The sequence below is a fragment of the Trichosurus vulpecula genome, chromosome 6 (assembly GCF_011100635.1).
Source record: "Trichosurus vulpecula isolate mTriVul1 chromosome 6, mTriVul1.pri, whole genome shotgun sequence".
NCBI classification, from domain to species: domain Eukaryota; kingdom Metazoa; phylum Chordata; class Mammalia; order Diprotodontia; family Phalangeridae; genus Trichosurus; species Trichosurus vulpecula.
Genome location: NC_050578.1, coordinates 159,666,279 through 159,788,611, shown reverse-complemented (window position 1 = coordinate 159,788,611; position 122,333 = coordinate 159,666,279). Strand labels below are relative to the sequence as shown.

The 122,333-nt window shown below is 37.9% G+C and overlaps 2 protein-coding genes across 3 annotated transcripts in view; both read right to left on the bottom strand.

Annotated features, from left to right (window-relative positions):
* Positions 1–1,607: 1,607 nt before the first annotated feature.
* NFXL1 (nuclear transcription factor, X-box binding like 1) lies at positions 1,608–89,103 on the bottom strand. 2 transcript variants are annotated; one of them, XM_036764059.1, is made up of 23 exons: positions 89,029–89,103; positions 88,543–88,800; positions 84,434–84,604; positions 81,572–81,681; positions 78,053–78,186; positions 75,297–75,475; positions 74,917–75,075; positions 74,670–74,770; positions 72,240–72,354; positions 68,183–68,307; positions 65,047–65,169; positions 57,925–58,015; positions 41,271–41,391; positions 40,570–40,729; positions 39,043–39,134; positions 28,428–28,449; positions 26,781–26,921; positions 23,090–23,256; positions 20,203–20,272; positions 7,525–7,629; positions 4,457–4,543; positions 3,128–3,181; positions 1,608–2,168 (listed from the first exon to the last, which is right to left on the bottom strand). In XM_036764059.1, exons 2-23 carry the CDS (start codon positions 88,796–88,798, stop codon positions 1,995–1,997), a joined length of 2,757 nt encoding a protein of 918 aa, XP_036619954.1. In that variant the 5' UTR covers positions 88,799–88,800; positions 89,029–89,103; the 3' UTR covers positions 1,608–1,994. The 2 variants fall into 2 exon arrangements, with proteins under 2 accessions (XP_036619954.1, XP_036619955.1); XM_036764060.1 differs by lacking the exons at positions 1,608–2,168; positions 3,128–3,181; positions 4,457–4,543 and adding an exon at positions 6,130–6,168.
* Positions 89,104–122,119: 33,016 nt separating this feature from the next.
* Positions 122,120–122,333, bottom strand: part of CNGA1 (cyclic nucleotide gated channel subunit alpha 1) — a 14,742-nt gene continuing 14,528 nt past the window's right edge. Inside the window, exon 8 of the mRNA XM_036764842.1 lies at positions 122,120–122,333. This exon is cut by the window's right edge and continues 1,201 nt beyond it. Coding sequence (XP_036620737.1) covers positions 122,120–122,333 — 214 coding nt within the window.

Genomic DNA, 122,333 nt, shown 5'->3' with positions numbered 1-122,333 from the left:
AAATATAAATTACTATAATTCTCTGAAAATCAGTAAAATGCATAATGATTAAACCAAGTAGTATGTTCTCTCAGTTATTCAATGAAGCTACCTACATCTGGCTCCATTGATCCCTTCCCACTCTTCCTTTTCTGAACTGCCAATGTACTTTATAGTCAGTGCCAAACCTCATATTAAATCAAGTCAAGTTTTAAGGTAAACTTAGCCCTTGAAAATTCTCCCAGTGACACTGATGAAATAAAAAATTTGCAAGTTATCCAAAGGGTCATAGAGAGGTTTATGGTACAAGTGAAAAAGATAAGGTATGTTACCAACAAAGAATTGTGCACCGAAAAGGGCATGAAAGACCTGAGATGTACAAGTGGAAGAGAGGGTCCAATCACGTAGCAACAGTTAGGAATGGCAGCTCATGTATTCCATTTGGTACCTACATAATGGTAGGGGATCTAGAGTTGGGCCCCCAGCACACTGGATGCACTCCCTGGAAAGGTGCACAGGAAGATGCAGACAAATTGCACAGAGAAGGCATGGATCGGCTGCAGTCCACACCACTGGAAAGAGTAACTCCCAAAGATACAATCAGACATCCATAGTATTGAAGCCTATGACTCCAATTATGACTGTGGACTTCGAATATTTCACGTGATATAAATTATATAAGAAAGGAAAGATAAAGTTTTAAAAAACATCTTCAGCAAGCAGAGAAAAGAAAAAAAGATTGAAAAGGGAGCGACTAGACATCTATTGTCCCTTTGTAATTTATATATCATTAAAGAGCAAAATCTCTTTTATCCCCCAAACTGCACACTCCACACCTCTATGTTCTCCACTGAGCATCTGGCATTATTTTGCCTCTTATTCTAGTATTTAACTTTTAATAGCAATCATAGCCATTAACTGAAAAATATCTGGCCAAACCGAATTTTACACATTGAAACTAACTTCTAACATCCAATTATGTATTCTATAACCTTTGGGAATTGTCAGAAAGTACAGAGAAGTGTGGTGTAGTAGATAGAAAACCAGACTTGAGTCTTCAACACCTAAATCCAAGATGCACCTCTGACACACAGTGGTTGTGTGAACCTGGGCAAGAGACTAAGACTGTAAGTTGCGAAGCATGTGCTGATGAGTATTTGAAGAATTTCCTTACCAGGAGTACCGATGAAGTCAGAGGTCTTGTTTAAAAAAAAAAAATTCAGGAATGTAAAGCTGGTAATAAAATACTTTTAATTAGAGATTAGTCACAAAAATTAAACAAACTGTTTAAAATAACTTACAATTTCAGCCAGATTTGTCAATTGCTTTGCACTATGTCCACTCATCTATCTGAAATGCACCTTGAAAGAACACATTTAAACTGTGTCAAATGTACTATTTGATTTCAATAAAAACTTTGTATTTTTTGCATCTGATTAATTCTAATGAATAAAATCAATTTCTCCTCTGATGAACACAATAGCTAACAAATATGTTATAACGTTAAAAGTCCACAGTGACAAAGTATAATAAACAAACTTTCTTAATACCCGATTATGAAACCCAGACATTTTCAGGTTTTTGCTTTGAAAAGTCTTATTAACAAGATCACTGAACAAAATACATGATCAAAGAAATTATCCTTTAATAAGTAAGAAACATGTTTTAGAGATGTTAATTTTAAAGCAAATATGGCTCAGTTTCATTTTAACAACAAAAAATGAAGGTTTGCACACAAGGAAATACAATGAACTCAAAAATGTTCTCTTGGCAAGAACTTTGTAAATAATTCAAGATAGTTTACAATTTTCATGCTATTACTTTTAATTATACTATGCTGCCCTTTTTTTTGATTCTCATTAAAATAACACTTGACATCCCTTTCCTCTTGTAAAAGAAAGTACAGAGATGAATACGAACATAAATCATGTTCTATGATATACATGAACCAACATTCTAAGTATGTTACCTAAAGCTAAATTAAATTGAGGTATATTAAGATTGATCAAAACTTTTCAATACACATCATGGGCCACGTACCATGCAAACATCACAACAATTGTGCACGCTAGGAAAAGGAACACTTTCTTATATTTTTGCCATGCTGAAGGTTCAATTTCTACTTCATCTCTTTTCCTGTTTTTCTTCCGACGACCTTTCAATCTGTTTTCAAAAGCCTCTAATTCAGCCTGGACATGAAAGAAGAGTTGCAATTATTTAAATAAATTCAAAACATAAACTGAATCAAAGGACTGAATTTTGAAAAATATTCACACTACATTAATCAATCTGGAAAACCTCTTAATATTGACTTCTATAGAATAAGTTACTGATTTAAGGAATACGGAAAAATAGGCAGCTAGTAAGGGTAGTTTTTAAAAATACAGACTTCTGATTTTCTAAAAAATAACAGACTGTATATATTTAAGTTAGAAAAATGTTTTAATACTGGCCATCCTAGGTAAAGTTACTGGTTTAATGGTTTTATGTAAATGTGTATGTAACCGGGGCAGTCTAAATACCCCTAATGTTCATCTTTACATTTGCAGGGCCCCAAAGGCAGAGTGGATAATTCCTGTGTAAGAAAAGACTTCTGGCTCCTTGACAAAGCCCCGAATTCCAGTGCAGTTTGTCAGCGGAAGCTGGGATGACCTGAGCATCCCAGCAGAGAACCTCTTATCCTTGCCCTACAAAGATATTATCCTTTTCTAAATATCTATGACATATAAGTCAACACTAAACTGAACATTCTTCCTAACTCACATTTGCAGGGTGATATAATTTTCTACTTTTAGATAGGCAGTAAGAAAATATTTGCATGATAGTAGCAATCTGAGCTAACAGAGAAATAAGGAATATGATCAGTAGCAGCTCAAAGTTCCTGCTGCGAGGCCCAAGTTCATGAATCAGAAAGGAATGTGACTAAAAATACATGGTTATCTTATGCTATCCCTGAGCTGAATCTATTGAAAACAGTAAAGTAAATTACCCATTGGTGCTTTAAAGGAATTCAATCACTTTCTTTCACCAAACCTTCCAGCTGACTTCTGAGCCTAAATGTCCCCATTCAACCAACCACACCTTTGCTACAAGCTCCACCCCCAGAGTACTGGCTTTGGAAGCTCACAAGTCAGCATTATTTAATTACCTGTTGTCTTCGTTTTTCTTCTTCAACAACAGCTTTGGCTTCTGCTTCCTTTATCTGTTCAAAGGCATTAAAAAGCAGATAAAATGTTTTACTAATTTGTGTTGTCATATAATTTTCATGGTATTTTCACCCACTGATTTTTTTTTCAGTCCTTTACATTCAAGTGACACAAAGGTGCTTTCTAAATAGTTTTTATTAAGGCGTGAATACTTTTAAATGAACATTTTATTATACGGGATGGATCTCAATTCAAAGGTATTAAATGAAACATTATAAAAGTAAAAATATTTTAGATGAGTCTTCTTTATCTGAATTACTTTATGAAGCTAAATACTAAATATTAAATGAGACTAGTTCTCATATGTGAAAGCAATAATTTACCTTAAATACTGCAGAGGTACTACCTTGACAAAAATCTTTATACTTAAAAGAGAAGTTCCGTTCTTAAGAGTTTTCTTAAGAGTATTCTTATCTGTGCTAATGAGCATAGGCTAGGGTAATCCAGATGACAAATAACTTTTTTAAATTACTTTTTTTTGCAATATATTGTCGGACTATATTTGCTTTATGATAACACTAAAATATGTTTCTATTACTTAAGCTCACATCAACTGACAATGCAGGAGGAGACTAGAGAGCAGAGTAGACAAGGGAAAGCAGGTTCAGGATTCAGAACCATCTGTAAGTAATCTGACATGCAAATTATCAGGAGCTGACTCTACATAATTAGGATTTTATTTCCAAAGCAAAAATATTAAATTCTAGCTACATTTCTTTCAGTGCCATTTATAATTATTCTCAGGGTCTTTTACCTCTTTCAGATATTCATCCACATAAGAGGCAGCTTGATCTAACCGAAAGAGGCTCTGGAATTAAGAGAGGACCTGGCTTCAAATCCCACCTCTGATAATTAGTACTCATGTGACTGTGGGCAAATCACTTAGCCTCACTGTGCCTCAGTTTATTCATCTGTAAGATGAGGATATTGGACTAGATGGCTTCTGAGTTCTGACCAGCTCTAGTTCTGATTCTAAATGTTTGCAAGAATACTCCAAAATGAAATTTGTGTACCCCGCCCATCCGTTTAACATGGAGATACAAAGTCAACAGCTTTCCCTCTATTCAATTAACACAGGGAAAGTATCATTAATATAACATGGGGATTATTTTGATTGCTTCCACCCACCTACCAAACTAGCTTATTATTTGCAAACTAAAAAGTACTATTTAAAAACCGTCCACATTTTATTTCACTTGTTTTATCTTAGCAATAATTCACAGCTGTGAAATCCTTTCCAAAGTAGGGAGAATTACAAAGACTCTCATTACCTCAGAGGCTTTCCGTTTCATTTCCTTACATGTGGTGTCACACTGTAGAGAAACCCGGCCTTCACGTACCTTACTACACTGCAGTTCCTACAAGTAAACAGAAATGGCTATTTAAAATCATTCTTTCAGACTCCAAGCTTTAATGGCCTTCCATTTTAAAATAATGAACAAAGTATTCCTGGAACTACTGTGAAGATGTATGAGTTCAATGAGCTCGAGTATTCTTCAACCTTTCAATCCTTTTTTATTCCCTCAAGCATCCCACACTTTTTTTAAAGCACATGTCTTTTCCTGACTTCATTTAACAACTGGACACCTACAAAGGGCACAACCCTGCTCTAGGTATGATTTATATTCCAAGCAAGTAAAATAAAAGCTTAACCACCCAAAATCCTTAGGAATGAAAGATTTTCAACAAGCATTTCCCTCTATGTATCATAACTTGATTTCAACTATTTCTAATGCAAAGCTTTCTAAAGTAAACGTGCACTTGTAAATGTCCAACATAAGATTTGAACTCCTCTTCCTATTATTCTTTAGTAGAATGTAAGTTGCTAAACCATGAAGAATGCTTCATTTTTAATGTCTTTTATATTACCAGTCCAGTCAATAAATATTTAATAAGCACCTACTAAAGACCAAGCATGTGCTAAGTACTAGGGATTCAGAAAGAAGCAAAAGACAGTCCCTGCCCTCCAAGAGCTTACAATCTAGAGGGGGAAGACAAAAAACAAAGAAAAATGTATGAACAAGCTACATACAGGATAAATAGGAAATAAATGAGAGGAAAGACAAGAGAGTTAAGAGGGGTTGGAAAAAAATTCCTGTACAAGATGGTGTTTCAGTTGGAACTTAAAGGAAGCCAGCAAAGTTAGGAGGAGGGAGAGCATTCTGGGCATGGGGTACAGCCAAAGAAAATGCCCACAACCAAGAGATGAAGTGCTCTGTTTGAGGAGCACTGAGAATAAGAAGACTGGAAAGGTAGGAGTGGGCAAGTCTCTAGCATGGTGACTGGCAAACACTGTGCTTGTTGATTGACTCCTGATTCTATGCACAGTACTCCATCCACCTACTATGCTACATTCACTCAATGCTGTACTGTAACTGAACCTTTTTCTAATGACTCAAGTATTATCCTGATAAACTGTCATATTCTGCTGTAATACAACAATACCAATTAAAATATCAGGATCTACTGAATTATTTGCCCCTTCACTAAAAACTCCCAGACCACTATGATTTGAGGCTAGTTGTGTCTGTTTTATTTTTTTAATTAATCTATCTCCTCCCCTTTCAGTTATCACTTTTTCTGCTGTCAGTATGCTTATCTCTGAGTTTAGGAAACCATTGAAAACAATGTTTTAGTAAAAATGTGATAGTGTCCAAAATGGAGGGAAAAGATGTAGGCGGCTAGGAGATTATTCAAGAGGCTGCCACAATAAATGCAGGCTTGAGGTGATGAAATTCTGGATTATGGCAGCAGTGGTGTAGCCAGAATGGACTTTGTTTTCTTTGAATGACTCAGCTCGCCTCGTTGAGCTTCCCTGGACACTGGGGCTTGCTCTTCCGGGGCAGGACCAGAGCTTCCTGTGTGATGAGTCGTGGCGCTGGCTGAGGGGAGGTGTGTTAACGTGGTCTACGCTGGGGGAGGGGCCAAGTCAAGAACCAATCGGCCCTGGTTGTTCAGGCGGCGCTTGATGATGTCAAAAACTCTACAAGAGGGGAGAGGACAGCTTGAAGATCCTCCTTTCCTTTTCCGGTTGGAGCCAGAGACACCTACAGCCGAAGCTGAGCTGCCGGTAGCAGAGCTGACTAGAGGCTAGTGGGTAATCTTCTTACCGTAGAGGGGAAGCATGTATACGATTTTGCCTTATACTATCTCACTTCTCTGTGGCCTTTTGGTTACCCTTATAAGGCGGACTTATTGGGCCTGGAAGCTTTTGAAGAAAATATCAAAATGGGGACGCTGGTTTGTGGGCTTGTTATTGTGGAGTGTAAATACATGCTTTAGTTCTCCTGCCTTCTGCCTAGAGAATTCCTTGTATCTTGCGGTTCCGGACCTTTTAGGCACATATGAGATTCTCTTTGAAATCATAAATTCTGCCTTCCTAATATAAGTGGGAAATGAAAAAGAAGGAACATTACATAACACTAATGAGAAAATATTGATGGGACATAGTGACTCTCTATGATGGGAAATAAGTGTCACACACTACTTCAAAATTTCAAGTCTGTATCTGGGAAAAAAAAGTATCAATGATAAAAACAAGTCAGTCAGGAAACCATTTGCATAGGAAAATGATTTGTTTTAGAAAAGCAACAGGCTGGGGTGACCAAGAGGGTTTAATGATGAAAGCACCAACTACAAAAAAGTGATATTTAAAGTTATGAGAATAAATGTGTCACTAGGCAAAAAGTAGGAGCCCTAAATCAACAGGCTTTGAAACAATCAAGGGAAAGAGGAAACAATAAAAGAAGCATGGAGAGACCAGAACCAGAATATTATGGCACCAAAGGACACAAGTAAGTGCTTGAAATCCAGTGACAACTAATGCAGCAGTGAGATTTTAGACAAGAAAGACTAAAAGGTCACTGAATGTAGTGATTCAATCACCAATGAACTAAAGTAGTTTCACAGACTCAGTCTTAAGTTACTTGTCCACTACATGTCACAATCACATCACAAATACAGTATTTTCTGAATATGTGGCTACTTACCCACCCACAAAGGAATAAATATATAAGTGCTTGAATCTGACTCATGAAATTAGTGGTAAAAACCCGTTTTAAATTTAGAGGCACTAAAGTTTAAATCCATTTCTTAAATCTACTGAGCTGTCTTAGTTCCCATTTCATGTCTCACATGTAGCATGTACATCCATAAAAATGTATGACTTTTATTTAAAGAGAGAAAAACATTTCCATTATAAATGCAGGACACTGTTCCATTCCTAGAATTGATTTTTTTAAAGGACTTTCAGAGATGTATATTTTGATAAGGTAGAATATTCATGTAAGAATTAAACACTAAAAAATTATTCATGACATTTTAATAATTTGAAATTTACCTTTTTAATTCTCTTGCAAGGACACCTGAGTTTTACCTTCTGGTTGCAGTTAAAGGGACATTCACCAGGATGGCACAACTCTTTACAGCGATGACCACAAGGCAACTAAAGAAAAATTTTAAAAGTTAATTTAAAATTTAATATGAATTTTCAAAAATTCTGAAAAAGAAAAGATATCCACACATAACACAGTCAATCTACATTAACTTTTTTAATACATTAAAAAAAGCTTTATTGTACTGAAAAACTAGATTAAGTATCATACACTTTGGGGGAAGAACAAACTCCAAAAACAAAGGATTTATTAAACACTTTCTAGTGCCAGGTAACAGGGATATAAAGACAAAAAGGCCTAGAAGTTCACATTCTATTAGGGAAATACATGAAAAGCTACAAGTAAATATAAAGTAAGTGCAAGGTAATTTATTGGAGAAAGGCATCAGCATCTTGGGGTGAAAAGGGAAGAAGGGAAGGAAATGCCTCAAGGTGGAGGTGGCACTTTACTCAAGCTATAAAAGAAACTAGGGACTCTAAAAGATGGTACAAGGACAGGAGAAAGAAAACCATGGGTAACATTGCCGGATGACAGGTTGGGTGAAGGAAAATAATGTATCCCAACAATAGAAAGAGAGGCTAGATCAGGTTGTCAAGACTTTTAAATGCCCAACAAAGGAATCTGTGATCTATCCCAGAAGCAAGAGTGAGCCACTGGAGCTTTCTGAACAGGGGAAGTGCATGGTCAAATAAATGTAAATAACATCCTAGCAGCGACTCTTAGTTTCACAGTGTGTTTTCATGAATTGTTGCATAAAATGACCATATAAGGTGAACTTGAACTTGTTTTACTTCTTTGGTGATCACAATGGATATCATAAACTCTCACATGATTAGCCATACCAAAATAAAATACTTAAGTCTTCAAGTTACCAAATCTACCCATAAGGTGCCCTAAGTTCTGTATATTCTGTCTGTCTGTCTCACACACACACACACACACACACACACACACACACACACACACACTCTCTCTCTCTCTCTCTCTCTCTCTCTCTCTCTCTCTCTCTCTCTCTCTCTCTCTCTCTCTCTCTCTCTCTTTTTTAACCTGTCACTTTGAATCAGGTTTCTATTCATCTCAATAAAGTATTGGTCCAGGGAAGGATCTTAGATAGCAGGACTGGTGATGGTATGGGAAAAGGAGGGAAATGAATCTTTTTATCCCATGAACCCATAAAGCCCCCAACCATGCATCTCACCCTACTATTCCATCTTCCAGTTTTTGGAGTTGGGGGAGGCCCTGATCCATTCTATTGCCCAGGAGGTGAGGAGTAAGGTGTTGGGTCCCAGATTCTGCTGCCAGGGCTGCAGCAGGGCAGAAGATATGACCTGGCAACCCAAAGTAGAACTTTGAATGTATCTTCCCACAGAAGCATTTTTATAATACATGGTAGTTAGGTTCTAAAATCCCATCAGTACAATACTACAGGTATGTTATGGGTAAAATAGGTTTTTGTGAACTGATCAAAGACAACTATTGTGTATTGTTGCTTTGGGAAAATTAACCCAAGCTTCAAAAAAGTTGACTTATAAGTGAACTTTTAGACTGCTACCTATTAGAAAGTTAGGGGCTAGCACTCCGTAATAACTGTTTTGAAATATCAGAAAGAAAAGGATTTTCTTCAAATGATAATTACTATACGTTAGTAACGAAAACATTAACCTTTCAACTAAAATGTAGAACATTTATCACTGTGCACAACAGATAGGTAACTAAAGAGTTATGCCTACATTACTATAATACTTCAAGGCTCAGAGAGCTATCAACATTGATACTCTTTCCACTGACAGAGATCATAACCTCTCTACAACTTGGTAAATGGGCTTTGGGAGTTACCAAGGCTAAAAAAATATATCATCTAGTAGTAAATGATCAATGAAATGATGAGCCCCTCCAGTTAAGTATGAGTTGGCTGAGCTTGTTCTGCCGTGGGGATCAAACAAATCTAATCCATGTTCTATACTAGGGTTCTTCAAATAATTAAAGATAGCCTTCATGTTTCCCAACCCCCAATTCTTTTCTTCTCCAAGCTAAATGTCTCTAGTTCCTTCAACTGACCCTCATATGCATGACTGAGATATTTCCCCATCCTTTTATGACTGCTCTTTAGTTTATCCATGTGCTTCCTAAAATGAGGTATCTAGAATGAAAAACAAAACTTCTGCTTTGGTTTCAAGTACAATGTGTACTATCCACCTCCAAACTATACCTCTTAATGTAGCCTAAGACCACATTCACTTTTCTCCCCTTTGTATGAGTAAAGTCTAACTGGTTTTCCCTTCACAAAATAGTTTTCTGTCCTCTTCCCTCTACTACCCTAATTCCAGCCCTTATTATCTCTTGGATGGACTAGTACAACAGCTTCCTAACTGATCTTCCTGTCTCCAGTTTCTCCCTTTTACTAATCTCTACTTCATACACTACAGCTGCCAAATTCATATGCCTAAAGCACAGGCAGGTCTGACCACGCCATTCCCCAGCTCAAAATGCTACAGTGGTTCCCTCCCCCGCCTCTAGGATAAAACACAAATTTCTTCTCGGTCTTTTCCAGTCTTGCTCCCGTCTACCTTTCCTAGTTTAGTATATATTTCTCCCACTCATCCACTCTACCTTCCAGCCAAACCATCCTACTTTAACATTCCATTTCTTACTTCTGTGTCTGTGCTCAGGCTGCCCCCATGCCTGAAGTGAGTTCTCTCTTTCCACACTACATCAAAGAATCCATAGCTTCCTTTCAAGTTCATCTCAAGGGCCATCTCCAATATGGAACACATCCTGATCCTGATCAGTAGCACCCACTTCTCAGAAATTGCTTTGTAAATATTTTCACTCAACTTCCTCCAGATCATTGGCTCCCCAAAAAATATTCGTAAGTATCCTGAGGCCTGCAGAAACCATTTCTCTTTTGTCTCTTTATCTCTAAGCACCCAGCAACAAAGCCTGACACCACTTTTATCATTTGGCTGACTCATTAATAACAAAGGCAGTTTTGTGTAAGGGAGAGGGAGCAGATCTAGTAACCAGACTTGAATTTTAAGTCAGGCCTTAGACACACCCTGGCTACAGGATCAGGCACTAGGTTGCAAAAAAGGCATGGACCTGTGTAGGTAGATAGAATTTCCTTGCTGGACATCAATTAAATCACGGATACATTCCTTATCCCTATCAATATTAGACCCTTAACTCACACTTTGTTTATTGTCCACTAAAACTGCCACATAGTTTGAAGTCATCATTTCACAACTGAGGAAACTCAAGCCCAGAGAAGCTTAGTGATTTATCTCACCAGATTAAAACTCAGGTCTAACTTCAAATCCTATATTCTTTTTAAATGCTGTTTCATGGACCTACATTTCACAAAATAATTCAGGGGTCAAAAAAGATCTTTTTAAACTTTCCCTAAATTGTCTTCTATGCTTTGAGTACACACCACACCACTAAAACTGGCAGCTTATTTTTCTTAATGGTTCTAATCCCTTAAAGATCTAAAGGTATTTACCAGAATTTCCTACTTACATTAAGTTCTTTTAAATATTATTTCCCACAACTCTGTGTATGTGGTATACCATTAGGGCTCTGAAGTAAACTTTAAAAAAGAAAAACTCATCTTTTAAAAAAAAACCTCTCCTAATCAATATAGTTTTTGGAAAAAGTAACAAATATGTAGACTACAAAATGCTCCCTTGTATATGCTCCAAATTTCACTCTCTATGCTGCCCTCAACCAGAAAAATAAAAGACCAGCATTTCCCTTACAGTTTTCTTTAGCATTACTTTAATTCCAAAGCCTGGAATAAGTACAAAGAAAAAAATATACTTAAGGCCCAGAGTAGGGGAGGATGACAGGAATGGTCTATCTCAGGAAAAAGAAAAAACTTAATTTAACTTGTAACAGTTCCTTCCAGAAATTAGCCTACTTCTGTAGGATTTCATATTCTCACAGTATCTCCAGAACTTCTTAACATATTTATAAATTATGTTAGTCTCTAGCCTAAGTGTTCTTCTCTCCGTCTAGCAATATAATTTTAAACATGTTGCATATGATTTTATCTGCAGAGATTTACTTGAAAAGCAAATGCTCAATTTAAAACAAAGTTAATGCTGTATTTTCCATTTCTCCCATTCCTTAAGACCTAATGCCTAAAATTATTAAACAAAACCACCCCAAAGCCCATAAGTTATGCTATACTATTTCAGTAGGCTGTCCAAGGTTTTGCCTCATAAAATCATAACTTTAAAACAATGAACGAAATCCCTTGAAATCATGATATTGTTCCAAAGGGAAAAAAAATGTATCAATAGAATTTCTAATCTCAGGCAGATTAGTTCACATTTTGAAAGTCTATGTACTTAATATTGGAGGAAGAGAACAAAAGGAGTCACTTGCTCTACTCAAAGGTTCCCAAAGGAGGCCATACAGCAACCCCACCCCCGGCCCGGGGCAGGGGAGGGGGGGGGGGGCGGGGGTGCTGGCTGGAATGATTGGGAAGTAGTAGTGGTGTAGTAGCCCTGATGCAATTGGAGGGCCTTGAATAGAAATAGGGGAGTGGTGGAAGCTTAAGGAAAGAATAGAAGATGAAATTTTGAAAAACCGTTTGCAGGGGTTTCATCTGTGGTGTAACAGAGTTAAAGCTGTAGTGATTAAACTGTTTTCCAAATAAACACACAAAATGCAAGTCACAACTCATCAGTGGTCAAGTGTGCCTGCAGGCCTTAACAAGCCAACATGGTCCCATCCACAGGACTATGTGCATGTAGGGACTTGTTTACAATACAAACTATATGGTTGGTTACATGATGCAATATTGCATCATCAAAATTTCGATGTAGGGAAAAAAAAATCACAAATTTAATGATGCAAATTTCAAAAAAAAAAAAAAAGGGGGGGGGGTTAAAGAAAGATTTCCTGGGGGGGCACTGAGTAACTTTTTTTTAAAGGTGGCATTAGGCAAAATAAACTTGGGAACCTCTGTTCTACAAACTACAGGGTGTTTCTAAAGTCTGGACACACAGGCAAAAATGCATATGTTCAAGAAATGAAATGATTAAAATTTTCAACAACATTTTATTTAATTGGAATATTAAGAAATAACATCTTCAACTTCACATCATGATTTCATATTCATATTCCAAGAGTGAATGTACTAAAATTCACAGCTATGTGAAGTTCTTGAGTTACTGCATCAAGTTCCCATGAATCTTGCAAAGCGCATCAACCTTTGCATCATAAATGATGGAAATCATACTGAAGATGTTATTTCTTAATATTCCAATTAAATAAAATGTTGTTGAAAACTTCAATCATTTCATTTTTTGAAAATATGCGTTTTTGCCTGTGTCCAGACTTTATGAACACCCTGTACTTATATCACTAGAATTAAACTGAGTAAGAATAAAAATAACCTATTGACCTATACAAAAATTTTAAATAAAAATGTTTTTCTACTGTCAAAATTAAGCAGAACAAGGTCTTTCCATGTGGACCTGAATGGGATGGATAACTGTGAAGACTTCACAAGGTATATCTAATGGAAAGGAGTGTACAGGGCTTCCTATGAAGTAAGCTTTTAAAGTCCTGGTAAACTTTGTTATTGTGATAAAGCGAATTTAATTGGGTACGTAATGTATAGAAATTAAGCATTCTCCCCATTACAACACCTTTTTGACTAAAGAATTTTGTGATATCTAGACAGAACATCTGTAATAACAAAGAATTGAGTTGTTATAATACTTTGAAAAATATAGGTGTATGATTTTCAAGCCTGTATCATCTAGAGATATATTTATGTACGTTAATCTGGAGGTTTATGGACTACAATACCTGTTTATATCAGGATCAATTTTAAACTGTTTTAAAGAAGGAAAATACTTTTGAAAAATGCTCTGTAAAATCTTTTTGTACAATTTTCAGAAGGCCTGCTGAATTTCCACCTGTAAGCTAATTGGTTGCAGTTTTCCAAGTTCTGGGTGAGAACCTTATACTTGGGGAATTAATGCTCATCTATAGAAGTCTTGGGGGAGGGTGGTTAAAGCATGTATTTTACGTACCCCAAGAAAGGCCCATTCAATGTCTTATTCTACATTTTTGAGTAAGGAGGCAGTCTGTGCATTCCTTACTACTCCCCACCCTTAGTTTAGATAAGTACCTTTGCCCACCTGTCAGAAGGGAAGGAAGGGGGAGAAGCAGTAGTTACTGGGATTTGAGTTTTTACTGAAAGAAAAAACAGTAGGGGTCAGAAGCCTCCAAGCCTGGCTTTTTAAAGTCAGCAAAAGTGATACGTTTTTAGGATAAGATTAGGTTTTGAGGATGTAGGTTCTTAAGAATACAGTTTTTATTAGTGAAGCTTGCCATCTGAGGGGAAAGAACCTACCCTCAGGGGGAGATGAGATGGAAGATCTCTTTAATCAGAAATAAGCAGGTAGTGACAAAAGGGAAGGTATCTGCCAGAATCTGTTACCATTGTGAAAGAAGTTGGTTTTATGGGGAAAATGGAAAATTGGATAAATGCAAATGTGTGAAATCTTGTTGTTTTTAATCAAATGACTAGTTACATTGGTACTCTTGCATAGCCAAATAAAAGATAATATTGCTTCTAAAGTATTAATGGGAATAATTTGGGAAAAAGGGAAAAGAAGTTTTATGAGATAATATTGTTTACAAATGTAAGGTTGAATCATTATCCCATAGACTAAGGCTGGGATTTTAAAGTTATATCGTATCTATGTGAGATGGAGCTCTTAGATGTTTTAAAGTGATAAGAGCAATTAGGTATTAATACAAATAGTGTAATTAATCACTGGAACTAAATCAGAGACATCTTCAGTTTAGGGAAAAGAATTTCAATGTAAGTCTCTTTAGGAGAGATAAGTTGAATATTTCTGTACTGATGGGAAAAGTTAAATGTGGATTTGAATTCATTCCATCATCTAAAACATAAAGATAAAGTTATATGGTTCAATTCTTTCAGATCAGGCATAATTAGAGAAGAACAGAAAAATAGAGGAGAAACTGATGCAAATGTGTTAGAGCAGTAACTTATGATCTTAATGGGAAGACTTTACGAATAAGGGAGGAAATGCATGTAAGCTATTTAGAGCTAGCTCTAAGGATGTTTCTGAAGCAATATGAGATTATGTTCATTGAACTTGCCATTCAAAGACTTAATGGGACTGTTAACTGACTTTTTCTGAGCCTAACTCCAGTTGTGAGTATCCGGGAAGGCTGACCCAAGATGCCAGCAGCCCTGTGGGAGGGCAGGCATGAGTTGCAGGTATGATTTCTTGGCAAAGTTGAGGTGGCAACTGTTCAATATGTGTTGAGGTGGGACCCTCTTGACTTGACCCTCTGAACTGAAGCCTGGCAGACTAGGCCTGGCTCAATGCAGCTTGTAGTTTGATATAACTTCTGCCTGGAGTTGATAAGAAGCTGGGGAAAATATGGTCCCCTTACTCTGAGTCCCTATTCTCTTGGTGGCAAATTTCTATAATCAGAAGGTTTTGTAAGTACAGTAAAAAAAAATCTATTGATTATGGAACATCTTAGATTACTATAGGACTGGGAGCAGTGTTTTTGTGTAGGTATAAGTTAGATTTTTTCTTGGTAATGGTATGGAGATAATTAGGTCAAGGGCTTGTGAGAATATTATTTTGTTATTTGGTTAATATCAAGCTTGTCCGGGGTTTCGCTACAATTAATAATGTTAAAAGAAGAATGGCTTGTGGTTTATTTTGTAAATGCCATCAAAGAAACATGGCATGACAAAAGTTTATGATATTGTATGTACTGTGATAAAAATTGATTATTTAATGTGTTTATGTATGTACTGGAGCCTGTTAATTCCTTAAGTGAGATATCATCCTCCTGGTGAGGAATTAATAATGAGTGAATGTAAAATATAAGAAACTGGGTTCTGATGTGAATTTCTTAAACAGAACAATTGGTCAAGGTTCCAATTTTGAATTTGTAAAATGATCAGGGTTATAAGAATTAGAAAGGGTAACTTAAAATTGTGTGAAGGTGACTTTTGTAGGAGAATGGACAGAAAGCTGGTTCCTATAAGAAGACAAGAGGAAGGTGCTGGGATGCTGTGCTGAGAGCAAATGCCAAGGACCAGAAGACTTTTGGTGCTCCCTGCCGGACAGCTATACAGGAAAAGACTTTTTGAATCTTTTTTTAATTCTATTTTTTTTTTCTTGTAGAGGGGAAGGCAGGGCAATTGGGGTTAAGTGACTTGCCCAATGTCACACAGCTAGTAAATGTGTCAAATGTCTGAGGCCGCATTTGAACTCAGGTACTCCTGACTCCAGGGCCAGTGCTCTACTCACTGCGCCACCTAGCTGCCCCAGACTTTTTGAATCTTAAAGGGACAATTGCATCATCGTTTTCCTTTGGGTCTCTGTATGTGTATTTACAAAGGGGACTGCCCCCTTTGATTTGTCAACGTGTTGGAGATTTTGAGGAATGGACACCTTAGAAAAGGGTAATGGGGACACAACTTATATCAGCAATGATGTGTGAAGTCTTCAGATTAGTATAAAAAGAGGGAGGACTGAATGGGATAGATAATTGTGAAGACTTCACAGGGTATATCCAATGGAGAGGGTTTTGAGATTTGGCCTTGTAATTTTGGAAGGCATGCCCTTCCCCCTCTCTCTCAGATGTTAGAAGATAATGAACTTCCTGTGAGCTATTTGTTCTCTGCTCCAGAAAGGGTCTCTCCCCCCCCACACCCCATTTCTTCTCCTAGACTTTCAGACGCCACCCTGGCAGTTGAGTTCTGATAGGGAAAAACCTGAATGGACCAGATCAACCTTGGTCCTCTGTGTAGTTTTCGCACCTAGACTGTAAGCCCACCTCCCAGCCAATGGTGAGAAGGGATAGAGGTGGGTGGGAATCTTTTCATTAAGACTATAAATTAAGGCAGGTTCTCTTTTACCTCACCTCCTCCATTATGGAGGTGTGCCCAAATCTTGCAAGGTTTGTAGAATAAATTTACTTTGTTCCTCCTAAAGATGTCTCTCCTATTATTTAAAAATTCTGTCCCATACAGACTGATGGGGTTTAGACTGCAGGAACCCCCTTGAACTCCACCCTGAATCTGCCCACTTGATCAGGCTTTTCATGCCCAAATAGCGTAGCCTAGCTTAGCCTAGCCTTCCATTGTTTGGCTACCTCTGGACTGCCTTCTGGCTGTTTTCCACCCTGGATCCTGATCAAAATATCTGTACCCTAGCTCTGTTACCCTACCTCTCTTATTGTCTTTCATCTCCAGGTAGCCTTCAGCTATTTCCCACCCTGGAGTCTGACCTCACCCCAATCACCCCAGTCCACTATAAACCCCTCCTCTAGTCATCCCAGACTACTCAAGACCACCCTAGATCCTTCCTACAATCTTTATGTATATAAGTTTCATCTTGCCTCCATGAAGACGCTCAGATTCATTGAATCTGGCCTGCTTGTGAGAACAGGTATCACAAATGGTGGGATTTCTTAAGACAACCCATTATGGCGAATCCTTAATAAACTTTGTCTTTTTCCTTGGCTGAGAAGGCTTGGGTTCTAATTCTTTTGGCAAGACCCGGCCTGTTGGTATTTTAGGGTCTCAAGCACCCCTCAAACCTCATTATAGATGACAGTAAAACTTATTCTCCATACCCAGTAACTAAATATGACTTATTAATTATTAAACTATGACAAACTGCCACTTTTCCAGGTGAAACACTGTAGTTCATATTTTTTTAAAGTTCATTTAGAAAAACAGAGTGAGAGAACCAAAGAGTATTAATTCTAAAACATGCTTAATATCCTTAACAGACACGTATACACACTGTGACATGGCAGCAGAAAAATTGAAACGCTCCAAAAAGAAGTAACACAAGCCCTTTCAAATGTGTTTAAGTGCTATCCTTTGCATTCAAGGCAGGCAATTTTTCTAGTATTCTTAGGGACCCTATCATCAGTCTGATGGCACTTCACTATATCACATGCTAGGGCCTAGGAGCCCAGCTTAAAAAAATCTAGTTCAAGATTTCCTGTTCTAACATAGCCCTCTTCCCTTTAAAACCAGTAAAACTCTTCACGAAACTGTGAACATATGTGCCAGTGAAAGGTCAGAAAATACACAGAAAACAAAGTAACAATTCTGACGATAGATGTATTTTTAGTCTGAAACCATAGTCCATTTAAACAAAGAAAAACAACCTGACTTACTAACTGGCATTTTGACAGATAGTAAAAGTACCTCTCAGAAAATCACAGTGCCTATTGGGCAGGGTATATTTTTGCTGTTACAAGTATCAGTAATTTAAGGATCTTTAGACTTTTTGATAGAAATTTATTTAAAATTTCTGCATCAAATCTCATTAGTGAAACTGGTCCATAGCTCTATAAACTACTGGTCTACAGTTCCTTGGGTTCAGATACCAGGGACACATTCTCATAGAAAAGTAGTTTGAGAGAGGATTTTCTTTCTCAATTAAGACTAATATGAATAGCACAAGTATTAAATGTTCTTTAATGTTTGATAGAATTCATCATTTGAATCAGGTCTGGTCTTTTTTTTTCCCCCTTCCTGGGGTAGTTCCTTTATAGATGGTTCAATTTCATTTTCAGTGATAGGATTGTTAAAGATTCCTATTTCATGCTATGTTAATTTAGGCAATCTATATTTTTCTAGGCAAGCCTAATTTCTTTGAAATTAAATTATTAGTTTGGCTAGCATATAATTATGTATAGTAGGTGCTGATTAACTTTTTAATTTTCTGTTGGATTTCATTTTGTTCATTTTTCTTAATTTGGGCAATTTGATTTTCTTCCTTCTCTCAGGTTTGCTAAAGTTCTATCACTTTATTAGTCAAAGAATTAGCTTTCAGTTTTTCCATTTCTAAAGACTTCTATAAGTAAAAAATTCTAACCCAACGTCAGCTAAGATATAGGGTCATAGCAGCTGAAAAAACTGTAATGGACATCAATCAAGTCTCTTTGATCTTTTTTTTTTTTTAAAGATTCCTTCATTGTTTTCAGGCTTTGCCCACTAAAAACAGTACCCTTCTTCCTCTGCTCCTTCTTCAGATACTGTTCTATTTTTCTAACCAGTTAGTTGAGGATGTACAGTTTGCAAAAAGGGGTGCTTGGGCCAGCTGGAAGATCACTGGTCTCTGAAATATTTTAGTACCTTTCTGAGTGTCTCATAAGAGCAACTAGGCAGCCAGCTGTGTAATCTAGCCAAATATAATTTATATGCAACAACTGTTTGGCTGTACTATGTACAGAAATACTCAAAGCAGGCAGGGAAGAAACAAAGGTATGTTAAGACAAAATATAAAATAAACATTTATTGGGAATAACTTAATTTTACAAGTCTTCTTACAAATATTTTCAAAATAATCTTCCTAAAACACAGATCTAATCATGTCACTTGCTGATTCAAAAGCCTCCTTAGCACCCCTAGGATAAAATGTAAACCCCTTAGCCTAACACTTAAGACCCTCCACAATCTCTTTCCATCCCATTCTTCCATTCTTCTTATTCATGCATTCTAAATTCCTGCCAAACTGTATTACTTCTCAAACTCAACATCCTGTGTCATATCCTGGTACATTTGTACAAGCTGTCCTATAAGCCTAGAATGCATTCTCTTCCTTATCTGTTGCTTTTTTAGAATCCTTCTTTCTTCAAAGAACATCTCAGATGCTATTTCCTCTACAAAGCCTTCGTTTTTGCCTCCAGTCATTAGTATTCTCTGCCTCTTCAAATTATTTTATATTGACTTATCTGTAGTATAAGCTATATTTCCCTAGAAGAATGTATGTTCCTCAAGGACTGAGACTTATTTTTTCTTTGTATTCCTAGTGACTAGTAAAAAAGGTACTTAGTAACTGAACTCAATAATGCTGTGGGCCAATGACAGAAAAACCATTTTAAAACTGTACCTAGTTCAGTGAAGAAAATTACTGGAGGCTTTAGCTTTATTCTGAACAGTTCATTTTCTTACTCTTTTGTTTTTCCTTCTTTTAGCTTGTTAACTATGGATTTGATGGCAACAGACTCAAAGTTTATCAAGTAAAACTTTATGGGTCTTCAAAGGTAGCGTGACAGATGAAAAAATATATACAGTGGATCAAAGAAATTGTTCCTCAAGCTGATCTGACAACAGTACCAAGGGCACACAACTGTTTCTCCATGAAATCAATGCTAACAGATTGGTGGTATTACTTCAGATAGCCTCAATGTCCTTTAATTATAGGTCATGGATCTACTGCCTTGAAAGTTATCCAATCTTATATCAACCTGCTGATATTTTCAGCTTATTTTATTACTTGGATAAAGAAGTTTCATCTTTTAACTATTCATTATGTAAAATATGTCCTTTAATTTTCTTAAAATTACATTTTTTACTACTTAAAAATTATGATCTGTGCTCTGATTTTTCCAGATTTCTTAAATAAATCATACTTGTACTGCATGCCAGTTATAATTACATAAAAACAATGCTATCAAGATAATCTAATCTTAAATCTTTTAGACCTGAAATAAGATGCTCAAATGAAAATAATAAGTTAAAGGAAAGATAAACAAAAGGTTATTAGAGATATCCAAGGACAATTGGATTTATTCTGGCTTACCTCTTTAGGACACTGATTTTTGCAGGAAGTCAATAGGTTCTTTTCATCCACATCAGCAGCTGACAACTGTCTGGAAACAAACACAAAAAACTTACAAAAACATCTGAATAAAGAGTTCATTTATAGCACTTTTGGGCAAACTTCAAAAATCATATAATTCCTAAACTCAAAAAATGTTTTTAATTATGTCTGTTAATGAACTGGTTTTTCAAGGAAAAAAAATTCAAAAACCATTTATTAAATTTCTACTGTATGCAAAGCTCTTCTTTATTGTCTTGTATAGATTTTTAGCTCATTCACATTAAACCATTCTTCTATCCAAATGCTTTTTAAGCCCTACTGTGTAAACAGCAGTATGCTGGGTGCTGTTAGAAATATAAAATTTAGATATGACAGTGACCAACTTCATGGAACTTACAGTATAAGGAAGGAGATGTCACAAAGAACACTATGTAACATTACACAATTGCAATTGAAATGGGGCAGCTAGGTGTCGCAGTGAGTAGAGCACCGGCCCTGGAGTCAGGAGGACCTGAGTTCAAATGCGGCCTCAGACACTTGCCACATGTACTAGCTGTGTGACCTTGGGCAAGTCACTTAACCCCAATTGCCCTGCCAAAAAGCAAAAACAACAACAACAACAACAAAACAATTGCAATTGAAAGGTACAAAACAAAATGCTATAGTAACGAGTTTCATGGAGTCATTAGTTACTAACTACAAGTACCAAGGAAGGCTTGACAGTAATGAGAATCTAAGTTACACTTTAAGGGATGGATAGAATACACCAAAGGCAAAAGCTAGAAATCACAGGCACTCAAGAATAAAAGTATGAAAAAAAGAAAAATGAGGTAAGGCTAGAAAGGGAAAAAAGGGGTACCAGATAGAGGAAGGCCTTGAACGCTAGGTAAAGAGTTTGCACTTCCCTTAGAAAGCAGTAAACATCCAATAAAGACTTCTGGGCAACAGTATACCATGATCAGAGAAAAATTAACTTGGCAGCTATATGAATTTAGGGTGCAAGAAAGAGGTTGGAAAGAACTCTTAGATTAAAAATGCAATAGTCCCTGAGTGTGATGATGAGGACCTGTACAAGGTAGTGGAGAAAGAGGACAGGATGAATTTAAGAGAGTTAGACCTATGACTAGATGACCTGGCTATGAAAGATGAGGGAAGATAAAGATTTAACTATAACCAAGATCATGAATATTATGAATTATGAAACAGTACTTATTATTCTTATAGTAATGGTATCACAAACAAAAATAGTTATAAGGAAAATTGAATGAAAGATTAAGTTCAGTTTTTGGAAAAGGTAAGCTTGAGGGACCAATCAAATATCACATATATAGTCAGAAGAATAAGTCTAAAACTGAGAAAGTTCAAGACTAAAAATATGGAAGAGCAAGAAAAGAAGGGGATATATTCATATTAAGGGGTAAGAACAAGGAGAATGACCTAGCACAGGAACTGAAAAGGTACTAGATGGAGGAAGACAAGGAATCTGTGGTCTTTGCTTCAGTCAAGGGAACAGAACGTAACCAGTGGAGGCAATGTACAATGCCAAATACATCAGAGGTCAAAAAGGAAGACAACTGAAGCTTTCTTCTGTATATGGCTATTTGGGGATCCTTGGTGACCCCTGGGAGGACAGTTTTAGCAAGATGGTAAGTTGCAAATGAAGGGAGGGATGATTAGAATAGATTTCTCTTCGAAGGTGGGGAGGCAGTGGGAGGAAAAGAGAAAAAGAAAGGGGAAAGCTAAATAAGGTAGAAGCATCAAGGGGAGATTGTTTTTTTTTTTTTTAATTAAGACTGAAGGGACCAAATACAGAAAGATGAGAAGGGGCTGGCAGAAACAGGAGAGGATGAATGAGAAAAAGGAAAATGCCAGAAAATCATCCTACAGTTAACTGATAGGGAAGGAATTAGCCTGAGTGAGCAGTAGAGATCTTTTTCAATGACCAGGTGAAAAAAGAAAAGAACGGTTAAGGATGCTAGATGATTTAAGGAATGAGAACTGTGGAATTCCCTTTAATAATCTTCTGGGTAAAGTAGTCACCTTACCTTCAAAAATTAATTTAAAATGAAAATACTAAATAAAGTCAAGCCACAACCCCACATGTTATATATGCAATTTAGGAGAATATATACAGACTTTATTTAAGAATACATAAACTATTTAAACATAGGTGATTGGCAATGTAAAAGATATAATATTCAACAAAATACAACTTCTCATTGACCCTAGGCAGCTCCCTAATGCTATCCAGGTGAAATCTAATTGGGGGGTGTGGGGGGGAGGGGGGGGGTGTGTGTGCCTGGGCAGGTATGTTCTCAAGCTGATCAATCTAGCCTCAGAATCAAATCCTGCCTTCCTATCTGTCTAACTTTACCCGTACCATATCAACCCCGTCACAGGGCTATTGTAAGGATCAAATGAAAAAATATTTGAATAGAAATTAACATAGTGCCTGTCACAAAGGAGGAACATGATGCTTGCTTCCACCTTCCTTCCCTCTGTGCTATAAGAAATATTTAATGCTATCCACTGCCAGATAAAGAACTGATGGAGTCTGAATGCAAATCGAAGCATACTTTTTTTTCTTGGGATTCCTTTTTTTTTTTTGGTGTTTTCTTTCACAATATGAAATGTTTTGCATGACTGCATATTTATAATCTAGATCAAATTGCTTGCTTTCTCAATGAGGAAGGAGGGGCAGGATGGAGGGAGAGAATTTGGAACTCAGAATTTTAAAAAGCAAATGATAAAAATTATTTTTACATGTAATTGGGGAAAAAATTTAAATTTTAAAAAGGAATATTTAATATAATTCTTTCATATGAAAATATAGAAACAGAAAAAGTAGGTACTTCAATCTGCTTACCTGCATTCCACATATAAGCTTATGAGCTTGCAATGACATTTTATTCTGAGCATTTGAACACAGGGAGGACATTCTCCAGGGTGACAGGGCAAAATACATGGGTGAGGACAACCTGGTGGTCGTGGTTTACAGCATGCTTCTTCACACTGAAGACATTCTGGTCCTGCCTAGTAAGAAATAAAAAATAAATTCAGCCAACTGTGGAAACCACTATTTCGGACCAAGTTGTGATTTCCATTTCCTTACTGCCCATTTTTTAAAAGTCAGAATCCTTTAGGAGTTGAGCTTTCCTACTCAACAAAAAGAAAAGGAAAAAAGACACTAAATAGCAGGATAGGCATTTTTTAAAAAAATGTAAATTAGCAAGACAGCTCAAGTAAATATATATCTAATGTAAAAATGTAAATTTTGCTTTTTTAAAAGAGGATGTGGAAAAGGGGCAGTATAAGAGTTATAAAATTAGAAGGCACAGATTTGATTTCCCCCTTCCAAAATAAAATCTTCAAATGACTAATACTAGAGAAAGAGATAAAAAGAATAAAAACAATTGTATTTTCAAAGCATAACAAAGCACATTGACAAATAAGTCACTGATATTATCAAACTACCATGGAAAGTTCAAGCTTTATCTGAAGGACATTATTGAAATGAGTTTATAAAAATGCACAAAGTAGCTCAATCTTATAAAGGAATAAACTGCAAAGTTTAAAGTTTTTTATCACCACTTCTAGATATCAATTACAACTAAAACTTCTAGTTCTAGGGTTAAATAGGAAATCTTAATCTATTATAATACAGCATCTAACAAATAAGGTCCTTTTCTAAACATTGAGGCTTATGAAAAATACAGCAATGATTTGAAAACAGGCCTACAGTCAGTCATTTTCCATCATAAGTTAGCTACAAAATATTCATCACAATTAATTCTTGCCTATTTGCCAAATATAAAGAACAATGAACTGAGAGTTGAGGGTCCTGCCTTCTAGGCCTAGCTCTACCACCAACTTGCTTTGTGGCCTCAAGTTACAACCTCCGTGGTCTTCAATAACCTAATCAGTAAAATGAAAGGTTTGGACTAGAGTTCTAAGATCCTTTACAGCTCAAAATCCCTATCATATTATACCCATTCACAGAATTTTGTAGCTTAAAATTATATGCCTTACTTCTATGTTATGATTCAATTGATAAAACTAAGGCCTCTGCTGTAAAATTAAGTATATCCAATTCACCAATACTTGTGCAAATCTGGAGCGTCATCTGCTCAGGAAATATTAATGGCTTTAATGAAAATAAGATAAAATGCTAAATGAATATGACTTAAGAGATGTGAATTTCAAAGTTCTTTCTTCACAATAAACTTACAAGATTAATAGTGCAACTGTTACTGTCTCTGAGCTTCGGTTTCCTTAGCTCTAAAGTACATTAAATAATAATACTGCTATTAAGTTATAGAATCAGTATTTGGAGCCAAGAATCCTGACTCCCAAGTTCAAGGGTCTATAACTCGGTGCTTCTTAAACATCATATACTCATATTAATGGAAGAAAGGCAATCAGTATTACAAAGTTTTTCAAGAAACAAAAGATTTTTTTAATCCATTCCAAGTACTGTACATAAAGCCGTTAGATTTAAGTGATGTCTAGCTTCTAATAGAAGTCCAACTTTAATGAATATCTAGTAACATAAACAGTATATATAAATTCAGATTGCTTATTTGCATACATATGTGCTATATTGTTTTCAAATTATTTGTTTTCTTAATTGAATGAGCATCTCCTATAAAATTAGACCCTGTCCAAAATAACATTACAAATTAGTGTGGGTAAATCCACCAAAGATATATTGAAAGTGAGATTGTATCTTGATCTAAAATTACTGAAGACACACACACACATGTGTATATGTACATAATAGCAATAAAATAAATTTCTATAACACTGTTCATACATGTACATGCACACATATCCCTCAAGTACTTTGTTACAGACCAAGGCATTATGAATAATATATATTATAATGTATGAGATGTCATTTTAAGCCCAAACGACCTCAATCTGTCTGTCTCTATATAAATATATGAACATACACAGAAGTGTGTCAAGATTATACAGATTGAAAATTCTCTTTATCTAAAATTATTTTTAAAAGTACCCAAGAATAAAAAAGGGCTCTAAGGACCTCAGCTTTTACTAAAGAAAATGCAAAATATAATCTCTGAAGTTAGACCTCATACTCATCAGGTTGGTGAAAAGAAAAAACAAAATATGAAAGTAGAAAATGTTCGAGGGGTTATTAAACCCTATTGGTAGAGCTATGAATTGGTCTGATTACTTTGGAAGCCAATCTGGAATCACAGTAGGAAAGTCATTAAACTGTACATATCTATTTCATCAACAATATGGCTACTAGGCAAAAACCCTGTATATACAAAAAGATTTATTATGGCAGCATTTTTTACAATAGCAAAGGACTGAAAGCCCATCAAATGTGGAATGAACAAACAAAAATAAATGGAATGGAATATTTTTGCGCCTAAAGAATATGAAGAATTGTAAGAAACTTGGAAAGACATAACAGAGAGCAGAAAAAGGAGAGCAACTTATACAATCCCTAAAATAATGTTAAAACACTGAAAGACTTCAGGACCCTGATAAATGCAATGATTAATTAAGATTTCACTGAACTGCTGGTGAGGCATCTCTCGTCTTGGCAGAAAAGTCTCGGACTATGCTTGAAGACTGAAACAAAAATTGTCAGGCATGGTTGTTGTGTTCATTTCTGATGCTTATCTATGCTTCTTTATTGAAGGAGAGTTCTACTGATAAAAATGGGGGAGGGGGAACAGTCACAGGGGGCAGGTGGAGCTTGAGGGAGAAGCAATAACAAAAGTAGCACCAATAAAACCAAAGACCAAGAAAAAATATTTCAATTATACTTAACAGTGACCACATTTTCTAAACCAAAAATTGGGAAATATGATCTGATGAGGAATATTCTTTTTGGAAATTCTCATTAAAAATATATTTCCTTTTCTTGAAAGCAGGACTGTCCCAGAAAACCTAGGTTACTTTAATTCCAGTAGAATCTTACAAACTCACTTTTCTTATATCCCAGCATTATAAGAAGATTCTGGCTATCTACAGCCACCATATCTGCCACCAGCAAACCACAATCTTCACTTACCCCTACCAGTCACAGAATTGTTTATAATTGCCACTGAGATCAAAAAACATTAGGGCCAATAGATACTACTAGTACTCAGTCTAGTACAAGAGGCAAATCCAGAGTAGACTGAGACAGGGCTGAGGAGCAGAAGGAATTAGTGGTTCAAACTATCAAAAACGTCAAATATGACCAAACAAAAATAGTGAGCCAGTCAAATAAAAAATGCATGACCCAAGTTTCACATGGGTTTCTTTGAATTCTTCAAAAATACCAATGACACTGAATAGATTCTTTATGGAAAATTCACGTAAAGACATAGAATAAGAACAGCACTGAACAAGAAGGTATAAATGGTTTGCAACCTGTACTGGTTGGGGTCTGTATCCACATCAATGAGATCACAGCTCCATGAAAGTAACAAAATATTTTAAAATCCTAAATGTTAACACTAATGAAAGAGGTGACAAGATTCCCACTAAAATCTATTCTGTTAAACATGACTGCTTATAAAAAATAAGGGCATTACCTTTTTTCCATCCACACGACCATTCATTTCAGTAACTTTATGACACTCCTTCATACAAGTATGATTTTGACAATCTAGACTCCGTCCACAAAATCTCTTACAAGAGTAAGGACCCACAGCATGACATGGTAGGGGACTGACCTGAAACATTAAGAAAAGCAGGAAAACACATTTTAACACTTATGTTTAAATATGATCCTGCTCTAATGGTGATGACTAGTTTGACAGTGAGGAAATAAATTATTCAACTTAAAGTTGAATTGTAACCTACAACCTAATTTTGAAAGTTCTATGTCAGAATTAGCTCAGATTTCTCATATCAGTAAGACCTAAAATGTGATACTAAGAAAAGTCCTTTTGGGTCTCAGTGTTAAGCCATATTTTTCAATTTGCAATCAGTTCTCTAACAGATATGGGATCACTCCCACCACTCTCAGGCCTCCTATCTTGCATGAATATTTTTACAAATTCCTGAACTGCTTAGTCAAACTAAATTATATTAGAAAACCAACTTATCAAACACACAAACACGCCACTGCTGTGACCACCTCTACTGGCATTTTGACCAAAACATAAAATGCTAAAATATTTACAAAATCCATGGTAGAGACTGTTCATCCAATAATCTTAACAGTAAAGAAATGGATATCATCCTACGATAAAACTAGAAAGAACAATTAGGTAATGGAGCTGTCTATATAATTTTACTCTGGACACAGGCATACCTTTGTCTCTCTTTGCCAAAAAATTTTACTGTAGACTTGTGAAATAACAAGATAAATCAATAAAAGTAAGAACTAGGATTGACATGTTTTAAATGACTTCACTTAATGTCCCCAAAACCAAATATATCATTTAAAGAAAAATCATCTTAGGCTGTATAATATGCTTTTTTATATTCCTTTTTAAAAAACTGGTCTTTACCTAGGATTATCCAAGTGAATTCCAGAAGTAGAATTTATTAGCAATGAAATATCCTCTTCAAAGTTTCTTAAAATAAATGCTGTGGACAACGTAATATTTATACAGCACTTCACATGTTATATCATTGGATACTTTCGACAACCATGTTAGGTAGGGCTATTATTACCTCTGTTTTACAGATGAGGAAACTTAGGCTAAGAGAGATCAAGTGACTTGGTCAAGGTCATAACTAACAAGGCAGGATTTGAACTATGGTATTCTTGATTCCAATTCCAACACATTATCTACTGCCCCACCACTGTCTGTCAACAATGATGGAGTGAGGAGACCCAGGATGTAATCTTCAATCTCTCACTAGCTTTCAGACCTTAGGGAGGCCACTTCCCTTTGCTGCACCTCAACCTGTTCATCTATATAGTGAGAGGACAGACTGGGTGATCTATAATCCCTAGCAGCTCTAAATTTCTAGGCTTCTGTTGAAAACCACATGATTTAATTAAGGAAGAGCTAAACTGTCTTTCTATATTTTCTAGTACATAAGCCTTACTAGTACTCAATTAAAAGTACTCTGAAATTGTAAAGTTAATTGAATCAAAATACTTGGAATTTGAATAACCTGCTAAAATAACAGTGCTTAAACTTTGTTTTTATTCTAGTATATGACAAATATATACCACAAGCTTTATAATAATCACTTTTTAATAAACACTGCCCAGGACTCACCTCATGCTTCCCAAGACACTCTCTGCAAGGAAAAAAGAAACCAAAAGATTAAATACTTGAGAAAGAATTTCTTAAAAAATCCTAACGGGAAAAAAATGCCAAATAATGTTGATAATTTTAGTAACAACATACTTCAACTTTGATTAAAGATCACTTCAATCACTGATCCAACCATTCTGGAGAGCAATTTGGAACTATGCCCAAAGGGCTATAAAACTGTGCACATCCTTCAACCCAGCAATACCATTTCTAGGTCTGTATCCCAAAGAGATCATAAAAACGGGAGAAGGACCCACATGTACAAAAAATATTTATAGCAGCTCTTTTTGTGGTGGCAAAGAACTGGAAACTGAGGGGATGTCCATCAATTGGGGAGTGGTTGAATAAGTTGTGGCATATGAACGTAATGGAGTACTACTGTACTATAAGAAATCATAAGCAGGCAGACTTCAGAAAAACCTGGAAAGACTTATATGAACTGATGCTGAGTGAGGGGAGCAGAACCAGGAGAACAACGTACACAGTTATAGCCACACTGTGTGATGACTAACTTTGATAGATTTGGCTCTTCTCAGCAATGCAAGTTCAAAAGACTCACAATGGAAAATGCTATCCACATCCAAATAAAGAACTTTGGAGTCTGAATGCAGATGGAAGCATACTATTTACTCTCCTTTTCTTTTGTTGTTTTGTTTCTCCTTTTTCATGGTTCCTCCCATTAGTTCTAATTCTTCTTTACATCATGACTAATGTGAAAATATGCTTAATATGAATGCATAAATAGAACCCGTATCATACTGTATGCTGTCTTCCGGAGGGGAAGAAACTTTAAAACTCAAAATCTTATGGAAGTGAATGTTGAAAACTAAAAATAAATAAATTATATAAAAAATAAAAATAAAAGCAAGCTCTCCTTAATGGAGATTCAGTCCTTTAAAAAAAAAAAAAAAGATTTCTTCAATCATTCAACAGCATTTATGTGCTATAAATTAGGGATATGCTATATGTTTGTCATTTCCTGGGGACAGACACAAAGACAAACATCAGTCCCTTCAGCCTTCAAGGAACTAACTTTCTACTGGGGGAGATGACAAGTATGTAAATAAGTATATGGCGTAGTATACACTTAAATATACTATATACTGAGTATACTACGGTATATACTATACAAGTATGTAAATAAGTATATGATAGTAAAGTAAGCTAGGTAAAAAATAAAAAACAGATTTGAAAAAAAATGAGTGATTCTAAAAGATAGGGATGAAAAAGGAGTGCATGCCACTCATGAGGAAGAGACAGGACCAAGACACAGAAATGGGAGATAGACTCTCCTGCGCAAAGAAGAGCAAGACAGCTGGTCTGGATGGGCCACACAGCATAGGCAAGGAAATAGCAGCAAATAAGGCTGAAAAGACAGGTGGAGGCCAGGTTTTAGAGTATTTAAAAAGCTAAACAGAGGAGCTTATATTTAATCCTAGAGGAAATAAGGCTCCATTGGAGAGACATCATCAGGTCTGCACTTTAGGAAAAGTGAGGCCACGTGGGACAGGGACTACAGTGAGGAGAGACCTGAGGGAGAAAGAACAATTATGAGGCTATTGAAATAATCCAGGTGAGAAGTGATGAAGGACTGAACTAGGGTAGTAAAGAGATGTTGTAGAGGTAGAAATGACAAGGTTTGTCACCTGACTTGGAGCTGGGAAGAATGAGATGGAGAAATCACGGGAAGCTCCAATATTAGATGCACAGATAACTGGAAAGATACTGATTCCCTTGCTAGAAATAAGGAAGTCTGGAAGGGAGGTGTGGCTTGAGGGAAAGGTAATAAGTTCAGTTTTAGAGATGCTGAGTTTGAGATGCCTATAACGAGACAGTTCGTTACATATAATAGACAAATAGAGATGAGCAAATAGAGCTCATGAGACTAGGGCTGGATATACAAATTTGGGAAGACGATAATTCAACTGAAAGAGCTTTTTATTGAAATTGCCGATATATCCTATTAAAGTACTTAAAGGATCTATACGCACCAAGAAATATCTGTTCTGAAAAATTTCTAGATGAGACTAGTCCACAAGATTTGATGTTGCCCATAAGTTATATTAGCCTAAAAGATCTGCAAAAGAAAATATCAGTACAACAAAAGTCCCAAGTTGCAACAAAGGTAATACAATAAATTTAAGTTTAGGATCCTACATTTTTTTTCTTTCAGTCTCTATTGTATGATTACATCCAATAGGAATTCTATAATTACCAGAGCATAAAAGCAACACAAAAATGAGCTGTACAATCACAATTACCAGGGTAAATGCAAACTTAATAACAAAAATTTCTGTGGTTTGCTATGGGCTATTAATTTTTAAAACATTCCATGTATTATTAAAAGCTACCATGGCTTTCTGGCACATATGAAGCAATAGGCAAAGAAGCAGAGGTCAGTTACAGAACCAACGTCTTTGATTGTCCATTCAAAGAATAAACCTAAAATGGTAAGGAATGTAAGTTTGGAAATATTACATATCCATTATAAATGTCAGGCCTCAAGAGCAAAGAAAGACTAAAGTTCTCTGCAGGTATAAACAGACTAGCAAAAGCACTTGTCCCATTTTCGCTTGTCTGTCATAACTAATCACCTTTGGAATTAATGTCTCTGGTGCAGTAGAAACAATAGTGGACTGACAGAGACTAGTGTTCTAGTTGTACAATCTAACTCTGGGCAATTTATTTCACTTCTATTGACCTTGCTTTCCTCATCTGTATAGTGAGACATTTGGACTAGGGGATTTTTAAGCTCTATCCCAATTCTATTACTCTACTCTAAAGCTGTGTTTCTTTCTCCTTTCACCAGAGGAATACATGGACATTGGAAGACAAGTAAAGTGGAACAGAAATATAAGATTATTTTTCTTTGCATCAGAACCTGCTAAAGTATTATTAATTTGAAACACGAAAATTACTTTGTATAATTTACCTTGTTTTTTCAAGTACCACATTTTATATACTAAAAGTTTATTCATGTTACAAGTACCATGTTTTCTATATTAAGTTTATTCAGATTACAAATTAACTTTTAAATGTTTTTAATCTTTGTTATAAACACAGCTACAAGTTGCTAAAGGAATCTAGCAGTTGCTACTTTGTGCCAGTTTATCAGAAGCAAGTAAAAACTTAAGTGCAGACAAATCACTAAAGGTGGAAAGGGAGGATAATCCAAATGTACTGTGCCCTGGGCACAGCATATCTACAGTACTGAAGTCAGTTCTGGGAGCCACATATTAAGGAGATTAGTAGGTTGAAAAATGACCAGGGAAGTAACCAGGATGGTAAAGGGTCTAAGGTTCTTGCCATAAGAGAATAAAAGTAAATAGGGAAAAGTTGCCTGAAAAAAAGAGAATAGCTATGACAGCTGCTTTCAAGTATCTGAAAGGCATTCACCTAGAAGGATGACATTTATTCAGTTTGACCCTAGAGGACAGAATTAGGTTGAGGTGGCAAAGAAGAAAATCCAGAAATCAGGAAAATCTCCCTTCAGGAAAATCCTTCCCTAACAATTAAAACTATCCAAATTAACTAATAAGTAAAGTGGGCTGCCTTGGTATGTAAAGGTACCCCTCTCACTGGAGGTCTTCAAGCAAAAGGCTGAGTAAAGCCTTTTCAGGTATTTCATAGGGCAAATTCTTTTTCAGCTATGAATAATATGAAATGACCACTGAAGTCTTTTCTTGACTGAAATTCTCTGATTCTGTGGTTAAGTTGCCAGACCATCCCATAAGTCAATTTAACCTGCAATATAACTGAAATACAGCATTGTTATAAAAGTAGTATGGAATAAAACCACTATTTTAAAGCATTATTTCTGCAAGCAAAATGGGTTCACGATTACAAACTGGGATAATACTACAATACCAGAACAACAGGACCAGAGGCTTATTGTTGTCCTTAATGCCAAGACTCTAGGGATGGGGAGGTACATGACAACAGGGCTTCCTGCTGGTAGAAATCCTAGTGCAGCTCCCTACACACACTCCCTTCTCCCCTTTCCAAAGCACTCTAGGATAGGCAGAATCCAGCCAGGCCCTTTGATTTCCAGTCCACCGACACTTCTAATACAATATATGATTTCTTAGATAGTTTTGGATAAAATCTTCCTATTGTAATTTTTAAAATATTTTGGGAAGAATAAAAGAATCCTATCCTCCACCCCCAACAATAAACAAACACCATCTTGAGCACTATATTCAGCAATCTTAAAAAAAAGTCAAGTGGGAAGCTGTTTGGAAAGTCTTGAAAAAGAGGAGAAAAACACTTTTTCCTCTACCTGATGACAGCTTATATTTTCCCCCACAGCTTTGATATATCCATTTAAGATTATATATGTAACTGATGTGTATGACCATGTGATTTAGAGCTGAAAGGAACATAAGAAATCAAATCTAACCTCACAATTTTACAAATGAGAAAACTAAGGCCCAGGAGTCACTGACAGCATTTTTTCCCCGAAAGCATTCCACATAATAAATTTGCACTATAAATGAAACAAGAGCCACATCTTTTTTTTAAAAAGTAAAAGGTGTTAAATTTTAAGTAACCTTCAAATAAAAATTAACATTAATTATCCCATTCAAAATAGTAAAATTACTATACAAATAAAAATCAAAAAAATAAAAACATTAGAAATCAAAATACAATATAGTATAAGAAATTTTGGAATTCTAATCATCTGTCTATCAATTCTTAACGCAGAGTTAACAATCTTAGACTTTAATGAGTCAGCTGTTTATTTTCTCAGGCTCAAATTGACTTCTAACTTCCTATTTAAGGTAATTCTTTTATTGCTTAGTTTAAAACCTTTGCCACTACTCAAAGATACTTCTTTCCAGATATCTTTGCCCAATAATGTATACATAATTATACTATACTATCTATGTACAAGAATAATACAAAAAACTGAAGACTGATGTTGGGTAGCAGGCTTTCTTCAACCATCACTGAAATGAGTAGAATTTGCCAATTTTGAACATTCTTTTCCAACTCTAATGATTTATTTAACTAATGACTGGAAGCTATTAAATTTCATTAGTAACTTGAAGTCTAATTCAGTTGCAATTGGTATAGAATTTGGTTGCCACAATATCAAACAGAGGTTAGACACATAACAGTATAACAGAACCTTCAGTTCCCTAAGTGTGGGGACGCAATTCCTTATCCTAAATTTTTTGATTAATTGATCAATTCCTTAAGTTAGAAGTACTAGTTAGTAGACAGTACCTGTACTCTCCCTTGACAGTCTCAGTCATGCCCATGTCTTCAAATTACATTTATGTAGATGATTACCAAATACTAACTCCAGTTCTTACATCTCTATCTGCCAATCTTTTGGATGTTCCGCTAGATCCTCAAAGTCACCTGTTCAACATTCTGACCAACATTTCTGTCTATGGCAGGATCATTCAAGTCTTTCATATTCAAAACCTCAACTCTTTCCTCTTCCTCCCTAACACATTATTCAGTAAATTAGTAAATCCTATGATTTCACCGCTATGACATCTCTTGAAGCCATACTCTCCTACTTCCACTGCCACCACCCTAGTACAAATCCTCATTAACATATGAGTATAAAATTACAAGTCTCTTTACTCAATTCAAGAGAAGAGCCTATTTTCAATCTAGTTTTAAAAACCTTGGGGTACTACAACTTAGTAATGCCAGACACTTTGTTCCTACTGCCAAACGCAGATTCCTTGTAGAAAATAGTTAATATCAAACTTGAATTTCAATGGATTTGTGTGTAATGAACTATAACCTTTCCAAGAAGCACATTTAGAAATTCAACAATTAACACATCGGACAGAAAGTTAATAGTACAGTTTATATAGCATCAATTTCTCATCTCCCATCTTTCTTAATGCAGGATATATTTTTCTGCAATAGATACTTCAGATAGCTCCAAACTTAACAACACAGTGACCAAATTATGAATATGAGATATCTATACAATGGTATCTTACTACCCCATGACTCCCTAAGGGAGCTGTTCAAATCCCAAGGCCCACAGGCCAAATTTCCCTATACTTCTTTTGAAAAATACAAGCTATTATTTCTGTAGCAGTATTATTGAGTAGGAATTGGAAAGATGTGGGTGAAGAAACCTTATAGACTGTAGAGTACCTAAAGATTCAGAAGCAGCAGCAGAAAAGAAGCTATTACAATTAGAACAGTTTACAGGAAAACAAAACTGGTGCCCAACATATCTTTATTTGTAGTGGTTGAAATTCTACTAACTAGAGAATCACATAGATAAGAAAATCTTCTTTTAAAAAATAAGACACTCGGGAAAGATTAAGATACCATTCATTCTCACATTACAGAGAATTCAGAGAAATGGCAATCTGTTTAAATGAGCAGATAGCCGAAGTCTGTTGCACTGAAGGAATAAAAATTTCATATGGGATAGAAGGGCAATCAACATTTTGGATCATGGCTGTAATGTCATATCAAGGATCTTAAGGCTTCATAGGGATGCCAAGTGACTTAAGGTTTACCAAAAAGGGAGAGGGTATAAGTAAAGGAATAGGGAAGAAAAGGCAAGAGAAAGGAAGGAATACCAATGACAAACTTAGCTTTACTTTAAAATTTAATGAGGGAAGTGAATATATAAATTGTACAGAACTACTCTAGCTATATTAAATCTTATATGTAATCATTTTAAAGTTATTATTACCCACCTCCAAAAGACTCATGATGGAAAAAAGCTATCCACATCCAGAGAAAGAATTATGGAGTCTGAATGCAGACTGAGGCAAACTATTTGCTCTCTCTTTTTGTTTCTTTTGTTTCTTCTTTCTCGTGGTTCATTCCATTGGTTATAATTCTTCTATTCAAATTGACTATTGTGAAAATATGTTTAATGTGAAAGGTATATGTAGAAACAACATGGGTGGAGAAAGGGGAGGAGTGGGAGGAGGGGAAAATTTGGAACTCAAAAACTTGTAGAACTCCATGTTGTAAACTAAAACTAAATGAATTTAAAGGAAAAAAAGTTATTATTACTAATTCTACACCTGGAATTAATAGTTTAGTTAAACTAAAATACCCAATATTTTTGTTTTGTTTTTTATTTATTTTTAGTTTATAACACTCAGTTCCACAAGTTTTTAAGTTCCAATTTTTCTCCCCCACCCTTTCCTCCCCTCTCCCCACCCAAGACTGTATGTGATCTAAGTTCTACATATACCTTCACATTAAACTTATTTTCAAAACAGTCAAGTTGTAAAGAAGAATTATAACCAATGGAATGAACTATGAGACAAAAGAAACAAAACCAAAAAAAAAAAAAAGAGAGCAAATTGTTTCAGTCTGCATTCAGTTTCTGTAGTTCTTTCTCTGGATATGGATAGTTTTTTCCATCATGAGTCTCTTGGAGTTGTCTTAGAGCCTTGTATTGCTGGGAAGAGCTAAGTCCACCACAGTCAGTCATCACAGATACCGTGTGTCTGTAATTGTGTATAATGTTCTCCTGGTTCTGCTCCCTTCACTCAGCATCAGATCATATATGTCTTTCCAGGTCATTATGAAATCCATCTGCTAGTCATTTCTTATAGCACAATAGTGTTCCATTACGTTCATGTACCACAACTTGTTCAGCCATTCCCCCAAATGATGGGCAACCTCTTGAAAATACCCAATATTTTAAAGAACACAGGACAGAAATCTAATCTTTATATGAAGACCTATAATGAGGAGGAAACCTACTAAACCTCCTAAAGCAACTAATTCAGGACTTTTGGATGTGATCACAGGATTATTGATTTACAGCCAGATGGGACTGAAAAAGTTACCTAGTTTAACTTCTTTTATAAATGAGGAACTTGTCTAAAGTCATACATGTTAAAAGTGGCAGTCAAAATTCAAACTCAAGTCCTTTCCAAGGACTCCAAATTCAACATCATTTCTTTCCATTGTATCAGTTTTCCCTTACACCAAATCCAAATCTGCATCTACAACTTCTACCCACTCTTCTTAGTTTCATCCTTCAAACCAAGCAGAACAAACTGCTTATCTATTCCACATGACAAGCCCTTAAAATACACAAATACAACTAAAACACCCATCCCCTTCTCCTTATTAAGTCTTTGCTTTAGTTCTTTCAGTTGCTGCTCATATAGAATGAGATATATGGGGTGTTCAGGAGGACTAGCACCTCTGGTGTGAGGGCTTGCCAAACCCTTTTCGGGGCTGTTCATTCACCTTCGGTGTCCACCTGATTCACCCAACTCTCACCTGTGGCTCCAAGTTCTACATAGTATATGCACAGCGGCCACACCTCTACAAAACCATCTCTATAGACAGGCTACACCAGGTAACTGATAAGCCTCAAACCCATGAGAGGGTTAAGGGAATGTCTACCCCAAGCACGTGAAGACTACCCTCAGGGGAATGGACTGATGAGAACAATTTGTTCTAACAGCCATAAAGATGACTGAAGCAGGCAGCTGTGGAGCACTCAGAGCTTGGTCAGACCCTGAAGACATCAAGGTCACTGCATGGCCATTGCCAGTTGTCTTGATTTTTGTCCTGCCACTGGACTTTGATGACTCTGGAAGAAGAAGGCTAATAACTTTATGAAACTCTGCCTCACTTAAATCTAATTCATATGCAAGTCAAGACATCACCCTGTGATGTCATTGGTACTCTTCAAAAAAGGAGAAAAAAAAACCCAACATATAGAATGATCTTTAGGCCCTTCACCATCCTAAGTGACCATCTCTGAACACTCTCCAGATAATCAAGTCCTTCCCAAAATATGGTGGCCAGAACTGAACACAGTACTTTACGTGTGCTCCTTCTGAGGAAATTGAAGGAATTGTGGGGATTAGGATAGCAAGTGGTTAATTGTGTGAATTGAGTGAACCATGCTGACTCCACCTTCTATCAATTTGGGAGCTAGCTCAGTTGTCTTTCTATTCAATTATGAGTCTAGTCCAATTTCCATCTTGTTAGAAAAGTGTATTCAATTGTGGGAACTGGGAGAAAACCTTATTGTATTATTTGAACCTAGCCCAATGCAGCTAGGAAGCTGGACCACCTCTTGCTATTCTTTCTTCATTTTTTGAAGAGAACCAATGACTTCACAAGGTGATGTCTTAACTTGCACATGAACTGGATTTAAATGAGGCAGAGCTGCACAAAGTCATTAGCCTCACTCTCTCTTCCTTAGTCATCAAAGTCCAGTGGCAGGACAAAAGACAACTGGTGATGACCATGCAGTGGATTCTTTTAACATCTCCAATGTCTGGTCAAGCTCTAAGTGCTCCACAGCTGCCTGCTTCAGCTACCTTCGTGGCTGCTGGAATAAACTGTTCTCATGAGTCAATTCCCCTATGGGAAGTCTTTACATGCTTGGAGTAGACATTCCTGGAACTCACCAACAAGTCTGAGGCCTGTCCATTATTCTCAACCTGGTTTAGCCCATCTGCTGAAAGGGTTTTACAGTGGTATGGCTGCTGTGAATGCTACAGTTTATAGGAGCTACAGGATATGGGGAGAGAGTTTTCAGATGAAGACATCAATGGTATCTATAGTAGTATGAAAACATGCTCTAAATCACTACTAATTAGAGAAATGCAAATTAAAACAACTCTGAGGTACTACCTTACACCTATCACATTGACTAATATGACAGAAAAAGAAAATGACAAATGTTAAAGGGAATATGGGAAAACTGGGACACTAATGTACTGTTGGAGTTGTGAACTGATCCAACCATTCTGAAGAGCAATTTGGAACTATGCCCAAAGAGTTATAAGACTGTGTACACCTTTAAACTCAGTAATACCACTACTAGATCTGTATCACAAAGAGATTTAAAAAAAAGAAAAAGATTTCTATGCACAAAAATATTTACAGCAGCTCTTTTGTGGTAGCAAAAGAATTAGAAATTGAGGGCAGGCCCATTTATTGGGAAATGGCTAAACAAGTTGTGGTAAATAATTGTGATGAAATACTACTGTGCTATAAGAAATGACTAGCAGGATACCCACTGCTTAACTAAGGACCAGTTATGTCGACCAGAATCAGGTCCAAAGATTGATGCGGAGTTTTCTCACAACTATACATCTTAAGAAACCCATATGTCTTATCTGAAAACTGGCTTTGTACTAATTAATCAGTTGTTTCTATGTTTCTTTGATTGTTCACAGACACTTGAGGGGAGTGGGACACATCCTTTCCTGATTTCAGGGAACTGTACCTGTTCATTCTCTCCCTCCCAACCTGGAAATTCCCTAATCTTTCCTCCAACTAGAAATCAGACTCTTAATTGATTGGTCTTATTTGATTGTTTTTAATGTATAAAAGTCTATCTCCCCCCGTATTAGGGGCCTGGTCCTAATTTCTTAGGCAACTGGCATGCATTGCATAATAAACTGAAATGCTCAGACACTCAAACTTTTGCTTCCTCAGTCACTTTATCTTTCACCTGCCATATGATGAGGGCAGAGTATAATTTTTACCTATTCTAGTATGAAAAGATGACACTACAAACTTTGAATGGCTTTTAATTCTACTTTCTTTTTCATTTTGTCAGATGCAGATTCCAAGATATTTTTATACTCACGTTGGAATAGGAACTTGACAGGGAGGACAAGGCAAAGCAGTCTGAATATATACTGGTTCAGAAATCTGTTCCCAGGGACCTGCAGGCTGATGCTGTAAACACAGGAATAGATTAAATTCATGTTATCACATATGTGCTTAACCTCTATGTCCATGACAAACATTCTAAGACACATGATCAAGTAAAAAATTCCCAAGAATAATGAACTTTTTTTGTTTATTCACTGTTTTGTCAAGTATTTTCCCTAGTCCTGTATTTTCATTCTTAACTTTATGGTTTTCAATCAAAAAGATGTTTTACTTCCATAATCTCCTACAATACTATCTTTTTTTTGGTTTGTTTTTTTGGCAGGGCAATTGGGGTTAAGTGACTTGCCCAAGGCACACAGCTAGTACATGTGTCAAGTGTCTGAGGCCGCATTTGAACTCAGGTCCTCCTGACTCCAGGGCCGGTGCTCTACCCACTGTGCCACATAGCTGCCCCCAATACTATCTCTTGAAGATTCACTAAGCTTACTAGTCAAAAAGGTTACTTGTGGATTTTTTTCTTTTTGACCCATTAGAATGGGAGTTTATCCTTTCCAGGACAAATAAAGAATTAAAATTACAGCCAGAGACTAACTAATGGTTAAGGAAAGGAAAATATTCCATTTTCTACCATAGCTTTGCTCTCTTATTCTTTGTTGCTTCTTTCTCTCATCTCCCTTGAGTTACCACTGCTGCAACGAATTATGGACAACTGCAATGGAGCTACTACTGTTAAGAACAGCTGCTTGAGGCTTCAATGCACCTACCAATATTCATGAACACACAGTTTAAGTCAAGTTGTAGCTGCAAACTGCTATCCAGTAATCCTTTGCACTGACATTGTGAAAAAATTTCTGATGGAAAGGTTTGAATTACTTTGTAAACCATTTACAACTCTGATTCTCCCAACATAAATAGAATTCAACTCTAATTCTGTGCAAAAAAAGGAGAAGTTCATAAATGTTATATGGTCTAAATATGGATTCCTGTTAACTTTCCCAATGTCTTGTGTAACTTTAGACAATGCACTATTCTTTGGGAAATGGTTAGAAAAACCACAGTCTAAGGAAGATTCAGAATAGCAAAGGATTTGAGGTTTGACTAAAAAAGATCATTTAGTCAAATACCCTAATTTTATAACTGAAAAAAAAAAAAAAACCAGACTCAGGTGAAATGACTTGTCCAAAGTCATACACACAGTAAGTGGCAAAACCTGGACTCATGTTCTGACTCCAAACACAATGCTCCTTTCACTGTACAATACTGTTTTAATATCTTGGAGTTTTGGTGGCAAAAAAGTGCTTGCATAAGGCCTACCTCCCCTGAATGTTTAAGTACAAAGATTAGAGGAGTAAGAGACAAATTAAAATAAATATAGTACTTCAAGGCAAAAGTATACTAAATAGTGATTTCTAAATATTCCAAAGAGAGATCAGATACACACAAGTGACTTGTTTAGCTAAAAATTACAAACTAGCTCTTTGAAATATTTCCTTCTTACCGTTCCAGTTTGCTTTACTAATGCTTGGTCATGGCATGAGGCAGGACATAAATGGCCACATTTTTCCAGAACTTTTTGGCAAGGCTGATGACATGGAGGACAAGGACCAAAATGACACCGATGTTTCTCTCGATTTGGATGATGGCAAGTTGAAGGTTGGCTAAATCAGAAAGTACCAACAAATGTTTGTGGGAGTTTTTTTAACCTATTCAGACAACTCTATCAAAACTGAAATTACAAAAAAACAAACAAACAAACAAAAAAACCCCACACATAAAGGCGTTGTCATCTTTATGGGGCAAACTTCAGAAGTTAAAGGAATAAAGGAATATGACATTAATCTTTGAAGATAGTTATTTCAATGCATAGGGAAATCATGAGAAAAGAACCTTACTAAGTAGGCCAGTACCTTCTCTATAACTTAGTACTCTCAGAGGTGCAATACTTGAGCACAAGCAAAAATCTCAGAGGTTCAGGTCACAAGATGAGTCCAAGACTCAAGATCATTGAACCACAAGCACTTTTCTGTTTAAGTTAATGGTAGGCTTGGCATAACTTTTAGTCTTCAAATGAAAATTAATTTATATATTTATTATATCAATGTACAAATATTCCACACACATTCATATTTTAACATTGAAGTAAGACAATTTTAAGATGGGAAAATCAAATACTATTAAAAACTATGTCTTCACACTAACCTACACAGCTCTTTGCACCTGGGTGGTTTGGTAGTGCGTTCTCTTCCACAAGGTACTGTCACTTTTGTATTACCGCATTTGCACTTCACATCTATTGTTTCAGGACAGGGATAACAGCTACCTAAAAAAATAGTTCATAAACATTTTTTAAAAAATTGTAGCATGGGCAAGGATGACAAAAATATCAAAGTTAGAGGGGACATAAGAAGACAGACACACTAATCCACAACACGCTTAGTTCAGTTGTAAATTAATCCAACCACTCTGGATAGTAACTGGAATTATTCAAGAAAAGTGACCCAAACTGTCCATACCCTTTGGCTCAGTGATCTCATTATTTCGTACAAGACAAAAGAGGACTTTACTTGGACACTCTGTATTGACTGAGGAGATTGCAACTTGCTGTGACCTAGGGGTGGATAGTGTTTGTATTTTCTGCTACCTCTTAAGGATGAAATGTTGTGTTAGGGAAGACCCTGGCCTGGGACCCCCTCTTTGGGTAAACAAGTATTTTGGGGAATACTACTGAATGTAATGGTATATGTTGTGTGGGTATTCTGAGAAATGGATCCACTGAATGGTGTTTTGTTTAAGACTGTGTGGCCACCTTAGCAGTAAGTTATTATGTTATGTTGTTGTGAATGTTACGCTTTAGTTCCCTGAACAATGTTTAGCTCTGAATAGAGAGTTCATTATACTAAAGCAGTCAAACCCTTGAAGTCATTCACAGCAGCAGTCCTCAGGTGTGCTGCTATGATTGGCTTTATACCAAGAAAGTTAAAAGAGAAACAATGGTTAAATGTATACTAAGCCTTCACAGAAGTAATCTTTGTGGTGCCAAAGAACTTTAAGCAAAGTAGGCATCCACCAACTAGGAAATGACTAAAAGAAGTATGAAATATAAATATAATAGAATTTCATAGTGCAGCAAGAAAGGACACATGAGGCTAGAGAACTTGGGAACATTTGTCCAAACTGATGCAGAGTAAAATACGAAAATCAAGAGAATTATATACATAATGACTTTTAAAATGTAAATGAAAAAGATTACAGAAAGTTGAATTTAGTCATTTAAAAAACAGTCCAGAAGAATCAATGGTGATGACACAGAGATAGAGAACTATGAAGACAGAAAAATTATTAGGTATCACTTTATCAGATGTTTTTGTGTAAATGCTTTTGTCACAAGTGAGGATTTGAAATGACTATTATGCAAAGACAAAAAGCATCAATAAAATTTTTTAATTATCTCATTTCTTCCCTTAAAATTACCTACAAATCCTTATTAAAATAATGAGCTTAAAGCAATGATGCATTCTTAAACTATACATGAAGGTTTAAATTTAGTGAAAATTAATGATGAAAACATCTTTCTTCTTGACCTATCTCAGGCACACAATCTTACTCAAATGCAAAACCTTCAGATATTACCATTTCCCCAAGGAAATAAAGTTTGGTCATATCAACAAGTATGAACAATTCTCTAATATCTGTGACTTATGAAAACCAAAAGACCTGGCTACATGATGGCAGGAGCCAGGTCTTTCCTATCATCTCCACCCCTCACTTTTCTTCAATCATACCCTGTCTACTGGCTGCTTCCCACAAACATTGCCTGTAACTTCTCCATGCTCAAAAAACTCTTACATGATCCAACCATCCGCACAGTGAAACACCACTCTCCTGTCTTTTGTAGCTAAACTCCTTGAGAAAGCCATCTACAATAGGTACCTCCACGTTTTCTCCTCTTACTCTACAATCAAGCCCCAGAACTCATCATTCAAATAAAACTGCTCTCTCCAAAGTGACCAATGCTCTCTCAACTGCCAAATCTAGTGGTACTTTCTCAATCCTCATCCTTCTTTACCTCTCTGCAGGCCTATGACACTGCTATTCATTCTCTTCTCCTTAATACTCTCTTTTCTGTGCTTTTGGGACGGCACTCTCTGCTGGTACGCCTATCTATCTGATCATTCCTTCTCAATTTCTCTTGCTGGTTGAAGATCCAAGTCACACCAACTAATCATGACTGCTCTCCTCGACTCTCTTCTGAGCCTTCTTCTTCTCCTATGCTACTTCACTTGGTGAGCTCTTCAGCTCCATGGATTCAATTATCCCTCTATGCTGATGTTGACCTCCACTCTAGCATCTTCAGCCACTTATCAGACATCTCAAACTGGATATCTAGTAGATATCTTAAACTCAACATATCCCAAACTGATCACATTATCTTCCTTTCTCCCCCCAAATCTTCCAATCACGGAGCGAAGTCCTCCCAGCCGCACAGGCTCAAATACTGGGTGTCATCCTTGACTACTCACTGTCTTGCCAAAGCCTGTCATTTTCACCTTTGCAACATCTTCTCAAATACTCTCCCTTCTCTCCTCTGACACTGCCAGCAGTCTGGTGCAGGCTCCCATCACCTCATTCTTGGGCTATCATAATAACCTGCTGGTGAGTCCACCTGCCACAAGTCTCTCCCCATGTCAGTCCAGCCTCCATTCAGCCACCTGATTTTTATCCTGTACATAATTTATATGTGCATAATTGTGTGCATGTTAACTCCCCCATAAGACTGTGAGCTCAAGGGCAGGAGCTATCTTTTGCTATTCTTTTTGCTTAGCACAATGCCTGGTACACAGCAGGCATTTATGAATAAACACTTGTTGAATGACTGACTAAATTCTGCATTTTCCCTCTGCATATAATATAGACATCTTATTTGAGTTAATAAATCCAATCATAACTGGAACAGCTAGGTGGCTCAATGGATACAGGGCTGGGCTTGGAGTCAGGAAGACCTGAGTTAATAAATCCAATCATAAGTTCCCATAAATATTCCAAGAAAAAAAATTAATATGAGTTTCATTTTTCTCTCCCTTGGTTCACAACATGGTAGAAGCATTTGGGTGATAATCAAAGTTAGGGAACAAGAGAGAGAAGAAAACCTTTATTAAACAAAGAGAAGTTTGAAATAAACTTCCCCAAATCCCTGGCTCCAACTCAGGACATTCCTAGTTGTGAAGAATCAGGGACAACAAACCTGGGTGCGCGCGGGCGCACAAGCGCACACACACGCACAAACACACTTTACCATCCTATCCTAACAATTTAATAATCAAAGTCTAAGATATTCAATAATTCAATTAAAGCTGACAGTGACAAAGAAGACTCAAGTGGACTTTCTAAAGCTGCTGACAGCCTTCAGGAGTATGCTATCCAGGGCTTCTTAAACTTTTTCCTCTCAAGACCCACAGTTTAAGAAGCATAATCAAATTCTTTTGAAAGAAAGAATAAATACCATTCACAATTCCATAGCTTTCCTCGGGAGAAGAAAGGAAGGAATGCTCTCATCTAAGTCTCATACCTTCTTTAAAATAAAGCTGTTGTTTTTGCTTGTTTATTTTTATACAGAATTCTTAAATGGTTTTATTCTCCAGCTTTCAACTCTTTCTTCCCTTTTCTGTCTCACAGGATTCTAGTCAATGGATCTCAATTTTTAATAACAAGCAAAAAATCTCAGGAGGCCCAGGTTACACTATGACCAAGGTACTCAAATCTACTACAAAGTAAGCATTCCTATATGTCTAGTTTTTAAAATCTGCTTAGCATACTTTTAGCTTTCAATTTAAAAAGTCACAAGTTTAGTACGGATATGTTTTATTTTGATACAAGCATTAACTTTACCCCTAAAATTAACACTAAGGTTGGCCAGCCAATTTTCCAATATGTTCTAGCTGATGTTTAAGGACAGTCTAATGTTTCCAACAGAAACTGACAAATAATTCCAAATAGCCCAGGCAACCAGGTAGCATTAAATGCTGAATAAATGACCAGGGAAGGGGAGTGGGGGGTAGGGGAGAGAATGATTACAAAACTGCTGTTCTAAAAATAGAAAACCAATACCAGAAATAATTAGATTAACAAAGTTTTGCAAATTCAGTTCACACATTCTATTCCTACACTGAATCTAGAGAACAGATTTTTATAATATATATTTGGCTTTAAAGCAAGTATCAACTCAGATCTGAATGACTGACCTAGAAACAGAGAAAAGTCAACAAAACCACAATCTGGGGAAAATCCAATATTTGTTATGCAAATTACTAAAACTCTACACTGGATATTATAAAGATGGATTATAAATGTTATATTAATACCAACTCAAGGCAAGCCTCCCTGACCCAGATAGCAGTTAATTTCATTTTCTCATTTCACATATAAGATCAAATAGTTTTATCTTAACCTTTCTGAAGACTGACAAAAAAATTACAAATAAAAGTTCAGTAGTGACAATTATTAAGTCAGATGCCATTCAACACCTTTTGCCAATTTCAGTGTTAAACAGATAAATTCAGCACTTATCTAAAGCAAATACAAACTTATCAAATATAACCTTTTCTTCATCCCAGACCACTGAACTAGGCAATCATTCCGTTCAAGCTCTCATTTATACAGTAAATGCTTTGTAATGATTAAAAGACTAGGTCTAGAGATTTGAAAAGAGGGAAAAAAATCTAAATGGACTATCACTTTTACCTGACAGATATTAGTCATTATACGAAGTCCTTTATAATACATAAATTCAAGACCCAGTTTAGATATGTAGTCCACAATATGCAAGTCCTAATATGTACAGTACAATTTCTTTCAACAAATAAGGAATCATTAATTTGCTCAGCCTAGTAGAACACAGAGAAGCTTGCAAAAACTGAAGCATTTTGTCTTTGGTGTTGTAAAGCATGCATGACAACCTAGACCCAGACAACTGTGAATTCTATACATTTCCCTCCTTAAAGGGAAAATGTCAACATTAAAGTGAAATGTCATCTGTTAAAAGGAGAGAGATGTGGCCAAAAACCACCCCTTCAGATGGAAGATTATTTACTCAAGCTAAAAAAAGGTGTTTAGGGGGGCGGAGCCAAGATGGCAGCTGGTAAGCAGGGACTAGCGTGAACTCTGTCCCTCCAAAAACCTATAAAAAATGGCTCTGAACCAATTCTAGAATGGCAGAACCCACAAAACAGCAGAGGGAAGCAGGGCTCCAGCCCAGGACAGCCTGGATAGTCTCTGGGTGAGGTCTATCCCACAAGGAGCTGGGAGCTGGGAACGGAGTGGAGCAGAGCCCAGCCTGAGCGGCGTGGACCAACAAGACCAGCAACTGGGCAGAGGATGCCCTAGCGCCCTGAATCAGTGAGCTGAGGCAGTTACCAGACTTCTCAACCCACAAACACCAAAGACTGCTGAGAAGGTTAGTGGGAAAAGCTGCGGGAGTGGAAAGAGTTCGAGGTTCAAGTTCGAGGTTCGGCTTCCAGCCCCCGGGGGCAGTGGTGGTGGGGCAGCTACGGCTGTTGTTGCTTCCGGCCCCAGGGCCACCTGGTGGGAGGAATTAAGTGGCGGATCAGAGCAGGAGGGCACAGCCTGCTGAAGATCTAAGCCCAGTCCAGGTTGGGGGTTCTTGGGGAAGGAGAAGTGCTGGTGTGGCAGAGCTGGCACCTCCCCCCCAAACGTGGAACATAGAACTCTCTAGTCTACAAGCAGTCATACCCCACTGAAAAACTCAAAGGTCAAATTAGTTGGCTGGGAATATGGCCAGGCAGCGAAAACGCACCGAGATTCAGCCTCAGACTTTGCATTCTTTCTTTGATGACAAAGAAGACCAAAACATACAGCCTAAAGAAGTCAATAAAGTGCAAGAGCCTACACCAAAAGTCTCCAAGAAAAACATGAACTGGTCCCAGGCCATGGAAGAGCTCAAAAAGGATTTGGAAAAGCAAGTTAGAGAAGTACAGGAAAAACTGGGAAGAGAAATGAGAAGGATGAGAGAAAACCATGAAAAACAAGTCAATGACTTGCTAAAGGAGACCCAAAAAAATACTGAAAAATATACTGAAGAAAACAACACCTTAAAAAACAGACTAACTCAAATGGCAAAAGAGCTCCAAAAAGCCAATGAGGAGAAGAATGCCTTGAAAGGCAGAATTAGCCAAATGGAAAAGGAGGTCCAAAAGACCACTGAAGAAAATACTACTTTAAAAATTAGATTGGAGCAAGCGGAAGCTAGTGACTTGATGAGAAATCAAGATATTATAAAACAGAACCAAAGGAATGAAAAAATGGAAGACAATGTAAAATATCTCCTTGGAAAAACCACTGACCTGGAAAATAGATCCAGGAGAGATAATTTAAAAATTACTGGACTACCTGAAAGCCATGATCAAAAAAAGAACCTAGATATCATCTTTCAAGAAATTATCAAGGAGAACTGCCCTGATATTCTAGAGCCACAGGGCAAAATAGAAATTGAAAGAATCCACAGATCGCCTCCTCAAAAAGATCCCAAAAAGAAATCTCCTAGGAATATTGTCACCAAATTCCAGAGCTCCCAGATCAAGGAGAAAATACTGCAAGCAGCCAGAAAGAAACAATTTGAGTATTGTGGAAACCCAATCAGAATAACCCAAGATCTGGCAGCCGCTACATTAAGAGATCAAAGGGCTTGGAATGCGATATTCCGGAGGTCAATGGAGCTAGGATTAAAACCTAGAATCACCTACCCAGCAAAACTGAGTATCATGCTCCAAGGCAAAATATGGACTTTCAATAAAATAGAGGACATTCAAGCTTTCTCAGTGAAAAGACCAGAACTGAATAGAAAATTTGACTTTCAGACACAAGAATCAAGAGAAGCATGAAAAGAGCCCTGGGTCATCATTTGAAGAATATCACTGATTAGAAGACGTCCTCAGGACATCTATGAAATGAATGAGGATGGTGACTACACATCTTGTGAGCCCTTTAAACTTGATTCACTGTTCTCTTCACAATTCTGGAATCACAAGTCTTACTGGCCCATCTGTCAGCTGAGGTCCAGTTCAGAGGGATGAAGAGGACTTGAGCTAGCAAGTGGCATTCATTCACCTCTAGGTCAGCTTTAAGTCCCTCGCTCTTTGCACTCCCCCATGTTGTTATTCAGTTGTGGCCAACTCTTCATGACCCTATGGACCATACTGTCCATTAGGGTTTCTTGGCAAAAATACTGAAATGGTGTGCCATTTCCTTCTCCAGTGGTTTAAGACAAACAGGTTAACTGACTTACCCAGTGGTCACACAGCTAGTAAGTGTCTGAGGCTGGATTTGAACTCAGGTCCTCCTGACTTGAGGCCCAGCACTCTATATTCTGAGCCACCTAGCTGTCTCCTCCATGCTACTACTCACCAAAGAAGGCAAGCTATTTTCCTGTATTTTATAACATGTCAGACAACTACACTTTTTGAATTCTAGATTTGGGGGAATGTATGCATATCTCCTCCCTATCGGCTGCGACGTAATACTGGAATGATGTCACTGTAATAGTATCTGATCATTTGGAAAGACCTTCCTTTGGCAACCTACGCCCATAACATATCGTGTGTGTGTGTGTGTGTGTGTGTGTGTGTATGATATACACACACATATGTTAAAAAATAAATTTTCTAATATGACATGATTTAAAAAAAAAAGGTGTTTAAAAGGAAAACATCCCCAAGAGTTTTCAAAAGAACAGCAAATAGGGGCAGCAAGGTGGCGCAGTAAGTAGAGCACTGGCCCTGGAGTCAGGAGGACCTGAGTTCAAATCCAGCCTCAGACACTTGACACACTTACTTGCTGTATGACCCTGGGCAAGTCATTTAACCCCAATTGCCCTGCGTCTTTCCCCCTCCAAAAAAAAAACCAGCAAATAACCATATGAAAAACTGCTCCAAAGCCCAAAGAAAAATAAATCAAAAAAAGCAAAACAAAAGAAAACAACCCCTGAAATTCCATCTCACATCCAGCAAAATGAGAAAGATGCCTACTAGGTATATACATCAAGGAACGCTATACAAAAGGATACACAAAAACAAAAGTCCCATATGCACCAAATGATACCTGAGCAGCCAGCTATTGCTAAAAAACCCTGCCCCCAGCCCCTAACTAAAAAACCCCAGTTTGCATACGAAAAACAGACTTAGTTCCTGCCATTTGGCATTCAGCGGGTGTCCTTGGCCCCCGTGACTGTTCTGGGAGTATGGACTGGTTGGCCAGGGAAGGGGCCTGATGCTAGCAATCTCTGTTTGTTTCCTGAGCGGGCTGAGAGGTGTCTCTATCTTGTGTCAACAAACCCAGCTGGAGCATCCCTTGGTCTGCCTATGGCCTTGAAGGATGAAGGCCTCAGCCCCAGACATTCTCTTGAAATAGGTGACTGTTCCTTATTCTTATCTTATGTTGTGGGATGTAAATGGCAAATTGGACAGAGAGATCCTGGGTTGTAATTCAGTTGACACTGTCAGCTGTCTGATATGCTGTACTTGCAATCTATTCAGGAGGCTCTTCATGTATCATGATCATAAAAGTGAAAAAGGCTTGCCAAGCCTGCTAAAAATAACATATGTAAGTTTCAAGAGATAATTAGCCACTGCTCCTTGATCTATTGTATAAATTTGACTTCTCCACCCCAACTCCTGGTCATTCTGATTTGGGTTGAACCCCGAATGGCCGCCGGCTAATAAATTCTCCATTGAAATTCTCTGTGGTGTGTCTCACTCGCTCTTGGTATAACAACAGTAGCACTTTTTTGTGATGGCAAAGTAGTGAAAAGAAAATAGATGCCCATTTATTAGGAAATGGGATAAATATGCGATACATGAAAGTAAAGGAAGATTCCTGTGCTGTTAAAAAAAAGAGACGGATGAAAACACAAAAGAATATGAAGACATATGAACCGATACCAGATGAAGTAAGCAAAACCAAGAAAACAGCGTACGCAGTGATTACAACAACGTAAATAAAAAGCACAGCAACAACGGTAACAAAATGAACGTTATAAACCCTAGAGAATAAACTAAAAGAACAAATTGAAGCAATTAGCAACTTCAGCAAAACTACAGGATATAAAACAAACCCACACAAATCATGAGGATTTCCTTATACTGCCAACAAAGTTCAGCAGAAAGAGAAATAAAATAATCACGCGCAGGATAAGCTACTTGGGAGGCTACCTGCCAAGACGCACACAGAAATTAAATGAACACCATTATAAAACACTCACATAAAGACACACAAATAAAGAGATCGAAACAACTAGAGAAACAGCAATCACTCATAGATAGGCTGAGCCGATATAATAAAAATGACCATACTGCCAAATTAATTTGTTTATTCAGGGCCATAGCAATCAAACTATCAAATGATCACTATTTAGCGCTAGAAAAAATAATGAAATTTATCTGGAAGAACAAAAGGACGAAGATTACAATGAAATTAATGAAAAAAAGTGGGAAGGAAAAGAGTCTAGTAGTACTGGATCATAAATGATAGTATAAATAAACTATACAAAGCTGGAATCTTCAAGAAAATTTGGGTAAGAAAAAGAGTGGTTAATCAGTTGAACAGATTAGATATATAATATACAATATACAAAAGCAAATAAGCATGGTAGTCTAACGTTTAATAAAACTAAAGATCCCACATAGTGGAACAGGAATTCCCTATTCAATAAAACATGATGGGAAAACTGGAAAGTACTCTTGTAGAAACTAGGTATAAATCAACATCTCACATAATTTAGCAAGACAATCTCCAAATGAGTATATGATTTAGAAGTAAAAGGGTGATATCATGAACAAATTACAGGACAATGGAAGAAATCACCAGCCAGAGCTATGGATAGGGAATGACTTCATAGCCAAACGAGAGAAAGAGAGAGGTTCACAGCAAATAAAAGAGACAATTCAGATTACATCAAATTAAAAAGGTTTTGCACCAATAAATCAAAGGGAGGAAAATATCTGCAGCAAGTTTCTGTGGTAAAGGTATCATTTCTAAGATATAAAAGGAACTGAGAAAGATTTATAAAAGTCATTCCCCAATTGATAAATGGTCAAATAATGTAAATAAGCCACTTTCAGAAAAAGAAATCCAAACTATTAATAGTAATATGAAAAATGCTATAAATTATCAATAATTAGAGGAACGAAAATTAAAGCAACCTCACAACTATCAGTTGGCAAACCTGGCAAAACAAAAAGTAAAATGACAAATGCTCTAGAGGATGTAGTAAAACAGGTATGATAATGCAATGCTGGTGGAGCTGTGAACCAGTCCAACCATTCTGGGAAGTAATTTGGAACTATGCCCCAAAAGCTATTAGACTGTGAACATGCTCCTTAACCCAGCAATACCACAATTGGTCTATACTCCAATGTAATGGTAATCAGAGCAGGATTTCTCTTTTGGGATGCTAAGACTATCAAGTACCTCTGAAGAGTCTGGCCTTTGTTTGAATGGGGCAGGTAAAGAGGGATCTTTTGTCTTGGAGTGTTTCTCAGCATCAAGACAATGGGGAGTCACTGATTTGTATATGATGTGAGGGGGGTGGTGGTACACTCATTGAAAGAGTCACAAGACTCTCAATGCAAGCCATTGAAACAGCCCCCTTGGCTTTGATAACCCAGATGTCCATGCTTCTCTCTCTGGTAACTATGTATTGCTATGGATAGACTGGTTTGTGTTAGTTGATCTGTTTATATTGTATGCTTGTAATTTCTGTTTGTATTTGCCCTCAAGTTCATGGGGCTGATCTTTTCCCCCTGAACTAAGTGAATGAGATATGTGTGTTTAATTAAACTGAGATTGTTAACCTCTTAAAGTTGCTTTCCTTAGAAAAGCAGATCAAAGAACCTGTGTTGGCAGCCCTTCTGCGTGCTAGTGTTATCGGCCTTGCACCTCCACAGCAGCTGCTGGCCACAAAGGGATCAAACATAAAAGGAATGGTTTCAGAAGAATCTGGGAAGACTTGTACCAACTGATGTAGAGTGAAGTGAATGGAACCAGGATAACGTTTATAGGATAACAGTAATGTAAAGACAAAAAAGTTTGAAAGAATTAGGAACTCAGATCAACACAACGACCAACCACAGTTCCAGAGGACCATTGACGAAGCGTGCTAGCCACCTCCAGATAGAGGGGACTGGCTAATGCAAGAATTTGTTTACTTGAATATACATATTTATAATGGAAAAACAAAAATAAAGTACATGCTGTAAAATTGTAATAACCAAACTGAACCCCAAAGAAGAGATATTGATGGGGTTTAGACTCAGGAAACCCCTTTGAGCCCCACCCTGAATCTTCCCACCTGATCTGGCTTTTCATGCCCAAATAGCCTAGCCTAGCCTTCCATTGTCTGGCTACCACTGGATTGCCTTGTGGCTATTTCCCACCCTGGAGTCTGACCTCACCCCAGTCTGCTCTAAACTCCTCCTCTAGTCATCCCCAGACTACTCAAGACCACCCCTCAACCCCTCCCACAAATCTTTCTGTATGTAAGTCTTATCTTGCCTCCATGAAGGTGCTCAGATTCAATCAAGCTAGCTCAGTAGATTGAATCTGGCCCCCAAGCATTACAAATGGTGAGATTTCTTAAGACTTTTCAATATGGCAAATCCTTAATAAACTTTTTTTTCCTTGGCTGAGAAGGCTTGAGCTGAATTCACTCAGCAGGACCTGCATGTCAGTATTTTGGGATCTCGAGCACCCCTCAACCCCAAACCTCATCCCTGAGACCGGGAATTCTGCTAATCTCAAGTTGTTCTCCACCCAAGACTAGGAGGTATGTAAGCCTCCCCCTCTCCCTATCCCCTTCTAGCTCTCCCAAGTACCTTGGAGGTGTTTTTCAGGCCTCACCTCAGCAGGTCCCAGTAGGTCAGATAGCTATGAGGCTGTGTTGTACTCAGCCTCAGTTGTACTCTCAGGTGGTTCTCAGTCCAGTGGTTATATTGGAGGCCATAGACCTAGACACAGCTTCTAAAGCATAGAGGACATGGACAAATGCCCCATCCAGAAGTATATGCCAGATTTGTTCAATTCTCTTTGTGCTAGGGAATTGGAAACTCCAGCAAGTATGTTCTTGTGGGGTTTTTTGTCTTGTTTTATTTTGTCTCCCTACACTTACTCCTAACTTCTCCTTTACTATGGAGGAAGGGACTTACAGCCCAAATGCCCAAAATGGGTCAATCCTTTTCCATAGCAGTAAGTTTACCTTTCGGTTGTCTGTTGCAAAACTGGGAAAAATCTAGTTTCTCTATAAAGAGCTTAAAAAGAACCCCATTCTCAGAAAAGGCTGTACCTGGAGCTACCCTACAAAGGGGCAATGAGGGTGAACAGGACATTTTGGTTGGCCCCCAGGGCTTTGCCCCGCCCCGCCTTGGCAACCCCTGCTCAGGTCCCAGCCAATGGTCTTGTTGAGGTGTCTTCCTCTGTCGCCTCTTTCTCCAAAGGGACCCCTACTCAGGTTCTGGCCTCGAGGCCTGCCCCTACTGCAGGCCCTTCAGTAGCTACCACCATGGGCCTTGCCCCATGGCAGTCTCTGAGGTAACTCCCCCACTGATCTCTTCCCCTCCTCAGGCGCCAGCTGGATCCCCTGGCCTCGCAGTCCAACCAAGAGAAACTGGGATGATACCCGGAAGACCCATTAAGTTTACTGAGGGTTTTAGGGATGTGGCCCTACAATTTGAACTTTCTTGGGGTACCTGTTGTACCACTGTGAAGAGAATCTGGGAACATGCTCCAAAATCTGGGGATCGTTTGGCTAGCAAATAAAATATCCCCCAGGAACAGCTGCTATTCCTACTAGAGTGACCCAGGATGGGACTATGAAAACAGTGAGGATTGGAGAAAGAGAGACCATATGCTAATTTGCCTGTTAGAAAGCTTAAGAACAGGATTTCAAAAACAAACAGATTTTCAAAAACTTAGGGAAATTACTCAGGGAGAAAAGGAAAACCCTGCTGGACTGTTTTTTTCTCCCCTTCTTTAATAAACCAGCAGCAGCTAACACTCACAGGGCATTTATCATGTGCTAGGCACTGTACTGAGAGTGGGTGCTATTATCATTCTCATTTTACAGATAAGGAAACTGAGGTTAAATGACTTGACCAAGGTCACAGAGCTAATAAGTATCTGAGGCTGGATTTGATCTCTTTGGGATAGAGCCCTAGAAGTGGTATTGCTGGGTCAAAGGGTGTGCTCATTTTTATAGCCCTTTGGGCATAGTTCCAAATTACACTTCAGAATGGCTGGATCAGTTCACAACTCCAGCAGCAATGTAACAGTGTTCCAATTTTCCCACATCCTCTCCAGCATTTATCATTTTCCTGTTTTGTCATTTTAGCCAACCTGACAGGAGAAATGTGGTACCTAAGAGTTGTTTCAATTTGCATTTCTCTAATCAATAGTGATTTAGAGCATTTTTTCATATGCCTATAGATATCTCTAATTTCTTCCTCTGAAAACTGCCTGTACATATCCTCTGACCATTTCTCAATTGGGGAATGACTTGTATTCCTATAAATTTGGCTCAGTTCCCTGTGTATTTCAGAGATGAGGCTTTTATCAGAGACACTAGTCATAAAGATTATGTCCCAATTTTCTGCTTCCCTCCTAATCTTTGTTGCATTGGCTTTTTTTATACAAAAATTTTCAATTTAATATAATCAGAATTATCCATTTTGCATTTTGCAATGCTCTCTATCTCTTGTTGGGTCATAAATTCTTCCCTTCTCCATAAATCTGACAGGCAAACTATTTCTTGCTGTCCCAAATTGCTTATATCAGCCTTTATTCCTAAATCATGAACCCATTTTGACTTTATTTTGGTTTGGTATATCGCTGTAGTCGTTAACTACTGCATCTTGTGTACCTAACCTATTCCACTGATCCACGCCTCTTTCTCAGCCAGTACCAAGTAGTTTGGATGGCTGCTGCTTTATAGTTCAATTTAATATCTGGTACCGCTAGGCCACCTTCCCTAGCATTTCTTTAATTCCCTAGATATTCTAGACCTCTTGTTCTTCCAATAACGTAATTTAGGTAAAATTGTCATTTTTATTATATTAGCTAGGCCTAACCATGAGCAACTGATATTTTTCCATTTATTTAGATCTGACTTTATTTGTGTGAAAAGTGTTCCGTAATTATGTTCATATAGGCCCTGGATTTGTCTTGGCAGGTAGACTCCCAGATATTTTACAGTGTCTACAGTAAATTTAAACGGAATTTCTCTTGCTGTTGGGCTTTGTTAGTGATGTATAGGAATGCCAAGGATTTATGTGGGTTTATTTTATATCCTGCAACTTTGCTAAAGTTGTCTATTTCAAGTAGTTTTTTACTTGATTCTCTAAGTAAATCATATCATCTGCAAAAAGTGATAATTTAGTTTCTTCTTTGCCTATTCTAATTCCTTCAATTTATTTTTCTTTTCTTATTGTCTACAGCTAACATTTCTAGTACCAAACTGAACAATAGGGGTGATAATGAACAACCTTGTTTCACCCCTCCTGAGGCTAGATTTGAACTCAGGTTTTCCTGATTCCAGGCTTAGTTCTCTATCCACTGTACCAGTTGCCCTTAAAAGTAAGCAAATTAATTTCCTCAAAATTTTTGATAGCTTTTGACTTACCTAGGCTTTGGGCTATTTACTTTTTATTAAAAAGGATGTAGGGCATTCTGATTAGGGAAGGGAAATACTTGGAAATGAAGGTGATACATAACAAAACACTTAAATAAAATTTTAACATTTAAAAAAAATTTAAATGTAAATATCCTCAGTGAGGCTCAAGTTTTACCAGTTCTCTGCATTAGTGTGAATTACTTTCAAAGTAGCACTTAGTGAAATCAGCAGCACCCTTACAATGAAAATAAAAGAAGATGAGTAATTACAACAACTGACACTGTTTCACCGATACCACATGGGAGACACTGGAGTTTTTGGATTCCAGCCTCTAACAGGTTCACTCCTGATCTGGTCAGACAGGAAGACAACTTCCAAGGGGGTGAATAACACTTTATTCTAGTCTAGTCTTTTCAAGAGTGAGTTGCTGATATTACAGCATTCCTTAGTCACCCTTCTTGCAGGGGCTGGCATGAAGGGGGGGCAACTATCCCCATGTCTCAATGGGGTCAATCAAGACAGGCACAGCTGGTGCACTCCTCTAAATTCCCTCAAGCCTCAACAGGGGCTGGCTGAGGCAGGTAGATGCATTCCTCTATGCATTACACAAATCCTAAATGGGTTGCCCATGGGGTCTCCACTCACTGACCAGTGCCCCCTTGCTTTATAGGGCAAGAGACGAAGAAGGCATCTTGCCAAAATTAAGCTCACGGGTTAACTTTAGCAATATCGTCATTCCACACAAGTGCAGTAAATATCACATTATAATCACCCCTTATCTCACTGTGCAGTCTCGGTAGGACTGTCTATCACTATGATTCTAGGAATTACCATCTAGGATCCTTGGGGCTATTCAGGGAGTTATTTAACACCTCGAAACTAGACATTGCCATGGTCACGGATCCTAAGAAACTACACACTCACAAGCTAGATCCTGGGCATCTAGCAGAAAGGAGAAGAAAAGGCAAAGGGAAGGAAAAAAATTGAATTACATGGCATACAGTATGTTAGTGAAAATCATCTCTCATGATTCAGATTCTAGAGTATTTTGTATTCTTTAAAGATCCTGTTAAGTATACTCAATCAATTTGACATTTCATAAGCACAAAGGAAATACTAAAAAGTTTAAACTATTACTAAAGTCTCCATCAAAGCAAATATGCAGACTTCGATTTGGGAAGATTTTGGGATCTAAATTCTACAAAAGCTTTCTTCAAAGATTTTTAGAACCATTCCTCCCTTCAGAAGCTGTTTTTTCACCCAAAAGGCACATTCCTAAAGTACAGTTTTAGGTACAACTCTTTTAAAGGGAAACCGACTATTTGGTAACACTCACACATAATAAAAGGGCACTTATCTAACCCACAAACTTCCCAGTTTTATAATGGATTGGGGCCAAAGCAGAAAAGAATCATTATCAAACCTCTTATCTCTTATTGTGAATACAGTATCTTTTCCTAGGGACCTAAATTCTGTTTGAAAAGAAATAAATAGATGAATACTCTATTTTGAAGTGATAGCCATGTTTTAATTACTATACTCAACTTCAGCTTATACACAAAGCATTTGTTTTATGATTTTAATAAGGTTTTCACAGAGGGACATGGTATTTAAGTAACTGACCTTTTAACCTGTAATTTAGAGGAAGGGTGGAAATAACAAGAAAATGAAATTTTTACATCATTCTAAAAATGGAGTTACCCAACGTTTCATAAATAGCAAATATTTCACACCAATAAATACTAGTTTTGTCTTATGTTTAAGAGACGTTTTTTAAAAAATATAACTGATGTCTTCAATAGCTTCATTAAGGACCAAAAATCAAAAACTTTTATATTTTAGTTATAAGCACATTATCGAGAATGTGTGGCCAGATAAATTTTCTATAATTGTTAACTGATCTAAGCATTTTAACACGATACCCAGTAGCAGTTATTTACACAATGATAGCAGTAGGCAGGTCATTACTCTCCACTAGACCTAATCATGTATCTTTACTTTAATTATTATTATCATCATTAGCTAAAAATCTATTAGCTGCCCTAGGTATGTCAAAAGCCACGATTATCATATTATTTAGATGAAATTAATTTTCTTAATAATTACCAATCTAAGTATTAAAAAATGAAAAACAAAACAATTTTCATTTCTTTTACATACTGAATTTACCATATTTAATTTTACCTCTGTGGCAGATGGAGGGACACTTATGGTTTCTACACCCTAAAGTTCGTGCACATGGTAGATCACAAGGTGGGCAGTTTCCAGGGCAACACTATGGAGGAAAAAAGTACACAAAGTCTAAGTAACTTTGAATTATTCCCCCCAGTTTGAGTCCCCTTATGATTTCTACCAAGAACCTACAGAAAGTAGCAATATAAAAACTAAAGACTAAACATTTTTAAAATAACTTTTTTTGCTCTTACCTCCAGCACTTAGCATAGTGCCTGGCACATGGTAGGTACTTAATATGTTTATTGTCTGAATGACTTTATCCACTTAAAATAAAGGAAAGATTTTAAAAATTTGATTTTAAGTTCACCTAAAAAAAAATCCCCACATCTTTATTTTCCCCTGCAGTTAATTCTCTTCTGTCTTTTAAACTTTGTTGTTGCTGCTGTTCAGTCATTTCATTCATGTCCGACTCTTCATTACCCCATTTAGGGCTTTCTTGGCAAAAATAGTAGAGTGGTTTGCCATTTCCTTCTCCAGTTCATTTTACAGATGAGGAACTAAAGCAAACAGCGTTAAGTGACTCACCTAGAGTCCCACTACTAAGAGTCTGAGGCCACAGGAAGACTCATCTTCCTGACTTCAGGCCCAGCACTCTATCCACTGAGACACCTTAATTTAAATCAGTTCATCAATTAAAAAGCACAATCTATTATGAGTAAAGTAGCTCAATATAGCAAATTCATGCAATAAAGTGGTCTGAATGATTTTTTTAAATGATGTCAAAATAGAGGGCAGTTATGTAAATTAAATTTCCTGTAATAGTTTCTCAAATTGGGACTCAAAAGAAGCCAGAATAATATTTGTAGGAATAAATCAATGACATCTGATATCCCTAATCCATAAACTAGAAAAAAAATAGGTGTCTGGAACTTGCCCAATTCTTATCTCCACAAGCGGTAAGCATACTATCATTTCAAGTCCACACCAATATCCCAACACTGTCCTAGCTATTTGTGGTCCTCTTTAATAAGGGCTAACTCCCTTCTACCAATTCTAGAGAACTATAGATCTCTCCCTTTTTTTAAAAAAAAAAAATGCAAAGGGTGAAGCAATGATAGGAAGTCATGTCTTGGGACTTAAAAGTCATGGCCTGAATAAGCAGTTTCACTGTAGAGAAATACATAGTGTTAGATAATGTAAAAAAAAAGTTTAAGCACTTCCCAAAACAATTAAATGTTAATTTAATGCTTCTTTAAAGCACTGAATGTTAGCTATAGGCTTATTCAATTAAGTAACTGTTTACTGAACATCTATCATGTTCTGATAACTGCCAGGGACTGTGGAAAAAACACAAGAGCAGATAAACTAGTGGTCAAGGAAGGGAACACTTAGAAATGAGGAAAATTGGAAAGAAAGAGCAGCAAAAAAGGTGAAAAGGCAGAAAACGAATTTAGTTTAAAACCCATATGATCCAATAGGTATGAAAAGTTACCCAAGCTTAAAATAGCTCTACTGGCAATGTGTACAAAGGCTGCTGAGGTCACAGCCACACAGCTACTATTTTCTTAGGAACCTGTTCACAGCCACATCATCTGCCACTCATCTTCCTGGCCCCACCCTCTCCCTTGCCAATTTATTCTTAAAGTTACCAAAATAGTCTTCCTAATACAGAAGTCTGACAAACCACTTTCCTGACCAAAAATCCTCAGAGACTCACCATTGCTTGTAACAGTAATTTCCAAAATTTATTTCATACCCCATCAGTAAAAATGCTTAAGCTTTGCCCCATCATATATATTTCCTTAATTATAAATTCTTATGTATATACTATTGAATTAATAATTGCATATGTAATTAAAACATTAAAAATAGAAATAAAAGGATGAGATAACAAAATATTTTAAAAGTAATATTTAATTGCCAGTACAAAAACCATTTTTACTCTCATGAAAATGACTATTCATCTATCAACATGCATTAACTACTTGCTAGGCACAGGGGATACAAATACAAAGAATCAAATCCCTACTCTCAAAGAGCTTACACTCTAAAAATTACGAATGTTGGCATTTTTAGGTGAAAGGAATGTGACTGAATATGCTTCATTACTTTTGAAAATCTGAGTTTTTAATACTTTGCAATACAGTGTTTCAAAGGTCTAGTTCTATATGGAAGCCTAGCAAGAAAAAGCATATCAAGCGGCCCTCAAAACTCCTCCAAAGAGATAAAGAAAATGTACCAGACCAAATCTCAAAGGGAAAATAGAAGAAAAAGTCACAATGAATCATTTTTCCAGCCCAGTTAACAAAGAAACAGCGAGGTCTTTGAACACTGAGGCCTGGGTCTGGCCAGGGGCCTTCTGTACACCAAACACTTCTACGCAGAGGCAGGCTCCAAGCCTACACTGGAGCACCCTGACCCATACTGGGGAAACATGACATGAACAGGAGCCAACTGGCAGCTTTGGGGGCCAACACCCAGTTCTGGATCAATGATGTAGGATAAGGAGAAAGCAGCATTCTAGGGCAAAGAGAAGAAGCAGGCCCTAGGCAATGCACCAAGACAGAAGCAAGTTCAGAATGGAACAGCAGCCATGGAGCTCAGACCCCTGGAGCAAAAGGGGGTCTCAATTCCAATTTCCAGCCTCATCTGTAACAGAGAGAGCACTGGGCCTGGAGTCAAGAAGATCTGAGTTCAAAATTGGCCTCAGACACTTCCTAGCTATGTTACCTTGGGCAAGTCACTTAACCTGTTTGCCCCAGTTTCCTCAATGGTAAAATGAAACATCTACCTCCCAGGGTTGTTGTGGAAGTTGAATGAGATAATTTTCACAAAGCACTTAGCACAGTGCCTGGCACACAGTAGGCCCTATATTGCTAACTATTTATTATTATTATCTCCCTTTCTACTGGCTGCTTCCCTGCTGCCTACAAGCATGCTCATGGCTCCTCCTTCCTCACTTAATCTGTCTTTCCAGCTAACTTGAGGCAGAAATCTACAACAGAAGCTTTCCACTTCCCCTTCTCACTCTCTTCTTAATTCCCTAGAGTTTAGCTTCTGACCTCATCATACCACTGAAACTGCGCTCTCTAAAGTGACCAATGATCTCTTAATTGCCCAAACTAATGACCTTTTCTCAATTTTCACTCTAGATTTCTCCATCTCCACAGTCTTTAACTATTAACCTTCTTTTCCTGGATACTCTCTTCTAACTAGGTTTTCAGAACGCCACTCTCCTGGCTCTCCTCCTACCTATGTAACCACTCCTTGGTCTCTGCCGCTGGATCTTCATCCAGGTCATAAGTGTTCTACAAGAATCTGGTCCTGAGTCCTCCTCTCCCTCTATGTTACTTCACTTGGTGATCTCATCAGCTACTATGAAGTCAATTATCTTCTCTATGCTGATTACTCTTAAATCTACTTCATCCAGCCCCAACCTTCCTGCTGACATTCAATCTTGCATCTATTAGACATCTCAAACTAGATGTTCAGTAGATATCTTAAACTCAACTTGTCCAAAGCTGAATTTGTTATTTTCCCCCCAAAACCCTCCTTCCTTACAAACTTTCCTATTCCTGTGAGGGTTAAGTCCCAGTTCCCCAGGCTCACCATCCAGGTATCATCCTTGACTTTTCACCCTCACCACCACCTCCATATCCAATCTGTGGCCAAGACCTGTTGATTTTACCTATATAACATCCTTCAAATATGCCCCCTTCTATCTTCTGACACTGCCAGCACTGTGAAACAAAGCAGGCTCTCATCACCACATGGCTGGTCTACTGCCAAAGCCCGCTGATAGGTCTGCCTGCCCCAAGTCTTTCCCCACTCAACTATCATAGTGAGCTTCCTAAAGTATAAGTTTGACTATGTCACTCTTCTACTCAACAAACATCAGTGGCTCCCTTGCTATTAACTCTTGGATCAAATATAAAATCCTTTGTTTGACATTCAAAGCCCTTCACAAACTAGCTTCCTCCCAATCTTCCCAGTCTTCTTACACTTCATACCTCCAGCCTCTCCCCACCATGTAATCTTCAAACTAGTGAAATTGACTCCCTGCTGTTCCTCAAACAAGACACTCCATCTCTCAACTCTGATCTCGGCTTCCTGGCTTCCTTCAAGTCCCAGATCAATATCTCACCTTCTACAGGAAGCCTTTCCCAATCCCTATGAATTCCCTCTGTGGATTACCTCCAATTTACCTTGTACATAGCTTATCTGTACATAGTTGTTTGCATAGTTTGCATGATGTTTCTTCTATTTTACACTGAGCTCCAGGGCAGGCTTTGTCTTTTGCCTTTCTTTGTATTCCCAGCACTTAGCACAGTGCCAGGTAAACAGTAAGCATCTTAGAAATGTTTACTGAGAGTAAATTTTTTTTTATTAAAAGAGATGGTTTTCTGGGAGAAGAGAGAGAAGGATACAGAGGTAAATGAGCAACGTAAAAACAAACAACATCTTGGTTCAAGTTGCCTGATCTTTTTTCCTTCACAACAACTCTTATATCCATTCCATTCTCTCTATTCACACAAATGCCACCCTAGTTTATGGTGTCCTCACCTCTCACCTGGAATATTAGAAAAGACTCCTAACTGGGGCCCCTCGTTTCCACCAAGCCTCCACATAGCTGACTATTTTCATCTATCACAGTCACTTCTGCCTGGCTCCCCTTTAAGTCCTAACTAAAATTCCATCTTCTACAGGAAGCCTTTCCCTACTCCTCTTAATTCTAGAGCCTTTGCTCTTAGTTATTTCCAATTTATCCTGTATATAGCTTGTTTGCACAAATTTGTTTGCTTGTTTTCTCCTCCATTAGACTGTGAGTCCCTTAAAGACAGGGACTCTGTTCTTTGCCTCTTTTTGAATCCCCAACATGTAGGAAAGTGCCTGGCATACAGTAGGCACTTAATAAATGTCAACTGACTGACCAGGTCATTCCTCCCCTCAAATATTCAAGCTCCCTAATGCCTCTAAGATGAAAGAGAAATTCTTCATTGTGGCATTTTACTAAAGTAGTTTTATTCTGATTTCAAACTACTTTTCCAGACCCATTCCAAATTACTCCCTTAAATGAATGCATTAAGCTTTCTAGAAGAATGCAGGTATCTGCTGATCCTTGTACACAGCATTCTACAGACTGTCCCCTAAAATACATGCCCCACTGCATCTGCCTCTTGGAAACTTTGGGTTTTATTCCAGGCTCAGCTCACAAAGCCCTTCCTGGTTTCAAGTTGTTAGTGCTTTGTCCTTTCCCAAATTATGTAATGTGCACTCTTGGAAATGGTATTTACCCCAGTAGAACATAAGTTCCTTGGAGGCATGCACGGTTTTTTGCTTTGTCTTTAAATCCCTGGTACCTAGAACAGTACCATGCCCCTGGGGCCATGGATTTTGGGCTGGAAGGGTACTCATCAGTGGCCATTTAGTCCAACCCATTCATGGTACAAGCAATGAATGACCTGAAGCCCAACCCTACACAGGAAATGAGTGGCAGAGGGTGGCTGAATGGAGAGGCTTCTAAGAGGTACCTTTAAGCTCTAAAGATTTTAGCCTAGGATTCATCCCAACTCAAGTCTATAGTCCTGAGAAGTATACAATTTTCAACCCTTTAACATATCCAGTTGCAGCATTATTTCAAAGAATCAGATGTCTACAATTAACTTTATGGTACTAATATAATATGTATCAAACCTAATTTCCACATACATCTTTCACAAAAGTATAATTCTACAACATGCAAAGTCAGCACCCTAAAACCTACAGAACTTCAGGGAAATCAAAATCTAGCTGCTCACAAAATGCTTAGGGATGGTTTGCTAAGAAAATGGACAGGCAGCACGGCAGAGAGAAAGTATACCAGACTGGCATCAATGGGGCAGGGAGGCAGAGAGTAACAGGAAACATTTCAATGGAATTCCTCTCCAAAAAGCTCCTCCAAAGAGACCAAGGAAATGCCCCAGGTCAAATCCTGATGAGGAAATTCAGAAAAGGTCACAGCAAGTCATTTGTCTAGCCCAGGATGGCCCAGAGACACAGAGACATCTGCAGACACTGGGGACAAGCCAGAAGCACACAGTGTCCAGGGAGGAGCTATGCACCAAGAGGTGGGTAGTGTGTTTCATTATTGGTTCTCTGAAATAGTGGTTGTTCATTACACTGGTCAGAATTCCTAATTCTTTCAAAGTGTTTTGCCTTTACCAGTCTTCCCAGATTTATGTAATTTGAAGTAATAAAACAGAACTTTTTTAGCATAGTCTGTAATTCACTAGCTTAAACTGACATTTCAAAATTCAAATTAATTTTTGTTGTAATTTCCAAATCAAGTATTCAACAAATTTGAAAAAAATTACCTTTCTTATAGTTCTAAAATTTACCTATAACATTAAGCAACATATTTCACAGAAAGCAAAAATTTTTTTTAAAATACCACCTACTCTGCTCACTTCAAAATCAGACTGTAAAATTAAATATAAGGATAATGATAATGTATGGCTCTATTAACTATGAATTTTATTTTATAACACACAATAAATATGAAATCATGCTTACTTCACGTTTAAGAAAATACATGAAACCTCAAATATAAAAGATAACTTACGAAATAAAACCTAGAAAATTGTTTATTCTGTTAGGAAACTGCATTAAGTCCTTTTATAAAAACCTCACAATTTACGAATTCAATTTACAACCAAACATTCAGGGAACCTATCTCCCAAAATATTTGGTTCATGTATATTTAGCTATATTGACATACCAGAAATCACAAATCCAAAAGTCAAGGAAGGTCAAGATATATCTTCTAACAACAATTTAGTCCTGAGTAGCAACACTTATCTTACTGTATAAGGTCAAATATGTTAACTCAGTTCATACAATATGCAAAATATTCTCTTTTGATGAAGACCTCAATGAATAAAAATTAATCAGTCAAGTATATTGGTCATGCTTGTATTTTCTGAAACACATTATTTGACAGGATTAAGTGATTGATGGAAATAACACAACACCCTATGTGACTAAATGATTTCCATAGACTTTTTTTTTAAATTTCACATCTGCAAAACAGGGAAACTATAGCAGATGTCAAAGGTTGGAGGGTAGAGTTGATTTTTTATTTTAAAATGTTACCTTTCTCTTACACTGATGCCTCTGGCAGTCACGCATCTTAATACACTTAGTTTCACACAGATAAGGTTTGTGGCACGGCATTCGTTTGGTATGTTTTCCACAACGACAGTGCTTTTCAACTTCCTGAGAAACAATGGAACATATAATTAAACAATTTTGGTAGTCATACATAACTTTTTACATTAAAATGTGTACAATAATTAGTCAAAAACTTGAAGTGATAACCCCCCCCCGCAATGGTTTTCCCCAATGCTATGAGTTCAGTCTAAGATAGAAGTGAAACTTAAGAATTTCACATATGAACAAACAGTTTTTCGATGCAGAAATCAAAACTATATATAACCATATGAAAAATGCTCTAAAGCATTATTGATTAGAGAAATTCAAATTAAATCAACTTTGAGATATTTTCTCACACCTATCTATTCATTGGCTAGAATGTTAGGGGAAAACAAATTCTGGAGGGGTTGTGGAAAAACTGGGACACTAATACAGTATCAGTGGAACTCTGAACTGATCCAACCTCTGAAGAACAATCTGGAAATATGCCCGAGTGTTATAAAATTGTGTATATCCTCTGACCTAACAATAATACTATTAGGTCTTTTCCCAAGGTGAACAGGAAAAAAACTTACATGCTGTAAAATTTTTATAGCAACTCTCTGTGGTGGCAAAAAACGAGAAATTGAGGAAATGCCCATCAATTAGAAAATGGCTGAACAAGCTGTGGTATGATTGTGATGGAATACTATTGCACTATAAGAAATTATGAGCTGGTTGATTTTAGAAAAACATGGATAGACTTGCACAAAATAATTGAGCAGAACCAAGAGAACGTTGTACACAGTAATAGCAATATTGTTTGAAGAACAGCTGTGAACAACTAAGTTATTTTGAGTATTATCAAGTACAAAGGACCTATGACAGAAGGTGCTATGCATCTCCAGAGAAAGAACTGAAGAACAGAAGTATGTATAGCATGGTTTTGTGTGTGTGTTTAACGGCAGTTTTCTCTTAGCCTGGGGTGGGGGAGGAAGGAGAAAAATAAAAAGTACACAGCAGAGAACAAAAGAAAACTCCCGAAGCACAAAAAGGATAGCTCTGAAAATGAGGCGCAGTATTTATTACATTACTATGTAAACTGTGAAATGGAGATTTACGGTTTCATATTGAAGCTTCTTGATGTGTTGTGCTATGCACATGAAAACTTTTTTGTCTTTAAGTTCAAACTGAGTAAAAAAATTTTTAAAAACAATTTTATAACATATCAACAAACATGATTTTCATACATTACAAAGAATATAAAAAGATAACTATGAAACTATGAATATCACATAGTTTTTAAAAAGCATTTAATAAATTTAACCTGGTGATTCCAATGCTGTCCTATCAGATGCAAAGTTCTCTGTGCCCATTAGAAATCCTAGTCTGAAGCCTTTTGACTAATGTAAACAATGTCCTGCTCCTCTCTCTCTCTAGATCAGCTCAGCAAACAACTCCTTCTAAAATTAGGGAGTTAAGTGGACAAAGGCAAAGGGGGCCCTAGATTGATCCACCTCAGAGGTGTAGCATGTTTATCAATGGAACTGGAATAATCAGACTAGGAGTAATGAAAAGTGTCTTTCTTATATTACATTACCTTTAAATCTGGGTCCTATGCTCATTTGGAGCTTATTGTGGAATACGACATTAGATGCTTGTCCAAAACTAATTTCTGCTGGACAGATTCACAGTTTCTCAAACATTTTTGTCATGCAGTGAGTACTTGTCCTGGTAGTAAGGGTTCCTTGGTTCTTAAAGCATTATTCTACTCCTAGATCTTAAATATGTAGTCTATCCTACTGATGAACTTTTCTATTTGGTTTAAGAATTCATTTATTTAGGTTGTCTATTTTGTTCAACAAAAGGTTCTACGACATGTACAAAACTATTTATAGCTGCTCTCTGTGTGATGATCTACTTGGCTCTTAATCAATACAATGATCCAAGACAATTCCTAAAGACTCATGATGGAAAATGCTATCTCTCTCCAGAGAAAGAACTATGGAATCTAAATGCAGATTGAAGCATACTATTTTCACTTTTTTGTATTGGGGTTTTTTAGTGGTTTTCCCTTTTGCTCTGTTTCTTTTCACAACATGAATAGATACCAAAATTAATCCTTATTTTGTAGGGTAAGTTATTCTTGTTTGTAAATTGTTATCTTTCATATTCTAAGATCTCATCTCCCCAACTAATAGAGAAGTTGTGGCACAGTCTTGAGTGATTCTAACTGTGGTTCCTTGATACCTGAAGTCTTACTATGGAATTTGTCTGAGATTCCTGGGTACTTTAAATATGAGGTTGCATTAAGGATACAATAGCAGATTGTATTTCCACTTAACCCTCTGGTTCTAATAAATTTGACAAGTTTTTCTTTTATGCTTTCCTGAAACATGATAATCCAGGTTTTTTTTCTTTGTTCATGGTTTTCATTTAGATTATTTCTTCTCCAGTTATCTGGGTTATTTATTTTTGATAGCAAACATTTCACATTTTCGCATTTCTCATCGTATCATGCAATCACTGAATTCTTATTTTCCATTCTCTTCTTCAGAGAGTATATTACTTGAGTAAGGGTAAAGTTTTCCATGTTCTAAGTTATTTTTTTTAACGTCCCTTATATCTAGTTACTTTCACATGTGAATTTTTTCCAGAACCTAGCCAGTTAGACTGAAAACAGAAGGACCATTGCATTATAAGTGTGAAACCTAGGTCTGTTTGCAAGCTTATTCATTGACTCTGCATTCAGGTCAAAGCCACAATATAAGTACTAGAGGCCTAAAAATCAAGATTGAGCCCAAATCAGGGTAACCCACCTCAAAATTTCTTGAAATACAACAATCATCCCTTAAAAGAATAAAACAAGTTCCATAAATCCAAGAGAAGCCTAAACTGAAGGGGGGAAATTTGACACACCGAGGTTTTCATACTTTAAAAAAAGAATTACCTCTTATACTGTTCATACTACACGAAGCACCCTTTTTTCTTTTTTTTCTGATTCATAAAAATGGAAAGCAGCTTGGGGAAAGATCCTACATATCCTATACTTTCATTAGGTAACATTTCAAAATTATTGGAACAGAAAATGACCAACCTGTCTACATATTTCACAAGGACCTCGATGACAGCGCTGTGAACACCTATGAATTCCACATTCAAGTACTTTATCACAACTATCTCCACAAGTTGGAACATCTTGCGTACAAGGCAAAGAGAACTCTAAGTATAGACAAAAAGTCAATGTTAATGACATAGTTAGCATTAACAGTACTTACCAAAGTATATATAAATTAGGTCACTTTAAATTATCTCAGAATCCATTGGTAAATATTTCTTTTGAAAATTAAACTGTATAGTTTAACACTAAAAGTATCAGAAAAGGCAGCTTAAGAGGAATCTACTAATAATAACCTCTACAACACTTCATATTGTATATGGTTTCAAAAAACCTATTTCAATTACTATTGGAAAATTAGACTTTATTTTAGTTGATAACCCCTCATCATAGGAGATGTGAATTAAATCCAGACAGGCAGGCTTAAAAATCATGAGAGGTAATTGTGAAACTAATATATTCTAACCAGAAACATAAGGAATAGCCCAGTGACAAAAGTGCAATATAAAAAGTATAATTCTTATGGAGGTTATTACGAGGTGAAAGTGGGTAGATTCTAAGGGCAGTCAAGTAAGTATTCTTTCTGGGTCAACTTTTCCAAGTTGAATTTCCATTGTAAACCATACTAAGAATCTAGGATTCCTAAAGTGTTTGCTCTTAACTAAAACTACAATTAGAACAGTAGTTATGGATTCACCCAGAAACTATCTGAATCTAAATATAAAATATTGTTTGCATAAATACAGACATAATTAATTGGATAAAATATAATTGCTAAAAGATAACACAAGATAATATAATAAAAATACTATACAAATTCATTTAATGATTCACTGCTAATCAAATTCCCAAGATATTTCACAGAGCTAAAAAAAAGTTAAGAATCTCAAGGGTAATAATGGGGGGAAAGGGGAGAAAGAAGTAGGGAGGAGAGGGAGAAAGAATCTATCAGTACCACATTTCAAATTGCACTAATTAATAATCATTATCATTAAATTGACTATGACTTGGTACTGGTTGGAAAAAAAAGTTTATCAGTGAAAGAGATAATACTATAGCCTAATCTGCCTAGTTTGTCAAATATAGTATTTGACAAAAATACTAGGCAAATTAGACTACAGTCTGACAGAAATTAGGTTTAGGCTAACATCACATTATATACACCAATAAAAGCACTAAATGGATATATAAACTATATATAAAAAGTTACAACCTAAACAAGTTTGAAGACAAGAATTTTAAAAGTAAAGTATCTAAGCTATCAACAATCATACGAAAAAAAATGCTCTAAGTTACTAATAACTAGAGAAAATAAAATTAAAGCAGCTATGACATTCCACCTCAAACTTATCAGACTAGAAATGACAAATGCTTCAGGGACTATGTGGAACCAGGTATCCACATACCTGGGATGCGGGGAGGGGGGGGGGGGGCAGTGGAGGTGTTGCAGCTCTGAGGATATACTACAGCTGCATTTGCTTCCAGCCCAGCCCCACCTGGTGGGAGGAATTAAGTGGCAGATCAGACTGGGAGTGCAGAGCCTGCTTAAGATCTGAGTCACAGTCCGGGTTGACAGTTCTTAAGGGAGGAGGAGTGCTGGTGTGGCAGAGCTTGCTGTGTAGAAATAGCTCAGAAAACAACAGCGCACCCCCTCAAATTTGGAACAAAGTACTCTCTACAAGCAGTCATGCCCTGACGAAAAACTCAAGGGTCAAGTAGTTGGCTGGGAACATGGCCAGGCAGCGAAAACAGATTCGGATTCAAACTCAGACTTTGGAATCTTTCTTTGGTGACAAAGAAGACCAAAACAGACAGCCAGAAGAAGTCAACAAAGTCAAAGAGCCTACACCAAAAGCCTCCAACAAAAATATGAACTGGTCTCAGGCCATGGAAGAGCTCAAAAGGAATTTGGAAAAGCAAGTGAGAGAAGTAGAGGAAAAAGTGGGAAGAGAAATGAGAGTGATGCAAGAAAACCATGAAAAACAAGTCAATGAAAGCAATGAAAGCAACACCTTAAAAAATAGACTAACTCAAATGGCAAAAGAGCTCCAAAAAGCCAATGAGGAGAAGAATGCCTTGAAAGGCAGAATTACCCAAATGGAAAAGGAGGTCCAAAAGACCACTGAAGAAAATACATCCTTAAAAGTTAGATTGGAGCAAATGGAAGCTAATGACTTCATAAGAAATCAAGATATTATAAAACAGAACCAAAGGAATGAAAAAATGGAAGACAATGTGTGAAATATCTCATTGGAAAAACCACTGACCTGGAAAATAGATCCAGGAGAGATAATTTAAAAATTATTGGACTACCTGAAAACCAAGCGCCTAGACATCATCTTTCAAGAAATTATCAAGGACAACTGCCCTGATATTCTAGAGCCAGAGGGTAAAATAGAAATTGAGAGAATCTACCAATCGCCTCCTGAAAAAGATCCCCAAAAGAAAACTCCTAGGAATATTGTCGCCAAATTCCAGAGCTCCCAGATCAAGGAGAAAATACTGCAAGCAGCCAGAAAGAAACAATTTGAGTATTGTGGAAACACAATCAGGATAACACAAGATCTAGCAGCTTCTACATTAAGGGATTGAAGGGCTTGAAATACAATATTCCAGAGGTCAATGGAGCTAGGATTAAAAACAAAAAATCACCTACCCAGCAAAACTGAGCATAATGCTCCAAGGCAAAATATGGACTTTGAATAAAATAGAGGACTTTCAAGCTTTCTTAGTGAAAAGACCAGAGCTGAATAGAAAATTTGACTTTCAAACACAAGAATCAAGAGAAGCATGAAAAGGTAAACAAGAAAGAGAAATCATAAGGGACTTACTCAAGTTGAACTGTTTTGTTTAGATTCCTACATGGAAAGATGTGTATAATTCATGAGATCTCAATATTAGGGTAGCTGAAGGGAATATACACATAGAGAGAGACAGAGGGCACAGGGTGAGTTGAATATGAAGGGAAGATATCTAAAAAAATAAAATCAAATTAAGGGATGAGAGAGGAATATATTGAGAGAGGGAGAAAGGGAGAGATAAAATGGGGTAAATCATCTCACATAAAAGTGGCAAGAAAAAGCAGTTCTGTAGGAAGGGAAGAGGGGGTAGGTGAAGAGGAATGAGTGAATCTTGTTCTCATCGGAATTGACCTGAGGAGGGAATAACATACACACTCAATTGGGTATCTTACCCCCACAGGAAAGGAAGGGGGAGATAAAAAAGGGGGGACAACAGAAAGGAGGGCAGATAGGGGGAAGAGGTAATCAAAAACAAACACTTTTGAAAAGGGACAGGGTCAAGGGAGAAAACTGAATAAAGGGGGACAGGATAGGAAGGAGCAAAATATAGTTAGTGTTTCACAACATGAGTATTGTGGAAGGGTTTTACATAATGATAGGCATGTGGCCTATGTTGAATTGCTTGCCTTCTTAGGGAAGGTGGGCGGGGAGGGAAGAGAGGAGAGAATTTGGAACTCAAACTTTTAAAAACAGATGTTCGAAAAAAAAAAAAAGTTTTTGCATGCAACTAGGACAAGACATAGGGCTCTATCTTGTCTTATAAGAAATTAAGGGAAAAGGGGATGGTGGGGAGTGGGGTGATAGAAGGGAGGGCAGACTGGGGAACTGGGCAACCAGAATATATGCCATCTTGGAGTGGGGGGGGAGGGTAGAAATGGGGAGAAAATTTGTAATTCAAACTCTTGTGAAAATCAATGCTGAAAAAAAAAAGAGTAACGATGAAACATGCCACTCACTTCCCGACAGAAAGATTAAATTAAAAAGCAGATAAAAAGACATACATTTCGGGCATAGACACATGCTGAACTATGTAGATTATGCATTAAGGATTTCATTTTGGGGTGTGCTTTTTTTTACCCCAAAAGGAGAGGAACTGTGGTAGCAAGGAATTAATTAAAAGCTTCTTGTTAAAAAGAAAGGGAGAGGAAAAAAATAGAGTGGTAGTCACAAAAAGAATATGATCTGTAAGGTCTTTTTCAGTTCTAATTATTTACATCTAAGTAGCAAAGCCTTACTTGATTTCTGACATGGACAGAATCTTTTCCCAGATCGAGGACATTCTCCACAACCAAGAGGATGACAAACTTGCTCACACGTGTGATGGCCACATGGCAATGTTTTTCCACATACCTAAAAGAATTGTCATTAGGCATCAATGAAGCATTTAATAGATTAATCTCCAACAACATAATAACAAAAACTACCCATGTGACACCCATAAAATGAAAACACAATCTCATAACATTTAATATCTTTTCAAATAACGGAATTTCTCTTTAATCCAGAATCAATTCCATGATAATATTGTGCTACCCGACCTACAAAGCTTTGCAAGAAAAGTTATCTGTAGGTTTTAAAAAAAAACATATGTACCAAGAAAGAAAGGAATCATTTGGAGGTTTTTAACTCTCCTCCAGCAAAATAATCAGCATATTAATTTAGAGTAGTTTTACCCCTCACAAAAATCATCAATAAAATAATAATTTTTTAATTTCCCATGAAATTCTACTCCAAGGACTCATCACTAGGATGGCCCTGAGGTGTTAAAGGCTACAACAAAAGAAACAAAACTCTGGTTGATTCCATCAAGGGAAAACGACTCCAGTATGGAACTGGTAATGAACTGTACATCAAATCTAACAGTTCAAAGAGGTTTCTCAAAAATTTTTAACACGCGATGAATTTTTTTGGCCACAGAAATTTACAAAGACCATCTAAAATGTTGGTGAGGTTGTGATCCATATTAATGCACAAAATAGCTATACTAATAAAATGACATCTTAAAGTACTAAAATTTAAAGTTTTTAAAGGAGTCTTATGGAATTGAAAATGGAATCCCTATTTGGAATCAAGTACTTGGATCCAATTCTTGACTTTTTATATTACCTATGTGACTTTAAGCAAATCACAACCCCAATGGTACCTCATTTAATCCAAAAACATCATAAGGAAATTACAAGAATGTGTGATAAACAGAATGAAATAAGAAGTTGAAACAAATTTGAAATGGGTGATATATTAATGGCCTGGCTTTAAAATTCAGAAGTGAAGTAAAGTTCTCATCTCATTTAAAAGGGAAGCATAGCCCTCATCTCATATATATATATCACTGAATTTCAATGAGATAGAAAACAAAAAACTATTTAAAAAATGGATGAAAATGGAATGATACATTTATCTCAATTATGAAAGCAAAATGACTTTTTACTATTAAACAAAAAATTAAGATGTTTGATTACATCAAATTTAAAATTTTAATACAACAAAAATATGATCAAAAGAAAAACAGAAAATACATATGTAATATGCAAATGTGACAGATAAGAACCTGAAATACCAAATAAATAAAGAACTACGCAACATTTACAATAGTAGGTAAAACTCCCAGTCCACAATAGATAAATGGACAAAGAATATTAACAATTTGCTAATAGTCACTTGGAAAAAAAAAAACTCACTACTAATCAAAGAAATTAAAATAATTTTGGAAGTACATATCTATAAAATTGGCAAAAACTTTTAAAAAGCAATGAAATTCAATACTACTAGGACTGAAGTGAAACAGGTACACTTCATTATTCATTATGTGTATAAGTGCAAACTGGTGTGGTCATTTTGGAAAGCAATCTAGCAAAATGTAGAAAAAGTTACAAAAATAACCATACCATTTTTACTCAGTGATTCCTTTACTGGGCATGGAATGTAACCTCAATTTTTTTTTAAAAGAAAAACTACCAGCTCAAAGATTTTCATAGCAATTTTTGTAACTACAAAAAAAAAAAAAAACCGCAAAAAACTGGAAGCAGCCTACATAGTGTACTATGTAGAGCTGGTTTCCTCATCTCAAAAATGAAGATTATACTAGATAACCTCTTAGGTCACTTTCATTTCTAAATCTAAATCTAAGATTCTAAATGACCAACAAATGAAGGAACGGTCGAATAAATTGTACTATATCAGCACAATGGAATACTATTATTATTATTATCATTAAGTATCAAGAATATGCAGAACATGGAAAAACCATTATGCAACCATGTAAAGCAAAAAAAGCAAAGGCAGAACCAAAGTATACAATAACTACAACTAGTTAAGAAGAAAAAGAATACTGATGGAGATTTAGTGACTAAAAAAGTGTGACAACGTGTGCACTAATAATTTATCTAAATGTAAATAATCAGCAAATCTACTTGGTTATTCTAACACATTCAATCAAGTTTATTATGAACTATTTAACATAAATACTAAAAAAGGCACAGGCCTCCACTAGTGTTCATTCTTATTCCTCAGGCGCTAAGTGAAAGGGAACTGAGAGAGTGATTCCCTACATTCCACACTGGGGGTGGCATTGGCTGGCACTGAACAACAGAAACTTACAGAAGGAAGCAGTTTCACATTAGCCCCACAGGAGCCAACAGCTCACAGTTTTAAAGACTCTTACTCACCTGATCACAGTGCCACACTGGACTTGCACAAAATCTTTCAGCTACCTGTTTGCCACAGACACACTTCTGTTTGCTAACTCGTGGACAGGGTTGACAATTTCCTAAAATTATAATGATTAATCAGAACAGGAATATTACAAATTAATTCAAAAATTGATTCTTTTATGCCAGAAGTGTCACATTTTCATAGTTGGCTTTGCTAATTGCCTCATTCAAAACATCTAGCTTATTTAGACATTCCTTTTACCTGCATGACAAGGGTCTTCACATTTATGCTGCCCACACACCTTCCGACCACATGGTTGCTGACAGGACCATCCCTTGGTACTGCACCGGCGAGACACTGGTTTTGCCTTCTTACAGTAGCAAGTAATAGTAACCATCTTTGGACAGGGTGGGCAAGGACCTAGTAAAATCCAGTGAAAGGACAAAAATGAATACTGAAGTCTCTGATAACATGTTGAACTTTCAATTCATGTTTCATGCTTTTCATATCAATACTTTAGGGATGTTTTTCCATACTTCTTTAACCAATATTTAAGTTTTAATGTCAATTTTTAAAATTATTTTTACATTTCAAAAAAGTGGTTAATCAATCATAAATAATTAAAACAAAATTAAAGTTACCTGGGTGACAGAGGAGTAAACATTTATGTCCACAAGGAGGCTTAAATTCTCGCTCACACACTTGTCCACATGAGTGAGGTACAAGCCAGGGATCTAGCGGTGGATCTTCCACTTTTCCACAATAGCAATAATACCGAGTAGGTGTTTCAGATCGTTTATATTCAAACCTACATTTTGGACTAAATGGGAAAAGAATTATTAAGCTGGACTTTAGTATCCTTTTTCAAAGCAACATAAGGAGGAAAAGATGAACATAAAACTTCAATTCAACTTACAATGCATTTGCACTGTCATATGCTTTATTACTGTGTAAATAATACCTAAAATTTTTTCAGGGTACCTCTGCATTCTGCAAAAGTGGCATAAAAGGCTTTTGTAGACAAAAAACACAATGACAGCAAGAGTTAGAAGATTGAACTGAAATTCCCTACCCTTTGACCCAGAGATTACACTGCTAGGCACATTCCCAAAAACATCATTAACAAAGAGAAAACCTCTATGCCAAAATATTTATGGCAGTACTTTTTGTCGTAGCAATAAGTAAAAACAAAACAGATGGCCATCAACTAGGGAAGAGCTAAATGAACTGTGGTACAAGACTGTAATGGAACATTACTCTGGCCAATAGGATGAATATAGAGAAGCAGAAGGGCTTAAAATAAAATAACAAGAGTCAATAATGTAAATGGAAAAAATAACCATCCCAAAACAAGTAAAAATTGATGTTGCAAAATATATGTTAATCAGTTTTAAAGAAATTTTTCTCTTCCTCTTTTTAAATTTCTTTAAAATTTTTTCTTAGAAGTCTCTCTAGGAGAGAAGGGAGAGGGATACAGGAAAAAAAATCTATGTTCTATAAAAAAGAGCAATAAAAAAATTGTAATTATACAATAATGTATTTTCATAATGACCTAGAGTTATCAAGAAAAATATATGTTGTGGATCTGTGATGTCATCTGAATAGTAACTTCTACTTAATAAGAACACAAAGAATTTTAAAAAGATTTCCATTTAAAAGAGTTAAAATAAAAAACTTTAAAAGGTGATTTTGACAGAAAAAAAATGAAAATAAAGCATTCTTTTTTTAAGTGAGTATGTAAACATAATGGGACATGACTGGACAAATATGAAAAATTCAGAGATGTCTGGGAAGACACCTCTAAAACAATGCCAAGCAGTCAATAGGATTAAGAGAACATACGTAATGATCATCATAATGTAATACAAAACAAATTAAAAGTCATCAGAATTCAATTAAGTAATAAATAATCTTGATTCCAGAAGGCTGATGAAACAGATCAGGCAAGGGGTAAGGGACTAAGGTTGTACATCTACTGCTGCATACTCTGCTAAATAAGATTCATGTGTCCGCTTGTTTTCTTAGCTCTTTTTCTTGCTGTAAATAAAAAAGTATTAATAAAAAAAATTTTCTTAAGAAGTAAGCTTCAGTTACCTGCAATACCCATTTATATGAAATACTTCAACCCCTTGGCAAAGCTACAAAATTGAGATATGAATTTCTTATCTACTGAGCCAAAACAGAACAAAACAAAAAGACATATTTCTATCATTCCAAGAATTTAGTATACTATTTTTGGGTAACCCCATACAGAAGTGCCTTTGGAGTCAGAAGACATGGATCCAAATTCAACCTTCGATATATACTACTTGTATGACAGATAGTCTTGTCTGTTTAAAAAATCAGGAAGCTGAACAAGACAGCCTCTAATGTTTCTTCAAACTCAAAATCTATCACCTCCTAAAAAAGATCTTATCCCAAAGGATCATCACAAAATTGCCATCTCCTGAATAAATAATGATTTACATTTATATTAAAATTCTTTAATCCTCCCTGGCTAATTAAAAAAAAAAACAACCGCAAACCTCTGTCACTCCCTTAAACTATTCAGACAAGGCTGCTGTTAAGACTAGTACTATCAGTAGCTGAAGGGCACCTCACTAAACCATCAGATGAATGAAAGTACACCTGACTTGTTATCTGTAGAACAGAAGTAGAAAACCATCTATTACTACATACCAAAAAACAAATGCAACTATATCCTATTCGTTGGTCAAAAGCAAGCTAGCATGGGAAATTTGTGTAATGTAAAAACATATGTCAATAAAAATTCTTAAACAGAGTATCAAATTTTCACTCTTTTTTGTCTAAATGAAACCTCACCTTGTCTCAGAAATGAGAAAATTATTTGACTCATCACCAGTTAGTCAGTCAGCAAGCATTCATTAACCACTCACTATGTTTGAGGCACTGCGCCAAGCACCAGAAATACAAAGAAAAGCAAAAACACAGCCCTTACTCTTGAGAAACTCACATTCTAATGAGCAAGACAACATGCAACTAACTAGGTATACAAAAGTATATATGCTACAAATGGAAGGTAATCTCAGAGGGGACTAGGCCTCAGGTAGAAACAAGAAAGGCCTCTTGCAGAAGGTGGGATTTGAACTGAGTCTTGAAGGGAACCAGGAGGAAGGGTATTCCTGGCCTGACAGACATCCATCCCAGTATAAATGCAGAGACCTAGGAGATAAAAGTTTGGGATGTGAAGAAAGGCATTTTTACCAATTGTGACTTAAATGGTTTCTCCACAAGGGCTACTAATCATTAATTAAAAGACTATCATAAGCTTTGAGATCACAAAGTTCACCTGTAAAAATTTTAAATTTGAAATTATGACTTCTTAACAATTTTTTTTTACTTTCAACTAAGCATTTCCTATAGGACAAAAGCCTACCACGGCCACGGATAGTCTCTTTTTCCAAAGTCATCATCCGTCAAAGGCGAAGACACAAGGAACAGGCTGTCTTTGGCCCACTTTTGAATACAGGGCATGTGAAATATACAGAAACATCCTGAACAGCTCCAAACCTAAGACAAAAATTCATCAGAAGTTAAAATTAGGCAAGAATATGGACTCTTCTTGGTAAAAGAAACAAAACAATAAAGCGTTCCTGCTCTACTCACCTCCTAGAGTAGTTGGAAGAACATGAAATGAAGAGGCATTAAATGATTGACAAATAATAAAGCATTATTTTACCAAAATCCACTTAGGAAAATGAAAATCTCCCTCACTTCTATGTTTATCTTTTATGCCTTAATTCCTAGAATTACATGAATAGACCAGTAAAGTGTTACTTAAGGATGACCTGCTGAAAACATCAGCAAAATACTTTAAACATTCTGACCAAAGTCACAATATTCAAATTAAGATTTCTTTCAGCTGGCAGAAAACTGGCAGTGAGCCATTAAAAGAAAAGTAAACAGGTTAAATGGGGCCAGGTAGACTACCATATAGATGGGCTTGAGATACAGAACTGATTGGATTTCTACTTTTATTACAACAGAATACACATATCTATAGGCAGAGAGAGTTTTATTTTTATTTTCTCTCTGCTACCACCAAAATATCCTACACACCAACTCAAATCCAGAGGCAAGTCTGAGGGGTAGGGCCAGTGGTAGCAAGGGGAATGGATAAAACAGAAATCCTACAGGGAAATTATTTCCTCTTCCTTCTCCAGCAGGAAGAACAGGACAATCAACGACCAGAGACCACAAAGGTATAGCAAGGGGATACCCCACCCTTACTGTTACTTAACCCTGATATTCTTTCCTCCCTCAACCTATCAATAAAGACTCATAAACCATGTAACCATAACCTAGTGCCCAGAGAGATCCTATTCCCACTCTTAGAAAGCAGGGAGGGTGAGAAAGGGGGAAATGCTCACTGCTTAGAAAAGAGAAATATATACTGGCATCCTAAATTAGAACTCAGTGTCTTTTCCATAGAAACACTGTTAAAAATGGCAGTTAAATCTTCTTGGTTTTCTGTTTTTAAAAAATCCTGAATTTAATTAACACCAAATAATAAACACAACTAAAATAATAATAATTAACATTTCTATAGGGCTTACTATGTGCCCTATAAGCACTGTGCTAAGCACTTTACAATTATTATCTCAGTTGATCCTCACAACAACCCTAGGAGGTAGGTCTAGTATTAACTAAGGCAAATACGGTTAAGTTATCTGCCCAGGATCAAACAACTAAGTATCTGAGGCCATATTCTAAATCAGGTGTTCCTGACTCCAGGCCCCAAAGCTCGATCCACTGTGCCCCCTAGCTGTTACGAAGGTAAGAACTTCTAAACATAAGGTAAAACAGAAAGACACTTGTATTTGAATGCATGATTATAAACAGCTAACCTTTCAAGAATATAATTAATTCAACAAGTTACTTGCAAAGCTATCTTGTTTCTTCTACTGACCTTTGATCTGTTCTCTTCTGCATTTTTGTTAAAACATCTGATTGACCCTCTTTTCTTACTTTTATTATTATTCAGAAATGCTATTACCATTCTGATTTCTTGATCCCAACTCCCCTTTTAAAATTAAAACAAAACCCTTGTATCACATGTGCATAGTCAAATAAAACAAAGCTCCATATTAGCCATGTCCAAAAATGAATGTTTCATTCTACACCTTGAGTTCATCACCTGTCAGGAGGTAGGTGTTGTGTTTGATCATCAACCCCTTGGAATTAGATAATTATTGTATTGATCACAGCTCTTAAGTCTTTCAGACTTGTAACTACTACATAAATTGTTCTCCTGGCTCTGCTCACTTCATTCTACATCAGTTTATATAAGTCTTCCCAAGCCTTTTTAAAATTGTCCCTTTTGTCATTTCTTCAATAATATTCCACACTATTCCATTCCATAATTCATACATCATAATTTGTCAGCCATCCCAATTGATAAAGGCCCTCTTGGTTTCTAGTTTTTTTGTCATTACAAAATAGCTGCCATATTTTTTTCATATGGCTGTTGACAGATTGGATGTTTTCCTTTGAGAAACTGCTTGTTCATGTTTAGACCATTTACATATTGAGGTATGGCTCTTGCTCTTATATGTTTGAATCAGTTACCTAAGTAACTTGGATATCAGATTTTGTCAAAGAAATCGGCTGCAAAGGATCCCCTCTCCCAGTTAGTTAACTGTTTCCAATTTTAACTAATTTAACATAATCAAAATTGTCCATTTATCTTCTGTGATCCTTTCTATCCCTTATTGGGTCATGAACTGTCTGCAGGTTAGCTATAGGTATTTCGATCTTGTTTTACTAAATTGTTTAAGTTGTGACATTTTCTATGCCATTGTATCCATTCGGAACTTATTCTAGTTTACAGTGAGACGTTGACAACCTAGTTTTAGCCATTCTGCTTTCCAGTTTTCCTAGCAATTCATGTAAGTCTCTGGGTTTATCGAATGTTATGCTATTATGTTTGTTTGCTCCTGTAGATTATGGAGCTAACCTGTACATTGATTGATTTCTCTAGTTTTTAACCAATACAAAATAGTTTTGATGATCCTTGTGCTTTGTAGTATAATTTTGAAATCTGGGTGGTAGTTAAGATTGTATAATTAGATTTCTGGTCCTCATCATTATTATTGCTAATAATAATGATGATAAGCTAGTATTTGTAGTGCTTTAAGGTTTGCAAAGTACAACACACATTATCTCATTTGATCTTCCCATCAACCCTGAGAGTAGGTACTAAATTTTGAATGGGTTATCCTCATTTTACAGATGAGAAAACTGAACGAGGTTAAATGATTTGCCCAGGGTCACATAGCTCCTAAGTGTCTGAGGCTGGATCTGAACTCAGACCTTCCTGACTCTAAGTCCAGCACTCTGCCCTGTACCACCTGGCTTCCTGAACATTATAGCTTGTGGGCTGACTTGGGAAAAGTATGTTCTATTTTCCAAACAACTGACTTACCAAGGAATTTAAGGATCAGGTATTTTTTTTCAAACATTGGAGGCTGCCCATACATTACTGGAAGATTTTGCCATTTTAGGGTTCTTGTATTCCTTAGAATGGGAAGAGCTCCCTTTATTATACTAATATATAAGAAAAACTTTTCTCCTGGATTGTAAACTACTCGAGGGAGGGGCTGACTCTGTCTTTGTATTCCTAGTGCTCTCCCTATCATAGGTACCTAAATGTCATTAAAATTAATGTTAGATGAAAAGGAACTCTAATAATGCTAAATCCACAAATTCAGATGGGCAATTCAAAGATAATTTTGAATGGGTTTTTTTTACCTCTTAAAATATGTCCAACATAAAAAAATTGATTCTATTTTTAAATTTTCCAAGTTCACTGGTATTTTTAACCATTTAAGATAATAAAAAATAAATAGTAAGCACATATAAAAACTATTCACAGATAAGAGATAAAGAAACTTACTGCTTGGTTTCTCTTTACTGAAGCAATACAAATTAAGCATGTCATAGCCCCCGACTGAAAAGCTTCATTTATATACTGTCTGGTCCGTTCCAATTCGTGCATATCTCCATCTTAAAATGAAAGAAAATTGACATTTTTAAGTACCCAGGAATTTCTGAAATGTAGCATAATTGCCTTTCTAGAATATAAAAACTAAGCAAAAAAGGCCTTTGAGATGTCACATAGTTCAATAACTTGACTTGCCAGAGAAGCCCTTAAATCTGGCAGAATCTCTTTATTCTTACCTTAGATAAAATTTTAAACAAGATTTGTTATATGTTTCCAAGCCAGGATATTTCACATAAGAAACAAATTTAAAACTGTGGAAAGAAGCTAGGGATAAGCACTCTAATAGTAGTAAAAAGAGATTGACAGCAAGGAAGTAGAGAGAAAACACCAAAGGAGCTCAAAAAGCAGAACAAACTGGGGCCACTGAGTACAGGGCCAAACAGACCTATCTACCTCATTCATACTAAAGAGAATCACTCGAGAAAGCACAATATAGTAAATGATGTTCCTAACAAAAACCCTGATTCACCAGGAAAAAGTCACACTATGCTCTATTTAAGAAAGTAAAAGCATGTGATAAAATTTTGTCTTTCTAAATGTAAATATCATGTAAACTTTAAAAATTTGTGCTTAAAAAGGTTAAACTCTCAGCTATCTATAATTTATTCCCCAAAAGAAAATGTACTGCACAAAACAGTTGCTCTCAAAATGCCATCACGTTTCCACAAATCAAGAAAGCATTGTATTATCAACACGTAATATAGGATATTAATTTAAAAGCTAAATTAGCTCCCCAAAGAGGAGAGACTGAGGACTTAAGTGCTAAATATATTGTAAAATCACATAAATGAAAACTGACTCTAACAACTATAAGGCATCCTTGGTCATGAATACTTCGTTAAAGTAAGTATTCTTTTTTTTGAATTGTCAGCCAATGATTTCTCTGAAAGTCTAGTTAAGGTTAAAATTTTCTCTGACACAAGTATAATCCGCCAAAAACGATCACTATACTTCACATGGGCAACCTTCCAACAAGACAAAAGAGAAATTTATTTTCATTCCAATCAAGGTCAGGCCACAGCAAAGACCAAAGCCTAGTTATCTTTCATATGATTTACAAACAACTGCTGATCCCAAGAATTAGAAACTCCTGTGTTCTTCTTGATTTATCACAAATTTTATATAATTCTGAAGTCACTGAGCCACTTAAACTAAACTAGAGCTTACAGTGATTTCAATCATAAAGGGAAAAAAAAGACTACCATTATAAGAATACTGTCATGAACTAACAAAAATTTACTAATCTTAGCCAAATAAAGCAATATACACTTGAGTTACACTAACTGCCACCAAACTAGAGCAATATTGGTGATCATAGGTGAAAGAAGTCATGTCCAACCCCTTCTTATTTTACAGAAGAAGAAAATGAGGCCCAAAGAAGTTAAAGGACATTGTCGAAGGTCACAAAGCTAGTATCTTAGGTGGTATTTTAACTTATTTCCCTTACTCCAAATTCAGTGCCTATCCTATCAACTACACACCACTGAAAGATATTCCTACCACAGAGAATCAAACTGCTTTGATAGAGCTCTAGTATATTTATTTATTTAGATAAAAAACAATTATGACCGTATTCTGGCTTTCACTTGCATTAAGTGAACATTCAGCTTTCTATGCATCTTTATGCAGATTTGAGGTAGAAGTCTGATTAATCCTGAAAACAACATAAGAAATAAGCTAACTCAAAAAACCTCTTTGGGATCAACTGACACTGTCAACCAGTTCCCACTTTTTGAACTTCTCTTTTCACTTGGCTTCTCCGATGCTGTTTTGTCCCAGTTCTCTCTACCTGAGCCTTTTGTCTTCTTTGCTGCTTCCTCCTTGTGTTGCTCCCTAAATGTAGGCTACAGTTTTTGTCTTGGACCCTTTTGTCTTCTCACTATATTTTTTCCCTTAGTTACCGCATCTATTCCCAGAGCTTCAACTACCAAAACTACATATGGGTCCAGCCCTGACCTTTGTCCTGAATTCCAAATCTTCACTGTCTATTAAATTCAAATTTCAAGTAAGAGTATCTAGATGACCTCTCAAGAGCCCTTCCTCAAGTTCTATCAACACGCCAAAACAAAACAAAACAAAAACCCTGCGACAACCCTTTTTGCCACACACTTGCATATCAAACATATTGATTTATATACAGTACACATCTGAAATGAGATTTCTCTAGCCTTCTCCCAATAGAGTGAATAAAAAAAAAGTTCATGTTAACAGGATATGAGAGTATCCCACACAAACCTTAAAATTATGAGACAAAAAAAATTATCGAAGTTATAAATTAAGGGACAAATAAAAGGCATAAATAACAATGAGAAAGGAATGCTAATTTCAAGATGCATTGAGCATAAGGAAAAGGCATCAGAACAAAAATCCAAAAGGGACATTCAAAGTCCACAAAATTTAGTCAAATGACAAAGGAAGAGTACAAAAAAGTTCAGGAACCACAGCAGTGACTCGGAGAGAATGAAATTTTGCCGAGGTCACCCTAATTATTCTGTTGAGATGTATCCACAAGAGCTAAAGGAAGAGTCATTCTAAAATATAAAGGGGAAAGTCATAGCTGTGATTCTTCTATTTGCTTCAGAGCCAGCTCAGGGCTCAACTTTAGAAAGGAGAACAACCTGGCCTACCACACTAATGGGAAACAAAAGGTGAATTCTTCAGATACAAGCCTCACAAAGAGTCACATACCACCACAAATCACAAATTTAACTTTGTCAACCACAACAAAACTAACAAAATTTTAGATTTTTTTACCTATCTGACTAGTATACGTTATAAATGTTTTGTCAACAATTTTGTCCTGCTTTCCTTCAGTATCTTCATCTCCTTCTTCTTCAGAGGAACTAAAGTGATCTTCAACGAGTTTTTTTGCTGCTGCTTGATTAGCTTTCTTGATTTCCTCAAACTTCTTCTGTGAAATTAGTTCTGTTTAAAAGAATAAACTGATTTTTAATTTCTGTAAAACACTCTCAAGTAGTAAAGCATAAGTTATGATACGGAAGTTAGCTTTTTAGCATATTAAAAAAGTCATATTTGCAAAGTTTCTCCTTCACCAAACTCCCAGAAGTAACTTCTGCTAGAGCATCTATGTCTTTTTATAGCATTTGATAAGTTTGTTGCTTTTCAAAAGAAAACATTCACTTCTGTAAAACACAAATGTTTCTACAACAATGTCCTTCAAAAAGAATTACTAAGCTAACCAAAAACTAACAATGTTACAAAGAAAGTCTACATACACACACCCCACCACCACCACCACAAAAATTGGCAAAAAGTTATCTAGAATAATGTTGTGAAAAATATAAAACTGGAACTGTAATAAAAAAAAATTTTCACATTATCTAAAAAAGTAAAAGAATAAAGTTTCTAGTGACTGTTCCCTCTGAAGGAAAATTAAATTTTTTGAAATGTTAATGATACAATTTCAGAGCAGTTTAACGGTACCTCTAAAATTCAACTACAAAATTTTACATTGCAACAAAACAGGCATACAACTTCATTTGTGATGTTAAAAACTGTAAAAATCTGCAAAAAAAAATTTTTTTTAGCATTTTTGTATTTACCTTACTAAAGAAATTGACTTTCAAATACTTCCAACCTAATCCCAAATATGGATTTTCAATTGTGAACTCAGTTCTAGCTTATAACTATTCAATAAGCAGTATCATGCACAGCACTGATAGGTGATGAGGTAAACACAAAAAAAATATAAACCAAGATAACTTAGCACATTAGAGCCAATTTTCTTTTCTTTCCTAGAAAATGCTCAAAGAACGTCAACTTTCTCAGCACTGACTTGATTTATTAATGAAATAAATCTGCTGGAAGTGTAACTGATTCAGACTGAAGATAAGTTTTTATTTTGGATCAGCCACTTCCTTACGGCTTACTGTTCACATTACTCATTTGGATACTTAATTATATAGTTTCATGTGTATATGTCTTGTCATCTCTGAGTAAACTCCTCAAAGGCAGGTACAATATTTTATATTTCCAGCACAAAGATGAAACTTACTATTTGGTAAATTGGTGCAAATAGTTGAACATTTACTAGCTCAGCATTTACTGTGTGCCTGCCATTGCATATAAGGACCCCTTAATTTCTCACGGGCAATGTGAAGGAGTCCTGGAGTCAAGAACAAAAGGATTTAAGTCCTGCCATTGATACGTACTGGTGATGTGACTAACCTTAACCTTTCTGAGGGCCCAAGACATCCTCCATATACAGTAAGTTTCAGATCAGCTGAGATGGTAATGTAAATGGGAAGATCTTTCCCATGCATTAATAGGCCCATGTGACCTGCTTAAGTCACATGAAGTCTGTGTGGGAGGAGCCTGCTGAACAGGTGGAACAGAAAGGGTAGAGCAGAGCTGAGAGGAAGTTAGACAAAGCAGTCAGAGCTGGGCAGGAGAGAGCAGGCAGAGGAACGAGGGAGAGAGGGAGTGATTTTGGTTGAGGGTATTCATTTGTAGGAAGGCCCTAACAGGGAGAAGGCTTGGGGATGGAGGTGCCCCCTGCATTACTAATGTGTATGGATTCCTTTGTTGCCATGATGGATTTGGCTTTCTGGTGTTTGAATAAATGTTTTAGTTCTGTCTTCCATGTGGAGTCTGTTATATTTTGCAATTCAGAACTACCCAAGCATATCCACAGTTTAGTAGATGTAGGCTCTGTGAATATTGCATTGGCACTATAGTTGCTCATCTCTACGGGAACAAGGAGTTCCCTATAAAGGGCTATTAAAAACAACAACAAAAAAAACCCAAGCCTTACACTAGTTTAAAAATATTTGAAAACTTTAAAAAAAAATGGTGCTCGGGGCAGCTAGGTGGCGCAGTGAGTAGAGCACCGGCCCTGGAGTCAGGAGTACCTGAGTTCAAATCCGGCCTCAGACACCTGACACACTTACTAGCTGTGTGACCTTGGGCAAGTCACTTAACCCCAATTGCCCTGCCTTCCCCCCTGCAAAAAAAAAAAAAAAATGGTGCTCAACCTGGTTGTCTGAGAACCTTTGGATAAGGAAAAGAAAACTGTTACAAGGATCATCAAAAGATATAGGACAGGAAATGATTCATATAGGGCTAAAATTTACAAAGCAGTCCACGTATACAGATAAAGAAAAGCTAATACTTAGTAAGGAAAAATAAATGTCATCAATTCAATTAACCACTAAGAATATCTTAGAGATAAAGGATAATAGAAAATCTTTACTCCTAAATATTAGTGAAAAATTTATCTCAAACTTTAAAAAGTATCTTTCCTACCATAGCAAAGACACAGTAACATGACCATTTAAGGTCAACAAGGTTAATAAAACACTCTTAGGATAATTCTCAATTATCCATGTTTGCATTAGTCCTTTTCCTGATTACTCACAAAATACTTTTAATCTACTATCTCACCACTATTCATAGATTCCCAGACTATATTCTACTGCTATTCAAATAGTGTGCTCAGGTGATAAAAACTAATTTCAATGTTAGCTCAGTAAGAATCTATGATTTCTTTGGCAGGGGCACTCCTTAAGCATCCTAGACATGGATGACAAACCTCCTGCATCTTAACACAGGATGTCAAGAGTTGCAGTGGCCTATAAACTCATCATTTCAAAGTCAATCTGGCAATGAACATTTACACAGGCCTTCCTAAAGGCCCACACTCACAGCCTTTCCAAGTTGATAGAACCTGTTAGAGACCCTGTATATTAGAAAAGCCCTGAAGAACCCAGGGTTACCTCTATACCATGGTAAGCCATCAGAAAAGATGTTTATCATACTATAAATGTATAGTAGAGAAATTTTAATATTAGACTAAGAAAAAATATGCTGCAAAAAAAATCCATTCTAAAACTTAAAAAATTACTCTTAGATCACATGCATTGCTGCTACTCACTGCTACTAAAGAGATCTGAGGATTGAATGCAGCCTGCAGAATGGTTAGAATGTACTAAAATGCCACAGATAAATTCTTCACTATTTTGGGAGTAATTCAGTTTTTTTGTTCAGCCATGTCTGACTCTCTGTGACCCCATTTGGAGTTTTCTTGGCAAGAATACTGGAATGGTCTGCCATTTCCATCTTCCACTCACTTTACAGATGAGGAAGCTAAGGCAAAGGGGGTTGGTTAAGTGACTTGCCCAGGGTCAAATTGCTAGTAAGTGTCTGAGGCCAAACAGAACTCAGGAAAATGAGTCTTACAGACTCCAGGCTGGGCACTCTATCCACTGCTCCACCTAGTTGCCTTATTTTAGGAGTAAAGCTTTTCAATTGTTCACTCCTCAAAGTCTTTTCATTTTCCGTATCTCTGAAATATTACTAGAGTCTTCTAGAGTTGGACAAACCCAATACTGCTACAGCAACTATTAAAGTGAGGTCGTTCAATATTTTTAAAAAATATTTTGATAACCTTCAACATCATAGCTTACCCTTGTAATTCTATGCATTTTATTTAAGGCATTTACAAACATGATTCCAAGAAGGAATACAGGCTTCACCAGAATGCCAAAAAGCACCCGTGGTACAAGAAAAGGCTATAGTTGTATAGCTGTATCCAGAGAAAGAAGCTGCCTTGTAACACCGGGCCACTAACCAAATTGGGGGAACTGAGCTGGGGAGAGCAGGGGGCGGCAGGGGGGAAGGAAAGGGGGAGGAAAAGAGGAGGGAGAGAGAAAAGTGAGAAGAGAAGAGAAGATCGCCCCCCATCCTGTGCAAAGAGATACACCATTGCAACCCAGTTCGGGGGGCTCAGCCTAGAAGCCCCAGGACAGGGTTTTCATTACGAAGGGGGGAAGTTTCAGACCCAAAGTCACGGATGCTCGGAGATGCATGAAATTGCAATTCTCGGGGAGGAGCAAAGGGCTCACCATTGGCCGCGGGTGCCGGACGCGCCGCTCCCGCCGCTGCTCCCGGGATGCTGCTGGGCGGGCCCCAGGCAGAGGAGGTGGCCGCGGCAACCCCGGCCCCTCGGCCCGGCCGGGGCCGGCTGCCGGCTGCGGGTGCTCCGCTGCCCCTCCCGCCTCCGCCGCGGGGCTGGACTCCATTCCCCGAGGCCGGAGCGGTGGACGCCCGGCCTCTCGCGCGGCCTCTTCCTCCGGCCACCTGGCGCCAAGTCGCTTCCATCCCTGCCGAGAGAAGAAGCGAGTGAGGGCCTGGGAGGCTGGGAGAGACCCCCAACCCCCGAGGGCGGAGAGCCGAGGCGGGAGCCGCCGCCGCCGCCCCTGCAGGCGGCCACGTCGCCCTCCGGAGCCGGGCCGGGAGGCACCGTGGTCTGTGGGGCGGCGGGATGAACTGAGAAGAAAGGGGCCGCCACCGGGTTCTGCTAGGACCCAGGCACCGGAGAGCGAGGATACCTGGAGACACGAATCCACCGCCCTAGCCAGCCCAGCTGAGGGACCGGCTCCGAGCCGCCGCGCAGCCCGCCCGCCTGGTTCGAGGCCGACGCACACCCCCCAGCGGAGAGCTACGTCTCCTTACCGGCAGCACCCGCCCCTGACCCCGCCCCCTTACCGACTACAACTCCCAGCGGGCACTGTGGCTGGGCACGTGGCAAAAAAGATCCGCTTCCTCTCTTCCTTTGGAGCCGAGCTCCAGCCGGGTCTTTCAGTAAGCTCACGTCCTCTAGTGAACGGATGCGCCGAGGATGGCGCCGTCCTTCGAACTACAATTCCCAGGATGCCTTGGAGTTCCCAGCGGGTGTAGTAGGGACTAGAGACCAGTGCTAGGAAGGCGGAGGGGGAAGGAATTGCGATGACTGGGACCTCCTCCTCAGCCTCATTAGGTTCCCCAAAGCCAAGCTTGGTGTCAGGCTCGACTGGCGGGACCTTTGAAAGGTGTTCTCCCACCATGACACCTGGCACCGTGCCTGGGTTTGGAAGGGCGATTTCAAAATTAATAAAGTCATATCGATTGAAGCACTCACCTGCTGGCGTTTAGGAGCCTGCTCCAGAAGGGGGGAGGGAGGGAGACAGAAAAAAGCACCCTAGGTATTAGGGAGGGCTTTGACCACTAGCGCCCATAGGAGGGCAAAATGAATGGAAACCTTGCCTTAAGAGGATGGCATGAAGGACGCGGGGCTGCCCGCAGCAAAGATCTGGAGCGTGGCTGCAGGAGAAAGGCCCCAGCTGAGATTCCTGATGGGTTCCCCCCACCCCACCCCCTTTTTAAAATCAATTCTGCAGATAGCCGATCTGCTATGGCTCCCACAGGCTTGCTCTCAGGAGAGCCCCCTGTAGTAGTGAGAGATGATGTCCTTCCTCAACACTATTCAGTTTCCTCCCACAGTTCACATGAAAAGGAGATTGTAATTGTTTTTCTCAACTCTGGGAAACCCTGAGTGGAAGTTGCAAAGAAGCAAATTTTGGCGTCTAGTAAGCCAACCTTTCCTAACACAGCTGTCCTGGAGAGCCGAGTTGCTTCATTCTTTGTATTCCCAGAGCCTATCACAAATTAATCTTCCAAAAGTCTGATCGTGTTGATGAGGGCACAGTCTCTGGGAACCCCCTTGAATCTGGAATACAGTCTCTGGGAGCCCCCTTGAACTGTCCTTGAATCTTCCAACTAGATCTGGCCTTTCCCTAAGGCCATAAGCCTCACATTATCATCAGGCCCAAATCTCTACCTAAACCTTACCCTCTATTGTTACTATAGATATGCATGCCTTCAGTTACTTCCCAACCTTAATACTATTGATATCCATGCCTTCAGCTACTTCCCATCCTTAATCCCATTCTCTTGGTTCCTGGACTCTGACCTCACCTGGTCCTCCTTAGACTCCTCCTCAAGACCCTCCCTAAACCCCTCCTCTAGTCACCCCAGACCACCCTTCCAACCCTCCTACAATCTTTGTGTATATAATCTCCATCTTGCCTCCATGAAGGTGCTCAGGTTCAATCTAGCTCAGTAGGTTGAATCTGGCCGGCTTGTGAAAACAGGCGTCACAAAGGGTGGGATTTCTTAAGACAGCCCATTATGGTGAATCCCTAATAAACTTTCTCTTTTCTCTTGGTTGAGAAGGCTTGAGTTGAATTCTTTCAGCAGGTCCTGGCATGTCGGTATTTTGAGGTCTCGAGCACCACTAGACCCTATAGTTCCCTATAATCATCATTTTTTCTTAAACCTCTTCATTTTTTGGTTCCCTGGCACCGGGAATACTGCTCATCTCAAGTTCTTCTCCAGCCAAGACTGGAAGGTAAGCCTCTCCCTATCTCAAACCCCTTCTCGCTCTCCAAGCATTTTGGAGGTGTTTTCGGGCCTGACTCCCCAGGTCCCCAGTAGGTCAGACAGCTGCTCGCTGTCTCGGACTCAGCCTGACGCTCTCAGTTCTCAGTCCAGTGGTTTATGTTCGAGGCCGTGGACCTGGGCACACCTTCTGAAGCATAGAGGACAAGGACGGATGCCCTATCCGGAAGTGCGCCCCCAATTTTCCCAATTCTCTCAGGGCTAGGGAATGGGAAAACCTCAGGTACCTTTTTGTGTTTATTTATTTTCCTGTCTTGCTTTGTTCCTTTTTGAGGCTTACTCCCAGATCCTCCTTGCAGAGGAAGGGACTTCCAGCCCCCCAAGCCCACAATGGGTCAATTCTCCTCAATCCCCAAAAATTCACCCTTGGGCTGTCTTTTACAAAATTGGAAAAAATTTAAGTTCTCTAAAGAACTTAAAAGGGAAAAGCTGGTATACCTTTGCAATACTGCTTGGCCACAGTATCGCCTAGAAGGCCATGAAGAGTGGCCTATTTTTGGGACTTTACAATATAATACTCTTTTACAGTTAAAATTATATTGTCAGCGAGAAAGAAAATGGACAGAAATTCCTTACATAATGACCTTCGTGGACCTCTCTCAGAATTCCATTCTCAGAAAGGATTGTAAGATGCTCATAGCTAGAGCCCCCCCCACAAAGGGGCAATGGGGGTCAACAGGACATTTTGGATAATCCCCTCCTTATGGCCTCCAGGGCTTCAGCCCCAGCCCCTCCTGTTCCCCAACCTCCCCGGAGTAACCTTGTTCGCTGTGCTCCCCCTTCCGTGGGCAACCCCTCTTTCTCTTGGTTTCTTGTAGTACAACCCTCCTCTTTTCCTGCCTCCTTCACGGTCCAAGTCTCCTACCCTGCATCTCCTCCCATGGCCCCAACCCCCTTGGCGACCCCTGCTCAGGTCCCAGCCAAGGGTCTTGTTGAGGTGCCTCCCTCTGTGGCCCCTTCCAGGTTCTGGCCTCATGGCCTACCCCCAGGCAACCCCTACTCAGGTTCCAGCCTCGGGCCCTGCCCCCTCTCTCTGAGGTAGCTCCCACTCTTTGGTACCTCCCTCTCTGATACCTACCCCTCCGCAGGTACTAGCTGATCTTCTCCCTTGCCAGCCAGATGCCCTGGCCTTGCAGTCTAATCTAGGTCCGGTGAAAGCTCCCAGCCCCTCCCTCACCAGAAGCCAGACTTCCTATATCCCTCCCCAAGCTCCAGGTCCCACAGCGCCTTCAAGGCTTCTTCCCCTGAGGGAAGTGCCTGCCTCCCCTACTGGGACAAGGAAAGTGCATGTTCCATTCTCCATTTCAGATCTCATTCAAATTAAAGAAAAACTGGGGAGATACTCAGAAGACCCAACTAAGTTTACTGAGGATTTTAGGGATCTGTCCCTACAATTTTGAACTTTCTTAGTGTGATTTGCATATCCTTTTCTCTACCTGTTGTACCACTGAGGAGAAGAGGAGAATATGGGAACAAGCCCAAAAATTTGGGGATAGTTTGGCTAGCAACAACCCCATAAAATACCCCCCAGGAACAGCTGCTCTTTCCACTAGTGACCCAGGATGGAATTATCAAAGGAGTGAGGATAGAGAAAAGAGAGACCATATGGTAATTTGCCTGTTAGAAGGCCTAAGAACTGCATTTCAAAAGTAAATAAATAAATTTTCAAAAAATTAGGGAGATTACTCGGGGAGAAAAGGAAAACCCTGCTCTTTTCCAGACCTGGCTAGTAGAAGCTATTAAGAAGTATACAAATTTGGATCCTGATTCTATTGAAGGGGCGGCAATACTTAACATGTATTTCATTAATCAGTCTGCCCCAGATATTAGGAGGAAACAGCAGAAATTGGCAATGGGACCCCAAACACCTCAGGTCCAGTTGCTGGAGACGGCCTTTGGAGTCTTCAACAACAGAGACCTGATTGCAGCAGAGGAAAAGAAACTCAGGGAAAGAGCTAGAGACAGAGAACACGCTCAATTCTTGGCTGCTGCCATGTCCAGGAAAAGACCCAAGGAGCACCCCTCCAGGGAGCCCCCTTGGAAGCCCATTGGCTTGGGCAGTGGGGAAACCTGCTTTCGATGCCACAAGGAGGGTCACTGGTCCAAGGAGTGCCCCCTCTAGGGCACCCCCCTGGAGGAAGCCCCCAGGATCCACACCTCCAGGACCATGCCCAGCTTGTAACCAGGAGGGACATTGGAGGAAGGATCATCCCCAAGGTTGGAAAAGTGATAGAGCCTCCTCCCAGTACCCTGTCCTCCAGTCTTCTCAAGACTCTGAAGGAGGGGAAAGCCTGGGGCTTGGCTATGCTCCCACTTTCTCCACCTCTCTCGCGGAGCCCTGGGAAAAATCGAGGCAGAAGGTAAGGTTACCCACTTTATCACGGCTATGTTCTCTTGTTTTAACTAGTTGCTCTGGCCCTACATGCCCCTCGATCCATCGGGTCATGGGCATCAAGGATCTGTTGTTTGAAGACTCCTTCTCTGGCCCTGCCCCCTCGTTGGGAAGAGACCTGATGGTGAAATTGGGAAGCCAATTTTCTCTAGTTAAGCCTCATAACTCCCTTTTCCCTCTGTTTACCAGACCTCCCCATGTTTCCTCAGAGGTGTGGGAGAGGGTTGAGCCAATTGTTTGGGATCAGGGAATTCCTGGGCAAGCTACTTCTGCCACCCCAGCCATAATTCCCCTCCATCGCCTTCAATATCCAATTAAGCCCAAGGCTTGGGAGGGACTGCAACCATTAATTGCCACTCAAGGCCCTGACTCACTCCCTCTAGAGTGGGGCCCCTACCAAGCAAAAACTTTTAGGACTTTGAAAACTAAGTTGACCACCACTCCAGGATTAGCTTTACCTATTCTAGAAAAACCTTTCACTTGGTATGTTGATGAAAGGAGAGGACAGGCTTTGGGAGTCCTAACCCAGTCCTTAGGACCTGACCCCAAACCAGCTGCCTGTTTTTCAAAACAATTAGACTCCATGGCTGCTACAGCCACTCTAATTGAAGAAGCTTCTAAACCTCTAGTTGACCAGCCCTTAGAAACTTTGACTCCCCATCAAGTTCAGAGCATCCTAGAAGCAGATGGCCACCAGGGGCTAGCTAACCACAGGCTCACCAAATATCAAGCCTTGCTCTTAGATACCCCCTACCCAATTTGGATGTGCTACACACTCCTGAACCCTGAAGCAGTGTGGTACACAGAACAAGTGATTAGGGGAGCTAGGTATGAAATAGTCATCTTTAATAACCTCCAGGGAAGTTGTCCTTTATCTATACTCCTATACTGTCTGTTTGGTTGTTTGCTTAACCTCTTTGCCAGGTTAGTCTCCTCCAGGCTCTAAGCCATCAACTTCCAGACTATGACTCAGACTGTGTACCCCCTGAACTGGACCCATCAAGGCAGGGACAGCTCTACACCCCTTGCCAGCAGGAAGCAGTTTCAGAAGCTGAGACCTTCATCCCTGACCCCAAAAGAATTTGGGTCCTATTTGTTTGAGGGGGGAATGATGAGGGCACAGTCTCTGGGAACCCCCTTGAATCTGGAATACAGTCTCTGGGAGCCCCCTTGAACTGTCCTTGAATCTTCCAACTAGATCTGGCCTTTCCCTAAGGCCATAAGCCTCACATTATCATCAGGCCCAAATCTCTACCTAAACCTTACCCTCTATTGTTACTATAGATATGCATGCCTTCAGTTACTTCCCAACCTTAATACTATTGATATCCATGCCTTCAGCTACTTCCCATCCTTAATCCCATTCTCTTGGTTCCTTGACTCTGACCTCACCTGGTCCTCCTTAGACTCCTCCTCAAGACCCTCCCTAAACCCCTCCTCTAGTCACCCCAGACCACCCCTCAAGCCCTCCTACAATCTTTGTGTATATAATCTCCATCTTGCCTCCATGAAGGTGCTCAGGTTCAATCTAGCTCAGTAGGTTGAATCTGGCCCGCTTGTGAAAACAGGCATCACAAAGGTTGGGATTTCTTAAGACAGCCCATTATGGTGAATCCCTAATAAACTTTCTCTTTTCCCTTGGCTGAGAAGGCTTGAGTCGAATTCTTTGGGCAGGTCACGGTGTGTCAGTATTTTGGGGTCTCAAGCACCCCTAGAAACCTATGGTTCCCCTACCATCATCATTTTTTACTATAACCTCTTCAATGTTACTCCTCTATTCAATAAACTCCAGTGGCTCCCTATCTCCTCCAGGATCAAGTATAAAATCCTCTGTTTGGCATTCAAAAACCTTCATAAGCTGGGCCCCTCCTACCTTTCCAGTCTTCTCATCCCTCATACCCCATCACTTAACTCTTCCATGCAGTGATGCTGGTCTCTTTGCGATTCATCATCACACAAGACCCTCCATTTCCTGACCATTTTCACTGGCTGCCCCCCATGCTTGGAATTCTCCTCTTCTTTGTCCTTTGGCTTCCTTCAAGTCTCAGCTAAAATCTTTCCTTCTACAAGAAGTCTTTCTTGATCCCACTAATGGGGTTTGGACTGTGGGAACTCCCTTGAGCCCCAAAAGAATTTGGGTCCCATTCATTTGAGGGGGGAATGATGAAGTTTAGACTGTGGGAAACCCCTTGAGTCCCACCCTGAATCTTTCCACTTGATCTGGCTTTTCATGCCCAAATAGCCTAGCCTAGCCTAGCCTAACCTAGCTTTCCATTGTCTGGCTACCCCTGGATTGCTTTCTAGCTGTTTCCCACCCTGGATCCTGATCAAAATATCTATACCCTAACTCTGTTACCCTAGCTCTCTTATTGTCTGTCATCTCCAGGTAGCCTTCAGCTATTTCCCATCCTGGAGTCTGACCTCATCCCAGTCCCATCAAGCTCCTTCTTAGACTCCTCCTCAAGACCCTCCCTAAACCCCTCCTCCAATAACCCCAGGACCACACTAGATCCCTCCTACAATCTTTGTATATATATGTCTCATCTTGCCCCCATATGAAGGGCTCAGATTCAATCTAGCTCTGCTCAGATTGGTCTGGCCTGCCGGCATAAGCATCACAAATGCTTAGGCTCCCTAAGAGTCTGCTCAATATGGTGAACCTTTAATAAACTTTGTGTTTTCCCTTGGCTGAGAAGGCTTGAGTCGAATTCATTCGGCAGGACCTGGCATGTCGGTATTTTGGGGTCTCGAGCACCCCTCAACCCCAAACCTCATCACCACTATTTCCAATTTATCCTGTATTTTATATCTTTGTTTGTACATGATTGTTTGCATGTTGTCTGCCACAGTGGACTGAGCTCCTTGAGAGTAGGGACTGGGGTTTTGTGGGTGGGGTTTGCCTTTCGTGCGGGGCACATAGTAGAAGCTTAATAAATGCTTGTTGACTAGTAGGCACATCACTAGTGATCTGGTTGTTAATTAAATGGCATGAGAAACTGATGTGTAGCCAACAATCCTTAAACTTTAATTTACTTCGAAAGATATTGACTGTACACTTTATTCAGCCATAAGTAAGGTTGAAAATGCCTCTTTCAAACTTGGAATAGTAGGTTTTGAAAGATATAAATCCTTTCTGACCTGAATGACCTACATTTGCATATGAAAAGATCAGAGATGCAACTGAAAAGTAAGCTGAAACTATGACCAGCTTCTGATCCACTCATTAAAGAGTCCTGGGGGAGGAAGCTTAGAGTTGAAAAACTGGAGCACCCAATTTTCGGAGCTATTTGTTAGTTACTAGGTGAATAACCATCCTATAATTTTTTTTAGCCTAACATGCAGAGCTGAAAATGTCAGTCTTCTACTGTCATCTTGTCATCTGGCCTGCCTCTCAATTTATACTCCAGCCCCCATCTTGCTCTGGGAACTAATCAAATTAGCATTACTATTATTTATGGAAAGGATTACCAATTAATTTTCCTATGGCTCCACTCTCCATTCCTGTGATTTTTCAGACCAAAACACCCTTTCCTGGCCATCATTCTACTATACTGCTGTAGTCTCATTCTATTAGAAAGAAACTCTTTGAAGGGGCTGACAGGCTTGCTTTTGCACCTGTATTCCCAGAGTATAGCTCAATACTTGGCACATAGTAAGCACTTAATGAATATTCTTTATCCAGTCAGGAAGAGTGGTTGAAGTTCTTAATAAAGAAGTAGGAGAGGCATATGGTAAGATTTGCACTTGAGGAAAATTACCTTGACATCAGTGTGTAGGATGGACTGGAGTAGGAAGAAACTTGAGGCTGGGAGAACAACTAGGAGGCTGTTGCAAAATCTACACAAGATGTGAAGAGGGAGTGAATTTAGGTGGTGACTGTGAATGAAGAGAAGACATCAGATGCAAGAAATGCTGTATAGGTAGAAATGGCAAGATTTGGCAACTACTTGGATATGAGTGGTGAGGGAGAGTGGGGAGTCCAGGAAAAACTACAAACCTTGAAGACTAGAAAGAAGGTGGTGCTTTTGACAGAAACAAGGACTTTTAGAAGAGGAAAGAATTTAAGGAAAAAGATAATGAGTTCAGAGTTGAACATGCTGAATTCAACTAATGTCCAGTTTTAAATATCCAATAAGCAATTGGTGATACGTGACTAAAGCTTAGGTGAGAAGCTATCTAGATATCCAGAAGTCATCTGCACAGAGATAATAGTTAAACCCATAGGAACAGATCAAGTTACCAAGAGAGAAAATAGAGGAAGAAATGGACCTAGGACAGAATCTTAGTGAACCTCTACTGTTACAGTGCATATGAGGGTGATGAATCAGCATAGGATACTGAGAAAGAGCAACCAGGCAAGGAGGTAGTGAACCAAGAAAGAGTAGTATCTTGGAAACCTAGGTAGGAAAGAGTATCCGGGAGGAAATGGTGGTCAACAGTGTCGAACGCAGTAGATACATTGAGAGGGTTTAGAACTGAGAAAAGACATAAAAGATTTGACAATTAAGAAAGAGACCATCATTAACTTTGAAAGAGATCGTTACTAGCTTAGAAACTAAGTAGTTTCAGTGGAATGATAAGGCTGAAAGACAGATATTGCAGAGGGTTGAGATGTAAATAAGAAGAAAGAAAGTGAAAAAAGCAAATGTAGACAACTTTTTCAAAGACTTTGACTAAAAAGGGAGGAGAGATATAGAATAATAGCCTGATGAGATGATAGGCTCTAGTTAAGGATTTTTAAAGATAGGAGACATGAACTTATTTGAAAGCAGTAGAGAAAATATACATTGATGGGGAGAGTTTGAAAATGTGAAAGAGAAGGGGTATGATTAAGGATGCGATCTACTAGAAAAGGAAAGGAATGAGATGAAGTACACCTGTAGAGGGGGCTGGCTTTGGCCACCTCTTTGTCAGAGACAGAGAGGGAGATGATGTCAAGCAATTCGGAAATGAAGGGAATGGAAGAAGGGAGGGCTTACGTTGAATGGTCATTATTTTCTCAACACAGTAAGATGGAAGGTCCGCTGCTGAGAGAGGTAGAAACGAGGTATTGGAAGACTTGAGGAAGCAAGAAAAAGTTTGGAATGCTTTCTGTGGAGAGTGATATAAGGATTCAGTTACAGTGGAATAAAAAAATAATTGTTTCGCTCTAGTGTGGACCCATTTGAAGTTGAATAATGTGAATTGGCAATGTATCTAGTTAGCAGGTTGTAAGATTTCCTCTAACTTCATTCAGTGGCAAGTGAGTAGGAACAAAAGAGGCATTTAGTAGGAGTAAACCCAGGTTAAGGTTTCACAAGAGAAGAGTAGCAATAGAACAAGGGGCAGAAGATTTAAGAGCAGGGAACATTATGTAGTTGAAATGGCTAACTAACTATTGGGTTGAAGTTGGGAAAGGAGGAAAGTAAAGTCAGAGCAGGAGAATGACCTGAGAAAGTACTGAAGACTGGAGGGATTAAAGGTCTCAATTAAGGCAAAGAACAGGAATGACAAGTGGAATGATGAGAGAATATGGTCAGATAGGGTCAATGTCCAAGTTTCTAAATAAGGAAGTAGAACATGTGAGGGTAATGCCTAGATGTAGTGTGTGGCCCTCCTTTGGTGTGACTGATATAGCATGAAGGAGTAGATCATGGGACTTAAGGATATTGAGGAAATGGGAGACTAGGGAGTTTGTGGGAGAACGTAAGTGGATTAAAGTCCCCTACTATAAGGTGGAGAATTAGGGAGAAGAGGGAGATGGTGAACTTGTGCTGAATTCCTTGAAGAAAGAGGAAGAATGACCTGGGGAGTCAGAACACTGCAGGTACCATTTGGATTGGGTGGAAATTTTTGACTGTGAGGACATGGAGAAGAATGGTTGTTGAGTGAATAGGTAAAGGGAGAGTCTAGAAATGACAGTAAGGAACAAGAGTATTCTGATTTCCCCTTCAAAACTAATCAGTATAACAGGCGATGGGAGAGAAGGTACAGCCAGGACTGGAGAAGAAGCTGGATTTGCAGTGTTATCAGAGGGAAGCCAAGTCTCAGGAAAGCTAATAAGTGGAAAATATGTAAGAGAAAGAGGCCCAGAAAGAATGAGTTTGTTCACTGGATCTGGAATCTGAGAGGGCACCTTCCTTTCTTTAATGCCTAGGAAGAAAGAGATCAAAACAAAGAATGCTCTTTGTTTGAACACTTAGTTCTGGCTCAGGGGCCAATCAAAAAAAAAAAAGTCTTTCATCCAACACATTGTAAATGGACAGGAAACAGTCACAGAATGAATACTTGCACATGCTCTGAACTGGAGAGCCAGCCTCCTCTGTTATAAGTCATTATGAACTTCCAGAAACAGGCTCCCCAAACAGACATGCTCCCAGGACTGGGCCCTCCTTGGCCAGTCTCCCATCTCATTTGAAAGTACATGTATGTTGTCTCCACATCAGAATGTGAGCTCCTTTGAGAGCAGAGATGGATGGTGTTAAGGCCTTTCTTTGTGTCAGCACATACCTGGCACATAGTGATCACTTAGTAAGTCCTTGTTGACTGACTTACTGAGATATATTCATACATGTATTATCATACCTAGAACCATTATAATGATTTATTATTATCAATGAACGACCCCTTTCATATATGTGGGCATATTAAAGGAGGGACCCAGCCCAAGCTTCTTTCACATGTGAGATCCTATCTTCTACATTCAGGAACTTTCCTTATGGGAGCCCATTTACATATGTGGATGTGTGTGTGTGTATGTATACTCACATACATACACACACACATATGTGTATATATATATATATACTACACACTTGAAATTGTATCGTATCTCAGGTACGTTGTTCTATATCTATTTACACACGTACACATACTGATGCACGCTGATGCACGCTGACGTATATGTGGTCTCCTCTGATAGAATGGAAGCTCCTCAACGTAGTGACTGTTTCCTTTTTGACCTGGACAGCGCTTTAGTCATAGGTACTCAAGTCCTTGCGGATTGATTGATTAATCTTTGCATCTGTGATATCAGAAATAGGAAATCAGCTAGACACGCTTGAACAAGACCTCATCCTTCATCCATGTCAAGAGCTGCTTTGAGCAGAAAAATGAAGCCCTGTATCCCTATATCAAACAAAAAATAATAAGAACCTGACATAAATTGAGTTTGTCAATTACTAAGGATAGTTTCTCATAGGACTATTATATTTCCCTTTCCTCCTTCTGCTTTTCCTCCCAAGCCTAGCAAACCCCTCTGGAGACTGAGATCTAATTACATTCTTCCCCGCTCCAGGGACTGAGAACTGTATGTATCTTTTGCCTGGGACCTCTTTGCCTCTCCCTCATGCTCTGGCCCAAGGGTATATACAGTTAGGCCCACAGTTTCCTTTTGTGTAAATTAAAATGAACCTGTAATAGAGATTTATTGCTTTTAATATCACTAATTGATTGATTTTCCTCTTTTTTGAAAGCCCCCAGGCACCAGGCTAGATCAGGCCACACAGGACTAAAGAGTGTTTTGTAATTGTCTTTGTTTTCTAGCTTGATATGACAAAGATTCTCTGGTCCTTAGAAAGCAAAAGCATTCTTTTGCTGGGATGCCTCCAGGCTGTGTTTCTGACTTTCTGGACTTTGCCACCATGGCTCAGCTAGATACCCTCTCACACTGGGATTTACCTCTGTGCCTAGGACCTTATAAGACAGGAGCTCTTGGGCTCCAGCCTCTAGCAGGTCCACTCTTGATCCAGGCAGCCAGAAGGACAGCATGGAGACATAATAAGGGGTTATTTGCTTTATTCTTCTCAAGGAGGTTGCTGATAATGGGAGCACCAACTCCTACAGCATCCCATCTTGATGGGGGCCAGTCAAAGCATGCACAGCTTTCTAGCTTGTGCACTCCCCAAATACTGGCCAGTGTTCACTTGATTTATAGAGAAACACAGAAAGAATGCAATTTGCCAGCAATAGCCTCATAAGTTTATGTTAACTTTAGCAATATCATGGTGATCCAGCATAGCTCAGGTGTAGTGTGCTGTTTACAACTTAATTCTAATGTTTATATTATCCATCATTATATCTCACTGCATAAGTGCAGTGAGATTGTTTATGACGTGAAATCCTGGGAACTAGTAGACTGTTTATGACCATGGATCCTGGAAACTAGCTTCTTAAAAATAATACATACAGACCTTCTCCCCTTAGGTCAGACCTCTCCCATGGCAGCACTTTCTTCCCATTAGTGAACTTCTTCCAGGGAGCCTCCATGCTTCAATTACAGAATACTTGCACATGTTCTCCTGACTGTACTTCTGACTCTGGACTTCTGCACCAAGCTCTCTCCTACTTCACCATCCTGGAGAAGCTACCTTTCTCTTTCATACTTACTCTCCTTTTTACGTATTGTCTTTCCCCATTAGAATATAAACTGTCTCTTTCTGCTTGTATTTATATATCCGGGGCTTGGTAGATAGTAAGTGCTTAATAAATAATTGTTGTCTTTCTGCCTGCTGTACTGAAAGGCTTTCTGGTATGGTAGAACCTTCCAGATTTTATGGCATAGCCTTCAAGAATCTAGTGTGTCTTCCATAGCAGGATGAAGCATTGACATGGAGTTTTGGTAGAAGATAAACGCAAGTAATTATTTCTAAACTACATCATTAGGATTTTTAGTTAACATATAACAATGACTTAAAAATTATTTAAATTTATTAAATTATTAAAATTTACTAACACTGAGTTAGTAAGTAAAACCAAGAATGTCTTTTGTAAGAGTGAGGGTTTCTACCCCCACATTAATTAATTAATCATGGAAAGTCCAGTCTTCTTGATTAAATCAATCAAAGGTATAAACTAGGCATAAAGAAGTCCTTAATTTGAGAAGAATGAAGTTCATTGATCATTTGGTGAAGATGGATATATAAGAAATGTCTTGTGATTGGCAAAATGAATCAGACACACATCTGGTCCTATATATAAAATAACTAGTCACTCAGTGATGGGAACAGAACCAGGAGATCATTGTACACAATTACAGACACATTGTGAGATGAATAACTGATAGACTTGGCTCCTCTCAGCAATGAAAGGTTCTAAGATAACTCCAAAAAACTCATGATGGAAAAAAACTATCCACATACAGAGAAAGAATTACAGAGTCTGAATGCAGATTAAAATTATTTGCTCTCTCTCTCTTATTTTTTTGTTTTGTTTCTTCTTATGGTTCATTCCATTGGTTATAATTCTTCTTTACAAAATGACTAATGTGAAAATATGTTCAATGCGAAGGTATATATAGAACCTATATTGGATTTCGTGCCATCTTGCAAGGGGAGAGGAAGGAGAGGGAGGGGAAGAAAATTTGGAACTCAAAAGCTTTTGGAACTGAATGTTTTAAACTAAAAATAAATAAATTTAAAAGAAAAAAAAGAAAAAATATGGCATAGGGAATATACTTCCCATGTGCCTACTTAATCTCGACCTCTTCTGTTTTGAACAATTCTGGGGTTTCTTGTTTTTTCATGATCCCTTGGGAGCCTGTAGGATTATGTCTGAGTCCATAGGCCTTGGTTCACTTTTCTTTGTCTTATAGTAATGTTGGTTAAGAGAATTTTATATTTTCTTTGATGATTTAGTGCTCATCTTTCCTTCTAATTTTAGAATCCTCTCTGTTATTTCCCTATACTCAGGGTTTTTATTGTTTTTTTTTTTCCTCCCTTTAAATACGTACTGTTTCATTTAAAAAATAAAATAAAATAACTAGTCAGCTAAAAATTATGTATTCCAGGAGTTATAAGTCAAGTGATGGTTAAATACATTGACAAAGGACACCTGAGAGGGAATTATTTGGGGGAAAAGAGGGACCACTGACAGCTAGGCGATGACCTTGTGAATTCAGAAAGGTCAGAAGAGCTGTAGTTTCCATTGGTATCAATAGCTATGTACCCAGAGCAGCAGTGGCTAACAGCAGCCTATAACTCAGAAGACATTTGAGGACAAACCAAACACACCAAGGAAAGGCAGTTTCAGGACTCTGCGAGGTTAGTGATGTTGAGAACCTAACAAAGAGCTCTTACTAAAGGGAATTTCATAAGAACTCCAAAAAGGGAGTAACTTAGAAGTATGAATTTACACTTTGGCCACATGTGTTCTCTTAAGTCTGAGCCCAGTTTCCCCAGGGAAACTGTATTTGTACAAGGGAAGAATCCACCTGGGAAAATTCTGTAACAACTACCTTTGCTATACATATTTAGTAATACCCCTTCTAAAACTAATTAACTCTGGCTGATAATCAATGAGGAGCACACCAGATAAGGACTTATAATCTACAGTGATAGAAACCCTAACCTTTCTGGTTTACTCCTAGAATCCTGAGTAGTTGTAGTCAGCCACACTCTGGGGACCAGAGTAAGGGAAGTGACCCCAGAAAAGTCACTTTATTTGAAAATATGACCAAAAAAAGACATTTTCATTGCTATGAATATTAGGAACATTTCTATAATTGTTTGAGTGAATCTACCATGAGTCTCTGAAGGCAGTACTCTTCTAAACCAATAATTTATATCTGGGTTCCTAAAGTTTCTTATTTGTCCCAGTTCTCCATTTAATCAAAGACTAGAGGCATAACAGTTAATGACAATAATAATAGTATTCAATAGCATTGGTGAGAAATGGCAAAGAAATAGGTGTTAATTTAATACCTTTTGCCTGTTAAAATTTAAATTAAATTAATAGCTATAGGTATTAAATTAATATAGATTATAGGAAGGTATGTATTTTATCAAGAACCCTGTAATTTTCATGATAGAAATGATTAAAACTTTCTCATGGTGGTGGTTGCTAGATGATATTGGGATGAATTATTCAATGAAGTGATGAAATCTTCTTCCCTGGGGATCTTTTAGATGGGTTAGATAGCAATTTGTCTAGCATGTCATAGATTCACCTTGGCCTAAGGGTAATAAGATGACTTCTTAATGTCGTCCCTTCCAACCACGTTATTGTATTTTGGTGGGGAGGGGGAAGGGGAGGGGGAGAGTTCCCAGTGTTTGTATCATAACCACAACGGTCAGGAAATGATAGTTTCTAATATGAACTGGCAGTGCCTTAGGCAGGCGCTGCTAAAGCTATTAGTTGGATACATTTCACAGAATATATGTCCTCATATTGAATGACAAATGATCTGAGAAGCCAATGCTGAATTAATTTAATGCACCTTATAAAAAAAAAAGTCCTTGTTCCTCATCTACAGTCTTAAAGAAAAGCCTTATTGTTTCCCTGAATGTAACAAAAGAAATGCCTGTAAATAAGCCAGAAAATAAGAAAGCTCTTGATAAAGATTAACAATGAGATATTGCCTGAAAAGGAAACATAGAAGACCCAGCAGGGATCAGGATAATTAAATAGGATCTATTAGCTTATGAATGAAAAACAAGCGCAATATTTAACTGTACTAAGTGTATTTCACTTCTTGGCAAGAACACTGTATGTATCTACTGTCTTAATTATCTTCCCTCTTGAGAGTCAAAGGGAATATCATATCTTGGGCATTCTAGGTTCTCATAGATCTAAGGGTATCTCTCTTCCAAGGACAAGTAGATTTTGAATTAAGGAGGTCCTGCTCTATTAATAACAGAAAGGCATTTCCTCAATCCAGACAGATGCCTTGTGTTAGGTGACCTTTTATTAAAAAATCTAAAACTGAGTAGGAGAGGGGTGAGTTATTATTATAGCTTCCATGGTTCTATGTCAGTTTAACAATACTGTCAAGGTTAATTACCAGTTTAACAATACTGTCAAGGTTAATTACCAAGGAAAACTCAAGATGACATTTTATACCTATTACATTCCCCGTAGTGGGTGTTCTAAAACTTCTCTCACGCTCCCAACTTCATCCCATGTTCCCTCATTATCAGCAGATGACCTCCCCTCTTTACTGAGAAAACTGAGGCATTCCAACGTGAAATCCTTCAGTGAGGTAGCACGGTGGATAGAGCATTTGACTTGGAGTCAAGCAGACCGGTATTTGAATCTTGCCTCAGAGTCTTATTGTCTGACCCTGGAGAAGTTACCTAGCATCTCAGGGCTTTAACTGCCTCACCTGTAAAATGAGAGAGATTGTCTCTAAGCTCCTTTCCAGCTCTAAATCTGTATCTTATAAACTCCTTTCCTTCCCTGATTCCTCTTAAACTCTCATTTGTCTTCCCTATCCTCTTTTTCTTCCCTCAAGCTTCAATAAGAAAGGTGACCTTCCTTCTTTCCAGAGTCCTTCCCTTTGTACCCTTTATCTCATTCTTTCTCATCTCCTCCATAACATTAATTATCCTCCCCCTCTCATATCTTCAATCTTTCCCTCTGTACTGGTTCCTTTAATATTCCTAGTCCTAAAAATTAAAATAAACGTAATGTTTCCTTGTCGCAGCCACTCCCTGACCTCCAAGCTAACATCCTTTCTCTCTCCTACCTTTACTTGCCAATTCCACTTACCACTCAGTCTCTCCTCAACCCCTTCCAATCTGATTTCTACCTGCTGATTTTCCTACTGAAACAGGTTTCTCCTGAATCTTGAATATCTACTCATCATTAAATCCAGTGGCTGTGTTTTATTCCTCATAGTCATATTCATAATCCTCATATTCCTCTATGTAAAATTTCTTACTTTAATCTAGCTTCTCTGTTTTTATGCTATCTCCTCCCTTTGCTTTCATGACACTGCACTCCCATTGTTACTTTTCCTGTTCCTTTTTTTTTTTTTTTTGGCAGCACCATTAGAGATAAAAGGGACTTTAGAAGCCATCTAGTCCAATCCCCCTCATTTTATAGATGATGAAACTGAGGCCCAGAAAAACCCAAAGTTGCACAGGTATCAAGTGGCAAGGATTTGTACCTGGGCTTAGGGTTGAATCAAGGCCCATGACTCTGAATCCAGCATCACTTTCACTGCACCACATTTCTCATCCCATCCCTCTGAACAGCCCTGCTTTGTCTCTTTTGGATCCTCATCCTTCTTGCACCCATTAGGCATAAGTATCTGTCAAGGCTCTCTGTCTTTGGCTTTCTTCTCTCTCTACAATCTTTTCCTTATATATATTCAATTCTCACTTCTCATGACTTCCAAATCTATACCACCACCTCCAAACACCTCTCACAATTCTAGTCCTACTGTTCCAACTATCTGATTAATGTGTGTATGTATGTACGTATATATTGCTCTTTCCTTCCTCAAACTATTCTGGTTTTTTGTAAACATATAGGCTCTGGGCTCACTCTCTAAACCCATACCCCAACAAGCAGGTCAGATGCCCTTAGAATTCTAGGAATAACCCTAAAGGATTTAGGGGTATCTTCTAAAAGTCATTTCATCTTCATCTGGTACCATTCTCCCCATATCTTTGCTATTTAATGTCTTCCCAATATCATCTAACCAGTGATTATTGCCTCAATATCAATTAACCAATTGATACCAATTCATTCTTTAAAAGTTGTGTTTACTGAGAAAGTATAGCAAGAACAGAAGTATAGATATTTCCTGAGCCGGAAAAACACTCTCCTCTGCACACTCACTCAATCCCTGGGAAGATGGCTTCAAACTTAAAGTGGTTACTACAAAGCTTCCCTCCACTTCCACCGATTTAATTTTTGGTTATGGTATGTCCAATATATGATATGCTCCCTCCCATTGCAGAATAGTGGATCTCAACTGCTAACCCTAATTCATTGCTGGGCTTTTTTAAGGAGGTCACTCCTTACAACTAGCTCCTTCAAAGGTTTCTGCTACTTTGGTTACCAGCAAACTATTTTATAGACTCCTGTTACTGGATCTCTGGTGAACCTTCTGACTCTTTGAAGCTCACAAGGTTATAATCTGGTTCATTCTATCTCTGATATTCATTCATTGAAGATCAGGGAAAAATAGACTAGAGAGAAGAAGCAAAGGAAGCCATGTGTTCACATATACATGGTGGCCACATGAGGAAATAAGGCAGTTGGAGGCAGTACCTGCTATTTCCATCCCAGCTAGAGACTTTCCCCTAGGGAAAGAAAACATTTTCTTTCTTTATGCCTTTTGTATGCACCCAAAGTTTTGACTCAACAGCCAAGTGATTTCATCCTCATGTAGAGAATACTCACTTGTGCATGTTTTAAAGTGAACAATTGAGCCTTCCATTACTCATGATTGGACCATTCCAGAAGGAGGCTCATCAAGCTCTCAATAGGGTTGTTATCTGACAGAGCAAATTACACATACTCTAAGGATTAGAACCTTATTGTCCAATTCCTCCATCATATCCACACTGCTATGGAAGCTCTTTGAGGGCAAGAACTGTATTGCTTTTGTCTTTGTATCACCCAGGGGCATCGTTAGAGAGAGTCCTCTCATGAATATGTTGTTTAACTACACATTTTCTAAGAATTCTTTAGCTTTGGCAGTTCTGTATCTTGGCAGATTGAACCCAACAATTCACAGTCCTACGATACAGTATGTATTATACATATACAACTAAAATATACATTGCCAAATGGGGACATTTTGGCTCAAAGACAAATATACAAATCTTTCTTCATCAAAATTAGAATTAGCCCAATGATATTACTTAGTATTAAATATTTAGGTTTAATAACTTCTAATAATAAAACAACTAAACAACAACAAATAGTAAATCGCAAAGCTGGCCAGAGAAAACAGAAGATGAAAAGGAGAACATACGCATAAGAACATGCTGAGAATAAAAGGGGAGATTAAAAATTGCAGTGGAAGTATTTCTAAGAAGTTAGGACAAAGGAGTAAAGATACCTTTCCCAGGGCCCCCTGTTTTTGTCAGAATATGTTGGAGTCCCTGGTTAGGCAGAAAAAATAAGAGTGTTTTTGAGGCCCTCAGCCTTCAGAAAGAGAGGAAGACGAGGGAGCTGTTACAAGACAGATAGAAAAGAAAACACACACACACACACACACACACACACACACACACACACACACACACCCCTGTCCTCAAAACAAGAAGCAACAACAAGATGAAAGAAAAGGGGGGAGGAGAGGAAATTTCTCTCTCTCTCTCTCTCTCTCTCTCTCTCTATACACACACACACACACACACACACACACATATACACACATACATAGGTTTCAAACTACAGAACACATAGTTATCATTGTCAGCTCTTAGTTTCCCAGGATAATAACATCTGTAGAAATATTCTTTGTTCCAGCCTATCTTTCTCAGTCTCAGGCTGTCTGACCTTGCAAATATTTGTTACTTCTTTACACATTGAGTTAGAAAGCTATACAACAGATCCTTGTAGATTCCTTGAGTATCTTCTACAAGGACTATCCTAATTTACTGTGGAAAGGAAGAGCACCCAGAGAACCTACTATATATTCTGCCAGATTTTGTTTTAGGGATTACGAAAGGACTTTACATACTTTCTTTAAAGGCATTTTAATCCTGGGGAAAATTTGTCTCCAGAATTGTTCATTAATGCATTATGTCTTCATACTAGCAACCAAGGCTTGTAGTAATCTAGGTTAAAGAACTTTGCCTTTGATGGAAGGGAGAACAATGGATTCTTTAGAAAAATCCAGTCACCACTTCCTTTTTGGGCCCCTTATTCTCTATTCCTTCCTTCCCTCTTTCCTTCCTTCCTTCCTGCCTTCCTTCTTCTCTCTCCACATATATGAACTCCTTTCCTTCATGCAATATGCACATATCATCTTCTCCACCCCCCCCATTGTTTGTTGTTGTTCAGTGATCAGTTGTTTCAATTGTACCCCACTCTTTGTGATCTCATTTGCGGTTTTCTTGGCAAAGATACTGGAGTAATTTGTCATTTCCTTCACCAGCTCATTTTACAGATGAGGAAACTGAGGTAAAAGGATTTTAAGCTTGTGAATGTCTGAAACCAGATTTGAAGTCAGGAAGACGACTCTGACTTCAGGCCCAGCATTCTATCCACTGTGCCACCTAGCTGCCCCATATATGCATTATACATATGTGTATATAAATGTTATATATATATATATATATTATATATATATAATATATATGTTCTCCCATAATATGTATGCATTTATTTATTGTTATTCAGTCACTTCAATCGTATTCACCTCTTTGTGACCCCATTTGGGGTTTTCTTGGCAGAGATACTGGAGTGGGGTTTGCCATTTCCTTCTCTAGCTCATTTTACAGATGAGAAAACTTGAGGCAAACAGGGTCAAGTGACTTGTCCAGGGTCACACAACTAGTAAGTTTCTGAGATCAGATTTGAACAGAGGAAGATTAGTCTTCCTTACTTAAAGCCAGGGGTGGGGAACCTGTGACCTCAAGGCATTCTAGAACCTTGGCTATAGCCTTTTGACTGAGTCCAAGTTTTACAGAACAAATCCTTTTATTAAGGGGATTTGTTCTGTGAAGCTTGGATTCAGTCAAAGGGCTGTACTTGAGGACCTAGAAGGCCACATCTGTGGCCTTGAGGCCACAGGTTCCCCACCCTCCCCAGCTCTAGGCGCAGTGCTCTATCCATTGGGCTGTCTGGCACTTACTTATATACACGTATTTAAGTGTGTATATGTATGTAAAAGTATACACATGCATATATGTCGTGGCCCCATCCAGAAAGATTAAATATTCAGATGAGGCACACTGACTTACTCGTATGTTTTTGGCATGTCTTTTTCATAAGTATTCTAGTGAGAAATCTAATAGCACAGTCTAAGGACAGTGTCTACACATAACTGATTGAAACTGCTGAACTTGTAAAAGGTATTTTTGTATTCTTCCCTGCTAATATGTACTCACTCAAACTTCAGACTTTAAATCACAGCTAAGTCATTTTGAGAAGCAGCTTTGCCCCACAACTTCACACTCCTTTGCATTCTTCAGTGCAATAGAATGAATGAAGTTCAGAAATTACAATTCCTGGAAGCACAAAGAGGAAGCAACTGATTTTCTGATCTTGTGGATGAAGAACACATAAGAAAGTAAAAAACATTGAGCCATTTGGTCAGGACTAGGAATTTAGCATCAGGCTTCCAGGGATTTCTGAAAAAAGGAAGCATTTATTTTAGCCTGCATCAATATAATTTAATTCGGAAGCTTTTCCTTTATAACATTTCAATAAAGCCAACTAGATTTTCCACTAACAAAGGAATAGTGTCTCTTGTTTTTAGTTCATATATTTCAAATGTCCAATTATTTTAGTGGTTAAAAAATAAATGGAAAGCAATCAAAGCAATTTTCATATTACTTAATTGCAGAAACACTTTTTCTTGTAATTTAAGGTTTTCATTTGCTTTAGGAGTCCTCACACCTTTGAAAAGCAGTGAAAACATCTGGAACTTAGATCTATTGAACATTAGATATTCTTTGCAAACTAATAAACTAGAATCTTGGCTTACTATACTTTTTGAAAAAAAAACCTGATGATTTTAAATATGTAATTCCACTTCTAAAAATTCTCTTAATGATAGCAGGCAGATGTTCTTCCCTAAAGTATTCTTAACCTTAAAGTTCCACCTGTCATCTCTTCTATGCAACATGTGCAATGAGACTATTGGGAGAGATCATAAAACACCATAGTCTTCCATGCCACCAATGTATAGGTGATGGCCAGCTTCATGTATTCTTTGTGACAAATCCAAGAAACAGCCTCCCTTCATCCTTAAGAACTAACCAAAGTGGAATCTTGGATGGAGTCCAACTAGCTAAAACTCAGCTCAGATAAAGTGATGCTAATTGAAAGGGGGAAAATTGGAGACCTGACAAGAAATCCAATATTGCTTCTGATTTAGGGCCAAATATTGTCAGGCTGGTAATTTGGGGCTATACTGTAATTCTCAGAATCCCAAGGGGAAGACTTGGTGAAAAAAATACTTTCTTCCTCTCTTTCCTAATCAGGAAACCAAGAGTCAGACTCCGAAGGTAACTCTAGAAAGTATCGTCTAGAATTTATTCAGCATGCTGGGAATATATGTCCTTGCTTTTGTGAATATATTAACAAGTAGAAATCCCTGAGTTGTTGCTTTCAGTTTTCATTCCATGTAAGCACTCAACCTGTTCAGAAAGCACCATAGCACAAGAAAACCTTTTGTTTCCAATATTCTATCAAATGTCTCTATTAACTAGGACTTCTGAAAGATACAGACTCGGCAGTCATAAAGGAAGAATATTTCCTATTTAATTAACAATGTCTTGTCTCTACCTCTGAAACTGCTGGAATAGCATGCCCCAGGTGAGGGAAGGGCTAAATGATTCCAACGAGGAGCTGCAGGTGAGTGGGAAACTACAAGACCTTAAGGAAAGTGATTGGAAAGAGGACAGGACCACCATGCTGCACCCATAGGAAGCTGAAGATTTGAACCTCTTTCCTTTTTTCTCCATTTGTTTCTCTACAATAAATTTCTTACACTTTGGTTTTTTAAAAAATTAACAAAGTTCTTGAAGCAACTACCATGTATCAGGCACTATGTAAGGCACTGTGCATACAAATACAAAAACAAAACAGCTCCCCTATCGCTAGATTTCAAGCTCCTTGAAGGCAAGAACTGTCTTTTGCCTATTTTTGTAAGCCCAGCAATTTAGCACAGGGCCTGGCACATAGCAAGTCCTTAATAAATGCTTATTTACTGAAGACCTGTTCTGTATGAAGAGGAAGAGTAGAAAGAACTTATACCAGATAAGGAAGTACAAAATATAAATAAGGACAGTGTTTTGGTGCAAATGGGCAGATCATTAATACATGAGGGCATGAGGAAGGGCCTCTTGTTGGAGGTGGCTCTTGAACGGAGTCTTTCCTGAGGGCGGGAAGGCAATTGGGATTAAGCCCAGGATCACACAGTTAATAAATGTCAAGTGTCTGAGATCTGATTTGAACTCGGGTCCTCCTGACTCCAGGGCACCCCCTAGCTGCCCCTGAACTGAGTCTTGAAGGGACCTGGGGATTGCAAGAGGTAAGACTGGGGCCAGAGTGTATTCTATGCATGAGGGGCAGATTGTGCAAAAGCACTGAAGTGGGAAATAGAATCTTATATACAGAGAACAGCAAATAAACCAGTTTGACTGGAATATAGGGTACATGGTTAGGAGCAGTGTGAACTTGGTATAGAACATAATTTCATTTTTAAACCTTCTTTTAACATGACTATTATTTTCCCTGTGTTTCTTGGAATTCACAAATATATCCTCTACATATTTAAATGTTTTAATTTACATCATTATTTTATTATCTGCATTTTGAAGTCTTGTTCCATTTTGTGTTTTCCTTTTACTTTTAGGTTGTCCTGAAAATAATTGAAATTATAAGTTTCTAGACTATAATCCCTCATATTTTTTGCAAGTATGCCGGGATATTCCCTTGAATTTTGAAAAAGTACATTTTTTCTGTGAAAAAAATGCAACTTTGAGGCTTTGAATTTGATTGTTTTTTCTTCCTTTGCCAAGGTTCTTACTTTGTGGATGGATATTGCCATCAAGTGGTAAAATTCTGAATTACATATATGTGGATAATTTCTATAGTAGCAATTACGTTCAAGAAAAAAGAAAACAGTCAACCACCAAATATTTGTTAAGCACTTATTAGGTGATAGTCATTGCGGATGAAACTATAATGAATGAAATACTCTGCTCTTTAAAAGCTTATGTTCTAATAGTGGAGACAAGCATATACATATATATATATAAAAAACAAGTATATATATATTACATATATACATACATATATCCAAAAACATACAGCATAAAGTAACTATATGTAAACATATACAAAGTAGTTAAATACAAGATAATTTGGTAGGCAAGGCACTAGTTGGGGGGGGAAGCAAGGAAAACCTTCATGCAGAAAATATTACTTGATCTGTATCTTAAGGGAAGAAAAGGACTCTCTGTCTCTGTCTCTCTGTCTCTCTCTCTGTCTCTCTCTCTCTGTGTGTCTCTTTCTGTGGAGTTAAGAAGGTATGGAGTGCTGTGTATGAGGAACAGAAAGAAAGCCAGTGTGACTAGATCACCGAGCATAAAAAGGAAAGTAATGTCCAGTGAAACTGGAAAGATAAGTTGGGGGAGGTTGTGTGAGGCTTTAAAAGCTAAGTAGAAACTATATGTTTATCCTAGAAGCAGGAGGAAGCCACTAAAGTTGGTAGAGTAGAGGAGTCACACGGTAAGATCTGCATTTAAACAAATTATTTTTTTTGTCATCAAGGTGTAGGGTGAACTGGAATGGAGAAAGACTTCAGGTGAAATGACCAGTAGGGATGCTACTGCAATAATCTAGGCAAGAAGTGCTAAGGGCCTGAACTAAGGTAGTGGATGTGTGAATAGAGAGAAAGGATTGGACTCTAAAGATATTGTGAAGGCAAAAATGATGAATTTTGGCAACTAATTGAATATATGGGGTGAGGAAGACTGAAGAGTCCAGGATAATTGCAAAATTACAAACTTGTGAGACTAGAAGAATGGTGATACTTTTGACAGAAAGAGTGAAGTTTGGAAAAAGGCAGGACTTTTTTGGGGGACATGTTAAGTTTAAGATGTCCCCGGGACAAATCTAATTTGAAATGAACAGTAGCAATTGTGATGTGGCTAAAGAGTAGGGAGAAACTGGGTCTAATTATATAGATCTGAGAGTCATCTGCATAATTAAGTGGGGGTTGATGAAGTTATCAAAAGAGTTTATGGAGATGAGAGAAGAACGGCTAGGACAGAACCAAGGGTAATACCTAATTAAAGGACATGATGTGGCTGATGAGCCAGTAAAGGAGACTTAAAGAGAGCAGCCAGACAGGTAGCTGATGAACCAGGAAACAGTAGGGTCATGGAAACCTAGAGAAGCGAGAGTATGCAGGAGAAGAGAGCAGTCAACAGTGTCAAATACAACAGATAGGTTGAGAAGGATTAGGGCTGAGAAAAGTCCATCAGATTTGGTCTAGTGAAATTTTTTTAAGTACACAGAGACATGGGTATGTTTAAAAACAGTAGAAAAGGATAGGGAGAAGTTGAAGAGAAAAGAGAGAGAAAAGAAGGAAGGAGGGAATGGTTGATGATACAATCTAAGGAGAGAATGTGAGGGAAGAGGATCAAGTGCCCATGTAGAGTTGCAGTTGGCAAGGGAAAAGACCACCTCTTTGTCAAAGACTGAGGAAAAGGAAGAGAGAATGAGAGATCATGTCGAAGAGTTCCAGGTCTCTTGATAAGCAAGATGGAGGACTAGATAGGTTCTCTGATCCCCTCAACCTCTCACACCTCTCCAAAACAGAAATTGTATGCCAAAGGTAAAGAAACTTCAGCTGCCTCCACGATTTAGGACACCTGGAATCCAAAAGGAAGTTTAAAAATCCTCATGAACCAAGCAGAAGATCAGTAAGATAGAGAAAGAAAAAGAAAATAACTTGGTAGACAGGGATTATGCATACTACTAGGGATATATTTCAATAAATACATCCATGATCAACTGACTAAAGTTAACTGGAACAAATGGGAAAAATACAAAAGAGGAACATAAGAATGGTATAATATAGAAAAGTAACTTTTATATGTCATATCTATATATATATATATATAAAACCATCTATTGATAGCCTAGAATAATCTATTGTTCAGTCATTTCAGTCATGTCCAACTCTTCGTGATTCCATTTGGGGTTTTCTTCGCAAAGATACTGGAATGGTTTTCCATTTCCTTCTCCAGTTCATTTTACAGATAAGGAAACTGAGGCAAACAGGGTCAAGTGACTTGACCACGGTCACACAACTAGTAAGTATATGAGGCCAAATTTGAACTCAAGTCTTCCTGACCCCAGGCCTGATGCTCTATCCACTGTGTCACCTAACTGCCCTGGCCTAGAATATAATTGGTATTTATTTTATCATCATCACATTTTTAAACAATATTGATCATTTCACAGATGTTAGAAATAACAAATCAAATATTTAAGTCTAATGCTGCAATTGAGGCATACTGTCTACTCCTAGGGTCTTCCTTCAGGTTTTAAAGAAAAGAGCACACTGCACTTGTTTTTAGAGTGCCTGGGTCCCAGCTTTTTCACTTACTAGTAACTCGACCAAGTCACTCCATTTCTCTCAATTTCAGTTTCACACTAGTTAAACAAGAGAGTTGAACTTATTGATCTTTAAGACCTCTTTCAGCTCTAACATTTCATCCTATGATACTTGCCATCATCCCCTTCAAGAACCTTCCATGTTCCCTCCCTGACTCACATTATGACTTTTAAGTGATATTATTATTGTCTTTCATCTTTTTCCAGTGGTTCACACTGAGTCAAAGAATCTCAGTTTGAAGAGATCTCAGAGATCCTCATCTGAATAGGAATCCTCTATTCACCATCCCTAATAAACCTTTGTTTAAATTCCTCCAGCGAGGGGAAATTAAATTAATCTCTCTTGAGGCTTGAAGCAGGCTGTCATACTTTTGTACAGCTCTAATTGTTAGGAAATCTTTCCTTATATAAAACCAGAAAGTGTCATCCATCTTCCACATGACAGTATTTCAAATTCTAAAAGTTAAGTGATTATATTACTTTTCCAGTTCTTTCAACCAATCCTCAAGTCTCTAACCTTTATAACTTTCTAGTCTCTCTTTTCTGGATACTTTCCAACTTCTCAATGTCCTAAGCAAAATGTGATGCCTGCAACTGAATGCAGTGCTCCATATGTGGCCTAACCAAAGCAGAGTACAAAAGCAAAAATCACATTCACTTTTTGGGGGCTTCTGTAACATATTGTTGATTCATTTTGAACTAAAACCCCCAAACTTTTCTGCATGAAATGTTATCTAGCTGTTTCCCCCATCCTATACTTGTAAAGGTTACTCTTTTTTAACCAAAATATAACACTTTACATTTATTCCTATTAAATTTCACTTTATTAGACTCAGCCCAACCTTGTAATTTATTGTAAGGTTAATGGGGAATAAGATCTTTGCCACCCACCAATAGGCCTCATGTAGATCCCATTAAGGGAAGCTTGCTTGATTGTAGGAAGGCTTACACACCTTTTGTTAATTTCTAATTAGGCACTGAGCCTGTTAGCTGAAAGAATATATATTCTGAGGGGGTGAGCTTTTGCTTTGGGAACTTGCTCATGAGAACGATGTTGTGATTTCCTGGTCTAGACTCTGAGTGGCTGTATGTGCAGAGCTCTCCAGCTGCTCAGAGGTAAAGGCTCTCTGGATCCAGTGGTAAATGTAAAGTGTATGTGTATATACATATATACACATATACACATATACATATATATATATGAATGAGTCAGGCAGTAGAGTCCTGTCTGTTGGTCTTTATTTCTCTTCTCTGTATATTTTCTGTTTAATTAAAGAAGATTGTTGACCCCTGAAACAGCTGTCTTTCCTGGTAAAGCAGATAAAAGAACTTAGCCATCCTAGGTATGCCAGTGTAGTTGCCGTTACATTTATTGAGACCTATTTGGATCATGACTCTGTCATCCAACATGTTAGTCAATCTTTTTAGCCTTTTTTGGTGTTATCTAAGAATTTGAACAGCTTTCTATCTATGCCTTTATCCAAATTATTCATAATAACATTAAGTCCCTAGAGGACTGAACTTAGTCTAAAGACTTCCTCTGTAGTTGATGTCTGTCAATTCATGTCTATTTGCTGTATTCTGTCATCTAAGCATTTCAGGAATCACCTTTCTCTACTGTTATCTAGCCTCTACTTCTGTCATCTCCAAAATGAGCATGAAAAATTGTCAAATATTTTGTTAAAAATTAAGTAAACTAAATATAGTGGGACAGCGGAGATGATTGTTTGCTGAAGCATACATAGGCCCCTACGTCTGCCTCCATGAGTCCCTGGGAGCTGTGGAATTGTGACTATACCTGGAAAAAAAGATAGTTTCATCATTCCTCCATGTTAGAGTAAAGAGGAACTGAAATCTCATGAGAGGCTAGCTAGAGGTATGGGCAAGTGTGCTGAGGTGTGTTCAAGGGTGTGGTGCTATTCAGTGAAAAAGAGAATTACAGCCATCGGAGGCATGGAAAGTGCTTGCAAGTTGGGTGCTCGCTTGTCTTTCACCACCTCTGTGCCCAGGTGGTTTCCTTGTTCTCCGGAAACTACTAATGATGAAACTCTTTTCCCTTTTTTCCCTCATCTTTCTAGAAAGAGGATATATTTCTGTTTCATTCGAGTTTATATTTTGCATTGCTGTTAATCCAGATCCAGACCAGTTGAGAAAGGGATTAGTGTGTGTGTGTGTGTGTGTGTGTGTGTGTGTGTGTGTGTGAGAGAGAGAGAGAGAGAGAAGTTAATAGTTTGCTGTGAGTTTTCACCATCTTGGGACTCAAAATGAACTAAAGATATTTTATTGATAAATATTATTATTATTCCTCAAAACTTGGGAAACAAACCAGTGATGTGAATCCATATCATCATGGATTCCCCTGAGCACAATGGAGTCAGCGATGTTAAAAGGCAAGTGAATTAATTGATAAGGAAAAGCTCTCTGGAGGCAGTGGACCCAGGCAACTTTCATTTCTCATTGTTCTGTTCCCTCAGCTAGTCGAAGGAAATGGGGGTGGGGTGCAATAGCTAAGGAAAGTGCGTAGAGTCTAGCCTGAAGAGAGAATCTGGGAAAGCATAGTTGTACCCGAAAGAGGGGAGGGGCCAAAGAGAGGGAATAGCTAGTTTTCCTCTTTAGCCAAACGCCTCCAATCCCTAGGCAATGTTACATATATAACCATCACTCCTCTGATCTCCTAATGTAGTTATCATTTTTTTTTAAAAAGGAAGCTAAATTGCTCTTCATGATTGCATGAAGCCTTATTGGCTCTTTATGATTATGACCTTTTTTTTGCTTTTTGTTAACAATCTCTTTAATAACAAATTCGAGAATTTTCTCAGATATCAAAGTCAAGCTCATTCGGATCCTCTGAATCAAAATTCAGCACTCTTTCAACCTTATCCAAATGCCTAGCTCTTTTCCAAACTGTTGTCTAACCATGTCCCTTCTCTTCCTATATTTGGATTCAAAATCAACTTCACAATTACAAGATAACCTTTTTTTCTACTGAATTTTATCTTATTAGATACAGCCCAATGCTCTGGCATGCCAACATCCCTTTTGGATCCTGACTCTGTCATCCACTTTGATTAACCCTGAGAGTCATCTGCAAATCTAATGAACATACCATCTATGCCTTAATCCAAGTTATTGATTTAAAAAATGTTAAACAGCACAAGACTAACTACAAATCCCTTGAACACTCCACTGGACATCTCCTGTTGTCATTGAACCATTAATGACTACTCTGAATCCAGCCAGTCAATCAATTCTGAATCTAATGGACTATCCATGTTTCTCCATCTTCTCCACAAGTTAACATAAGATACTTTATCAAAAGTGTTACTAAAATCTGGATAAGCTCTGTCTATAGAATCTACTGCCCTATCAGTTTAGTAACCCATCCAAAAAAGGAAATGTCAGTCCCCATGATCTGTTATGGATGAAGCCATTTTTGGCTCTTTGTAATCACCATATACCATAATTTTAATATTCAATGTTTCATATGGTGGAGTAAGATTCTATTACATTCATGTACCACAATTTCTCCAGATGTCCGTTCAATGAACATCTGCTTTGTTTCTAGGTCTTTGCTACCATGAGTGCAGCTATAAATATTTTGATATAAATGGGATCTTTCTGTCTTTGACTTCTTAGGGTATATGCCTAGTGTGGAATGAATTTCTGGGTCAAAGATTCAAGACCTTTGATAGATCACTGACAGTGGCTCAACAATTGCATCTACCAATTCTTTTGGTAGCCCAGGATGAAGTATATATGATCCTTTAGGTTTGACCTTATCAAGGGTATGAGGTGCTTTCTTACAATCTCTCTGATAATTTGGGGAAGGTACCCCTTCTAGACTTTTTTTCTTTCCACTGGAGATTACTTGAACTCAGGAAAAGCTTGCATTCAAATTTCTCATCTGACACTAACTTGCTATGTAATCACAGGCAAATTACTCCACCTCTCTGAGCATTAATTTCCTCATCTTAAAAGTGGAAATAGTATCTATAGTATCTACCTCACAAGGTTATAGCAAGGATCTGATGAGATAACATATTTTCAAACCTTAAAACATCATATATTTACTACTAATAGTTGTAGTATTTACCATTGTGGTAGTAGCAAGTAGACAGCCAGGTAGTAGTAGCTAACGGGCAGCTAGGTGGTACAGTAGATAGAGTGCCTGGACTGGAATCAGGAACATGAGTTCAAAGCCAGCCTCGACACTTACTAGCTGTGTGAACCCGGGCAAGTCACTTAACCCTGTTTGCCTCAGTTTGCTCATCTGTAAAATGAGCTGAAGAAGGAAATGGCAAACCAGTCCAGTATCTTTGCCAAGAAAACCCCAAATGGGGATCCCAAAGAGTTAGACACAACTGAAACAACTGGACAGCAGCAGTAGCAGGTAGCTATTGGCAATCCATGAGACCCAGAAGAACCAGAAGCATTACTGACAAACTGGAAGAACACATCTGGGAAAAAGTAACAGGCCATCTTTTTGGTTCCCTCAATAATGCCACAGTGATATGGCACCATGGTATGGCACAGGAGTACTGACTCTAGAATCAGAAGACCAGAGTTAAAATCATGACTCTGACACTTACTTCCTTTTATAACCTCTTTGGGCCTCTTTTCTCTCATCCATAAAATGAGGGGGCTGCACTTGATGGCCTCTGATCTTCTTTGCCATTCTAGATCTATGATCCTATGATCTCTGCCCCTTGAAAAAAGAGGATCAAAGAATCCGAAATCTACAGAAAGGTCTATATTCTTGAATTGGAGCAAAATGTGTTGGGGGGGCGGTGTTTAAGAACTTGCTTCTGATGGCTACAAATTACAAGAATAGAGCTATTCTTTTGGCTCCTAATGTTTATTGGGAAGTCATTGGGAGGTTGAAGTCTGACGATGCACACACAATAGTTTCACCTTCAAGTAATTATGTACAAAGTCTCTGGAGAAGCTAATGGTATTCTTTACTAAAACTAGTTTTGAGGAAGGAGAGTTGATAGAATATTGCAAGGGGAGGGAGAAATCTACCCAAAAGGAGCAGCACTCTGGTGTTTCTCTGACTTCAGTATTTTTCACTGTCACAAGGAGGCAGCGTAAAGAACCGAGCACAAGACTTAGACCAGAATATCTCAGTTTGTAATTCCGTTCTACCACTCATTAAGCTAGATGATTTTTAGAGAAATCACAAATTCTCTAAGCCTCCTCGACCTCATCTGTACAATGAAGATAATAATATTTATTCTATCTACCTTAGAGAATGATTAGAGGGATCAGATGTATACAAAAGGCTTTGTAATTACTTGCTTTGGAAAATATCAGAAATTTAAAATCTTCGGCACTTGGTTGTAACGTTGTAGCTATGTAGGACAAGTTCCCAGAGAAAATCATTTAGTTGTTTTTTCCCAAAGGTAGGGGATGTTGCTGTCTCAATAGGATATTGGGTCATTTTAAAAGGTAATAAGTGTTTGATATTCATCTACTTACTTGAAAGATTTTTACATCCTTCATTCTGTGTATTGGCCCACACCAATAATGTGGTATACATACACATATATATATAAACACATATGTGTATATATACACATCTATCTATCTATACTCATCTCTGCTCTACCTGATTATATCCCACACCATTAATATATTAATATTCTCTTAAGATTGACATGCCTCCGGCTAATTTTCAATTTGGATAATATAGTCGTGACCTGGGTCCTAACTTTCCAGACCCCTCAATTACTATATTGCTATAGTATCTAAAGCCTCCCTGGGCTAGACACTGGAATACTATTTGATATTTCGCAATTTTGCTAAGAATGCCTCTAAATTTTTAGTTGACAAATCTTTATAATATCTTTCTTACGAGCAGTTTAAGACGAACACAAAAATAAACCAAGTTACTCTAGATATTTTAGACAACTTTTTATGAATCTTAAAGGTAAAAACACATGCAAAAAAGCCGATTTATTCAAATCCATATGTGTTTATTAAGCAACTATCACGTGCATAGCACACAGATACGAAATTTAGACTGCCCTCATAGAGCTTACAGTCTAGTAAAGAAATAAGACACAAACACAGATAACTATCACATACAATATTATCTGTTAAGTACACTAGAGAACTGCAAAACAAAGTGCTATTCATTAAATATTCTATCAGTCAGAAATCTCCACTAACCAGCACTTCTATAATTCTCCAATACAATGTTAATTTATATTTATTATGATGGCCCTGAGGCACTGTAGGACCCTGAAGTGCCTTTTGAATCATGAAGAAAGATTAAATCATGCTCAGTATTGTTTTAGTATTAAGTGTATTTCATTACATTCTAACTCCTTTGTAAAATTGGTAATCCATGATGGTAACTCTCAATTGCCAGAATATGTAATCACTCTTTAATAGTCCTTTACCCAAAAATACCAGATAATAGAAAGTTTACTATATCCATGCAGAGGATGGTATATAGAAGTAATCAGAAGATATGTGTGCTGAGAAATTCATTGGCTTATATCTTTACATAGTATCCAGCAAGAAAGCCTCATGACACAGTGACTCTATATCCAGAATACTCCACAATTGTATTTCCATTTCAGGGATGAATATTGTAGGATTCCTCAAAGCGTATTTCCTTTACTGAATCCAAGTCAGTTTCCCATTGTTTCATATATATACACTTTCCCAATATGAAAAGACAACTTTGTAGGACTGCTGAATAGATATTTCACATTTGCCTTTGATCCCTGCTGTCCAAGCAACTCCCAAAGTCCAGTTAATGGTCCCTGTCATCTCCCATCATTTCATTCCTGTGTGGATTCTGTGGGTCCACGCTCTGTTTCTAGTCCTGCAATATCTGAGAACTCAGTTTCAATTAATGGTTTCAAGAATCTCTCAACTTTAGTTAGCCTTTGCTTCAACTTCTGCTGCATTGATTCATACTCAGCCAGAATCCTGGCAAACCTTGTTTGTAAGAGGTCTACTGATCCCTCCATTCGTGTGACCTTCTCTTCTAGG

What these genes read in the sequence shown, in the direction of transcription:
- NFXL1 (XM_036764059.1), bottom strand. Translation starts at nt 88,798, where the DNA reads ATGGAAGCGACTTGGCGCCAGGTGGCCGGAGGAAGAGGCCGCGCGAGA. An exon ending in TGAAGACCCTTGTCATGCAG is followed by an intron (nt 74,771 to 74,916) that starts GTAAAAGGAATG and finishes TTATAATTTTAG; the next exon opens with GAAATTGTCAACCCTGTCCA. An exon ending in TGAAACGGAAAGCCTCTGAG is followed by an intron (nt 3,182 to 4,456) that starts GTAATGAGAGTC and finishes GCCTTTGAACAG; the next exon opens with ATAAAGGAAGCAGAAGCCAA.